The sequence below is a fragment of the Panthera tigris genome, chromosome A1 (assembly GCF_018350195.1).
Source record: "Panthera tigris isolate Pti1 chromosome A1, P.tigris_Pti1_mat1.1, whole genome shotgun sequence".
In the NCBI taxonomy this organism is placed as follows: Eukaryota; Metazoa; Chordata; class Mammalia; order Carnivora; family Felidae; genus Panthera; species Panthera tigris.
In genome coordinates this window covers 168,507,654-168,651,832 of record NC_056660.1, presented here as the reverse complement: position 1 = coordinate 168,651,832, position 144,179 = coordinate 168,507,654, and the positions used below count along the sequence as shown (strand labels likewise).

At 36.3% G+C, this 144,179-nt stretch overlaps 1 protein-coding gene across 1 annotated transcript; it reads left to right on the top strand.

Annotated features, from left to right (window-relative positions):
- Nucleotides 1-72,157: 72,157 nt before the first annotated feature.
- Nucleotides 72,158-141,949, top strand: PJA2 (praja ring finger ubiquitin ligase 2). The gene is made up of 10 exons (XM_042990998.1): nucleotides 72,158-72,258; nucleotides 91,131-91,248; nucleotides 93,190-93,390; nucleotides 94,994-96,047; nucleotides 105,525-105,710; nucleotides 117,127-117,312; nucleotides 122,548-122,659; nucleotides 136,132-136,246; nucleotides 136,629-136,750; nucleotides 138,611-141,949. The coding sequence occupies exons 2-10, from the start codon at nucleotides 91,218-91,220 to the stop codon at nucleotides 138,734-138,736; spliced, it is 2,133 nt and encodes a 710-aa protein (XP_042846932.1). The 5' UTR covers nucleotides 72,158-72,258; nucleotides 91,131-91,217; the 3' UTR covers nucleotides 138,737-141,949.
- The last annotated feature ends 2,230 nt before the right edge of the window (nucleotides 141,950-144,179 follow it).

Genomic DNA, 144,179 nt, shown 5'->3' with positions numbered 1-144,179 from the left:
TGTTCTGGTTTCAGCATAAGAGAAAAACCGGGTGAGACAGCATGCCTGACCTAAGTCTGCTAATAGGCTAGGAGAAGTTACTTTGCCCTCGTAGGACCATCGTAATAATGCCTCCTTAATAGTCTTCACTTTATATTCATTCAAGAACTGCGTACCTGCTGTGAAAGCAGAGTTGTCACCTCACATTGAAAATCAAGGAATATTCAGAAGCCATTTCTCAGCTCCAAGCTTACCTTCTCTCCTGGTGAATTGGACTTGCTCAATCTGAATCTCCAAGACTTCCTTGCCAACTGGCTTCCTGTCAGGTTCTACCAATGGGAATCACCAGAGGAATATTGGAGGCAACAAGGAGATGAGGAGGGGTTTATTTTCTCTTTCTACTTTCTGTGAGCAATCTTCAGTAATAACCCACAATAATACTTAGCTACCTTCCTCCAGCATTCAGAGTTCCTTTCTCACCAAGCTGCCTGGTAACAGCCAAGTTGAGACACTTGGCAGTCCTCGTAGGGGGCACACAGCATTTCCTTACCAACTGTGCTACTCCTCATGTGCCCTGGGAGAACCCAATGGGCTGTGTGTGCCCCTCCTCTAGGGTTCAAACACCAGCTGCATGGAGATTTATTCCAGAGGCCTAGCCACTAGATCTGTAGAGCCCCTCCTCCTAGCTCTGGTTAATGGCCTCTTCCTTAAGTTCTCCAAGTTTGAGAGTAGTAGCTGCTTCCTACTGACATTAGTTTCTAGGCACCTCAGCATCTTCCTTTTGCTCCTTCAGCCTTCCAACTTCCACATAACCAGTTCCCTGTACAGTTGAACTTCAAATACCATGGGTTTGAACTGCACAAAATACACTTACAAGCAGATTTTTTTCATTAAGTACAGTACATTACTGTAAATGTATTGTTCCTTATCATTTTCTTAATAATATTTTCTGTTTGGGGGTGCCTGGGTGGCTCAGTCGGTTAAGCATCCAACTTCAGCTTAGGTCATGATCTTGCAGTCTGTGAATTCAAGCCCCCGTGTCGGGCTCTGTGCTGACCGCTCAGAGCCTGGAGCCTGCTTCTGATTCTGTGTCTCCTTCTCTCTCTGCCCCTCCCCCACTTACACTCTGTCTCTGTCTCTCAAAAATGAATAAATTGTTTAAAAAAACCTTTTTTAATAAAAAAATAAATATTTTCTGTTCTCTAGCTTACTTCACTGTGAAAATATAGCATATAATACAGATAACATATAAAATATGTATTAGTTGATTGCTATCGATAAGGCTTCATTCAACAGTAGGCTATTTGTAGTTAAGCTTATGGGGAGTCAAAAGTTTTATGTGGATTTTTGACTACACAGGGATTGGCACCCTTAACCCCTGCATTGTTCAATTTAATTCTAATTATTGTGATTTCTTTTTCCTTCCTGGAAAGTCACCAGTGCAATACTTATTCTGGGCCTTCTCTTGGTCTGTGCTCTTGCCCTGGGCAAACTTCATTAATCTTGACCCATCTATACCCCTCAAAATGCATACGCCACTTCCTGTCTGCTGCTTACATCTTTGTGTCTAATATATACCTCAAAATTTATCTTGTCAAAAGATGAATTCCTGGTGCACCCATCTTTTCCTCTACCAAAATTTGCCATCTTGGTAAACGGCATTTGTTTAATCCATTCATTTGTTCAATCCTAAATCCTAGCAGCCACCCTTGCTTCCCATCCTTGCCTGGCTGTTCACATCCAGTGACATCCATCAGTATGCCATCTTGACCCACCTCCAAAACCACGCACCTGTCTATCCCTTTCCATCTCCATGTCATTACCCTAGTCTAGGTTATCATTATCTGTCACTCTGCCTCTTATAAGTTGCATTCTAAGTGGTTTCTATCTTTTAATGCTCTCCTCCCTAGAGTTGTTTTTCTACATCAGGATCATAATAATATTTTTTAAATGTAAGTCACAATGAAAATTAAATCCAGACTCCTAACCATGTTCCTATAGGATCCGATTCCTGCCAGCACTTGCAGCCCCATCTCTTACCGCTACCTGCTGGCACTAACTGTGCTCTCAGCACAAAGGCCCCTTTCCTGTCTCACACCACATCAAGCTTTTTACAGACTGAGGTCCTTGCAATTCACTGCCCCTTATACCAGGAAGTTTATTCTTTTGGTTGTTCACATGGTCTGTGTTCTCATATTTTCAAGGAGGCTTTTCCTTACCAAATCGAAAATAGCCTTCCTCCCCTGATTCTTTTCTAGGACAGAATCTAATTTATCTCCTTCATACTTTTATCTATAGATTATTTGTCCTTTCCTGTGTTTGTTGATACTGTTGTATCTCCAGCATTCTCAGCACCTATTTCCTGAAAGGTTCTCAGTGACTATTTGCTGACTAAATTATTGAATGAATGATATTGGTATCCTCTAATTTAAAGCACTCCAATATCCAAGTCCTGAAACTCTGTAAAGCTTTTCACTACATTGGAATGGAAACCTATAAGATTAGGTTTGTCTTCCATCTTCTCTCCTTTCCTGTCACACTTTCTATCAAATTTCTTGAGGAAAAGAATCTTAAAGGGCCAAGCCTTGGTGACATGACTGGCATTTTCTTTGGATAAATAATGCATGATTATAAGTCAAAGATGAAGATACAATAGAATCTATGAGATTTTAACAACAGCGAGAATCATGCCCTTTAAAAATATGTAGAACAAGATGAAACAAATGTTTGCAGTAGATGTTCAGGTGCTCTTCCCTAAAAATAACATACATAACCACAAATCAATGTTTAAAACCAGATGGTTAATGAAGGCCAGCCAGGAAACTCCTATAATTCACAGTAATGAGTATGGTTATATGTTCCAATTATAAACCAACTACAGCATGACACACGGTATCTATTTCAAATAACAGTAACTTGATTGTTTCATATTTTTCAAAGTTCCAAACTTAATTTACAGGGAAAAATGTTAGAAAGCCTGATTGATGAAATTAATCATTCCCACTTAGTCAAATGGAATATTTTATTAACAAGACCTATTCAAATGTCAGATGTCATCAGAAAGAAAGCAATACTCAAACCCAAATTAAAGTTAAGATCTTTCAAAACAGGAAAGAAGTCTCATCACTATGGTTGATGGTTGAAGAGAAATATTTTTTTCCCTCAACCCTTTGACGTCTTTATAAATAGGACCCTAGGGAAAAAAATATTCTGTTGAGCCAAGAGCTTTAGGGGCACTACTACTATAGATAAATGCCAGGGATTGAATTTTACTTTAGTTTCGACAGCAAATATTTATTTTTACCTTAACATTCACCTTGATCTCAGAGAGGTAGTTTGAAAAGGCATTCCAACTTACCCTAAGTGATTGGGGCAGGAGCACATTGCAATATAGATGATTGAATGTGATTTATATGGAGTCATTCTGCTCATGGGAGACAAGTTACTCTGGGCCACCTTCTCGTAAAGGATAGAATGCTCAGGATTGAATACTAAGAAAACAAGGGCTTCAATACCCATCATCATTTCCATCTAATTTGAAGTTTGCTACTAACACAATATATATTTAGCATACAAACCATCATGATAGATATGTATGTTTGATACTTCATATTTTTGTCATTTTTATTAATCTATTATTTTCCCTTAGAAATTTTGAAGCATGCTTTTGCCCAAAATGTGGCAAGACTATAGTCAGACACGCTTGGACAAATTCTGTTCTTATATAAGATTTCTGAATGGACGTCAGTTATGTTTATTGAGGACTGGAGGTTTATTTTCTGAATTGTGTAAGGCAGAGGATCTTTGGTCTGGGAACAAAAATAAAAAGTTGAGGGTATGAGTACTATATCGAAAATTGGAGAATTAAGTAAATTTAGCCATTTTCCACCACTCTGCTTCCCATATGCTGGTAGCCAGGCCTTCACCATCCAGAGAAGAGATTAAAGGTCTTGTAAACAATATCAACTCAAGAGGAAGTTCTAAAGATGCTGCAATCAGAAATCAGTCAAGTAGATAACCCAACCCGATTACCCCCCAATGACATTCAGAATCTATAAGACACATTAATGCACTCAGTACTAGAAACTATGAAAAGACAATGTATGCCCATGTGAGAAGACAATAATACATCTGCATATATAATTATATAAAAATATTATAAAATATGAGAAGACAACCAGGGGTTACCAGACAGTGGAAACTAGCATATAATTTGAAAGCTAGAAACCAAAACAAACAGATTTAAAGCAACTTGGAGATAATGGAGACTGTGCAGGAAAAAGGAAACATAAAAATAAAAACAAAACAGCATTAATATTACAGAAATGAGAGATCGTGAAGCCAAAAGCAAGAACAGGATGCTATAATACAGATTCAGTTCAGTCAGATTACAAAAAAGACCTTTTACAAATGAAAAATATTATAGTTAAAAATGAAAAGAGAGGAGTTTTCAGGAAGACTCCTGAGAGATTTAGATAATGGTAGGAAAGAGGTTGAGTAGTGATTACACACATAGAAAACGAAGCAAATGAAAACAATTATAACTCTAGGGAAAACAAAATGCTGTGCAGGAAAAGAATAGTGCTCATAGTGTAAACTGTGTCTCATCTAGAAACAGAATTTTTGTAGTCATAACAATGTATTAACATGTAAATATTAATTTAACCAAAACTACAATATAACTGTACTGGAGGAGAAGGAAATGAGAAGACCATGCGTATGTGGAGAGGGAAGGGAGGAAGAAGAGGCAACACAGATACATGGTCTCATCTTCTATAATAGGAAGTCAGTTAACAATGCCAGAAATGGAAAATTTGAAAAGGAGCAACGAAGAATGCTACTAGAGTCAGGAAGCCAAATGACAACATAATCAGGTGAAAGAGATGAAAATGATTAATTCTGGGGTGGACAAAAGTTGAAGAAGGGGTGCAGTTATGCAGTGTTCCATAGCAAACCTTATAAACTAGGAGAGTCGTCAGATACTGTATATGATCGACCTTAACTATGAATAAAAACTGAAAGGAAAAGGAGGGCGGAGACGTGGTGGAGGCAGTGACCCGCCTCAGGATCAGTGAATACAAGGGAAAGAGATCTGGGCTGATGATGGTTTAATGTTAGATCTCCAAGTGTCTCCAGTATCGATAACATGTGGGAAGAGAGAAGTCACTGCCCACGTGGTGAGCAGAGCAGAGGCACATGGCTTAGTGCAGGAGTCATTGATGGTACTGAAGGATCCTTGGCCTCCAGCTGTGTCTTGTTTGTTAATTTCTGGCTTTGCCTGAACATAGATGGGTGACCTTGGACAAGTCAGCTAATCTGCATGCCCCGTTAGCCTAGCTGTTTCTCATTTTGTATGCTTCACAGTGTGTAGCAGAGAGCTGTGTAGAGAGTAGGCACCCAGAGGCTTCTTTATCAATTATCTGGATTGCTATTTTCTTTGGGAAAATGTTCTCCATATTTAAACAAATACGTAAAATATATTTTTGTAGAATGTGTTTGAAAACTGACAAGATGTAGAGGTAGTCCTGAGTGATCAGCGCATGAAGCTTTTACATAATAACCCACACGTGAACAAAATGTTTTTGAAATTCCTCCATTGTAATCACCCTCAAACTTCAAATCACTTAAAAATGTATGCCTGTTTTTTAAATACAAAATAATACATGCTTTTTATTGAAAACTTTGAAAAATATGAAACATTTACAGAATCAATGTTAATCTTACCACTCAGAAATAATCATAAAAGAGTGTGGGTATATATTACAATTATTTTTCTTATTTACCTACATATGCATGTATGTATAAATTTGGAAAATATACTGTACATTTTGTGACCTGATTTTTTTCAGTTAATATGTTATAAATATCTCCCCTTATCATTAAATGTAATTGTCACGATCATTTTTAATAGGTTCATAGTGTTCAACAGATGTATAATAATTCATTACCAGGTGTAGCTTAATGTTTTCCATGATTTGTTTTTAAAAATAACATTGTAATGAATAACTTATATAAATTTTGTACACATCTATTTATTTCAATGGAAGTAGAATTTCAATTTCTAGAAGTTATTTTAATTTCTAGAGGTAGAATTTCTGGAAAAGGGAGAATATATATTTTTTAAAACTCTTATTACTACCAATTAGTCTCCAACTGACTCATTCATCAGCATCCCACATTTCATACTTTTGAATACACTCAGAATTGACAAAACTTGATTTTTGGAAACACTTAAATTCCTTAGTAGATATCCTACTTTGACTCATAGATTATAAACTCTGAGCTTGGAGATCACTTTTCTAAAAATTCACCTTTTGTATTCCCCAAAATATCAAGAAAAAGTAATTTTGTATTAGTTCTTGGTAAATAAGGTCAGTGATCAAACTGGGTGATGCTGTTTAAGCTAAAATAATATGACTGTAAAGTAATAACACTGATTGTGTACATTGCCAGTAGGCTTTGGAATACAGATATATACTCACTTGTGAGCATAGAGAACAACTATTATAGAAGTCAAATGGAAGATAATGTGGGATTTCCTCTGGTGGCTTCTTCAAGTTGGTGGTTGTTTTTTCAGATTATCCAAAGGTGATACCCATTAAGAGGAATCCCAAAAGAAGAGAACACTCACATGATGACAGAAGTGCATGCTGGTTAGCGTTTTTTACATAATGAGACAAAATTGAAGCAAATATGTAAAAGTAGATGAATAAAGTAAACTTCAATGAAAAAGCCTCTGAGAAAAACAAGCATTCCTTTTTGTTGTTTTTAATTGTCTTTTGAAAAAATAGCAAAATAGGATTCTAAAAGTGGCTCTCAAGGAAAACTTCCTTCAGCTAAGAGAGTGCTGTTCAGAAATCGGTGAGACTGAGCCCCGTGTCAGACTCTGTGCTGAGCGTGGAGCCTGCTTAAGACTCTCTCTCTCTCTCTCTCTCTCTCTCTCTCTCTCTCTCTCTCTCTTTCCCTGTATTCCTCTCTCCCACTCATGGGAGCACACCGTCTCCCTCTGTCTCTCAAAATAAATAAATAAACTTTAAAAAGAGACACTGGAAATAGGACTCTACTTCCCATAAATCTGTTTAGCCTCTGGGAAGTGCTTGCCTGGCCTCTCCAACTGTGGGCATCCTTCGTGATTCACCTGGGACTCCTCCCTCAGTGCTGGGTTACACAGACTTTCTTCTGTCATTGGTGAATTCTTTCCATCAGCCAACTTGACAGCCTTCCACGTCAAGCCAGCCTAGAGGGCTGATGTAAGAAAATGAGCTCACACCTTGTGGGAAGGAGAGAGCAACTGTTTTACTTGTTTTCTGCATAGACAGAGCAATGGCAGGCTGCACATTCAGAACTCGGTCTCTAAGACAAACTTGTGAAGAGATGGGCTTGAAGGATGCCTCTGGTCCTGTATTTAAGCCTCCGTCGATAGTGTTGAGAGTTAGTAAAATTTTGGTTCTGTAGTCAAAATTATGGAGAGGACAAAGAGTGTCTTCAGTTAAAAAAAATAGAGAGAGATCCTTCGTCACCTACTCCAATTTGAGTACTGTTCTAGGTGTTTTCACATTTCTTAGCTCATTTAAATCCAACAACATTCCAGGGAGGTGAGCTAACTGCCACTTTCACAAATGAAGGAACTGAGCTAAAAGAAAGGAAGCAATGTATCTAAAGTTAACCAGTTAGTAAATGGAAAAGCCAAAATGTGATCTTGGGTCTTATTAATTCTGAAACCCCTTTTAACATATCCTTTTTAACATACTATTTGCATCTTTTTGCCCCCTCTTCTCTGAGTTCCTCCTGTTCAAATTGACTTTCTACCTGCTACCATGTTGGAAGGAATTTAATAATATAATTACAGTATATTACCTTTTAAAGATTTGGTTGGATTTGAATAGGAGGCAACCACCAAATGAAATTTGAGCGGTGAAATTTTAGATATCAGTGACAGATTGATGCAGGAGATGTTACACACTTAAAGTCTCAGAAGAAGAGGCTGAGGTGTCTGGTGGGACACTGAAGAGTTTCAATTATAAAATAACCTGAAGTTGGGGTACCTGGGTGGCTCGGTTGGTTAAGAGTCAGACTCTTGATTTTGGCTCAGGTCATGTTCTCACAGTTGGTGGAACTGAGCCCCGCATCGGGCTCTGCACTGACAGCACATAGCCTACTTGGGATTCTCTCTCTCTCTCTCTCTCTCTCTCTCTCTCCCCCTCTGCCCCTCTTCCCCTCTCATGCTCTCTCGCTCTCTCTCTCTCTCTCAAAATAAATAAATAAACAAACATTTAAGATAAAAATTAAAATTAAAAAGTTTAAAAAAATTGGAAATCCTGAAGTCAGGGGCTACATGTCTTTGTCCATCTCTGTTGTAGTGACATGGACAGAACATCCTTAAAATATATCTTCTGATGAGAAATGATGAAAAACTGTATTGAAGTTTCAAGAGAAAAATACATCTGAAGGAGGAGATAGTAGCAGAATGAGAATTCCTTTGTATGAACATCAATATAGTATTTTTCCCAGTCTTTCAAAAATATCACTATAAACATAAAAACCCCACCTATCCCTTTCAACCCCTAATTCATTAGCATGCACATTCAGAATAATTGAGTAGTGGAAATGAAACATTTTTCTTGTCAGTAGGTAAAAAAAAAATGTGTTATGCAATTCTCTTTAACTGTATGTACTGGTGATGCTGAAAGAAATTACAAATTGAAAGTAAAAGAAAAAAAAATTTTTCCGAGCTTACGTAGAAAAATTGTTAGCTCAGACCTTAAATTGAATATGCAACTGAAAAGTCTATAGATCAGATATTTAGCACTCAGAAAAAAAATGCACACAATCTGAGCTTGCAGAGGACACTTGGTTATCATTCTCAACAACCAAAACAAACATTTTTTGAACATCTAGTATGTATCAAAATCTGAACCAGACAGTGAGAAAATAGAGTAGGAGGTCCTAAAATCTTTTTGGGGAGACAGAGTATGTCTGTACACCCACCTACACATTAAAAGAGAACAAAACAAAGTGGATTCCATTTTGCTGAATGTCTTCCATAAATGACCTCACTTTATCCTGTGTTTGCATTACATAATTGTTTTTGCTTATGAAGAATAATCTGTTATATTTTTCACCTTTTCACCTTATTTCCTAGCATGGGAAATAAAACCAGGGTTTTATCACAAGAGCTAATAAATAACTCACTTTTTTCTTTTTTTAAAAACTCGTTTTCATTTTAAGATAATTTTTAGGCTTCTAAAAGAGTTGAAAAATAACGCATAGAGTTCCCATGTACACTTCACTTAGCTTCCCTTAATGTTAACACCTTACATAACCAAAGAGATAAGAGTGCTTATCTCTAAACTAAGAAATTACCATTGATACAATGCAATGAACTACAGACTTTATTCACATTACAGCAGTTTTTCTACTAATGTCTTTTTTATGTCCCAGGATCTAATTCAGATTCCACACTGTACTGTTTGTCATGTATCCTTAGTCTGCTCCAATCTTTAACATTTCCTCTGTCTTTTGTTGTCTTTCATTACCTTGAGGCTTTTGAAGAGTATGGATCAGTTATCTTGTAGAATGTTCCTCAAGTTAGGTTTGTTTAATGTTTTCTTTTTTTAATATTTTATTTATTTTTGAGAGAGAAAATGCATGAGCAAGGGAGGGTTAGAGGGCGAGGGGGACAGAGGATCTGAAGCAGACTCCAGACTCTATGCTGACAGCAGAGAGCCCAACACAGCGCTCAAACTCACTAACTGTGAGATTATGACCTGAGCCAAAATCAGACGCTTAACCAACTGAGCCACCAAGGCGCCCCTGTTTAATGTTTTCTCATTGTTAGACTGAGATTATGCATTATTAGAAAGAATACCAGAAAAGTGACGTGCCCATACTCACTTTACCGTGATAGAAGGTACATGATGTGGATATGTCATATTGGTGATGGTAATCTTGGTTAAGCCTGTGTCTGCCAGATGTCCACACCACAGATCACCTATTTTTCCCCTTGTGATTAAGTCTTCATTTACTTTTAGTAAGAGATACTTTGAAATTATTCAAATGTCCTCTTTCTCCTTAAATTTCACCCCCTAAACAGCTCACTTTTGAAGAAAACATACCCCACAGATAGGAGAACTCTACCAGTGACTCTAAAAGCCATAAGTAATTGGTGGCTCTTATGATAATCCTAAAGTAGAGAATCTTCAAATTGCTAAAGACATAACATGTAAAACCAGAGGCACCATAAAAAGGGAATAAGGAGTCAAACAATTTGCCATTTGTACTAAAACACACACACAACAACAACAACAACAACAACCTTCCTCTTTTCAAGGGCAGCGCTAAAATTAAGAAATAAATTGTGAAGAGAAACAGAAGGAATTCCAGACAGATTCCATAGTTATTGGAGCTACATTATCACTTGTATTTCTTAACTCATTTTTGTACCAGTAAGTTATATGGTTCACTGATGGTTTAAAAATCGTATTTCCAGGGTTCCTCAGATCATTGTACATAAAGAACCATGAGCTTTGGGGTTTTTTTATCATTAAACTTTGGCAGACTGCTGAATGCCTCTTGTATAATTGGTTTGTTGATTTTCTCCCAACATTCAGTTATTAACATTGCAAGACCTAGGTTCCATTCACATTGTAAAATATTTCTTCAGAATTAATTCTGTACCAACTGCCCCAGCCATAAGAGGTGAAAAATTCATGAATCCTGTCTTGGCAGAATTGACTTGACCCTCCACGAGTCCCAAATGAATTAACTACAGCATATAAAAAGGAATGTTACTATCAGTTTATCACATAAAAAAGCAATTTGAAATGTATATAAAATATCAAAATATCTATGTTATTAATGAACCAATTATGTACTGCTTTTTTCTGAGTCAGTAGTAGCATCAATATCTAATACATATTTAGTACTTTCTATGTGCCAGTCACTACGTTTTTTACACATATTATCTCATTTAATTGTTCATTAATTACAGCTTTATAAGGTATCAAGAATTGTGAAGGGTTTGAAATGTCACCCTACTTGTAAGCTAACAAGATGGCCTGCCAGTTTTATGGATGCTGACAGAAGACATAAGACTCTTGGGTCGGAGACAAAGGGCTTTATTACCCATAGAAGTAGTAGTAACCAGAGAATATCAGCATTTTCTTGGGCCAATTCTCTAAGCCCTAATTCCCACAGGACAGCAGAAAGAAGGTCAGATTACATGTGCACACAGTGGGTTGCATTACAGGAGAGGAGCCTGAATTTAGGGAAAGTGAATATTTTTTAAAATGTTTATTTATTTATTTTGAAAGAGAGAGAGAGAGAGAGAGAGTGCAAGCAGGGGAGGTTAGAGAGAGAAGGAGAGAGAGAGAATCCCAAGCAGGCTCCACGCTATCAGCATGGAACCCGACGAAGCGCTCCATCTCACGATTATGAACTCCATGATATCATGACCTGAGCCAAAATCAAGAGTCTGAAGCCTAAGCAACTGAGTCACCCTTGCACTCCAGGGAAACGGAATATTTAAAAATAAACAGTAATCAAATAAATAAATAAAAATAAATAAATAAACAGTAACCATGCCACTCTTTGCTCCAGAGGGGGACACTACCACTGTCTTCTGAGGCTATTTACTATACAAACATCCTTGAACAAACAGGCCAGAACAAAGGCAGGCAGTGACTCTGCTGGCAAGACACACAGAAATGCAGGACACTCGTGGAGAATTACATCCCACCATGATGTAGGTACTGTCATTATTTGTCTTACAAATGAGGAACTTTAAGCTTAGAACTTCAGGAGCCATTCAACGAGGACATAAGGTATATGATTTTCCATGGGAGTGTGTTAGTATTTACATGCTCCCCATAAAGTGTTGCAAATTGCACCTGCATCAGTTTGCAAATGGTACAGGAGAGGGATTGGGCATAAAGGTGCACCGTAGGTAAACTTTTCATTAGGTGTTTTGAAAAACAAAGTGTGCTTTCCTCTGTGATGTCACTTTTAATAAATTAAAGTATCAACATTCATATATATTTTCACATCTACTATGCTCAAGGAGAAAGTATGCTGCTGTAGAAAAAAGCATGATCCCTGAAGTCAGACAATGTCAAGTTGGAACCTCTGTAAGGTGTTTCCTGATTTGTGAAGGGGGAATCCCTTGCAGGGTCATGGGAGGAGTTAAATGAGATCATGGGTGCAAAACTCCCAGCATCATACACCGGCAAACAGTACGTGCTCAGCAGTAGGAAGCAATAATGGTGACTTGTAGGGTGATTGTTAGCAAAGTCCTTTCAATTTCTGTTGCTCTCAAAATTTGGAAAACTCAACAATAAAATCAGAAAGAGATTTTCAAGCCCTGTTTTTCCATGTAAAAGCTTTTGTAGGCATTGGAGATGTGTCATATTGAATTTAACTTTTTTTTGTTGTTCAAAGATTAATTTTAAATATGGGGTGAAAACTCTTTAAGCTGTCAAAGCATTACCTTTTAGCATTGGAATGGATGTTTTTCTTTTAAAAGGTCTCCTAGTATATTTTTTTAATGACTTGGAGCAGAAAAGTTTGTCATTTTCCCTACCACAGTGTGAATAAAATACAAATGTATGGTGGGAATCAGAGATGGGAGGAGCCCAGTAATCTACACCTGCCATGTGTGTCCTAGTGATCAATTCAAAGGGACCTTTGACTTTTCATAGGGAAGTGTGCTATGTTAGAGACAGCTCTGTTGATCTTTTATCCATTCACATGGGGAGGTGTTGGAAGATGAAACTGCATTTTGCATTCACTTAAAAGTTACGCCACAGCCATTAGATAAAAGCAAGAATAATTGCCTGCTCAGTGGGCAGCCTGCTACAGAGGAGGAAACACACTCATCAAACAGTTGTGTTTTTCAGCTTTGGCAGATGGAACATCACATTCTTTGGTGAGTTCCTCCACCCTGTAAAATTTAATGATTTGCCCTCCCCGCAGATTGCTGAACAAATTATTGTCCACGATAGCTTGATGTCAATTTGCTTTCGAAAGCCTCTCAACTTTAACTAATAGTTGCAATCCAAATTAACAATAACCAAGGAAGTATGGAAATTATGGGTGCATTCTGGTAATTCACTCCAAACTAAGCTTGTTATCTACATGAAATACAACCGTGGCTCCATGAATAATTCTCAAAAATGTTGAATTTAAAATGAGCACTGGGTAGGATAAACAGTAGTTGAATAATACTTAAACTCCACCATCTGGTATTCTAGTATTTTAATGTGAGCTAAATTTCTTTTATTAGGTGTTTATTTGAGATTCTTTATGGATTCTTTCCTTCTGCAGAGGGAGCTCCATAAATTGGGGAGGAGTAAGAGTTACAATCCAGGATAGTTTTCTTTTATAGTCATTCTCTTAAAGAGAAACACAAGTTTCAGAATCTCAGCCATTTTCCCAAAGGAACAACTGCAGAAGTCCTAAAATAATTTGTTTTAATTCATAGCACTTACTTATAAGATACCACAAGATCAGTGGGTGTGGAGGGAGGGAAACAGTTCCTCAGGTGGTAGGAGAAAAAAGAGTATATGCTACAGATTGATGATAGGAAACAGACAAAATGATTAACAGTAGGAGACAGGGCAGGACCAAAACATAATAACAAATATATAGCAATGGTCTTTGAGAGAAAAATAAAAGACTAAAATAAAGAATTTTTGAAACATGAAATGGGTATCATGAAAGGGAGATTGAATGGGCTCATCATGATGGAAAAAAAATCATGTTATTTCCCCAAAACTTTTATACTAGGCTATTCCAGTGACTTAATGTGCAATATGCATCAGAATTATTTTTCTTCTTCCTGATGTGAGAAAGGCAATATAAAGTTACATGGAGGAAGCAGGAGACAGTGATAATGACATTTACATAGCTCCTTACTGTTTACCAAAATACCTTTATACACATTACCTGCTTTCATAGTTACAATGCTCTGTGTACGCTATCATCTCCATTCTCCATATCGCTAACAAGCTAGGCTAAAGAGTAATAGTACCTTGAGTTCAGTCTTATTTTTCAAAACTCTAGAATTGTTGACAAGGAATTTCTGGGCATGTTCCAAGCAAAACTACAATTTGCTTGAAATGCATCTTCCTCCTCAGTCCAAATTTAGTTCTTATTTAATTACGCTGTACCACCAACAGAAATCTGGCTCTGCCACCAACTGGCATATATGCCTGGGAGTAGTCCCTACCTTCTTGAAGCAGTAGTTTCCTGAACTAACATTGATAGAGCACTTACAGTTTTACAAAGCACTTTGCATCCATCACCTCATTTCCTATTCATAGCAATTGTATAAGGAAAACATGTCTATTTTTTTAATAGAGTACATTTAAATTTCGTGTTGATAAATGGCCCAAGATCACGCTGACAGTAAATGTTGGATGCAGGTCTCCATTCAAGACCTCTAAGCCACCACCTTATCACGAAATGTCAAAATCTCAGTTTGGGTTACATACCATCTAAGATTTCCTCCAGTTCTATCTGGCCTGACTTTAAAGACTGGGAAACTCTAGAGTTATTTGCATCTATAGTATTTTACTAATGAATTGTATAATATTTGGAATAAAAAATAAAATTAAAATCTAGTTATGAAAGTACTTTCTGACATTTCCTTTCTACAAGTGGGGTGTAAAGAACAAAAAATAACAAAAACCTCTCTCCATCCTCAAAAAGTGCATCCTCTGGTTTGGGCATAATCTATAGACATCCACTGCCAGACAGGATCCTGGGAAGATGGCGGCGTAGGAGGACGCTGGGCTCACGGCGCGTCCTGCTGATCACTTAGATTCCACCTACACCTGCCTAAAGAACCCAGAAAACCGCCAGAGGATTAGCAGAATGGAGTCTCCAGAGCCAAGTGCAGACGAGAGGCCCACGGAAGAGGGTAGGAAGGGCGGCGAGGCGGTGTGCGCTCCACGGACTGGCGGGAGGGAGCCGGGGCGGAGGGGCGGCTCGCCGGCCAAGCAGAGCCCCGGAGTCTGGCTGCAAAAGAGGAGGGGCCAGACGGACTGTGTTCCTACAGAAAGCGCGACTTACCATCTGGGAGGTCATAAGTTAACAGCTCTGCTCAGAAAGCGGGAAGGCTGGAGGACAAAGGGAGGGAGAGCTGCTGAGCCCCCGGACGGCAGAGCTCAGCTTGGCGGGGAACAAAGGCGCTCGCCAGCGCAATCTCCCCCGCCCATCCCCCAGCCAAAATCCCAAAGAGAACCAGTTCCTGCCAGGGAACTTGCTCGCTCCGCGCAAACACCCAACTCTGTGCTTCTGCGGAGCCAAACCTCCGGCAGCGATTCTGACTCCCTCCCGCTGCCACAGGGCCCCTCCTGAAGTGGATCACCTAAGGAGAAGCGAGCTAAGCCTGCCCCTCCTGCCCCCGTGCACCTTGCCTACCCACCCCAGCTAATACGCCACATCCCCAGCAACACAAGCCTGGCAGTGTGCAAGTAGCCCAGATGGGCCACGCCACCCCACAGTGAATCCCGCCCCTAGGAGAGGGGAAGAGAAGGCACACACCAGTCTGACTGTGGCCCCAGCGGTGGGCTGGGGGCAGACATCAGGTCGGACTGTGGCCCCGCCCACCAACTCCAGTTATACACCACAGCACAGGGGAAGTGCCCTGCAGGTCCTCACCACTCCAGGGACTATCCAAAATGACCAAACGGAAGAATTCCCCTCAGAAGAATCTCCAGGAAATAACAACAGCTAATGAACTGATCAAAAAGGATTTAAATAATATAACAGAAAGTGAATTTAGAATAATAGTCATAAAATTAATCGCTGGGCTTGAAAACAGTATACAGGACAGCAGAGAATCTCTTGCCACAGAGATCAAGGGACTAAGGAACAGTCACGAGGAGCTGAAAAGCGCTTTAAACGAAATGCAAAACAAAATGGAAATGACGACAGCTCAGATTGAAGAGGCAGAGGAGAGAAGAGGTGAACTAGAAGATAAAGTTATGGAGAAAGAGGAAGCTGAAAGAAAGAGAGATAAAAAAATCCAGGAGTATGAGGGAAAAATTAGAGAACTAAGTGATACACTAAAAAGAAATAATATACGCATAATTGGTATCCCAAAGGAGGAAGAGAGAGGGAAAAGTGCTGAAGGGGTACTTGAAGAAATTATAGCTGAGAACTTCCCTGAACTGGGGAAGGAAAAAGGCATTGAAATCCAAGAGGCACAGAGAACTCCCTTCAGACGTAACTTGAATCGATCTTCTGCACGACATATCATAGTGAAACTGGCAAAATACAAGGATAAAGAGAAAATTCTGAAAGCAGCAAGGGATAAACGTGCCCTCACATATAAAGGGAGACCTATAAGACTCGTGACTGATCTCTCCTTTGAAACTTGGCAGGCCAGAAAGGCTTGGCACGATATCTTCAGTGTGCTAAACAGAAAAAATATGCAGCTGAGAATCCTTTATCCAGCAAGTCTGTCATTTAGAATAGAAGGAGAGATAAAGGTCTTCCCAAACAAACAAAAACTGAAGGAATTTGTCACCACGAAACCAGCCCTACAAGAGATCCTAAGGGGGATCCTGTGAGACAAAGTACCAGAGACATCACTACAAGCATAAAACATACAGACATCACAATGACTCTAAACCCGTATCTTTCTATAATAACACTGAATGTAAATGGATTAAATGTGCCAACCAAAAGACATAGGGTATCAGAATGGATAAAAAAACAAGACCCATCTATTTGCTGTCTACAAGAGACTCATTTTAAATCTGAGGACCCTTAGATTGAGAGTGAGGGGATGGAGAACTATTTATCATGCTACTGGAAGCCAAAAGAAAGCTGGAGTAGCCATACTTATATCAGACAAACTAGACTTTAAATTAAAGGCTGTAACAAGAGATGAAGAAGGGCATTATATAATAATCACAGGGTCTATCCACCAGGAAGAGCTAACAATTATAAATGTCTATGCGCCGAATACCAGAGCCCCCAGATATATAAAACAATTACTCATAAACATAAGCAACCTTATTGATAAGAATGTGGTCATTGCAGGGGACTTTAACACCCCACTTACAGAAATGGATAGATCATCTAGACACACAGTCAATAAAGAAACATGGGCCCTGAATGATACATTGGATCAGATGGACTTGACAGATATATTTAGAACCTGCATCCCAAAGCAACAGAATATACTTTCTTCTCGAGTGCACATGGAACATTCTCCAAGATAGATCATATACTGGGTCACAAAACAGCCCTTCATAAGTTTACAAGAATTGAAATTATACCATGCATACTTTCAGACCACAATGCTATGAAGCTTGAAATCAACCACAGGAAAAAGTCTGGAAAACCTCCAAAAGCATGGAGGTTAAAGAACACCCTACTAACGAATGAGTGGGTCAACCAGGCAATTAGAGAAGAAATTGAAAAATATATGGAAACAAACGAAAATGAAAATACAACAATCCAAACGCTTTGGGACGCAGCGAAGGCAGTCCTGAGAGGAAAATACATTGCAATCCAGGCCTATCTCAAAAAACAAGAAAAATCCCAAATACAAAATCTAACAGCACACCTAAAGGAAATAGAAGCAGAACAGCAAAGGCAGCCTAAACCCAGCAGAAGAAGAGAAATAATAAAGATCAGAGCAGAAATAAACAATATAGAATCTACAAAAACTGTAAAGCAGATCAACGAAACCAAGAATTGGTTTTTTGAAAAAATAAACAAAATTGACAAACCTCTAACCAGGCTTCTCAAAAAGAAAAGGGAGATGACCCAAATAGATAAAATCATGAATGAAAATGGAATTATTACAACCAATCCCTCAGAGATACAAACAATTATCAGGGAATACTATGAAAAATTATATGCCAACAAATTGGACAACCTGGAAGAAATGGACAAATTCCTAAACACCCACACTCTTCCAAAATTCAATCAGGAGGAAATAGAAAGCTTGAACAGACCCATAACCAGCGAAGAAATTGAATCAGTTATCAAAAATCTCCCAACAAATAAGAGTCCAGGACCAGATGGCTTCCCAGGGGAGTTCTACCAGACGTTTAAAGCAGAGATAATACCTATCCTTCTCAAGCTATTCCAAGAAATAGAAAGGGAAGGAAAACTTCCAGACTCATTCTATGAAGCCAGTATTACTTTGATTCCTAAACCAGACAGAGACCCAGTAAAAAAAGAGAACTACAGGCCAATATCCCTGATGAATATGGATACAAAAATTCTCAATAAGATACTAGCAAATCGAATTCAACAGCATATAAAAAGAATTATTCACCATGATCAAGTGGGATTCATTCCTGGGATGCAGGGCTGGTTCAACATTCGCAAATCGATCAACGTGATACATCACATTAACAAAAAAAAAAAGATAAGAACCATATGATCCTGTCAATCGATGCAGAAAAGGCCTTTGACAAAATCCAGCACCCTTTCTTAATAAAAACCCTTGAGAAAGTCGGGATAGAAGGAACATACTTAAAGATCATAAAAGCCATTTATGAAAAGCCCACAGCTAACATCATCCTCAACGGGGAAAAACTGAGAGCTTTTTCCCTGAGATCAGGAACACGACAGGGATGCCCACTGTCACCGCTGTTGTTTAACATAGTGCTGGAAGTCCTAGCAATCAGACAACAAAAGGAAATCAAAGGCATCAAAATTGGCAAAGATGAAGTCAAGCTTTCGCTTTTTGCAGATGACATGATATTATACATGGAAAATCCGATAGACTCCACCAAAAGTCTGCTAGAACTGATACATGAATTCAGCAAAGTTGCAGGATACAAAATCAATGTGCAGAAATCAGTTGCATTCTTATACACTAACAATGAAGCAACAGAAAGACAAATGAAGAAACTGATCCCATTCACAATTGCACCAAGAAGCATAAAATACCTAGGAATAAATCTAACCAAAGATGTAAAAGATCTGTATGCTGAAAACTATAGAAAGCTTATGCAGGTAATTGAAGAAGATATAAAGAAATGGAAAGACATTCCCTGCTCATGGATTGGAAGAATAAATATTGTCAAAATGTCAATACTACCCAAAGCTATCTACACATTCAATGCAATCCCAATCAAAATTGCACCAGCATTCTTCTCGAAACTAGAACAAGCAATCCTAAAATTCATATGGAACCACAAAAGGCCCCGAATAGCCAAAGTAATTTTGAAGAAGAAGACCAAAGCAGGAGGCATCACAATCCCAGACTTTAGCCTCTACTACAAAGCTGTCATCATCAAGACAGCATGGTATTGGCACAAAAACAGACACATAGACCAATGGAATAGAATAGAAACCCCAGAACTAGACCCACAAATGTATGGCCAACTAATCTTTGACAAAGCAGGAAAGAACATCCAATGGAAAAAAGACAGTCTCTTTAACAAATGGTGCTGGGAGAACTGGACAGCAACATGCAGAAGGTTGAAACTAGACCACTTTCTCACACCATTCACAAAAATAAACTCAAAATGGATAAAGGACCTGAATGTGAGACAGGAAACCATCAAAACCTTAGAGGAGAAAGCAGGAAAAGACCTCTCTGACCTCAGCCGTAGCAATCTCTTACTCGGCACATCCCCAAAGGCAAGGGAATTAAAAGCAAAAGTGAATTACTGGGACCTTATGAAGATAAAAAGCTTCTGCACAGCAAAGGAAACAACCAACAAAACTAAAAGGCAGCCAACGGAATGGGAAAAGATATTTGCAAATGACACATCGGACAAAGGGCTAGTATCCAAAATCTATAAAGAGCTCACCAAACTCCACACCCGAAAAACAAATAACCCAGTGAAGAAATGGGCAGAGAACATGAATAGACACTTCTCTAAAGAAGACATCCGGATGGCCAACAGGCACATGAAAAGGTGTTCAACGTCGCTCCTTATCAGGGAAATACAAATCAAAACCACACTCAGATATCACCTCACGCCAGTCAGAGTGGCCAAAAGGAACAAATCAGGAGACTATAGGTGCTGGAGAGGATGTGGAGAAACGGGAACCCTCTTGCACTGTTGGTGGGAATGCAAATTGGTGCAGCCGCTCTGGAAAGCAGTGTGGAGGTTCCTCAGAAAATTAAAAATAGACCTACCCTATGACCCAGCAATAGCACTGCTAGGAATTTACCCAAGGGATACAGGAGTCCTGATGCATAGGGGCACTTGTACCCCAATGTTTATAGCAGCACTCTCAACAATAGCCAAATTATGGAAAGAGCCTAAGTGTCCATCAACTGATGAATGGATAAAGAAATTGTGGTTTATATACACAATGGAATACTACGTGGCAATGAGAAAAAATGAAATATGGCCTTTTGTAGCAACGTGGATGGAACTGGAGAGTGTGATGCTAAGTGAAATAAGCCATACAGAGAAAGACAGATACCATATGGTTTCACTCTTATGTGGATCCTGAGAAACGTAACAGAAACCCATGGGGGAGGGGAAGGAAAAAAAAAAAAAAGAGGTTAGAGTGGGAGAGAGCCAAAGCATAAGAGACTGTTAAAAACTGAGAACAAACTGAGGGTTGATGGGGGGTGGGAGGGAGGGCAGGGTGGGTGATGGGTATTGAGGAGGGCACCTTTTGGGATGAGCACTGGGTGTTGTATGGAAACCAATTTGACAGTAAATTTCATATATTAAAAAATAAATAAATAAAATAAATAAAATATACATCCACTGCCAGAAAAGCACCACAGACAAAGTGTTCTGAGAGTCAGAGTAGAGAGGGGGCTTTAAGCTTTAAACCGCAGGATCGGTTTAAACACCTAGAGACTGGAGCAAGGAAACAGAAGAATGATAACCCAGAAAAATCTTGTCTGCTATCTACCTTATTAGCATGTCTCTTTTCTACCAAAAAAGACAATGTCTTTTTTCTTGTAAATAATAACATTATTGTTATCTTTTTTAAAATTTTATTTATTTTGAGAGAAAGAGAGCATGAGCAGGGGAGGGGCAGAGAGAGAGAGAGAGAGAGAATCCCAAGCACTCTCCGTGCTGTCAGCGCAGAGCCTGACACGGCCCCCAAACTCACAAACTGAGCCATGACCTAATCTGAAATCAAGAGTTGGATGCTTAACCTACTGAGCCACCCAGGCGCCCCGTATTGTTACCTTTATTGTTATTCATTATCATTGTAGCCCTCCTAGTAAAATAGTTAGGCAATATTTATTCAGTACCTGAAATATGATTAATATGTATACTCAAATCCAGAGAATTACAAATCTAAGAAAGCGTGCAAATTTTAGGCACCACCTTCACTTTTGTCTTCAAAGTGATCTTTCTTTTTTGTTGTTGTTGTGTCTTTATCAAGAGCTGCCAAAAAGTCATTCAAGTGACCAGTTCAAATTTTTCTTCCTCTGTGTCTAATTTCCCAAAATACTAAAGTAAAACACTGGAATGAATGAAATACAAAAGGACAGAATGGAAAAAGAACAGAAACAGGACTAAGGCAATTACCCCTGAATGATTGACATCTGACAAACTTCTCTATTACCCGTAATTGTTCAGTGTTATTTAGTTGTATCCTATGCCATTATCCCAAAGCCAAAATAACATCCACTTATACTTGTAACAGTGTACATTGTACAGATTCTTCTCCATGAAACGAGTAAGATGAATGTCAGAGCAGGCCTGGGAAGATATTGAAAACAAAGAACTCAATAGTGGATCACTCTGGCAGCAGATTAAATAAGTAATACATGAGCATCAATTCCAAACACTGGTTCCATTTAAATTTCAGCACTGCATCAAACATCAGGCAACTGTGTAAGATGAAGCAGGACCAAAGCAAGAAGGAAATTATAATAATGTAGCTTGCAGTACAACTTCATTTCAAATAACATCTTTCATATAAACTGATATCCAAAGTGCTTTACTGAATAAAATAGTACAAGAAAGTGGACAGCATGTGGTATAAATTACAGAAAACAGTGGTGCAAAGATACTATATGTGGAGCAAATTAAAGTATGCTATCATAAAGCCAACAGCAGTGGGAGAGAGCATGAAGAAGTATAGCAAAGTGTGTAATTTTAAATGAGGTGTAAGAAATTTGGACATTGATAAGAAAACCATTTTTCTCCCCACTTATTTTTTTTTTAATGAAGCACTTACCATTCTCTTTTAGTAGAATGTGTTAAGCTGTGGTATTGATAAAGGTGAATTCTAGGATGCTTTGTTGAATATTGCAATCAATCAGAAAGAATGAGGGGTTCTGTGTGAGGAATGAAACGTCTTCCAAAATATGTTGCATATCTTGAAGTGGCACCTCTACAGGTGGAAACTTCCCTCTTCCAGTATTTACAGCATGGTAGTTTAGAACATGGGCAATGACATCAGACCGATCAATCAGATCCACTTAAGAGCTGGATGGTCCTGGACAATGTAGAACCTTTCTTTGCCTCAGTTTCCTCATGTCTAAAATGAGAATTACAATAATATGAAACAAGATGTCGTAAGGATTAATAACAAAATTTATATGAAATGTTTAGCAGAGGGGCAGTAGTGCAGCCATTTAAAATGTTAGCTATGCTAAATATTAGGTATGAAAAGGAGGTCTGAGTCCTCATTGGCATTCCAGAACCACCAGTGAGAACCTCTAGATTTGTCAAAGCCCAATGGCATTCAGATAAAGTAGTCAGGATTCACTTCAGAGCACTTCCCACTTAGGGTGAGCCACTTGCCCACCTGCCTCCAGGGATGCTGTTGTCAAGGGTATGAATCTCTGAGGTCACATGACTTTGGGTTTGCAATCAAGAAGATAAAACAACAGAAAACTGACACTCCTTAAAATCTGCCAGAAGATCCAGGGTAGGCCTTTGGTTAAGAGGTTCATAAGGGAGGGGTGCCTGGGTGGCTCTGTTGGTTAAGCGGCCAACTTCAGCTCAGGTCACGATCTCACGGCTCATGAGTTCGATAGTGCGTCCGGCCCTGTGCTAACAGCTCAGAGCCTGGAGCCTGCTTCTGATTCTGTGTCTCCCTCTCTCTCTCTCTCTCTGTCCCTCCGCAGCTGGCACTCTGTCTATGCCTCTCTCAAAAATAAATAAATGTTAAAAAAAAATTTTAAAACAGAGGTTCATAAGGGAAGTTAGGGTACATAAGTTCATCCATTATCACAAGCAAGTATGGAGGCCTTGCTGTAGAACCACTGCTTCTCCATGCTTCTATGGACTTCCTAAATTATGCTCTGCTCTGTGGCCTTGTGGGTTCCTATCAGATGATTTCCATGCATGTCCTCCCTGTAGGAGCCTACAGTGTCCATCATTCCTCTGGTATTAGTTAACTATCATTGTGTAACAAATTATCCCAAAATTTAGCACTTTAAGACAACAAACATTTATGATCCCACAATTTCTGAGGGAAATTAAGAATCCAGGAGTAGCTTAGCTTTGTGGTTCTTGCCCAAGGTCTCTCAAGAGGTCTTTACAAAGTCAAGCTGCTAAGTAAGGATGCAGAATCATTTCCAAGCTCACTCATGTGCCTATCAGCAGATTTCAGTTCCTCACCATGTGTATCTTTTCAAAGGACTGCTCATGATGCATGAGCCGGTTTTTCCCAAAATAAGGATCCAAGAAAGCTGGAGAGACCAAGGGAGAAGCTACATTGACTTCTATAATCTAATCTTCAAAGTGACATGTTGTTACTTCTGCCCTGTTTTATTGGTCACCCAGACCAACCCTTGTACAATGTGGCAAGGGTGTGAATAGTAGGAGGAAGGGAGCCCTGGGCCCATCTGGGAGGCTGGATGCCACATCCCCTTGTGGGTAGCTCTTCTTCAGCCCTGGCCACTCCTGGGCATGCTTAGCCTGTTGATGAGTATGATCCAGTTTGTCTCTCATTTTCTGTTCCTTCCAAGCTAAACTATCATGGACTACTGAATGATGCTCAAGTTTTCCTTTCTCAAAGCACAAGCCAAAACATTTACCCTATTACATATGCTAAAGTACTTAAAGTCTGTCATTCTTCCAAGTAAACCTGAATATATTTATTGAATAGCATTAGCTACTAGAGCTCAAGGATCAGATATCTGTAACTGACGATACGGCATCCTCATTTTTTTGAGACTCTAAATAATTATGATTGTCATCAATAGATGATAATGCTTTGATGGTAATGCTTGCCTTAAACTATCTTTTCTCTGAGTCTTTGCTCTCCATTCATTCTCTATTCATTCAGAATATCTTTCTCTGGTCCATTCCCCAGGTGTTCATATTCTCTCATGGCCTCATTTCAGTGAAAGCTCCTTCAGGCACCCTCCTCTGATCCTTCATTTCTCACTTCTCCGAGCTGCATTTTCATTTCATTTGTAGACCTCTTTTTCTGTTGTTTACCCATTAGAGAGTTCATATAGCAGAACTCTGTAATGGGGTAGTCCTGGAAGCCAGTCTGTTAGATATGAGGCATGGTGAGGCACAGGTGAAGAAATCACCAAAGTTTTTTTTTTTTTTAAGTTCATTTATTTTGAGACAAAGAACAGGGGGGGTGGGCAGAGAGAGAGGGAGAGACAGAGAGGATCCCAAGCAAGCTCTGCACTAACAGTGCGGAGCTTAAAGCAGAGCTCAAACCCAGCAACCACAAGATCATGACCTGAGTTGAAATCAAGAGTCAGTCGCTTAACCTAGTGAGCCACCCAGGCGCCCCGTCAATCACAAATTTAAAAAAATACTGCCAGCTTCTCAACAGTCATGGAAGGGTTCATCCCTAGGCTCCTAGGATAACATGTTTCTCTTCTTGGAACAAGGGTGTGTTTACCTTCCTGCAGGTCCCTGATTATCAATAGGCAGCATGACCTTTTAAAGCTGTTTGCTCAGTGACCTTATGGACTCTCAATCCAAACTTGGCTTCACTGAGGGCAGTTTAGCAATTGCCCTAGAGGCAATGGAGCGGGACTGACCCCCGTTTGCTCAGCCTTTACTAGCTCAGCGCTTCTCAGGAGCTGAAATCCTGAACCTTTCTGCTTCTGTGGATGGCTTATTCTTGTCTGTCTTTTTACTACAAAAACAATGTAGCAGTTTTCAAGAACTTTTGAAAAAGAAAAAAAAAACTACTGGGAAAAACAAAACTCCAAAAATCCCAGTACCCAACTGCATAGAAAAGAGTCTGTGAGTCTGAGCCTATGTATTCTACGTGTTTGGTAAATGGGTTCAAGTTTCCTGACCCCTTTACCTTGTCCAATTAAAACCATTGTGCATACACACCCATACACGTACACACTCAATCTTTTTTTTTCTTTTTTTCTTTTCAGGTGTGTTCCCTGACTCTCTTAGCTTCCTGGACACAAAAGCAAGTGGCATGTGACATATGCTTTCTTCCAAGCCATTGTCCATGTTTATATAATGTTTCACAACGTTGCATCACAGTGTGTATACAATTTTCTGCTCTTCTTTTGGCATTTAGCATGAGACCAAAAGCAATATCTCCATGTTGCTGCATAGCCTTCATAATTCAGCATAGGGAGTATTGGTCTCACAGACCTGGAAACAGGTACCACCTCTGTCATTTAGGAGTTGTATTACCCTGGATAATTAATTAACCTCTCTGGGAATCACTTGGTCTCTAAAATAGGGTTAACAATATCTGCCTCATGCTGTCAGGATTAATAAATGAGTTATAGGACACAAAGTCTTGGTGCCGGCCTACCCTAAATGTCCAATAAATTTTAGCTAAAAATAACCTTCATAAAATATAATGTTTATGTGGTATAGTATTCCAAGTGGAAAGTGGAAAGCAGAAATTATTTTTGAGATAGAACCACTCTAACATATGATGAAATACTTACTATGCACCCAAATCTCTTTAAATTCCAATTTTACATTTTACGGTATAAATGTATATCACATCATTATGTTGTACACCTTAAACTTACACAATGTTTTATGCCAAATATATCTTAAATTTTTTTAATGTTTACTTTTAATTTTATTTCTGAGGGAGAGAGAGAGGGACAGAGACAGAGCATGAGCAGGAGTGGGGCAGAGAGAGAGGGAGACACAGAATCCGAAGCAGGCTCCAGGCTCTGAGCTGTCAGCACAGAGAGCTCTATGCAGGGCTCGAACACACGAACTGCAAGATCATGACCTGCGTTGGAGTCGGGCGCTTAACTGACTGAGCCACCCAGGCACTCCTATGCCAAATATATCTTAATAAAGTTGGGGGGAAAATTCTAATTTCAGCCACTTGAATCTGATGCTTATCTACCATTGAGTGCAGTGGTTTCTCTAATTACAGCCCTGGCATGTGAGAATGTACTTTGGTTGATTCCCCCAGTGTCCTTTTCTTCCTTCATCCTGGATACACATTGCTCCTAATGAAAATATTCGCCTGCTGATGTTTATGTTTACACTGAAGATTTTCATGGGCTGATCCCCAGGTTTTTCATGTGATAGTCAACACTGCATGCAATATGAAGTAGAATTTCAGGATGTTTGCATAACAGGGAAATAAGTGGTTAAGCACCCAGTAAATGAATAGAGGTTTTGTGGATATCAAATGTGTGTTAATGAGGAAGTTGTCAACTTCACAGGTTCTGTTTGAATCCTTGGAACCAAGGCAACAGGAAGAATGAATTCTGCTGATCACCGCAAAGAGACAGAAGAGGCTTTGGCCAGAAAGTTCTTTTTTTAGTTACCAAAGCTCTGTAAGTAAATAAATAAATAGCACTGATTTACATTTAAAAATTTCTTATTAAGGGGCACCTGCATGGCTCAGTCTGTTGAGCATCCAACTTCAGCTCAGATCATGATATCACGGTTCCTGAGTTAGAGCCCCATGTCTGGCTCTGCACTGACAGGTCAGAGCCTGGAGCCTGCTTCAGATTCTGTGTCTCCCTCTTTCTCTGCCCCTCCCCCATTCGTACTCTGTCTCTGTCTGTCTGTCTCTCTCAAAAATAAATAAACATTAAAAGAATTTTATTAGTATCTATAAATGTGGTTGGTCTTGGTAGTTATTAAACAACGAACAGTGAAATTTTACTAGGGTTGGGCTGTTTTGTTTTGTTTTGCTTTGAGGAGGGAGAGAGTATTATGATTGGGCAAAGTGCTTAACTGCAATCTACAGAATCCATGTTTGCAAATTTGAGCAGAAAAGGAATTGATGCAAAGATATTAGACTGTTCACAGAATATCTGGTGGGGCCAGAGAATCCAACAGTGAACCTGAACATCCATGAGCAATGGTCAAGCACTTCTTTTTTGGCAGAAACACCACTGACACTTGGCATTTATGGTGCTCAGAACTGGTTCCAGAAGCACTGCCACTCCCTGTCACCAAGAACTGGATCCCTCTACCACCTGGACTGCCCCCAAACCTAGGTGTATCTTTCCTCTGTGCTCTCTCCAGAGATGTCTCCCAAGGATAGTCTGGTTAGAGGAAGCGAGGCCAAATGCCTGCCCCCTACTTGAGGGAGTCTGAGACTGCAAGTTTTTGACTTCCTCTTTGGGAAAGTGAGACATAATGTGGGGAATTATCACAATGGAAGAAGAGTGCTCAAACCTGTCAAGTAGCTCAAGTGATGAATGCACATTACAAGGTTAATCGTTTTGAGTGTTCTGTCTACAGTGATAGTGGATTTCTGTCCCTGAGGTGAAATTTCTTGCTGCCAATTTCTCACCTCTCTGGAGATGGACTCCACATTCTTGAGATGCCAAAAGTTTTCAAACCCTTTGCTGCCTCAAAGAAAATTTGCCATTCTTGCAATATGTATCCCTGCTTCCTCCGTTTCTCCCCTTACCAGCATACCCAGTGTTAGCATAGGTATTGAGAAGATAAAAATAAAACTGATAAAAGTGTGTGTGTGTGTGTGTGTGTGTGTGTGTGTGTGTACTAGATACCATGGAGGAATTCATGACCTCACCTCTGGTTTATAACAAAAGTGAAAGGAGTACATTGTTTCTTAGAAATTTGATTGCATACAAGGGAAATAGGATGGATGATTAAGATAATTAGAAAATGCCTTGTAATGCAAAAATATATATACATAATTTCACCATCATTAGGCATGCTGTCCTAAGACAAAATGCTAATTACTGACTCTAATTGGAAATATAATGATTAAAACGGTCAATGTTTCCAAATAATAACTGTAGAGTAGTTAGGTGGGAAGAAAACAAAACTGTTTTCCAGTGGTATATTTAGAAACCTTATCAATCTTTGACATTCATAGCTAAAAATGGACTTAATCTGTTTTGTTAAATACTTGTAAGCCAAATAATTAATGTATGAAGAGAATTAGTGAAAATGTGGCAAGGTAATCACAAACCAGGTTTAAATAACTGATTTTACTAATGATGAGTTTCTCACTGAATAATCTGTATGCATTGGAAATTTTCTCTAATACTATTTAATGTATTTCACAATACCTTTTAAAATTATAAATATAGTATGCTCATTGGAAAAAATTTGGAAATACAGATAAGCAAAGAAAGGAAGACAAGAAATTTTAACATCTCTTGTGTATTATTAGTCTTCTTGAGCTGCCATAACAAACTACCACAGACTGGGTGGCTTAAACAACAGAAATTTATTTTTGTGGGACTTCTGGAAGCCAGAAGTCCCATATCGAGGTGCTGGCCAACATGGTTCCTGGTCAGACCTCTCTTCCTGTTTTAGATGGCTGCCTTCTTCTCACAACGTCCTCACATGATGGAGAGATAACGGACTTTCTGTTGTCTCTTCTTATAAGGGCACTAATCCCATAACGACCTCATCTGACTCCAATTACTTCCCAAACACCCCATCTCCAAATACCATCACATTGGCCAGTAGGGCTTCAACATATATATCTTGGGAGAACACAAACATTTAGCCCATAACATCACAACTCAAAATATAAACACTGTTGAATTTTAGTTCTGTTTTTTGCATAAGAACAAAAACAAATATTACAAATAAATGAAAATACACTGATTTGTAATGTACTCTCTACTTTTCATTTAGTATATTCTGAGAATAACTTCCCTTTTAATTATGTAATTACACAATTAAGTATGTAAAAATACTTTAAGTGTCTTTAAATATTATTCTGTAGCATTAGAGTTAATAATAGCATAGAATTCTATTGTAAGTATACACTCTAAAAATTAGTTTCCCAATCGGCCTACTAATGGACATTTATTTTTTTATAATTTTTAAATATTTTAAATAGTGCTATAAAGATATTCTTGTAATCATTTCTTTGCTACATGCCTATAATTATGAGTAGTGGAATTTCTGGGGCAAAGGCTGTGCATATTTTAATGCTTTTGATACCATTGCCAAATTTCCCTTGAGAAAGTTTGTTCCAAGTGTATATTCTCAATTAGTAATATAATAAAGCCTATTCTTGATGTCTTCATCATTAACCTACATTAATGCAGGACATCATCAATTTTAAATTTTTACCAAAGATATGCCACTGTTGTTTTAATTGTTGTTATTATTCTATAGAAGTTTTCAATCAACCTTACTCTTAGAGGTTCCGTCTATCCTTAGAAAGGTCTTCCCCACTTCAAAATTAAATAATCATTCATATTGCACTTTTAAAACCTTTTTGTGTGCATAACATTTTAAATACATCTTGAGTTTATTTTAGAGTTAAATATACATTTTTCAAGTGATTAGCAAGTTGTCCCAATATTTTTTGAAATTGAGCACATTTATGCCTAAAATTTTGTTATTTTCTGCACAAAGAAAAAATTCTATTTAGTAAAATATAAAACTAAGCCTAATTTTAAAGGGTCCTTATCTATAAGTTAGTTCTCGTGGGAAAGACTGTGAGGATCCTATAAAGGTCATATGGATTGACTTTGGCCAGCTGTTGATGTTATTTTTAAAACATTCTGTGAACATGACCTATGATAACTCCTTGAATAACAATCCTGAAAATTAAATCTCTACACACACAATCTGCTTCCAACATGGGAGGTTGTACATAATTTTCTCTATAAGCATGCCTCATTCTAATCTTGAGGTCAACAACGCTTACGACAACACACATAATTAATTTTGATGTGTCAAATTAATCCTTGCTGTTTCTTGACATTTCCAACAAGGATATTGATTACTATCATGATATTTTAAACACAAATATCCAATAAAACCTGAAAGTACATTTGCCAATTCACTTAGAACTTCAAACTACCACTAGATGGAGTCATTAGGTCTTTACCAAATTGGATCTAATATAATGTAATGATCTTAAGGCAACAGATCTGCAATGTTTTAGTCAGCACTCCTATGCAGGTAATTTTTTTTTTTCCTATACAGGTAATTAATTCATCTTTAGACAACCATGACTTTAGCTGAATTGTAATGAATGTCAAATTTATTTAGTAAAACTTAGTGCTAATAAGTATTACAACTTGGCCTTAAAAGTTTCTTCTCAAGATGAGCATGCAAAAATTAATAATATTACTATATATACACTCATAATAACCATTTGGAAAATATAATATAAGCTATTATACCATTCACAATACAAAAGATATAAAGTACTCAGGAATAACTCTAACAAAAGATATACAAAACCTTTTTATAGAAAATTGTCAAACATTATTAAACAGAATTAAAAAGTCCTGAAAAAAATGAAGAGATATACAATGTTCATGGATGGAAAGACTAAATAATATACCAATGTTAGTTTCTCCAAATTAGTCTACATATTAAATATAATTCCAACCAAAATATCAATCCAATTGCTTGTGTAAGTTAAAAGTGGATATTAAACCCATATATAATAATCCATATATAACTCATATATATAACACATGATTTAAAATAGAATTTTATGAATAAGAAGAACAGTGTGGAGGTAGGGGATAACATACCTTATATGACCAATGAAATGAAGTAGAAATCCAAGAAAAAAATCCATGGTGGCATCCCCAAAATCAAAGACAGAGTTGGTTATTCATGTGAGAAAACACTAAATTTAAATAAAATTAAGTATTTATCTCACGTGAGCCAAAAATAAATTTCAGGACAACCAAGGATCTACATATTTTCAACCATACCTTTAAAACTGTAAGAAGAAAATGTAGTGTGTGTGTGTGTGTGTGTGTGTGATCACAGGATAGGGAAGAATTTCTCAAATAAGACACCAAAGCACACAACAAAAATTGATAAATTTTCCCATATTAACGTTTGTGTTTCAAAATATCACAAGGAGAAAAGACAATACTTGGACCAAGTATTTTGCAATACATATACAAATATATATGTACTTCTTACAGGTAAATTTTTTTAAATAAATAATCTAATATAAAAATGGACAATCCCTTTACAGTACAGGAAACCTAAATAGTCTACAGTACAGGAAACCTAAATGGCCAATAAAGATAGGAAAAGATGTTTTAAGTTCACTATTATTAAAGGAATGCAACTTAAAACTACAGAAAGTCACCTGTCACACTAATGAAAATTTAAAACTCTGCTAACTCTAAATTTTGTGATAATGGGTAGAAACTGGAACTCCTGTACACTACTGGTAGAATGTAACTTGTCATCATTCTCTAGGGCAGCTTCTCAATATTAAGTAAGATTCAACATGCTCATACTCTACAACACAGCAATTCCACTTCTAGGTATATTATAGAGGCAACATCTTTTGTAACAACAAAGATTTGGAAACAACCTAAATGTTCTAAAATAGTTTAGTGGGTAAGTAAGTTTGGTTTTTATAGTGTTGCATTATTTTACAATTGATATAAAATTTAAAAAGCATTACAAGTTGTTTATGGATATTTGTTTATAAAATTATAAAGAAATTTTTGGAAATAAGTATCAAGTTCATGATCATGTTATTTCTGGACAGGATGGAAAGAAAGACACAGGAAACTTCAACTGCTTGACTTCTTTTATAAAACAATAAATCTAAAACAAAAATGTTGGTAAACTTAAGTAGAAAGTATATGAGTATTCATTGTATATTTAAAATATGTCATAACTTGAAAAAAACTTTTTTACTCCAAGGGTGCCTGGGTGGCTCATTTGGTTAAGCATCTGACTCCGGTTCAGGTCATGATCTCACGGTTCATGAGTTCGAGCCCTGCGTTGGTCTCTGTGCTGACAGCTCAGAGGCTGGAACCTGCTTTGGGTTCTGTCTCCCTCTCTCTCTGCCCCTCCGCCACTGGCACATGCTCTCTCTCTCTCTCTCAAAAATAAATAAACATTTTTAAAAAATTAAAAAAAAATCTTTTTACTCCAACATTCAAATTTTGCTTTTAAAGAAATAAAAGCATTCTGACATGTCAGTTCATCTATTCCTTCCGGCCTTACAGTTTTATAGTCATTTTTGCAATATTATCTTATTTTTGTGTTTAGGGAGTAATATCAATAAAAAATAGCAAAGTGGGTTCTGTTTATTGTTTGATCTTAAAATTTTTGTTTTATTAAATAATCTCTATGCCCAACGCACAGCTCAAATTCATGACCCAAGATCAAGAGTCACGTGCCCTACTGCCTAGAACCAACCAGGTGCCCTTTTTTTGTCTTTTAAGGTGATTACTTCTAGTGCTTTCTCACAAAAATTAGAATTTTTATTTTAGTTTTTCTTTTTGAGAAGTAGTGGTATTACTTTCTATTTCTAGAGTCATGTAGACTATTAAAATCATTTTACCAGAACCCTACAATATCATTGGTAGAGTTTTAAAAAATGTATTTTCTGTTCTTTGTTTAGCTATCAGAGCCCTCATCTTGCAGCTTCCCTAGGCCAGCCAAGAAAAAGAAATTATATTCATACCCTTTGTGCAAGAAAGATACAGTTCTGCTGACCAGATTCCTCTATCTCACGCTTCTTTCTCTTTCATATCCACTACATGCCATTTTATGTAATAAATTTCAGCCTCCAACTTACAAATAATCATATTAAATTATACACTGAGTAAACAGGAAAAAAATCATAGCCATAGCTCTCCAGGAACCTGGATCGAATGGCAAGAGCTACTTCTCCCGTGCTGTTATAAGTCTCCACCAAACAAAATTAATTTGCAAGACACTTTTCTACTTTCAGTTTCCCATAAATTGTACCCCAGTTAAGTTACCTGAAGTAATGGGAGGGAAATTTTAGTGATTCATTTATATTTTATGAGAAACTAGACTGACATTTTTATCCCTCCCTACATATCTTCACCCTAAATCAACTGTCCGCTATGTCATTGTTCTTTAACATCATACAATTCACATGCTTTTTTTTAATCTGATCTGGGGAAAATTTCAAAATATAAATGCCAACTTTGTTCCTCATCTCGAAAGTTTGCAAGAAAAGGAGGAAATATGAAAATCACTAAGGGAGAATGTGCTTGTGTGGAAGAAGTAACATTTTCCTTTCCTTTAAAAACATTGCTTTTAGGGAATATTCACCTGCTGGAGTATTACATGGATGTCAATCGTTCAACTGTGGCTGAGGTTTACAAGAATAGGAGATGGATGTCACAACTTCTGGTTTATATGGTATGCTAAGTAAGGGTCAACTCTGGGTCAGATTTGCCAGTTGGATATATTCTAAGAGTTGCCCATGGAATTGGTTATTTATAATCTTTTTCTGATTAGTGTAGCAAATTTGGAAAACATAGTTAGGTTATGATGTTTTCACTTAGCCTTGCATTGTAAACACAACATATTAAATAAGAATAAGTCTTTAAAAGTTTTAAAGTTTTCAGATTTGAAACTAGACCCAAATGGAAATAAAATTTTAATAAAATGAATAAATATACCCCAGTCATGTTTTACTGGAATAGTTGGATGTACTTGAAAATACTTCTCAAAAATAACATTCTATTATGTTTGGAAGTATTAAATAGTCTCAGTGCAGTTCAGCAATCATTTATTGGGAATTCACTGAGAGCCAAATTGTTCTTGCTCTTCCTGTCCCCTCTAGTTCTTTTTGTCACAGGACTGAGAAAAATAATTAGCCCCCTATAGAGTCATAAACAAAGATCAGTTAGGGAGCAATATATTAAATTCCATTTGGTGCTGTTTCCCAAGTTCCATTAGAATCATTATTTGTCTTGCACACTAATCCAGTGATTGGTTGTGGGGTGCATTTCAGTGTTTGCGCAAATGCTTATTTGTTTCATTTCCAATTCCTGGAACAGTACAGGCAGTCCTCGTTTATGTACACAGTGCATTTCTGGAAACCACAACATATAGGGATCTTTTGTAACACAGATCATTTCCCCCTTAAGACTAGTTTCATAAGGGTCATAGTCCTAAATAAGGGACACAAAAACAAATAAACTGTAGCTATTTTCAGCTAACTAACCGTAAAAGCAAAGATTCAACAATGAGATACATCCATAATAATTTGAACAGAGAAAACCATAATTCATATGTTATAAAATGAACATGGGGCTTCCATATACTTTGATTATACAGTAGACAATGTACCTATAGCACATTAAAAAATGAAATTCAGCTATCATAGACTGATCACAAATGAATTTAATAAATTCAATTAACATTAATTTTCTCTTCCTTTCTAGAAATTCAAAAGGGAGGAAAACTTGTTTTGACTGGCCTAAATCTTAAAAAAATTAAAAAATAAACAAGGAATCTACAAATGTGTCTCCACTTTTTTTTCTTTATAAATATCTATATACAGTTATTGAAAATCCCTCCACAGAGTAGAAGGGAGAATTTAGTGAGTGATTTTAAAGATGATTATAAGAAAAAAGATGATAATGGCAATGGTAGGGACCTCCTTTCCCTTTAACGTCTCCCAGTGCCTCAGCATATTCAAAGCTACCTTTGTGGCTGTTCTGAGGTCACCACATTGCTGCAGGTGTCTCATACCATCTCCTTCCTGATCCACTGGCACTGCCAATGCAGATTTCAGACTTGGATAAAGACAGGACATGGTAGATTAAAAATGTCTTCAAATTCTTTGCTACTCTTTCCATAGACTCTTCTCCCTTGCCTTGAATCTCAATGGTCTTAGTGACTTACTAGATCAATGCGGCAAAGGTAGCATTCTGACACTCATGAGGCTAGGTCATAAGAAGTCTTGCAGCTTTTTTCTAGGCCCCTTAGAGGACTCTTTTTTGTTAGTCAGCTTCTGTGCTGTGAAGAAGCCCAAGAAACCCTGTGAAGAGGTCCACATGGAGAGGAACAGAGGCCCCTAACCAACAGCTAAGCTCCCAGTCTCCAAAGTGTGCTATATTGCAAGAATGAACTGTCTTCCACCATACCACCTGATACCATGTGGAGCAGAGAAGAGCAGTCCCTGCTGAGTCTTACCCAAATGGCACATTTATGAACAATTAACAGAATAGAAGTAAATGATTGTTGTGGGTTGAAGCCACAACACAATTGTAGGGCGCTTTGTTATGCAGCAATAGATAACCGGAAGGGGGCGAAAGAGAAGAAAACTTTAATGTTTCATGCCTGGATGAACAAAAGGATAATACTGTTTCCAGGAGAGAAGTCAATGGAAAACAGTGAAGGTAGAACATTTGATTGGAATAGTATGGAAAACTTGGGTGTATGAAGGGTATTGCTGGGGATCAGTGAGAATTATAGTTAGGATTTAGTATTGTTTACTTTATTATCCATAGTAGCATATCAGCCTCTATAACATCCAATTAAATCTAATGTGAATTGCAAGTTTATTTAAAAGTATACATGACAGGAAGGGGAAGCTTTTCAGAAAATAATACTGGACCATTAAGTAATTTGACTGGAGAGTGTATAATTACCTTTTATAAGATATGAATTATGCAAATAATGAATCAGATCAATATTGGTCTTGAATTCTTCCGAGGAAGCAAATTAGCATAAAATTCATGAAATGACAGCATTCAAACTTCTTTAACTTTCTCTTTGTCTCTGACAGGTTTAAGGGGGCTTTCAGATTTTGTACACCTAATTAATGTCCTGCAGATCATATATTGGTATATTATCTATAAATAAGTAATATATCTAAAAAGTTTTTGCTGAAATTATCCCTGTAGGTGGTTGCATTTAAATGCTCTACTTGGTCATGCACTGTAACTGTATGAAAATTGTAAGCTTCTTTTTTATCTAAAAGTAGGTAATCATTAAGTAATTTATCACTTTAATCAAGAACTTTAGAGATAAACCATTGCTAGAATAATACAAAACTAAACAGTTGGGTAGAACTACAACTTTCACCCTTGCTTATAGCTCATAAGGTCAAATAATTTCCAAGAAATAACCTTCATCAACCCATTCAGTGTGGGAGATTTGCATTCTGCACTCTATCTACTTTGTTAGAGAGGATTATGGCAACGATTTAAAAAAAAAAAGACTTCAGTAAATAGACTATAAAGTTGAAATTGGAGTTATTTCTATTTAATCTTTTCACGTGTCAGGAAGTTCTAAGGACATAACTCACAGCATCATTCTAGTGAACTAAGAGTCAATGTATTTTTACAGCATTTAACTTTATGTGGAATGGCTTTCACCTTTTCCAGAATAGGTCGAAATAAGAAAAAATATTGGAATCCCTTTCATCTCCTATCTCATCAACTGTAAATATTTTTTATATGCACATTGCCTGGAACATCTTAGGAAAGAAAGGAGAAATACGGGGAAGGAGGCAGAGAGGGCTCCCTTAGAAACTTGCTTTTGTATTACCTTAAGGTTTAACCTGAGACGTTTGTGCTAAGTCTTTGTGATTTACAAAATGCAAATAGACACTTGTACCTGTAGGATAATATGTCATAGATTGGGAAGGTATAATTTCAACAGGGGAAATCTGGTTTGAAATACTAAGCATGTCTCTTCCCTCATTACCATTAATGCTGTGTGGGTCTGTCGCTTAGATGGCATGACTTTTATTAGGGCTATGTCCTCATAACCATGCCAAAAATTGATGCTGCAGATATGACAGAAAAAGTAATACCATTTACCGTTCTGCTAGGTGACTAACATAGCACTGAGCAGAGCTGGGTTTTCACTTATAAAGCTTTAAAGGGCTTGGGTTATACATAAACTGAGTCTATTCTCTGTACTATATAATATCAGATCAGTTGATACCAGGAGTAGTTATAACAAGGATCATGATAACTACCAGTTAGTGAGTGGCCATAAGTACCAGGGTCCCAGGCACTTTGTTGAGCTCCTATTTTGAAGATAGGGAAATAGAGGTTAAATAACTTTGTAAAGAATGGATCTAGGATTTCAACTCTAGACCTGTAGTCCCCAAAATTCCTTCTCTTTCCACAACCCCTACTTTATATTCAAAAACACTATCTTCACTGAGAAATTGTCAAGTAACCATTACCATGAAGAGTATTTGGTATAGAGTACTTGTGAGCTCCCAAATTTATTTAGAGAGAACTACCATTAAAGTTTTCCTATGAAAGTCCAATCATGAGAACGCATTTCTTCTTTCTTTATCAAAGTCAATTAGATGGTTTTTTTAATAATTTATGTAATTTATGTCCTAAATTTGAGGACTCGAAGAGCAAATGCTGGATCTCAGAATTTCAGGACAGGATTGGTTCATTTCTTCCACTCTTACTATGTGTCAAGCACAGGATTTGACACAGAGGTTATAATAATAATGACATACAGGTAGCCTTGACCTTAATGGGCCCACAGTGAGGCCTCTCCTTTAAAGTCCAATGAAACAAAATGCAATAATGTTATTGGGGTAGGGAGAATTTACCAAAGGGAGCAAATGACACTAATCATTTGGAGGCCCTGAAAATTTGGGGTCTTAAAATTTTTTGGAGATCTTAAAATTTTTGAACTGCTAAATTCAGCACCAGATTATTTTAGGGCAGGTAAAAATGTTGATCTCTCTCAGGACCGACACTTAGGCCACCCCTTTCAAAATAATCATTCTGTCAAAATACCATTCTGTTATGAATTTCCAGACAGAAACTGAAGCTCACTGATGCACTTTAAGTTCCATCAAAGGAACAGAAACGAGAAAAATGTAAGAGAAGCTTTGGACATGGTTGGGTACTCTTAGATATGGTTACTACATCTTAATTCTGTTTGCAAATATTCTTGATAGTGGATAACAAGGAGAAATTAGGATGTGGTATAGAAAAGCATGTTTCCGCCAGGAGAAGCAGTTCAATCTGTGACCCATGACATAGATTTTCTTATCTAGTACTTTTTTTGGAAAACTTTTCTCTGCTACACTTCCACATAACTGTCAAGACATCGTCCTATTTATTCCTCCTGCTCTGTGCTTCTAATTCACGTGTCTCCTTCAAGTTAGGGAAATAGGCTACCCCTAGAGCAAAAATATTACTGACAATGCCAAAGCGAAGACAGTTGTAATGGGAAATACCTTGACACTATTGCAGGTACCGCCAGTGCGCCTGTTTCTGGCTATCAGTTAGCAACTGGCAGATGTTAAATTGACATATGTTAGGAAATAGCTTTTGGAGACTCATGTTTCAAAACGTATAAAAGAAAAACAGATGATACTACTTTTTTTTTCCTTTGGCTTAAACGGGATAACTAGAAAACCACACCAGATGTGTTAAGATGTTTGTCTTTAAAAACATTTTGTTTCCTGAGAAAGAATGAGCTAAAGCAGGAGTGTGAGATGTGCTCCTCAGAGTATATGTTAGTCTTCTTTCATAGACTTTAAGTTTCTATTTTGATTAAAATATTTGACCGAAATTGATGGGGCAAAAAGCCAAAACAATGAATTCAATATTTCTATGGTTGCTCTAGATTTTAGAAACTGATGAATTACTCAGTTCCCCATAAAAATTGGTTAGTGGGAGATCGAAATAGAATCCTGAGGGAAAACACATCATGGAGAGGCCCAAAATATGTTAAACAATTGAATATGACAACTGAATAAGAATTTAAATGTTACTTTCATTTGCTTTATTTTTGTCTTAAATAATTCACTGTCACATTGGTAAGGTATTAACACAAGAAAACATACTTAGGTAATTGGCATTTTCTCTGTAGAGATTACAGTTTGACAAGGACATTTGTTGTTTTTGCCTGTTTTGTCATTCTCCTCCTTCAGGTGACAGCACTTTTAATATATATTTGAGGAACCATCCTTTTCTACACTCCATGGAGCTATTTTCCACAACTGACCTGCCAAGTCTCAGGGGGTGAGTATGTGATCTGAGATTGGCCAGTGAGTGAATTCTAACCTCATGGCTACAATGATTGATTCAGCACTGAACACATGACCTAACTTAGGCAGAAAGACGCATTCTTGGGGCTTTTGGTACAGTCATGAGAAAAACAAGGCCTCTCTGCCTGTTGAAATTCAACTTGTTGGATTTAATCATTGAGCTACTGGAAGATATTTTGCCACCATGAAAGAAGTATATATTCAAAAATTAAGACAACGTAGTGAAAATCAAGGGAATGGAGAGCAAGGGGAAAGAGAGATAAAGAGAAATTGAACAATGATCTTATCTTTAGCTTGTGGATCCAATCTATTCTTGAACTTTTAATCAGTTGAGCTAATTCTCCTCATTGCTTAAGCCCGGTTTGGACCAAGTTTCATTCAGTTGCCATCAAGAGAGCATGACAACAACATGAGAAGTCACTTTAGGCTGAGGAGATAAAGGAAGGTTCCATGGAGAAAATACCACTGGGCAGGATCTTGAAGGAAACTAGAATGGAGTAAGCAGAGATGGAGAGAAGGGCATTGCTGATGGTGCAGCTGCATGACCCAAGGCATTGGGGTCAATCTGAGAAGGGAAGGTGCCCTAGGGTCACTGAAGCTCAGGACACATGAATGACCCCAGGTTGCATCTTGGTCCCAGTCACCCCATCTAGACTCCAAACAGCCCTGTCAACTGCACAGTACTCCATGGTGTGGAATTTACTCTTCTAAAAAGAATGAAGGTGCTTTCATGTGAGGAGACACACAGTCTAGTGAATCTGTGTACACTGGCAATAGAGACATAAGCAGAGGGACCAGCCTATAAGGTGGGAACCCACATCCACAGTCTGAAACTCCTGGCCCCACCATGATGGAAAACGTGCCTATTATATATTGGTTGCTCACGGCGAACTATCGAAATCTAGACCAGCTGAGAAGGGTCACCACTGAGGATAACGGCTTTCTAACATTTTTGAGCGCAGTAAGAGAGATATGTTAGAACACATATGCATATAAAAAAATCAAGCAAAAGATCACACAACAGGACTTACCTTTACTACTGGTTACGTACTCTGAAATTTTCTGTTCTGTGTGATTTTCTCTCTTTCTTGAATGCCAGTTGGATTCACTAACTTGATTGCGTGGCCCACTTTCAAAATAGCAATTTGAAAAACACGGACCTAAAATAGCTGTCAGGAAGCACCAGCAGATGTCACTGTAGGTGACCACACTAGTGTGACAGCTGGAGCAGGTGACCATAGCAACAGCTGCTCCCTGCTGGGAACCACTGCATCTGCTGCAGTGTGTTTGTTTTTATTTAATTTGTGTATAGGTCATATAGTCATAAGGTCTCACATTTCAAAAATATAAAGGGCACACAGTGAAAACTCTGCTTCCCATTCCTGCCTCTCAGCTACCCTGCTCAGGGGCAAGTCAATATCACTAGTTTCTTCTGTTGTCTTCTAAAGATATCTCCTGCATATTCTAGTATAGACACACACATTCTCTTTTTCCTTCTTTTACACAAAGGAGCATAACACCGTTCTGGACCTTCCCTGTCTCTCCTTAGCATATAGATTCTTGCACCAATACAGAAAACTCCACTCTGTTTATGACTGCATAGTATTCCGCTGTACCAAGTACCACTGTTGAACCGGACACCTGCTGACTGTACCTTTAGGTTATTTCTGATATTCTTATCTCACAAACAATGCTGTATTGAAGAACTCTGTTGACTCATCATCTCCCACATAAAAGAATGTTGATCCTAATGTCCTTAGAAATGGAATTCCTGAGTCAAAGAGTAGATACATTTGTAAGTTTGATACATATTGTCAAATTGCTTTCCAGAACCTACTAGTCTAGTTTCAACAAGCTTTCACTTGAATGTTCTTAAAAATACTGTTAAGTTTCCTGATCTTTGCCAATTGATAGGTGAATGATATCTCAATATGTTTTTAACTAACATTTCTTTTATTGTGAAAGAGATTGAGCATTTTCCCAAGAACCAATGGTATATTTCCTGTTACTCTTTTTTTCCACATCCTTTACATCTGCTTTAAAGAGCAACCATGAGCTGTCAAGTAGAAAAGGCACTAGCTCTTGCTTGTCTAAATAGCAAGTAATTGTGTATTTATTGAGCAAAAACTAGACCTTGCAGAGCACTGCGCAAAGTGCTGTGAAGTAGATGAAAAATCTACGCTAACAGTGATTAATCTGTGTGGAGCCAACCTAATTATTCCAGCTGCTTTCATAGCCAACACTCTTAAAGTGCAAACAGCCACTAGTCAATTATCAACCACTGTGGCAGATAAAACTATCCATCATCTAAATCCCAATTAGGAACAAATACCACACTAGGTTATGGTAATACAAAATGAACAAGACAGAATTTGGAGGGAAAAAATAAAACTAAGAGACAAAATTAAAGGTATTTTGTACTGAAAGCTGTTCATGGTACAACAAGGGATAAGGTCAGGAGTGGTCAGTTCTGCTGGGGTGGAAAAGTTGACGAATCAGGGTCCATAATGCGGGGGCCCCTTGATGTCACATCCCTCCCCATCTCACCATCCTTGCTTGAATTCTCAAAACGTGATTTTCTCCAAAATTGAATCTTAACTTTGCTCATTTCTTCAAATTAATTGTGCATTTGCCTTACATTGATCACTTATCTTCCTTCTAAGTTGTAACCATCTAAAAAGCAAGGAGCCAGTCTTACTCATGCGAATGCCTGTACAACGTAGGCAATCAGAAGGTATTCCTGAATCGGTAAAATGATGGGTGGAGGGGTGAATACATTCCTTCCAAAAGGCCTTCTCTAGCCATGGTTACCCTACTTACTGCATTATCAGTCAGCCAGAGCCATTCTTCGCAGGTGCAACACCCTGAAGATGTCAAAGCCAGACCCAACCTCTACTCGGAAGACACTGAGGAACCTATCTCTCTAGGTATGTCAATGATGGAACAACCACTGACTCTGGAATGCTATCAGGACCCTAGATTATCGAATGGCTGCGTCTGTGTCAGGTGGGTGTTAGGATTTTTATAATATCTCAAAGGGTTATTTAATTCATCATTTTGGAAAATGGATTAAGTAAATAGTAAGATGTATACTAAACTGCCAACTTAGGTATAGGGCTATGTATATATAAACCATACAGGATGGCTTATGAGAATAATATGTCTAGTCTAGGTACGGTCTTACTAACTTTAATCTCACTTTACCTGAAAGCTCTATGACTACAATATGCATATACATACATACATTTTTCAAACAATAAATGACTGGTGTGTCTGCTACTGATCTTAAAAGGGGTTACAACCTTGAACCATCAGCGATAAGATCCCTGACTTAGTTCTTCAAGCCTTAGGTTTAAGGACACTTCCAGACTTCTCCCAAATCTCTCTTATCATTCTTCTCTACTTGACTCCAATGGCTATGCTGACCACTGGAATACTTAAACCAATTTGGTCACATGGCTGGCTTACTCTTGGGTCCTCTGACCATTGGGTTTAATGATTGCTGTGGCTTATGCTTTAGAACATTGCAAAGATATGTGTTTTCTGTTATTTGTTTTGAGGCTAGGAAGAATAGCTTACAGATGAGAGTTACTTTTTCTGAGTTCTTTTCCTCTTTCATGCAACAATTTCCCTAGCACCCTGGTCCACAGTTATGACTTTGGAACTAAAGGCTGCAGGAATTAAATGAAAATCTTTGTCTTTTTGACTCACTGTTTCTGACTCAATGGGAGCCATGTTTCTCCTCCTTTCTTAGCTTTTGTCATCAGTGTTGTTAATAGCAAAATGAGAGAAGAAACCTCTTGTGGAATTTTTAAAAAACTTTATTTTTGTGCTTCTTTCTCTGTGTATTTATTTATTATTATGGCTAAACTAAAACTTTGCATCACTTCCAACACTAAAGTTACTTTTTGGGGATTTCACCTGTTACTTATTTGAGACCATAAAGAGTCTAGGAGCAAAGCTGGAACTCATAAATATTGTACCAATGCTCATACCTGCCAGGCCAGCTACCATATATAACCCTTATGTTGTACCCAGTAGGTCAACCCACAGACCTCAAATGACAGCTATATGGTGTGTTCCAAGTAACCTGTGTGCCAAGGAAAAGTCTAGGTATGTTAGATATATAGCCTTTGATTCTTTTCTGTACCCAGGATATCTTCACATTAATAAAGCAAACCAACAGCAAATATTTCAACCTTCTCGGACTGCACTTTAAAGTTTGGAAAGGAAAGGAAACTTTTGTTTAAAAAAAATTCATTCTGGTAGAGTTCAAAATTACCTGAAACTATAAAATGTGGGGACAATTTTGATTCTCATTTTACATTAAAAATGCTCCCAGAAGAGAGAGAATTTTAAGTTATGAAAATACCTCATTTATCTCTGTGACATTTATAGAGTATTTTTATTAGATATAATTTCATTTTTGTTAATGTAGGCTCTCAGCTCCATCAAATGCTTAATGCAGTAAAAGTTTTAAGACCATATTTATTATCAGAGGCATGCATCAGTTTTGATGGTAATATTTTCAAAAGCGAAACTAAAGTCACGATGAGAGATTCTCTCTGCTTAGCAATACTGTAATCTGATACATTCTTATATCTCTGGTTCTTCCTCATTTGCAATAGCCATTCCAAATGAAACAAATGGTAACATTAAATCTTGGAGGCAATAATAAGCCAGGGATGTTCACAAATCCCATGAATTGTGGTCAACTATATGTAAATACATGGTTATTGTAACACTTTCCATCATGAAGAGGAGTCAGAGATGAGTAACAGCTCTCATTTGTTGTCATTCATGGAGGTTCTCTTTTTCCGAGGATATTTGGTTTTAGAAAAAGTACTTTCAAAGGGGCAATGCTTTGTGTTCACCTAGTCCTATTTCATTTTCTCTTCCTGAACACCAGCAAAATAGCATTTTACAACTTTCCTTGTAGTTAGATTGTGGCCCTGTGGCTGATTGTAGTTGGTGATCTGTAAGTGGAGTTAAAGGTGCCTCTGGCACAGAAATCAGGGTCACATGTTGAGACCGCAGAACCACAGAATGGAAGCTTCCTGAATCCCTGAGTCACTACATAGCTGACAGTATCATTCTTACATTAGAATTGTTATCAACAGGAAACAAACCTTTGTTGTGTTAAGTGATAGAGATTCTAGGATTAGTTTGTTACTGTCCTAAATCAACTGGGATAACAAATTTTCAATATAAGTACTAGAAAAAATGATTTGACTGGAACTTTACCTTTTAAAAAAAAAAGGTTGAAAATCAGTTCATTTTCTTTTATAGTTAATAAAATATAGATTATGCTGTTATTATAATTATGCTTAAAATAGTGAAGGAATCAAATATTGGGATTTTGACACTTTTTAAAATGTTTATTTATTTTGAGAGAGAGAGAGAGAGAGAGAGAATATGAGCAACCACACTGCACAGGGGAGGGGCAGAGAGAGAGGAGAGAGAGAATCCCAAGCAAGCTCCGCTCTGTCAGTGCAGAGCTCAATGTGGGGCTCATGACCTAAGCCGAAAACTGTGAGTTCATGACCTGACCTGAAATCGAGTCTGATGCTTAACTGACAGAGCTGCCCAGGCATTTCTTGACATGTTTATTCTTCTTTAAAATGCTTATTTAAATGTTTCTCTGCTGCACAAACAGCAGACAGCCTGACGTGGGGCTGGAACTAACGAGCTGTGAGATCATGACCTGAGCCAAAATTGATCGCTTAACTGACTAAGCCACCCAGGTGCCCCTTGACATGTTTTTACTTTAAAAAAATTTTTTTAATGTTTTTTTTGTTTTTTTTTGTTTTTGTTTTTTGGGTTTTTTTTTGTTTTTTATGAGAGAGCGTGAGCAGGGGAGGGGCAGAGAGAGCAGGAGATAAGAATCCGAAGCAGGCTCCAGGCTCTGAGCTTTCAGCACAGAGCCTGACACAGGGCTCAAACCCATGAACTGTGAGATTATGATCTGAGCTGAATTCAGTCGCTTAACCAACTGAACTACCGAGGCGCCCCTTGACATGTTTTTTCTTAAGGACTCATATGTGCCTATTAGGCTTCACAAAATTATTTGAAGATGGAGTATGTCCCTTTATCACCATTTGGAATTACTAAATTGACATATAATACATGTCCATTTATACATCCTAAGGATTCCTCTTAGGTAAAGGTATGAAATTTAACCATCTGGAGAAAGTCTTACTTTTAGAAAGTTAACTAAGTGTTAGGTCCTTAGAAATCCTTTTGGAAGTTTTAGAAAAGTTTTTACAAAACATAATATTTTATATACTTCTTAAAAAGAATAGGTACTATCATTTTTACTGAACTTTAGGAAATTCCCTAATTCTGAATTTTTATCCAAAAATGTTTTAAAAATTAGAATTTATTTCAGGCTGCTCAACTAAAATCAGTAAAAAACATTCTTCTCTTTAGATACAAATAAGCCCAGAAAGGAGGATCTGATGGGTTGGGTGACATCCCAAGACTCCACAAGGGTGTTTTGATACAGAAAGTGATATCGACTACAAAAAATTGAATGGAATTTGTGAAACCTTTAATTCACAGTAATTACCACCTGTAACCAATACATTAAAAAAAGTTATTCAATAGGCAGTACTAAGAATCCATAATGATAGTATATACCACATAGAAAACAAGAAAAAATCCTTAGCCTACCTGATGGAATTCTTTTGAATACTAACACTTTCAGAAATATTCTTTGGAAAGCAAAAAATTCAATATTTTCCTTACCTCATCTCCCCAAATGTGATGTTGTCTCTTTAAACATTCTTAATTCTTAGACAAACTCCATGAAGAGCATAAAGACTTGATCCCTCATTAGATATATAAGAAAATCTGATATTCCTGGTACACCTCACAAAGTTTTACAAAGGATTCGTTGCACAAATTTCATAGAAGTGTTGATTAGATCATTTGACCCATTAAACACAATTTTAATTTCACAGGAAAATTTTGGAAGTTTGTATATTTTGCTAATTTGATATGAGCATTAGTAAGAGAGTTACAGTGAGTCTAATTAATGTTATTTTAATTTACTGAACATGTATTACATTTACATAATTCAAATTCAGAAATTTTAGAAGGTATGCAAAATATAAAAGTCAGCCTTCCATCCATATTCCTCATCTGCCCCAGACCTACTCTGCTCTGCAGATAACCACTGTTGGATTTTTATGACTCATTCCAGTGTTGCTCCTCATGCATACAAGCATGTAGAGGTACACATACAGACCAGTGATGGTTTTCACTTTTAGCTTACTTGTCTTCTCTGTAGCAGTGAACAGGGCTCACTATGTTCTGCACCTGGAAACAGTCATTCCTTGGCTTTTCTCCTGTTTTTTTTTTTTTTTTTTTTCCTGCATTACCAGCCACTCCTGCTCCATCTCCGCCATACGTATTGCTTCTTTGATGCCTCCCCTAAAACCAGTTCTTCTGTCTTCACATGATTTGTTTTTTGCAAGTGATTTCATCTATTCCCATTGGGGAGTAAATAAAAGTATTGGCATCAAAGTACTTTGTGGGCTAAGAAAGTCTTTTCAGAATGCCAGAGTGTGCAGGATAAGGAGGAGTTAGGTAGGAAATAAAGAGGGTGGGGAGACATCTAGATGGAGGGAGGCATATATAGAAAGACATAAATAGATAAGAGAGGGGCAAGATTGGCAGTGATCTGCCCAGAGTCTAGGTTGATAAATATTTGTTGTGAATACTGAATGAAAGAATGAATAATATCCAAGGAATTTTTTTTATCAGAATAAAAGTAATTATTTTTGCTAAATCAGCCATGGAAACTATAGAAACTGAATAAGATTAAACTAAACCTAAATGAACTGGGTCTATGAGTAATGTGAAGTATGAATAGAAGTGAAACCTATCACATGCTCTAGTACATACTACACTAGTGTCTCAGTCTGCTGATTATTCCCAACATAGCGCTCTGCTTTAAGTCACTACGATGTGCCAAGGTCAACCAGACAGCTTTACAGGTTGACAATCTGTAAACCTGTCTCCAGATGCTATAAAAGATTTTGCAGCAGAACTTGAAAGTACGCTTCTCTGCAGGGCGGAAGACCTTCATTTCCAGTTGTACTGCTTTTTAAGTCTATCAGCCATAATGAGGGCATGTCAAAGCCCAGTTGCTTTCTAATCTAACACCCCAAACGACACGTTAAACAGTATGAAAAGCATTTGTTCCCTTTTTGGAACCAATTTAAAAAATAAACATTTAATAGTCTCCCAAAGTTACAAAGTCATGCCTAAAAGCCAGAATGAAAAGAAGCCACTCTGAGTAAATTTACTGAAGACCATCCCGGCCCCTGTGAGGAGAGAGTTTTGACTGTCTAGGTGATGGGATTTTTGCCCTTAACAGAATACTTTCTGTGGTTTAATCTTTATGTTCTTCTGAACTGATTGTTTCTCTGTCTATAAGATTCCTACAGCTGCATCAACAATGAAGTAAGGGCCTATGGAGTGGTTCCTCACACACAGCCAGAATTATGATTACGTCCCGTCACTTCATTTCTCTGGGCCTCATTGTCTTCATCTGTATTAACACACAGAAACAATAAGAGGATCATATGAAATAAAATTTCTTTTTAAATAATGGAATTCTGGGGCACCTGGGTGGCTCAGTTGGTTGAGTGTCCCATTCTTGATTTCAGCTCAGGTCATGATCCCAGGGTCGTGGGGTTGAGCCCCATGTCAGTGAAGCCTGCTTAAGATTCTCTCTCTCTCTTCCTCTGCCGTCTCCCCACTCACACTCTAAATCAATCATTCAATCAATCATAGAATTCTATCGTACAGTTGTAGGGATCTCCTAAACTTAAAGTTACCTCTCATTTGGGTTAAATTTCTCTTCATTGCAATGAGAAGGAATTAGCACGAACCCGAAGAACATTTCATACTTCATTCCCTGTGAATTTCCAATCAATAGCCAGATCATCTCCATTCCTCTGCCTGAAGATGAGAATCTTCATCTGTCTGTCTGAGCCCCCAGACTGAAGTCTGTTTATTGGCAACTGGGGAATACATGACAGAAAATTTTTTCCATAGTTCTAAAACCAAGTCTCTGTGGCACCTCCACATAAAGAAGGGTGTATTCTGAGTCTTTGTATTATTTTCCACTAGGCAAAACTGTGACCTCAATGAGATATTCAATTACAGCTTCATTTCAGGAGAGGCACTGATATTATTCGTGTACCCTCATTGCAGACATGTAGCCTGTGTTTCAGAAAGGGCCCAGTGACCCTGGCATACTTTGCCAAAGAACAATGGTCATGAGCTAATAATTCTCTGTTCCCATAAGAAAAAAAATATCATTACAAAGAAATGCCAAAGGTCTTGAGCCCATTTGGAAGTTTTCAGGAAGCTCTCTCATAACAAGTAGTGTGGCATGATGGGACAAAATGGCCCCAAATTGAGAAAAGCTGAAATCTGGTAATCCCACTTTGTACTGCATAACCCTGACAAACCACAGACTATTTGTTTCTTCACCATCTGTTTCTTCACCAGCAAAGCAAGTCTGTAGGATTTCCCAGATCCCTTACAACTCCAACATGCCATGAGTTTTCTCATGACAGCTTTCTTTAAATATATGAATCCTGATGTCACGTGTTGAAGGGGAAAACAGAATGGAGTTTGAGTCAATGAGTTTTAAAAACTACAGAGAGGCAAAATCTTTAGTGGTGCTAATAAAGGCCTGATAACGATTTTCTCTTCTTCATGCAAATGTGGAAGGATGCAATCTGCATATAGGCTAATTTTGTCCACCACTGAACCAGAACAGATCCAATGACTCTGTCTGAATGTCTATCTCAGTGAGACTGCAAAAGGCATTGATAAGAGAGATGACAGGGGCTGAGGTCTCTGTATGGAATAAATCATCCATTTGCAGCAAAAAGTCATGGTGTCTATTCAAATGCCATGTTTCTGAAAGGGGCAGATATTCCTTGGCTGGTTCGAGAACTATTAAGCAGTTTGGGGTTTCTATTCAATAGAATAAAGGGCAAGAACCAAGAATTCTAAGTTTGGTTCAGAATTGGAACACCGCTGAATGTCAGCCTGCTACCAATATTGCTATATGCATGACTTCCCAGACATCACCGTGTCTCTCAGTTTGCGCATAACTTTGAAAAATTAATTTACTTTAGCATCAAAGATTTACTTTAAGATAATGAGATCAGGGTTTCAGTACAGGGGAAGGCATCTCACACAAAGGTTAAATTTAACAACAAAAAAGCCTTGATTTTCTCTACACAAAGGTAATCATAGTAAATTCAGATAAACAAGAAATAACAAATTTACAAAATTAAAATCACCTGCAAGCCCATTAGTGCATTCATATTTTTATGAGTCTTCTTAATTTCTTTTTCATGTACAAATGGGGATACTTGTTTTTTAACAAAGTTAAACAAGTTTTTTAACATGGCACCTACTGCTTTTTAACTTGCCTTTCTTATCAACACTATGTGTTGAACATTTGTTACCTATCCCTGGATTTTTATATCGTGTAAAGAGATAGTTTCATATTGGCACGCTAAGACCGAGAGCTTCCTGTGAGATGCAGGAGGGGTTTTCAGGTTTAAGAGTGTGGTTGAGTGGACAGAGTTCCATCCCTACCTCTCCAGCCTGGATCCCACCTTTATTAATGGCAGCTTTTTGAAAAATATGCTTTCCTTAAAAAAAAAGGTCATTTGTTTAAAGGGTTCTGGTGATAAAATAGAAAACTTGAAAATCACTGGTCTATATCATTTTTAATGTCTGTAATTTTTGGCACACATATACGTATCATATTCTGATCCATAGTTCCCTTTTGGGTTAGTAGGGAAGATTCACTTCCTGGGTTTGAATCCCAGCTCTGTCACAGACCAGCCATTCTACTGTCATGGTTTTAAAAACACCCACAAATTCCTTGACACTCCATAAATATAAAGACATAGTTATTAACCAAGAACTTATATTAATCAGAATGCCTTCAATTACAATGACAGATAATCCAAACCAAAATGATTTGTGTAAAAAAAAAGATTGTATATATTGGCTTACATATCTATTCATATTAGCATCAGGAAAGGCTGGATCCAGGCACTCATCAAATCTCAGCCAGTCTCTAACTCTCTCAGCCTTCCTTTCTTCTATGCTGACTTCATTTTCAAACATCTATTTCCATGTCAGAACCCCTGAAATTCCAGATCTATATCTACCAGTTTTACAATATAGCCAAGAGTTCTTACTTATAACTATAGACTCTGACTCCGAGGATTAAACAGAAAGAGGGTTTATTAAAAGACTGCTTTGTGGGCTACAGAATTGTTGTAAAGGCTGGCAAACTACACCGACAGCCAAACTTCCAAAAAAGAATGGTGTAAAGAAACTACCACTAGTTCTCCCACTGCCACCAGCAACGCTGGGGACCTTTGTTTGCACTGGTGCCAAAGACTTCAATGCTGCTGGTACCAGGGCCAATCCAGGTCCAGAAACTCAACAATGCAACTACTGCCACCCCAAAAGCCATATATCTCAGTCACTCTCCTCACCAGCCAAATAGGGTCCCAGACCTTCATTCCTTGAGCTGCTGAGTTCCCAGAGTCTCACATGACCAAGTGATTGGTGAACTCATCTAGGTCACCTGTCTGTTTCCTCACTGGACTTAATTTCTACATAAAAGTTTTAGACATTTTGTTGCATCAATGAAATCACTCCTTCTTCCCTACCCGGGGCCCCACAGAGTGACCGTCTAGGAGTTACTGGCTTAAATTCAGAACAAATTGCCCTATTTGGACACAAAAGCATAGTTTTGCTGTAGCCTGCAGAGTCAGAATTTTGGTCTGTATGAACCAAAAACAAGACAGAAGGAACCCTTCCAGCAGACAAGCTATTTCATACAACTAACATATTATGAGCTTTTTAAAATGTTCTAAAATAAAAGCCATGTGAGAAATGCAGTTAACTTGGCTAATAGTCAAAATATAAATTGCAAATGAGTTGATGACATTTCATAATTCTAAGCTTTGACTAATTGAAAAATAATTGAGATTTATCACTATCTCTTACACGAACATTTATGAAAAGAAAAATAACATGCAGACAACAGCATCTGAATAGATTTTAGTTGATAATATCATTCCTTAGGTATTGTTAATGCATTTGGATCTCCCACTCAAATATGAGCTGTGGTCTTCACAAAAGGGTTTTAGGACATTGTTCACTCATTCTAGAAACAAATTTAATCTCATCTGATGCTGATCTCTTCTGTACACTTAGTAAGATAAAATGCATCTAATATTAAAAATCAGTTAAGCCACAGAAAAACATGAGGAATGATCCAAAGGGATTGCATGCCATCTAGGCTAAGAACAAATGTCTGCTTTGATTATTTAACATACATATCTTTTGTAATTCATTTAACTTGGCAACTCAACATTTTTGCACCTAATGCATTTCATGACATAAAGATAAAATTTTAAGGCTATTATCCATCAGTTTCTTACAAGTTTTTCTCCATATGGCAACAAATTGAAAGTGCTGTGCTTGTCAGAAACTGGATGTGGTGTGTATTGAGAGCTATATATAGATGTGGCCCTCAAGAACTTAGAAATAAAGGAAATAGATTGCTTCATGAGACAAACTGTAAAATGAGCATAATTACCATATCTTTAATGGGCAAAGTCTCCTGTGAAATAGACAATTTTCTAGGCCTTCAGAGATATAATGTAAAGGTGATATTTACATACATACATGTCAGATCAGCCTGAACTGATATCAGTCCAGATAACCTGGACAAAGAGAGTCTTGGAAGGTGGTCTGGGGTCCTTCTCTGCACACGCAAAGGAGAATTATAGCAGATAATGTTGGCAGTATCCATGTCAACAGGTTCTTGATGAGAGGGAGTTTTAGGCATCTTATTTTGAGGACCCCAGTTCCTATGGAAAAACTATGTCCATAGAGATATGGACACTTCAGTCCTGATAGTAACAAACATTTGACTGATCTAATGATTCTTATTAAAATCTCTGTGTTCACCAGACAGTCTTTTAATCACATATACCTATACCTTGATTACAGGGAGAGAATAAGCTCTTCATTATGACTATGGGTCTTCTATTTCCTAGGACAGTTGTTTTTTCATTTGAAGTTAATAAATTCACATTCTGATATCTCCTTCAGCCTCCTGGGTACCTTAGATTTAATTAGTGTCACAGGATTTCTAGAAATTGACTGTTATTAGTGGCCTCTCCTTGGGCCCACTTGCAAATGCTGATCTATCTGGAGGTTACTATGCTGGAATCTAAAACTAAGCCACCATGGCTACAATATTATGAATCAAAGAAGGGTCTGTAAACAAAGTGAGAAATTATAATTTAGTAAGAAAAAAAAGAACTGTGGATAGCTGATACCTCAAGTTGGATTTCAATATCCATTACTGGTAGACGGCCCAATCATGTGAAACCTACAAAAGTGCATCTTCTCAGAGCCTGGAACAGAGATCAATGTGGCTTAAGCAGCCTTTGAAGTGAAATATTCTGCCCACATATCTCTTAAGTTTATGATGAACAAAGAGTATGTGTATGAGAGAGGGAGAGAGACAGAAAGAGAGAGACAGAGACAGACATAGAGAGAAAGGAGGGTAGGAGGAAATCCCAAAATAGATTTTCCTGATGGCTAGCCTATAAATCAAACTAATACCAGTGTAACTTTTCACTGTGGTGGCCAATGTGATAGATATCCATCATCCAAGTAGGAAAGGGAGAGCAGAATCTGGGTGCCTCCCTATGTAGCTGCATATCATATATCCTGACCTTGACCCAACCTAGCATCCTGACATATGTGTACTAAAATATGTCCTGATACTCCTATAACTCCACTGCCAACATTGCTGCCTCTATTATGACCACTAGAGTGACTATTAACTCTTTCCAATCTCCCAGACCTAGAGGAGGACCGTGTTTCAATTTCAAGACATCCATGAATAGAAGTTTTCTCAAGTGTGAGTTTTGCTACAAGCCACATAACCATTTGTTAGCTAACAATGACTGGGTGCTTAGTATGTTTCAAGTGGTTTTGACAGATTTAACTGGAACCACAGGGATGGAGCTGGGTAGAAGAGCACTTTTTTAACAAAAGAGGGCAAAGCTTCCAGAAGAGAAAAAGCGTTCGGAAAGATAAAATAAGAAATGTTTTAATTTGCATTTCTCTGAATGTGAATGGAATTGAACAGCTTTTCATGTAATTAAGGGAAATTTTTATATCCTTTTTGAGAGTTGCCTGTCTCTATCTTGCCCACATTTTCTAGTGATTTTGATCTTCTTTCCCTCTATTTTTTATCTTTTTCTTTAAATAGACATCATGTTTTAGAACAATTTTAGATTTACAGAAAACTTGAGAAGATAGCACAGAGTGTTCCATACATCCTACACCCAGTTTTCCCTATTATTAACATCTTACATTAGTAGGGTACATTCCTTACAATTAAGGAGCCAATATTGATCCATTATTATTAACTAAAGCCCATTGTTTATTCATTTTTCTTTAGTTTTTACCTAATGTCCATTTTTTCTATTCTAGGATCACATCCAGGTTACAACATAACAGTTGTATATCATTTTAGGCTCCTCTTAGCTCTGCAGTTTCTCAGCCTTTGCTTGTTTTGGATTACCTTGATAATTTTGAGGAGTACTCATCAGGTATTTTGTAGGATGCCCCACTATTATAATTTGTCTTCTACTTTACTCATAAGACTGGGGTGATTGGGCTTTTTGGAGGAAGACCACCCAGGTAAAGAGTCATTTTTATCACATCCTATCAAGGGTGCCTACAGTCAGCAAATGATTTATGAATACTGATACTGACCTTGATTATCTGGCTGAGTTAGTGTTTGTCAGGTTTCTCCATTGTAAAGCTACCCTTTATTCCCCACTTTCTGTAGAGTACTCTATAGGAGGAAGTCACTGTGCATAGCCTACACCTAAAGAGTGGGGAGTTACACTACCCATCCTTGAGAGCGGAGTAGCTACATAAATTACTTGGAATTCTTCTGCATAGATTTGTCTATTATCCCCTATTTATTACTTTATTTAATCATTTACTTACATTGTTTGGGCTCAGATATTTATTTCATACTCTGAACTATACCACTACTACTTTATTTTGTTGTTTACATTATTCCATCTTTGACCAATAAAATCATCTAGGCATGGACTTTTGCTTTTTTGTTTGTTTGTTTTGTTTTTGTTTTTGGAAGATTATTTAAACTACGAATTCAATTTCTTTAGTAGTTAAAGGACTAGTCATTATATACTTCATATTTTAGTTTTTAAAAAAAAATTTAGTGTTTGATTATTTTTGAGAGAGACAGAGACAGAGTATGAGCAGGGGAGGGGCAAGGAGAGAAGGAGACACAGAAGCTGAAGCACGCTCCAGGCTCTGAGCTGTCAGCACAGAACCGGACATGGGACGTGAGATCATGACCTGAGGTCAAGTTGGACACTTCACCAGCTGAGCCACCCAGGCGCCCCTATTTCATCTTGTAGTTTAAGGAATTTGTCCATTTTATCAAGTTATTGAGCTTATGTGTATAGAGGCTTTTTTGAAGTGATCCTTTATTGTCCTTTTAATTTCTGCAAGGACTCTAAGTATCTCTTCTCTTGAATTCCCAATGTTGGTAATTGATGTCTTCTATTTTTCTTTGTCAGCCTCACTAGAGATTTATCAGTTTTATTAATCTTTTCGAACAAATGGCTTTTATGTTTTTTGATTTTTCTGTATTGTCTTATGTTTTCAATCTCACTAACTTTTTGTCTTAACTTTGTTACTAATTTCTCATGCTTGCTTTGAGCTATTTTGGTTTTTCTCTAGTTTCTTGAAGAGGAAACTTTGATTATTTATTTGAAACTTCTTTTCTTATATAAGTATTTAATGCTGTAAATTACCTCTAAGTACTATTTTAGTGGCATCTTACAGATTTTGCTATGTTGCATTTTCATTTAGTTCAACTTTTTTTTTAATTTCCTTTGAGAATAAGAATAAGATAATACGAAATATTTTTAAATAGATGGATTTAGAAGTGTATTTTAAATTCCAAATGATTAAGGATTTTCCTGTCATTTTTCTTTTGCTAATTTCTAGTTTAATTCCATTATGGCTAGAGGATACATCTTGCACGACTTCCACTCTTTTACAGTTGTTAATAGTGTTTTATAACCCAGGATATGATTTTATTGGTAAGTGTTTGTGTGCTTCAAAAGAATGTGTATTCCAGGGACGCCTGAGTGTCTCAGTAGGTTAAGCATCCAACTTTGGCTTGGGTCATGATCTCGCGGTCTGTGAGTTCGAGCCCCATATCAGGCTCTGTGCTGACAGCTCAGAGCCTGGGGCCTGCTTCAGATTCTGTGTCTCCCTCTCTCTCTGCACCTGCCCCACTCATGCTCTGTCTCTCTCAAAAATAAATAAATATTTTTTAAAAATAAAAAAAAAAGTGTATTCTGCTATTGTTGGGTAAAATGCTTTATCAATGACAACTGGATTCTGTCAGTTGATAGGATTCAGGTTCTTTCTGTCCTTCCTTGATAATTTCCTTTCTACTAGGTATATCTTTATGAGAGAGGGGAATGTTGAGATTTCTCCTTTTTTCAGTAACAAAACTTCCAAATTATAGTTGGGCATTTTTATTCCTAGGTTGAGATCACATTTTCTGGCTTCTTTGCAGTTGAGTGTGAATTTGTGATTAAGTTCCAGCAATGGGATATGAGCTGAGGTAATGTATCTGACTTCCTAGTTATACCAAACAACAATGGAACTACCTTCCTCTTCTCCATTCCCTCTTACTTGTCTGAGAAGAGGGAAGAACTAGAACTGAGGTGTCTGCATCCCACAGATGGAAACCACATGTTGAAGATAGAAGACTAGCCTTGCACCACCTTCCTCTAGATTATTATGTGAGAGAGAATTATACTTTTATCTAGCTTTAAGCCAATTAGATTTATTATTTCATCATGAATAAAAGTCAAAAATACAATTTTCAGTGAAAAGAGGTAAGTTGCTGAATGATTGATACAGGTTTGTGTAAGTGAAAATGTGAAAGAGAAAGTTACATTGTTAATATATATATATGTGTGTATATATATATATATATACGTATATGTATATACATATATATATGTGTGTATATATATACGTATATATACACATATATATACGTGTGTATATACATATATGTGTATATATATAAAATTATGAGAAGTATACACAGGAATGATACATTCAGTTTCAGAGATACATTTATGGAAGATGGGTAAACTACATTCAAGGGACTTTGTTGTATCTTATTTATTTAGAAACATTAAGCAAATATTGCAAATTTTAGAATTTGGCAAAACTGGGTGGTAAACATGTATATTCAGAGTCCAGAATGCTGACCATTACACCATGGGACCTAAACATGTATATTCATGATAAATTTCTCTAAGTTCATACAAATGTTGGATACATTTCACAACTAAAAATTAATTTAAAATAAAAGACTTCATGGAGAAAGTATTATTTGCCTTGAAAGATATATAGGATTTACAGAGTCATGTTTTATCAGTATATATTAATTTCCTGTTATTACTGTTACAAATTACCACAAAATTAGTGGCTTAAAACCACACTGATTTATTATCCTACAATTTTGAAGGTCAGAAGTCCAAAATAGGTCTGGACTAAAAGGAAAATGTCAGCAAAGCTGTGTTTCCCTGGATGCTCTGGGGGAAAATCCATTTTATAACATTTTCCAACTTTTCTAGAGGCTGCCCACATTCACTGGCTCATAGTCCCCCTCCATCTTTAAAGCCAGCAATAGTGGGCCGTATCTTTCTGAAGATGTATTCTCTCTCTTTTGGACTCTTCTGCTTCACTCATCTTCAATGAAGAACTATGTTGTTACAGTAATCTCACCTGGGATAATCTCTTCATTTTAGAGTAAACTGAATCTTAATTTCATCTGCAACCTTAATTCCCCCTTGCCTTGTGGAATAGTATATTGACAGGTTCTGGGGATTAGGACATGGACACCTTTGAGGAGCCATTATTCTGCCTACCACAAAGTCCATCGTGTATTCTTTGTTTACAAGCAATAGAAAATATCTCTAATTTAAGCAGATGGGGAATTTATTAGGTGGATAAAGGTTTAGCTAATCAAGTTACAGAGAAGCTACATAATTTTATGTTGAAAAAGATGTGAAATAGCAGCTTTGGATATCTAGAAAGAAGGAGATAACAGATAATCTTCTTAATAGACACTATTATCGGGGTGCCTGGGTGGCGCAGTTGGTTAAGCGTCCGACTTCAGCCAGGTCACGATCTCGCGGTCTGTGAGTTCGAGCCCCGCATCAGGCTCTGGGCTGATGGCTCGGAGCCTGGAGCCTGTTTCCGATTCTGTGTCTCCCTCTCTCTCTGCCCCTCCCCTGTTCATGCTCTGTCTCTCTCTGTCCCAAAAATAAAATTTAAAAAAACGTTGAAAAAAAAAAATTAAAAAAAAAAAATAGACACTATTATCTTAATGAATTAGCTCCAACTATGTTTTACTCTCATGCTGCTCAAGTTTCAAATTCCAGGGGCATCTAGGTGGCTCCACCGGTTAAGCGTCTGACTCTTGATTTTGGCTCAGGTCATGATCTGACAGTTCCTGAGATTGAACCCCGCATCGGGCTCTGTGCTAACAGCTTGAGCCTGCTCGAGGTTCTCTCCCTTTCTCTTTGCCCCTCCCTTGCTCACACACACACTCTCTCTCTCTCTCTCTCTCTCTCTCTCTCTTTCTCTCTCTCCCACTCTCCCGCCCTCTCTCTCTGTCAAATAAATAAATAAACATTTAAAAAAAAAAGATTCTAATTCTAGGGAAAGATAGAATCTGACTGGTTTACCTTAAGCAGTGTGCCCACTCCTTGGCCAGAGTTGGGATGACTATCTTGACTGACGGACCCACCAAGATTTTACACAATGAGAGGAGGCTCTTCCCCACCCCCCCACCAAAAAAAATCTAGATATTATTACCAGAAGAAGGAGAAATATATGTTAGACAAACAAAACAGGAGATGCTCACTGTGGTAGGAAAAGGTAATAATAGTGTCAGGTATGTTGTTATAGAATCATAAAAATGTATATATTTTATGAAAAAGTTTGTCTAGCATACAGCATGAAAATAGCACTCACAGAATAACAACAGGAAGGTAGGCTCAGCTGTGTAGCACTTCTCCTGGATGCACAAGTGAAAGATTTTACCTAGTGTCACAGGGAATATGCAGCCATAAAATGTTTTTGGATTGAGGAATAATACAACTGAAACTAGTTAAGGAAGTTCATGTTAATACCTTTGCAAACAAATGAAATAGAAAGTCACATTCAGAGATACAGGTATGCCCCTAATAGCTAAGAACAAATGCTACCTAGTAATTTCTAGTCTCTCTTGTATTAGAAGCTGAATTTCTCATGAAAGACAAGTCTGATTTCCTGGAAATCAAAATGTTTTTCAGATCTTTGGAGAAGGATGCAAGATTCAAGAATTTCTGTGATGACATATCTAAAAACCCCTGCACACAGACTCAGCATAATCCCCTATAATAGCAACCACAAAGGCAAGCATACACAAGCATTCTTTATCTTTCTCTCTTCATTTTTGTCTATCAGATCTCATAATTATTTACCTTATTTTTCATCCTATCCAGTAGCCATTTCCCCCAGTTAATTAGTAAAAGAATTACACATTCATCTTAATCATATCTTTAACCAGAATATGTTCCACATAAGATTGAAGATGATTTTCAAGGAAAGTAATAAAGCCACACATTTGAAGGTTGACGTTTAGGCTTTAAAAAGAGAGATCAGTAAAGTAAGTTATGTGGAAGTCAAATATGTTTACAACTTGCACACATGATGAGGATAAAATAATTCCTGGTCAGAACTACTGAGGAATCCTAGAAGCAATGTGAAACTCAGGCTGTGAATCTGAAAAGGAATGTAAAGTATTAACAAGTACTATCAATGTACCCTCATCATTGCCTAGAAATATTTTCCCCTTGCTTCTGAAGCATCATCCATTTTTATCTGGATTATAACAGCTCCTCTTCTATCCCCCTTGTTTTTCTGGCCAGTGGAATAGATGAGTCATTTCACCATCTGGGCTAGAGGAAAGGGAGATGTATGGCTGAATAAAGCTGAATATTATCTGCGTAATGATGGCCCTGTGGTCCAAAATATCTCTCTTTCTCAGTGTCCTCATCCACACTTAGTCTCTCTCCAAAACAAAATTAGGGGGTATTCTACAAAAGCAATTTCTGACTACTTATTCCCAGTTCTAAGTCAACATTTCCAAACTTTTGGTAACAGATAGTCCAGGCAACAATGACTTTTCAAAGATTTGGTAATGGCTGAAAAGTTTGGCTTAAATTAATTTAGCAAAATATGTAGCACCATATATTTTTTTGAAGTGCCATTCAAAATTCTAAATAACACCACTCCTCAAAAGCAAGGTCACACTTGAAGAGGAAAATGCCAGTCTTTGCTTAGAGGTAGAGTTAAAGTTGCTCAAATGCTGAACATTTTCAATTCATCGTGTGTGTGTGTGTGTGTGTGTGTGTGTGTACATGCATATATACTCTCTAAATACCAGGGTACAGTGGTGAACATATCTTGCCCCCATACAAGGTACAGTGTATGTACCTTGTGTACATTGTCAATTCATCGTGTGTGTGTGTGTGTGTGTGTGTGTGTACATGCATATATACTCTCTAAATACCAGGGTACAGTGGTGAACATATCTCGCCCCCATACAGTTTATAAATAAGTGGGATCAAACATATAGACTATATGATATATATATATATGTATATATGTGTATATATATGTGTGTGTGTGTACACCATATGGTTCATAGCTTTATATTGCTGTATTTTGTATATATAGCTTTATGCTTTCAATTTTTTAAATATGGATAAGGATTCTGTAGAACAAACATGCTAATAAAATAATAGCCTGAACACTAACAAGCATTGCTGAGGAAAAGTGACAGAGGCTATGATGAATCGGTTGATCAAGTTATATGAGGTACAGTTGAGGAAACTGGTAATGTTCAGTAATAAAATGACGTAAGTGCATATAGAGTTTCAGGAATTTAGAGCAGAAAGGGATCTTACGAAAATATTTAAGCCAAATATTTCATTTTGCAGAAAGAATAGTATGGTAATTTCTTTTAGGTTATGGAATTGGTTAGTGGTAGAATCAGGATTACAATTGAAATCTCACATCAGGTCATTGTTCTTTCTCCAATATCATTCTAAATTTCCATGGCAGCTGATTTTCAACTTCAGAAGTGCTGTTGTTGTCAATCAATCAATCATTATCATTACTAATATTTATTTAATGCTCACTATGTGCTGGTTACTCATTTAAGCACCAAGTTATCTCCGTATAGTTGACAATAACTCTTTAGGGTAGATGCTGTTATAATCCTATTTTGTGAGATGTAGAAAACAAGAATTAAAGAGGTCATTCAGCCAGCAGGAAACAAAGCCAGGATCAAATATGGGTCTGACTCCAGTAGTTAAAATAAAACTTTTAACTACTGTGCTCTGTTCAAAGTAACTAGAGGCATCAGATCTAGGTCTCATGGGTGGATGTTATAAGAAGGAAATTTTCATCTTATATAAGGTGGAAATTTCTAACATTCCACTTCTAACAATTTAGAATTGAAATGAAACCCTATTTCAATGAGCTCCCCCAGTACTTTATAAATGTTGAAATGGATCTTGGGGAAGAAGGACTTCCACATTAAGTAAGAAGCTGAACCAAATGGTACCAACTCTTCCTTCTAAATCTTCAGATCTTTTATATTTTCAGTAATTGGCTGATAGCTTTGTAGATCTCAAAGCCTATTTGTTCATTTTGCAACTACTATACTTAGAAGAATATATTTTCTAGAGGCATGTAAGCATTTACATTTCTAAAAGTCATATTGAATGTTGGTTCTGAATATTGGCTATTTGCTCTGACATGTCATTTCTTTTGAATCATCTGTATCATTTCTTCTGGCTGCCTCAAATCTCAACCTCTTTCCTGTTTGAGGAATTCCCTGTGATACAGATCTTAAGGGGAGGCAGAGATTCCCATTATAGTCACAGAAAATGCCAGATACTTGCTTTCCTACACTTTACTGGCGTATGACTTGGGCTTTAGTAATCAGGTGGCCCCTCCAGGGACTTGGACTTAGAAGCTAGCAATTGTAAAGAAGCACAGGCAGGGAAGAATTTGGTGACAACAGCAGCCAATTCTGAGTGGCAGACTTGCCATGGAGCATCATCCTGTACTGATGTAGTCTGTATCATCCAGTGCTCAGTGGGGTCAACGCAGTGTTCTCACCAGCCTGGTTGGGTAGCATGGCTCAGGCTATAACTCTGTATGTCTAGCCTGTGTTTGTTCCCACCAATTTCCCAAGCTTGCTTCTCCAGTCTTTTCTACACTTCTCTACACTTCTCTATAGCTACTGAGTATCTTTTCCATAATTTTCTTTTTTTTTTTCTTCAATTAACCAGTTTTGGTCAATTACAACCTTATCTGATACAGTCCCCATCAGAAGGAAACAGAATTCATCACTTTCCATTTAACTGTATAGTTTCTTTCTTTTACAAATATGACATTCATTAGAAATTAACCGAATCTCTCCTGTTTTTAGTGCTTGTGCCAGGCAATGCTGAAGACACATACAGTATATATCCAGAGAATGTCCTCTAGACTGGAATAATCTATTGTGTCAAAGAGTACGTTCATAACAGCATGTTCTTTCCTCTTCTTCCTGAATCTACATGAAAGTAATATTAAATTTAAATGTAAACCCTAAATTAGAAAGATAATGGGAATAAGGACATCAGCACATGAGATCTCAAAAATTTTAGATAACAGAAATCAAAGGGAGGAATGGACTGATGGGAGCTAAGCAGAAAAAAAGCTAACAATTCAAGGAGACTTGGAAGGAGGTATAGCTGACTTGGGAAACTAGCAAACTAAAAGAATCTCAGAGATGGGGTGCCTGGGTGTCTCAGACAGTTAGGCATCTAACTCTTGATTTTGGCTCAGTCCATGGTCTCATAGTTGGTGAGTTTGAGCCTCACATTTGGTTTTGCACTGTCAGTACAGATTCTCTCTTGGGATTCTCTCTCTCTCTCCCTCTCTGTCTCTGCTCCACTCCTCCCACCCCAAATAAATAAATAAACTTAAGAAAAGAATCTCAGAGATACTTGATATTTCAGAAAGCTAGGTATTGGTAGTATGAAAAGCAGAAGATACAGAACTGAAGAAAGAGCACTGAAAGCTCTACTATATTAATGCTGAGCAACAGAAATATACTTTGAGCCACATGTATATTTTAAATACTATCGAAGTCAAATTAAAAAATAAAAAGAAACAGTGAAATTAATGTTGATATATTTTAGTTAACCCAACATACCTAAAATATTATTTAAACATGTAATCGATATAAAAATTTAATAATTTTTATTTGACATGTTTTCTTTTCTTTTTTACTGAACTAAATCTTTACAATCTGCTGTGTATCTTACACTTCTGTGCGTCTTAATTCAGAAGAGCTACAATTCAGGTGCTAAGCCACAGGTGGCTAATGGCTATTATATTGTAGTTCTATATGAAATTCTGTGCAGAAAAATAAAACAGTCAAGTGTCTCTCGAAGACAGAGAAGTTAAATATGTTTTCATTCCTCTGAAGAAACTGGATGGCCTTAGAGCAAACTTTTGGCATCTTAGTATTTATGATTCTCTCAGCAAAAGAGCTAGTGCCTCTTAAGGTGAGGTCTTCCACTCAACAAGCTTCATTCACATTCCCTGAACTTATAATTTATTATTTTCAAATCAAGGGTTATCATATATGTGAAGAAAGTTTGTATTAAGAAAGAGGAATAGTGATTTTTTAAGTTTATTTATTTTAAGAGAGAGAGAGAGAGCAGGACAGGGGCAGAGAGAGAGAGGGAGAGAAAGAATCCTAAGCAGGCTCTGCATTGTCAGTGCAGAGCCCAATGTGGGGCTTGAATCCACCAACCAGGAGATCATGACCTGAGCCGAACTCAGACGGCTAACTGACAGAGCCGCCCAGGCGCCCCAAGAAAGAGGAATTCTGATTTTAAAATACTGTGAAATTCAACACTGAAGGAAACAGAAATACTTCAAAGAACAGAAGGGAACTTCAAAATCAATAAAATAAACCTCTAATTAGAATCTTTGGGATCAGTAAGATGGCAGAATAGGAGTATGCTATTATCATTCCCCCACAGAACACTGATTTTGGACAACCACCCACAGATCAGAGCACCTTTGTGGGAGTCCAGGAGTCCAATGGAAACATTGGAGCAAAAAATCCAAGAATGCATGTGTTGAAGAAGGTCAGAAGAACAGTTTCACTTTACCCATGATGTCCCTCCCCCAAGGCAGCACATCTTAGGGCCAAGAGAGATCTGTTTAATCCACAATTTCTCCCATTGGGGAAAGTGAGAACATAGTGAATGATTACCTGTGAATAATATTCCATTATATATATATTTTTTTGATGCAAATATATATATATACTTATGTATATATATGTATATAAGTATATATATATTTGCATCAAAAAAATATAAACCCTGCCATTTGTACAATGTGGATGATCCTGGAGGACATTATTCTAAGTGAAATGAACTAGACACAGAAAGATAAATACTGCATGATCTCACTTAAATGTAGAAACTCAACTCAACTCAGTAAAACAGAGAGCAGGAGGGTGGTTATTGGGGTGGAAGAATGGGAGTAAAATTGTAGTAGGGTACAAATTTTTAATTATAATATAAATAAATTCTAGAGACCTAATGTACAGCATCGTGACTATAGTTAATAACAATGTATTGTATACTTGAAATTTGCTGAGAGGGTATATCTCAAAAAAAAAAAAAGAAACATAGCTATATGATGCGATAGATATCTTAATAAGCTTCACTGTGGTAGTCATTTTACAATGTGTATGTATAGCAAAACATCACATGGTATGCCTTAAATGTATATAATTTTGTCAGTCATATTTCACGAAAGCTGGGGAGAGGGAGAAACTTTGGAAAGATTCAAGAAAAGATTATACCCAAAAAAAAAAAAAAAAAAAAAGAGCAGTATAACACCAGAAGGGAGAAAACCTAGAAATTAAAAATATGATGGCTGAAAACAATAATTCAATGGAAGGAATTAAAGATAGAGTTTAAGAGCTCTAAGAAATCTGGAGAAAAATAGGATGAAAGGGTGAAAGAAAAGAACTGGAATATATCTAAAGAGCCAAGAAAAGAGAGAGGAGGAAATTAGCTATCTAATAATATAGAAAAATTTCCCTGGGCTCAAAGATTTAGTTCTTTATACAGAAAAAAATTTACTTAATGCCTGAGCACATGAATCAAAACAGACTCCACATTTAAAACAAATTGTTATAAAATTTTAGAACAAAAAAGATAAGGAAAATGTGCCAAAAGCTTCCAGAGAGAAAAAACAGATCACCTTACTGTTATCATTCAGAATCAGTTTCAGAAAACTTAATACACGCTTTCAAGTCTAAGCAAAAAAAAAAAAAAAAAAAAAAAAAAAAAAAAAAAAAGATATACAAAATGGCTGGTAGAGTTGATGAAATAGGCTCTGTTTTGGTCATCCAAGTATGACCCCCCAAGTTGCACTGAAAAACTGGGTCACCAAGAGAACTTGTGCCCTTGCCATGACCAGAAAAACAGAGAATCAAAAGCTGTTCAGCAATGCAAGGAAACGGTGACTATAGTTCCCAGCTCCAGAGCCCCATCACCTCCACCACAATCCACGCCAACAAAATGAATATTTCAAACCCTAACAGGACTGCCACAAAACTGGACACCAGATACCAGTATCTCTGCCACAGCTAATGGAGGTAATTCTATTTCCTGTAACCTGGGATTGCAGCAGAAATAACCAAAACCGTAAAAGAGTACATTGACTTGAGACACTCATTTTCACCTTGCAAATCTCACATGGATGTATCTAATTGGCAGAACCTAAATCACACCTGGAACCTAGCAACAATAACATCTAAGAAGTGAAGTCAACTTTCTAGTTTCTCCAACGTAGGAAGTTATGTTATAAGGTTTAATGAAGGCTGAAGAAGCCAGTCAGTATTGTCTATTGTAGTGCAGCCATCACACTCTTGTCACGATTAAACTTTCACATGAAACCAGCTACTATAAACTACATTTAGTTTGTCTAGGAAAGGAGAAAACCAAAATCTTATCAATCACCACACCCGCTTCTCAGACCAATATTGATGTACTGAAACCTAGTGGTTCTCAAATCCTAGCCTGCATTAGAATCACCCAGAGGGTTCATTAACCACAGTACTGGGCCCATCCCAATGTTTCTGACTCAGTAAGGCTAGGATACAGCATGAAAATTTGCATTTAGTTCCTAGGTGATGTTGATGTTACTTGTGAAGTTTCAGCAGCATGAGAACCACAGGTGTAACCAATAGAGTAAATTATGTCACAGGCTGTAACTGGTTGAGTATTTATACCTTCTTTTTTCAATTACCCATTTCATGTTCTTTTGCTTTTAACCAGGATGCAGCTGGTCAAAGTTCTTTAACTCTTTGGTGGGGATTCTCAGCATAAACTTGGAACACATGATTGAAGATGGCTCTTCCTCTATCAGCATGGGTCACTGAATTACAGTATAAAGAAGTACCTCTCCTCCATTAACTCTCTCCCTCACCACTAGGTGGACCTTATGTCTTCAGGAAATAGATTTCCAATGATTGTTTCATAACAGTTTAGTCTTTATCTGTTACATTATCTAGAGTTGCCTAATTAATACATGATTTTTTTGTAACAAAATATTGTAAATACAGGACACTGGTTTAGCAGTTGGTCAATGAATGGTGAAGCAACTTATTTCAGACTCTGTAAAGATGGAGATCCATGCTATGCAATACCAAAGCATTTGGTTAAAACACCTCCATCACTGAGGGTATTAGGGAGCAGATAAAGTGCCTGCAGTCTGTAACTCCAGGGAAAAAGTTTTGAAAACAGAATGTTGGAGGTGTATATTGTTGCCACTGACTGTTTAGCAAAATATAAGATTAAAGTTACGAACTCAGACAAGAAAGGGTTGTATGCAAATAGAAATGAAATAGAGAAATTCTAAAAAACTTCGGGGCTGCAAATGACTGGAACAGTGGACTTCCACCAGACCTAATACTATAGATAAAAGACTAAGAAAGATTTTGATCAACACAGGCCAATTATGACTAATATTTATGAAAAAAATTCAGTTTAAGATTATAGCCTTCTTGGGGCATCTGGGTGGCTCAGTCAGTTAAGCATCTGACTCTTGACTTTGGGTCAGGTCATGATCTTGCAGTTCGTGGGTTTGAACCCCACATTGGGCTCTGTGCTGACGGCGTGGAGCCTGCTTGGGATTCTGTCACTCTCTTCCGCTCCCCTGCTTGCTATTTCTCCCAAAATAAATACAAAGAAGCTTTAAAAAAATGTTTAAAAAAAGACTATAGATTTCTCCACCAAGCTTGATGGTAGTCACCATTAAATTGAAAGAGAGGCATGGAGGTTAAGATGCAAAGAATTAAAGCAGACTTAAGAATTAAGTTTGGGATTTGCATATGGCTAATAAATCATAAAACTTATTGAAATAAAACAATATCAGAACTTTTAAGATTTTAAAGAAATTATATTGATAAAGAACTATGAGTCTAGACTAGAAATACATTTCCCTGTCAAACTTTAAAACAACCATTTAGTGGACTTCTGGTTGTAACCACAATGAATTAACATCCATCAGACTAACCTTCCCACTGAAAGCAATTATAAAAACTGGGGAAATATGTAAAACAAATATTTAAAGGCATTGAATAGTTAGCAGTGCAGGTAGGACTTGAGAGCCTATTATTCTTGAGAGAAGTTAAACACAAGGTGAGCTTCACATTATTGTGGCTTTTCCCCTGAGAATATGTACCAAATTGTGGAACCAGGGACTAGGGTTCAAGCAGAATGTGGTATTCTTAGTACACAGAGGAGAAAGGGGTCAGAGTACAAAGTTGCCAAAATGGCTGAACTATAGTGGAAACTTTCCCAAGAGGAAGGAACTGCAAATAAGGAACCTCAAAACCTCCCAATAAATTCCCTTTAAGTTGTTGGCTGACTAGTAAATGGTTCAGGCAAAGAGCAAAACTCCAAGAAACCCAGCAGGAAACAGTGACTGATTATGAAGAACTAAGCAGAGGTTTCAGTAGTTGTACAGTCTGGGAGTCAAAAACAAGAATTTAACTCCTGTCAAGAGTGAGAGATCTCAGTAAATATCCCAGGCTTCCAGTTGAGACCCTGAAGGGTGATATTCTAAGAGTCAGAACGACACCCTAGGCATAAGGACTACATACTAATAGTAAGGACAAAACCAAAATATAGTCTAATAGAGCCTAAAACCAAGCCTCCAAAAGTTCAAGGTGATCTCCTGGAAGATCATGATCACTAATGGCTAGACTATATCTACGGTAGGCTAATAAAAATCTCTGATATCCTTCACATTTTCCCTTTCATGCTTCCTTTATTCTATTGGCTGGTTGTTGGTACTCAGACTTTTAATGAAATCCATGTATTAAAGATGATAGAGCTCAGGTCCCAAAATGTGAAGCAGAGCTTCCCACCAATCCTACTGAATGAACTTTTAATAATAAATAATCTTGTGTAGATGCTACTGAGGCTTAAGGATTTTAAGAGTTGTTTCAGTGGCTAGGGTATCTTATTTTTTTTAATGTTTATTTATTTTTGAGAGAGAGAGAGAGAGAGAGAGAGAGAGACCAGGAGAAGGGAGGGGCAAAGAGAGAGAGGGAGACAGAGACTCTCAAGCAGGCTCGACGCTGTCAGCACAGAGTGGCTAAAGTGTCTTAATATACCTTATACCTAATAAAACCTCTCTATCACCTCATTTAAATATATGGCATAGGGATTATTATATCTGTTTTCTAGTTGAAGAAACTAAGACTCAAGATAATTGAATGACCAACCTAAACTAAGGTCATTCAGTTCATAAATGACAAGGCTAAGATTAGATTTTCTGTTTCTTCTTGAGTCAGTTTTTATGGTTTGTGTCTTTCTAGAAAATTGTCCATTTTTGCCTAGGTTTTCTAAACTGTTAGCATACAAATATTTGGTTTGCTCTTATAATTTTTTTTTTATTTCTGTAACATTAGTAGTAATGTCCTCTTTCCTGGTTTTAGTAATTTGAGTCATCTCTCTTTTTATTCTTATTCAGTATAGCTAAAGGTTTGTCAATCTTGTTGATCTTTTTGAAGAACCAACTTTTGGTTTTGTTGAAAACTAGACATTTAAAAAACATAATGTGGAAACTCTGGAAATCAGATTCTTCTTCCTCCCCTGGGGTTTTTTGTTGTTGCTATTTGTTATAGATGCTTTTTGTTTGTTCAGTGACATTGCTGAACTACCTGCACAGTCTGTATTCTTTGTCACGTGTGGCCAGGGAAGATTCTGCTTGGTTAGCTTAGGGCTCAGCTAATAATTAGATAGATTTCCTTAAATGTCTGGAACCAATATATCTCCCAGTGTTTATTGAGAGTCTGTGTGTGCTGAGTCATCGCTTCAACACTAAGCCAGGGATTGCCAATTTTCCCTTAGCCTTCATTTCTGACTTTTACAGAGCCTCAAAGTCAGCCTATGGTGAATGCTTTGGGCCCCCTCAGGTCTTGCCTGATCTTATGCACAGTTTACTGCAGCCCCGGGGCATGTGTGTGGGTTTCTAATGTGTTTGGGTTTCTAGATTCCTATGAATATGTTGGAGTTTTTCAAAGTCCTATAGGACCTTCTCCAACTTTTCCTTTTAAGCTTTTTGGTTAATCTGTTTTTTGTCCCAGCTGTTTCTACTACCTAAGGTGACAGGAAAGTTAATCGATTCCCTCTCATTGTTTTTGACAAATGCTTCTGGGGAGAAGGCTTTTTGCACTGGTTTGGCTCTGAATCAAATCGAATGAAGACAGCCTTGCAAGTGAGATCTTCTAGGGAAGCACAGGTAGGTGAAATTATTCTCTAAGAATTAGGTTTTGAAGGCTCTCCAGTCTCACTCTGCCTCATCAGGTGGCTGCCAGGCTGCTGGTTTTCCCCATGATTGTGGGCTATTGTTTTTCAGTGCAAAAGCAAAACTGGAGCTAGACGGATTGGGGTAGAATAAGTCAAAACATCACAAAGCTTACTGTTCTTACTGAGAAATTCAGCTGTTTCCCAGCATAAATGCTTCCTGGATTGCTGCAAGCCTTTGGTTAATATCTAGAATTTGGAAAAAGTTGACTCTGACAAAATTGCCAGTTTTCTCACTGCTTTTGTGGAGAAAAGAATTTTCAGAGGTCCTTATGCTTCCATTTGGCTGATGTCACTTTAAGACTATAATTAAAAGTCAGGCCCTCCCACTCCTTGACTAGTCAGTCCTCTTTCTACAATATCTGTGGTCACCAAACTTTACATACATCAGAATCGTCTGGAAGACTCGCTAAGCTACAGATTGCTGGACTCCACAGTTAGAGTTTCCAATTCAGGTCTGAGGATGGACCTACCTGAGAATTTGTATTTTTAAAAGTTCCCAGGTAATGCTGATGCTGTTGGTCTGTATCACTCTTTAAGGACCACTGTTTTACATCATATCTTAACTCATTGCTTTGGGGAATGCTTCTCATCTCTGGAGTCAATAAGAATTGTATGTACAAGGCAATAATACATATTATTATCATCTCTATTTACACATAATATAATACATCAGCTAATATGTATTTAGTACTTACAACATGGTAGGTATGATATGCTTTACCTTTATTAGGCTATTTAATGTATTCAGTGACTCATGAGTAAATATTATTACTTTTCCCATATTTAAATTGGAAATAAGAGGCCAGAGAGGTAAATAGATTGTCCAGAGGCACACAGCTATAAATGCAGGAGCTATTATGAGAATACGGTCTGTTTGATTATAGAATACATGATTTAAGCCTCCACAGCAGTGTTTCCCAAAAAGTAACACAGATCACTTCTGATGCCTTGGATGACTTTACTTGGGGCATGCATGCAGGATTAAAAATAATGACTCATAGTGAGAAAGTGATTCCTATTTTAGCTCTATTTTTCTATTCTTTGATTACATCATGATAAAAATGCCATTTGTGTACTTGATCTTTAATATGTGTCTAATGCTGGGTAACAGACCCTTTTAACAGGAAGTGGGGTTTAGGCTCAGAGACTTTAGTAGGCAATAGTTTCTAGCCATCATTTAAAAAAATTGTTTTGTTCACTTTTCTTACTGTTACTTTCAAACTAGAATCGATGATGGAGGTTTTCTTCCATTCATAGTACTTTTATAAACTTTCCCTCTAAAGAAATTGAAAAAAAAAATACATTTAAAGAAAATAATAAATAATACTGTGAGTAGTATACACAAGTATGAAAAAGATTGAAGTTGAGAAACCTGCCCCAACAAACATGTTGGTATATCCAATTGGATCAGTATGCAACATCCTAAGGGAGATTAAAGAAATGTGATTAAAGTATGAATTATCTTTCAAAGTGGGAAAACTTGGATGGAAAAAGAGCCACAGCTTCTAGAACAACGTGTGTAAAGGAGAGAAATATCAAGTGGGAAATGGTTTCTTGGTAAGAAATGTACTACATGGGTGGGCTGAGACTTGGATTTGATTGCACAAAATGCCTATAGCAAATCTCATAACTTAAGTTCCCATAGTAAATTTTGGATAATTTGTTTTAACCAACAGGAAAAAAAAAAAAAAGTCTGAGATCACTGGCAGATTTTGCAGTTGCCAGGGACAGCACAAGAAGTGGGGCTCTTAATCCTTGGGGGAGGGGACACGATAAATATATCCTGGGCACTGGGCATATGTGTGAAAGGAGTTGAGGGGGTTGGGGAATAAGGTGGCAGGAAAGCAGGACTGTAATCAGAGAAGCGGACATGTTCAGGATGAAAAAGAAAGGACATGTGCCGGACAAAGAAACAATTTAGCATCACTGACATGATTAAGTAAACTGTTATCCGTGTTTAAATTAAGCAAGATGTCCAGGGACTACAGCTGTTGTATTTATTTTGGTTACATGTGATGGGAGCTGTTACTTCTCGCCTTGACAGCCGGTTAGCCTCTAGATGCAAACTGGAAGGTTCTAATTAGGCAAGGTCTATAGAGAGCGAAAGCAGGCGTCCGCTATACTCCGCTTCCAACAGAATGAGAAATGAGGATGCAAGGGTGTGATTGTAGGGTGGGAGGGGAAAACCCACTAGATAGTAAGCCGAGTCAGGATGGGCCAATGTGTCCTTCTTCCATCTATTTTTTCTTGTCCCACTCATATCTGAACTGCAACGCTTTGAACTTTGTGTCAGGAGACCTTAACCTTGTTAGTCAGGTTTCCAGTGGAATTAGGATTGATTTTAACGCCTCCATTTTGGTTGTTGCTTCGGGTTTTCTGAAAAAGTCTAGCTGCGCCAGTTCTTCCCTTGGTTCTCCACACCCCCTTCCCTTTCCCTGAGACCCCGCCTTTTCTCCCAGCCCGAACCACAAAAGGCCTTGCCGTTCCAGCCCCATCACGGTGCCCCGCCTCCTGCCCGAACGTCGCAGTGCTGCAGGGAAAGGAGGTGCGCCCAGACCCGGACTGGGTTGAGAGTGGGGGGAGTGTGCCTTCATCCTTCCGCTCTTCGGCCAATCGGTGAAGTCCTACTGAACGAGAAGGGAGTACCAGGGAGTACATACGGTCCAAGTATTTTTCCGTTTTTCTGCCACGTCCCAACCATTGACGTGAGCCCACTCCTCGGGTTCCGATTGGACATGTGGATTTTTCCCGCAGAGGCCCTTTGAGTCTATTGGTCGGTGCTGGCCTCGGGGCGGGGCTTGAATGCCCTCCTCCTTCCCCTCTACCGCGGCGCAAGGGGCGGGACGCGCCGCCACCGCCTCTGCTTCCGCCGCCGCCGCCGCCGCCGCCACCGCCGCCGCTGCCGCCTGCCGCTGCGCGTTCCGCGGGGGAGGAGTCGGAGGCGGAGAAGAAGGCGGTGGTGGCGGGTGGAGGATCGAGCGCTGTTCTCGCTCCGGAGCCGCTGCACAGTTCGGTGAGGGTTTTTTTTTTTTTCAATCTGGCTTGTTCTGATGTCAGGAATATCAGGGTCGGGGCGAGGAAATTGCTGCCTTCACCCCCTCCGTATCTTAATTTCTCTCCTCGAGAAGGAGTGGGGCCTGTCCCTGCCCGCTGCGCCGGCCATGGTGGGTGGGGTTGATGGCTGTGAGAGGCCTTCTTCGCCTCCTGGGCCCGGTCCAACCCGGACCTGGGGCCGCGCTCGAGTCCGTGGCCACCGCGCCTGCTGGCCCCAGCGAATGGCATCGATTGATCTCGGGGTGTCCACCCGCCGCTCTTCCCTGCTGCCGCTTCTGCTGTCCTTGGTGCCTTGGCCAAGGACCCCGCTGCCTTTCTGCCGAAACTGGCGGCTGTATGAGTGTGCCCCCCACCAAAATCTCACAGCCGCCTTCTCTGTCCGTTTCCAGTCACCCCACATAGAGCTGATCCATCTTACGCCACAGGCCTGCACCCCCCCTCCCCCAGGAAGCCTTCCATTGCGGTCGCTCTCCTGGCTGTATTTGCATTTTCTCCGATTGTCACCAAGGCTCGGGTACGCAGCACACCCTGTACAAATCACAACAATCGTTTTTCTCCAGATATTACCGCCATTCCATCAATGCTTCTGCCGGTTAGCGATGTCAGGTCTGAGCCCCCCTCTCGCAGATCCACCTTCAGTTTTGGCCTCCCTAAGATTACTGCTTGTAAATCATTTTGCGCACATTCAAAATGGTGAGTTTAAAGTCGCCCAGACCAAGTTGAAGAAAAAAGGAGGAGGTAAATACTCTTTTTTGCAAGGAGGAAGAATAATCTGTTTAGGAGACTTCCCTCTCCAAGGCATTAAAATTTTTTTGCGTATGCATGGACCCTGCTTTGAGTCTGATGTTTCTGTGAAGTTTACGACTTAAAAAAAAGGCGCACTGTATTATTTTTTATCATAATCTATTTGGTCAGTTGAATTTCCTTAAAATGGCAGTCACCTCTGCTGAAGACTACAGATCATTGGAAGAGTATGTAAATAAACATGGTGATAACAGAAATAAACGTTTAAACTATTTTTTTAGTTTTTTTCTCCTAGAATTCATGTCATTTTTATATAAAATAATTTTAAGTGTTAAAAATTAATTATAGAAATGCAAACTTGATGTAAAATTTAACAATTTAGAAAAAGGACTGTCAGGTAAAAGTGAACATTTTTCATCCCCCAGCCCCACTCCACTGTCTAAAGTTAACCATTTACTGTGCATCTTTCTAAATGCATTTCTGAACACATTTACATACATGTAAAGTTGGGTTTTGGGGGGAGAAGTGGGAGGAATACCAGACACATTGGTATACACTTGCTTCTTTCACTTGTTTTTATGTGTTGGACATCTTTATTTGTTATATATAGGTCTTTCGGATACTGACAAAGGTTAAGAGGTATTTCATTAGTTTGAATGAGCTGTAATTAACCATTCCTTTATTGGAACACATTTAGTTTTTTTGCAATCACAAATAATGCTTTATTTGAAACCAACTTTTTCATGTATTGATTAGTTTTTATCTTAAAAAATTAAAAAAAAAATTCAAACTGTGTTCCCACCCCCCCTTGTAGTCCTACCTTTATCCTAAAAGTCAACTGTTAGGTAAACTTCCTCTGTATGTGATTATTTCTGGAGCATGGGTTCCTGTCAATGGAATTGCTGGGTAAAAGGGTATGCATATTTTAAATTTTGATAACCATTTTTCCCTTTTTTCAAAATTACTTGACTCTTATGCATTTCTTCTCCAGATGAACTTCAGACTCAATTTATAAATTAAATGAAAAATCCTTAGGTTTTTTGAATGATGTCATATTGAAATTTTAGATTGATTTTGGGCAAACTGATCTTTATGATACTGAGCCTCTCCCCTCAGAAAAGTATGCATGTATGGTATGTCTTTCCCTTTTATTCACATCTTGCTTTATATTCTTAAGTATTGAGTTTTATAGGTCCCCCGTCCCCCCCCCCCCATATGTATCACATTTCTTTCTAATATTCCTAGCTATCTTATGATTTGATTTGCTCTGGTGGATGGAAACTTTCAGTAAAATTTTCTCTTTCTCTTTCTGGTTATAGGAAAACTTTTGAATTTTTTTTGTTTATCATGTATCTAATCACTTGAGTTGATGATTGTCTCAAAGTTTTCACAGATTTGTGGCTTTCTTTTCATTTTTTTTTTTTTCTTATAACTTAGGTGTTTTTCTCATTGCTTTGGCTGGTATACTTCCTATATAATTTTGAATAATAGTGATAGCTAAAAACATATTGTTTCTGTCTTTGAGGGGAATGCTTCTGATTTTTTAAACATCGGTTATGATGTTTGCTGAAACTTTCTGATAAAGAGAATATTAAGTTAAAATATTTTCTTCTGTTCTTGGCTTTCCAAGGTGATTTTATTGTTATTTTTAATTTCGGATGACATTTTTAAAAACCATAGTGGGTGTTGAATTTTATTGATGTTTTTGACTTCTTTTTAGTGGTTATATAAGGGCATTACCAATATTCCTTGTTTTATATTTTCCCAAAAGAGTTCCATTTTAAAGAGTCACCTTTTTTGAGGATAATTTACATACAATAAAATGTGTGTATTTAAAATAGACAGTTGAGTATGTCTTGACGAACACGTACACCCCTATCACCAGTACCACATTCAACAGTAGAATGTTTTCATTACCACTATCAAGATAGAGAATATTTCTCTCATTCCCAGAAGTTCCCTTCTGTCCTATGCAGTGACATTTTTACCCCTCAGCCCCAGGAAACCATTGTCCTCTCTTTCTCACTGTAAATTGGTTTCATTTGTTCTAGAGTTTCATATAAATGGAATTACATACTCTGTTGCATCTAGCTTTTTTTTCTGTTAGCATGATGGGTTAGAGAATCCTAAATACTTTTCTGTGTTTAACTGATTCATGACTTTTAATTGTTGAGTAGTAGTCCATGGTATTGATCTACCACAGTTTGTTGACTATTTCACATATTTATGGATAAATGGATTGTTTCCAGTTTGGGGGTATTATTGATAAATCGCTGTTAACATCCGTTCATGAAGTTTTGTGTTTCTCTTGGGTAAATACCTAGAAATGCATCTGTTGCATTGTAGCGTAACTGAATGTTTACATGTAAAAACCTGCCACACAGCTTCCGAGGTACAGTTCCAGTTGCTCTATACCCTCATCAACAGTTGGTTATTTCAGACTTTTTCATTTTAGTCCTTCTAGTGGGTATGTAGTAATATCACACTATAATATTAATTTACATCTATCTAAAGATTAATAATGCTGAGAATTTGCTTTTGGTCCTTTGTGTGTCTTCCTTTGTGAAGTATCGGTTCAAATCTTGCTTATTTGTAAACCTTGTTTATCTCACTGAGTTGTATGTATTCTTTGTATGTTTTTTTGTGGAAGTCCTTTCACCCACACAGACACATACACACATAATGCAGTCTGAAGCTTACCTTTTTATTTTCCTAACTTTTCAGAACAGAAGAGTTTTTAATTTCGATTAAATTCAGTTCATCAATCTTCCTTTTAGGATTTGTGTTTCTGTGTTCTAAGTTTGCTTAGTGGAAAGTTGTACAGATTATGTTTTCTTCTACAGGTTTATAGTTCTGGCTTTTATGACAAGGTGTATCATACATTTTAAGTTAGTTTTTATATATGGTGGGAGATAAGGGTTAAGGCTTGTTTTCTCAGTTCTAGCACCATTTGTTAGGAAACCTTTGATTTCCTCATTGAATTAACTTAGTTAAAAATCAGTTGTCCATATATGTGGGTCTATTTCTGGACTAATTCCTTGATCTTTATACCTGTCGTTTTGCCAGTTCCACATTGTCATGGTTATTGTTGCTTTACAGTAAATCTTGAAATCAGGTAGTGTGAGTACTCCCAACTTTGTTTATTTGCAGTACTTACTTCATTTTTAAGTTTTTATTTGTATTTCAGTTAGTTAACCTACAGTGTAATATTAGATTCAGGTGTACAATATAGTGATTCAGCACTTCCATACACCCATTGCTCATCACAAGTGCCCTCTTTAACCCCCATCACCTATTTCACCTATTCCCTCCTCACCTCTCTTTTGTTCTCTATTTTGTTTGTTCTCTATTTAAGAGTCTGTTTCTTGGCTTGCCTCTCTCTTTTTTGTCCCTTTGCTCATTTGTAAATTCCACATATGAGTGAAATCATATGGTATTTGTCTTTCTTTGACTGACTTGCTATTTTTTTTTTTAATTTTTAAAGTTTATTTATTTATTTTGAGAGAGAGAGAGAGAGAGAGAGAGCGCGCAAGCATGAGTGAGGTAGGGTCGGAGAGAGTGGGAGAGAGAACTCCAAGCAGGCTCCTCACTGTCAGTGCAGAGCCTGACCCGGGGTTCGAACTCATGAACCACGAGATCATGACCTGAGCCGAGATCGAGATCAAGAGTTGGACACTTAACCGACTGAGCCATGCAGGTGCCACCTGACCTACTCTTTTTCAAAATCATCCTGGCTGTTGTAGTTTTTTGCTTTTCCGTAAAATTTTTTTAGAAGTGACTTGTTGGTTTCAGTCTTTTATTATTAAGTATAATAGGGCCTTTTTATCAAATTATTATATATTCTATATATTCTATATTACCATTGTAAGTATACTAGGCCTTTTATGAAGTTAACTGTGTTCTCATTCTGTTCCTTGATTGCTGAGAATTTTTAACAAGTGGACACTGAGTTTGGTCAGATGTTTTTACTGTTATTTATTGAGATGATCATATGGTCTGTTAATATTTTATTTTTAAATGTTGAATCAGCCTTGCATTCTCTAGATATCTCATTTGGTCATGACGTATTATCATTTTCATAAATTGGTGGATTAGATTTGCTCATAGTTTGTTGAGTACTTTTTTGTATTTATGTCCACAAAAGATAACTTTTTATGTAAATCTTTGTATTAGGATCATGCTGGCCTCAGAATTTGAAAGTGTTAAATTTTCTGAAAAATTTCCGATAAGAGTGGTCTTTGTTTGATAAATCTTTGCTGGAGTTTTCAAGCTAACCCCTCTGGGCCCAGAGTTCTCTTTTTGAAAGGTTTTAAAGGATACATTCAATTAATAGGTATAAGATGATTAGGGTTATCTATTCTTGAAAGTTTTTCGTCTTTGCATGAATCACTTTTACTCACTATATGAATTTTAGTGCTTTGTGTCTTTCAAGGAATTCATCTGTTTCATCTATTCATTGCCATAAAGTCGTTTCTTTATTATCTCTTTACTGTCTATAGCTACTGTAATGATGTCTTTTCATTTATTTCTCATGTTGACAATGTGTCCTCTCTTTTGCCTTTACTAGTTTGTGTCCAGGTTTATCAATTTTATTAATTTTTCCAAAGATCCAGTTTTTTGTTTTATTGCATTAAAAAAAAATTTTTTTTTTCCAGTTTCATTGATGTTTGCTCTTTACTATTTTCTTTTTGTATGCTTTTGGGTTTAAATCCAGTCTATTAGGATTTCTTAAGGTATAAACTTGAGCCATTGATTTGAGACCTTCATTTCCTTCTAAACACTACTTTAGATATTCCCACAACTTTTGTTCTGTTGATATTTTCTAAATACTTAATGTGACTTTCACTTTGACCCATGGTTATTTAGAAGTATATCATTCTTGCACTGGGTGTTGTATGGAAACCAATTTGACAATAAATTTCATATTTAAAAAAAACCATATCACTCAGTTTCCAAATATTTGGAAATATATATATAATAAATACATAAAATGTATACGTAAATATATCTTTATAATTGATTTTGATGTTTCTCTTTTTTTTGTAGACCAATAACATACTTTGTATAAAGACAGTATTCCATTTTCTGCAGTCTATTTTATGTGACGTTAATATCACTCTACCTTTCTTTTGGTTAGTGTTTGCATAGTATGTCTTTTTACTTTACATCTATGCCTTTATATTTAAAGTAGGTTTGGTATAGAAACCCACTTTCTTTTTAACCCATCCTGACAATAATGGCTTTTTAATTTGGTTGTTTAGACCGTTTATGTGTAATGTAATTATTAATGTGATTACATTTAAATCTCCCTTAGTTTTTTATTTAACCTATAAAAATAGGTTCTCTATTTTTATCTTCATTAGTAGCTCATTACTTATACTTAAGTTTGTCTGTTTAAAAAATTTATACTGGCTTCTCTGTGATTTGTATTATACATCTTTAATTCCAGTCTTTATACAGGCAGTGTTATACCACTTTTTATATGGTATCAGTGCTTCATAACACTATATTGCCAATTTCTTACTATTGTTAGCACTACTATTGTCATACGTTTTACTTTTATATATGCCATAAGTTCATAATACCTTGCTACTATGTTTGCTTTAGACTTGCATTGTCTAGTATGTCCTAGCCAGTGTGACTATTTAATTTGAATTTCAAGTAGTTAGTATTAAGTTTAAATTAATTTCTGTATATTAGCCATTTTTTTTAAGTGCTTAGTAGCCACAGGTAGCTTTTAGTTTTCAGATCGAACTGTGTAAGATACAGAACATTTTCATCATCTCAGAAAGTTCTATCAGTGAGTGCTACTTTATACAGTTCTGGTTTGAAGTAACTAAAAATAAGGAAAAAAAAATTTTGCATGTCCTTCACTTTAATTATCTTTAGAGTTCCATATTCCTTTGTAGAATCAAATGTCTGTTTTGTACTCTTTCTGTAGTTCAGGTCTACTGGTAACAAAGTCTCTTGGGTTGGCTATAACATACTCTATTTTACTTTTTATTTTCCTTGCACAGTATTTTGCTGGGTATAGGATTATTTGTTCACAGTGTTTTTCTTATGTTACTTTAAGGATGCCATTTATATTGTCTTTTTGCTTGTATGGTTTCTGACAAGAAGTCAGGTGTAATTCTTCATTTCTCTGCGTCAAAAATGTTTCCTTTATTGTTGGGTTTTTATAGCAGGTTGAAAATGATTTGTCTTGGGGTATTTGTGTTTTCTATATATAGTGCTTGTTGTGATTGTTTGCTGAGCCTTTCTTAAATTTATATTTAATCTCTTAAATAATATTTGGAAATTTCTCAGAATATCTTCTAATATTTCATCTGTACCACTTACCAGCTCTGCTTGTGAGAATCCGGGTATGTAGGTGGTAGTTCATTTCATACAGTCCTACATTTCTTGGAGGCTCTGTTTAATTTCCTCCCCACACAATTTTTTTTTTTTTTTTTTTTTAATTTGTATTTCAGTTTGGGTACTTTTTCATGACCTGTCTTGAAGTTCATTTATACCTTCTCCCCCTGGTCCTTTGATGAGCCCATAAATGCCTTTTTGTTATTTGTCAATGTCTTTTATTTCTTGCATTTGTTTTTCCATGTCTTGAAATCCTTGATCTATTTCCTAACACTGTTCAGTAGTAAAGGTGGTTTGTTTTGTTTTTCTTCTTTTACCTATCCTCTAGCCACAATGGAGGACAGTAATTGGTGTCATTCTGTCAGTAGGGTAAGGCTTTTTTTTTTTTTTTTTTCCTGTATGTGTGAAAGGTGTAGGTAGGACTTTATTTTATTCACTTGTTGGCAGTCAGTACCTTCCTTTCACCCTGAAAGAAGGCCTCTTTAGTCTCCAGCCTGTTTCCAATCTTTTCAGCACCTAGTAGAGATTCATAGATAAGAGCCTGTGAGTGGGTACCAACTTTCTGTTTCTGCAGTTCTCAGAGATTTTGTACTTTCATCCAACCCACACTTTGTCTTTACCTGCAGTGTAATTACCTGAGATGAGAAAATTTAATACACTCTTTAGAGGAAGATAAATTATTCTGAGCCTCTAGGAAATAACATTCAGCAAATAAAAAAGATGCATTTTGTGATTTCAAGGGAAACCACTGAAATATTGATACTAAAAGGTATTTCAAACAAGCTAGTAGGTGAAATAAAATGGAATAGTAAAAAAAAAAAAAAAAAAAAAAAAAAAATTGACCAGTACCAAAGAAGTCAAGAAAGGAAGACTAAAGAAACAACACATAGAAAGGTGATACTTAAGCTAATCTGTATTATGGTAATTATGTTAAATGTAAATGGTTTAGACACTTCAGTGGCAATACAAATATTGTTAGGCCTTATAAATAAGATTCATGTATGTTTTATTTATAAAGAACACTTTAAGTGCAAAATGCATGTAAGATCAAAGTAAAAAGATAAAATTGAGTATTGTCTGCAAACACCAAAAGAAAGCTGATCGTATTAATTTGTACAAAACAGATGTAAGACAAGGTGTATTATAATAAGTAAAGAAGAATATATTATAATATGTGGGTCATTTCATCAAGAAAATATAATTGTAAGTATGTGTTCACTTAATGTAGATTCTGAACGGAGAAATTAGTATAACTAACAGGAAAGATAGTTATGTATTCATAGCTGAGATTTTAAATACATGTTTAAGTAAATGATAGAACAGTTATGTAAAAAAATCAGTAAAGGAATAAAATTTGTATGACATGATTAATCACCTTGACTTAATTGACATTTCTAGAACATTGTGTCTAACAACTGAAGACTATACCTTTTTTTTTTTAAGTGCACTTGGGACATTTGACAAAATATTCTAATTCTTAAAGAAGTATCATCAGATTCCAGATTGACATTATGTAGTGCATGTTTTCTGATCATTGTAGAATTAATTACAGTTCACTAATAGAAAAATAACTGGAAAGACTCCAGATGTTTAGAAGTTAAGCAAGACATTTTTAAATAGTGCATTAATCTGAAGTCACAGTAGAAATTAGAAAACATTTCGATCTAAAAAAACAACAAAATATTGCATCAGAATTTATGTATAGGAACATTTATAACAACATGAATGAATTGTGTTGATCAAAAGTAGACAGACGCAAAAGAGTTCACATTGTATAATTCCACTTGTGTATTTTAAAACAGTGAAAGCTAATTTGGGGGAGTAGAAGTCCAGAAAGTGGTTGCCTCTGGATTGAGAGGAGTTAATAAATTGGAAGGGGTAAGAGAGAACCTTCTGAAATGATGGTAATGTTTTATATCTTGAACCACGTGGTAGTTATTCAGATATGTAATATATGTAAAAATCCATTGAACTGTAACATATGTTTAAGAGTTTTGCACTTAATAGTTCTTCAACAAATGACTGCAGAGAAAAGGAAAATACTTGAAAAGTTTTTATCATGAAAATTTCTAAACAAATTTTTGTGAAGTATAAGGAACCACTCTTACACAACATCTTGCATCAGCGTTTTGTCATGCTTGTTTTTAACCCACACACATAAGCTCTTTTTTTTTTGTGTGTGGTTAGCAGGCATCCAAGTGTCTAAATATCATAGGTGTATTAATTTGTTCTGAGCACATTTTGTGAATTTTTATCATCAAATGAAATTTGCTACATTTGGTATGCATAACATTGAATTTTCTATTTTCCTTTTTTTCCTGTACTCTTGTTATTTCTTTTCTTGGCTCACTCATTGACATGGAAATAAATCTGTGCTGTTTCTTGATTTGAAACTGATTTTTCTTGGCATCCCATAGGAGGGTGAGTTGAGCAGGGTCCTTTTTGTGCCACATCTGAATCAGATCTTCCTATCTAAATGAGAGGTAAATTTGAAGAATATTCTTCATCCTATTTTTTGATGGATTGATATTTTATTCTTCCATCTCAATTTGTCTTCGACTTTAATCTTTTTTCCCCCTTAGCCAGTTATATTGCCAGTAAACCAGAGAAAATCTTTATTGTTCTAGTGTGTTGGTTATATTCTCATTCAGTTCTTTCTTCACAGGTTTTTCTCTATGGTTAGTCTTTTAGAAATAGCAGTTTGTAACAATTTTTTTAAATAGAGTAACAGTTTATAATCATTTGGTGAGATAGAGGCTTTACCATAACAGAAATTGGAAATACAGTTTTATAACTACTTAAATACAAAAAGTTCGGATTATCAAATGGTCTCTTTCTGATTACATATATTTTATGTTTTTCAGTGTAATTTTCACTGTATCAGTGCTGAGTTTATTGTTCCTCTTTTACAATAATTTACAGAAACATTGTCAAGAAAGGTAATAGTTAAATACGCTTAACCTTTTATCATATTATCTCGTCACATTACTAGGGATAGCAAGCCCATTTGATCTGAGAAGTTTAACAGTTGTACTTTTAAAAGTTCTCTCTGATTTAGGTACTCTTATCATTTCTACAGTTGTTCACGTACAGAGTCTGGTAGTCATATCCTGGAAGTTTTCTTGTGTATAACCTAGAAGTCCAGTGGTTGGTAATATGTTATTTGATTTACCGCAATTGATTTTATTCATGTGTCTATTTGTTTATAGCAATATATAGGAATAATATCACCTCTGTCCTTATTAATTGTGTATCCATTAATTACATCTAGTGGAATATTGTGCATTCTTTATATGTAAAAGAAACCATTTGTGCTTGTGACTAGAAGACATGATAAATCTAGAGATAGATTAAAAAGAATATATAAGTGTGAGAAGTACTTTAATTGCAAGCTTAGATTGTTGTTCAGAGGAGATACTTTTTTAACCTCTTGGAATATTTGCTTTGCCTTAGTAGCTGAAAATAGAAAGATAATGTTAGTAAACTAAGGTAAAGTGTAATTAGTTCCAGCATATATGGAACAGCTTTCTAGCTGTATTTGTCGTAGTTTATCATAAAGTCATTTTGTCATGAAGTTTGTATTCTATAACTTATAGCTCAAGTATGATAATAATCACCAATGTTCTATATAAATAAATATTTTACTGAAAGGAACTGCAGGCCAGATAATTTTAGAATTGTGTTTTGTAAGGAATTTTAAGAGCCATTTTTAGGGCATTTTGCAGGCACATATATATAAAGGGAAATATGAGAGAATATAAAACAGATTTTGCAGAGCGCTGAGAAGAATAATCAAGAATCTTTGCTCTTCATATTGTTGGATTAAATTGTATTTGTGTCTCAACTTTTTTATTTCTAGAAAAGATGCTTTAACTGTGAGTTATTTATAGGCAGCCTAATAAATGGGAGAAAATATTTCCAAATTATATATCTGACAAAGGGTCAATATCTAAAATATTAAGAAATCATAAAACTCAATAGCAGAGAAACAATCCAATTAGAAAATGGGTACAGGAAATGAGTAGACGTTTTCCCAAAGACAACATACAAAGACAACATATACCTGGCCAACAGGTACATGAAAGGATGCTCAACATCACTAATCATCAAAGAAATGCAAATCAAAGCCACGATGAGATATCAACTCATATCTGTTAGAATGGCTTTTATCAAAAAGACAAGAAATAACAAGTGTTGGCAGGGATATGGAAAGAAGGAAAACCTTGTATACTCTTGGGGGGAGTGTAAATTGGTACAGCCACTATGGAAGATAGTATGGAGATTCATCAAAAAATTAATAAATAGAACTACCATGTGATCCAGCTATTCCACTTCTGGGTATTTATCCGAAGAAAACAAAAATACTAACTTGAAAAGACACACGCACTCCCATATTCACTGCAGCATTATTTACGATGACCAAGATATGGAAACAACCTAAGTGTTCATTGATGGGTGAATGGATAAAGAAGATGTGGTATATAGCCAAAGAATGCAAAGGTTTGCTGGCATTCACCACCAGCTAGAAGTACAAAAGAATTTCCTCCAAAGCCTTTGAGAGGAAATATGACCCCATTGGCACCTTGATTTTGAACTTTTAACCTCCAGAATTGTAAGAGAATAAATTTCTGTTGTTTTAGGCAACACACACACACACACACACACACACACACACAAAGAAGGAAGATTGATTGATTTTCCTCAGGCAAAAAAAAAAAAAAAAAAAAAAAAAAGATGTGGGTTGTGTGTGTATAGACACATACATACAAAATGGAGTATTATTCAGCTATAAAAAAGAATGAAATGGGGGCGCCTGGGTGGCTCGGTCGGTTAAGTGTCCGACTTCGGCTCAGGTCATGATCTCACGGTCCGTGAGTTCGAGCCCCGCATCAGGCTCTGTGCTGACCGCTCAGAGCCTGGAGCCTGTTTCAGATTCTGTGTCTCCCTCTCTCTCTGCCCCTCCCCTGTTCATGCTCTGTCTCTCTCTGTCTCAAAAATAAATAAATGTTAAAAAAAAAAAATTAAAAAAAAAAAAAAAGAATGAAATGTTGCCATTTGCAACAATATGGATATGGATGGACCTTGAAGGCATTATACTAACCGAAATAAATCAGAGAAAGACAAATACTGTATGATCTCATGTGTGGAATAAAAAAAAAAACAACAAAAAAAGACCTCATACATAGAACAGATCAGTGGTTGCCAGAGGTGGGAGTGGGAGGCAGGCAAAATTGTTGAGCACGGGGGCAAAAGGTACAAACTTTCAGTTATAAAATAAATAAGTCATAGGGTTGTAGTGTATAGCATGGTGTTGTAGTTATTAATACCATATTGTATATTTGAAGGTTACTAACAAAATACAAGTTAGAAGTTCTCATTTGTTACTATTTATGGTGATGGATGTTAACTAGACTTACTTTGATGATCATTTAGCCCTATGTACAAACATCAGATCATTATGTTGTATACCTGATCTGATATATATGAATTATGTCTCAGCTTTTTTTTTAAAAAAAGTGAGTTATTTTTGGCTCCCAGCAAATGGGTCACAGGTGTATAGATCCAAGCTTTCAGTTGAAGCTCTTCTTCTGGAGGTTCAACTGATTTCTCCCTCACTTTGCCTAAAACTTCATTTAAATCAGATTTAAATTCTAAAAGTAAGTGTTCCTGATTCAGTAGCTAGTTAGTGAATATTTATTAGGTGATAGGTAGAATGTAAGAGCTAAGCAACAGTTCTGAGATTGCCAGCAAACAAAACATAAGTATAATTCATTTTAATTCTGTAAGCCATAACCTGGCACTTTCTATGCTGAGAATAAGCAGCTCTTTCAAAGGGAGAAAATATACTTCATGAGATGGCATTAGAAAATCTTTGTTCTTGGGGCACCTGGGTGGCTCAGTCGGTTAAAAGTCTGACTCTGGATTTGGGCTTAGGCCATGATCTCACAATTCTTGAGTTTCAAGCCCTTTGTGTCAGGCTGTGTGCTGAATGCACAGAGCCTGCTTGGGGTTCTCTGTCTCCCTCCCTCCTCTCTCTGCCCCTCCCCTGCTCGTTCTCTCTCTCTCAAACATTTTTTTAAAAGAGCTTCGTTCTCATAATAGGTGGAAATATAGCAAAATTCAGTATCCACATACCTATCTATCCATATCTATCTATCTCTCTCTATATATAAAATAATATAATTTAAGTTATTTGTGTTTGTTAATTTTTACAGGATAATTTGTTATGCTTCAGTAGACCATAGTTTCTGTAGGTGAGAAATTCAGGAGCAACCTGACTGGGTGGTTTGTCTCAAGATCTTTCATGAGGTTACCCTGAAGATGTGGGTTGGGACTGCAGTCATCTGCAGGTTTGATCGTGACTTAAGGTGCTGCTTCATAGGTGGTTCATTCAATTGGCTGTTGTCAGAATACCTCACTTCCTTCTGCTCTTGGCAGGAATACATTGACTTTTCCATAGGACTACCTAAATGATCCCATGATGTAGCAGCTTGCTTTTCCCAGGAAGAGGGAGCTGAGAGAGAGCAAGGAGGAAGCCACAATGCCTTTTATGCCATAATTTTGTTCATTATACATTGTCATTTCTGTCACATTGTATTCAATAGAAACAAGTGTCTAAGTACAACCCACCCTGATAGGGAGCAGATTAGGCTGTGCTTTTTGAAGGGAGAAGTGTTAAAAAAATTTTATCAAAGAATTATTTTTTAATTATTCTACTGTATTATCCTCATAGAGGTTCGATGATGTTACTGAAGTAGGTAGGCTATGTTGCAAAAATAATAAATGTGTTATTTTTAAATATTATACAAGCTTTGTTATTAGTTGATTACTCACTGGAGTAGAAATATGTTGATACCAAAGACAATTCAAGATGTAGGTCTACTGTGTACCAGTATTAGTATATATTGTGTCCATATAGGAATATGAGCACTCATTACTCTGTTTGCCTAAGTTCCTTTCATTCATTACTATTTATATATATATATATATATATATTTTTTTTTTTTTTTTAAATCACTTAAACTACCACTAGCTTTCATTTAACTTGCCTGAGTATCAGAGTTGGGATTTAGATCCAAGTGTACCCAACACTTAGCCCTCTCTTTTCATTATATTTCCTTATTTCCATCAGAGAAAGGAGCACATGTTTGTTCATTGATTCATTTGTCCAATCTTTTACATACATACTGTGTTAGTGCAGTAGAAACAAGCATTTAATAGACCTAGTGCATGCAAGTACAAATAAAATAAGGCCTTTGTCTTTAAAATCACAACTCTTTCAATTCTGCTGTTGGAGGTGTATGTCCTACACGCACGTTTTCCCTTGTATTGTTTTGAAGGTTGTTTTTATTGCCTGTCTATAGCTGCTGGCTTATTAAAATGATAAAGTGATGACTTGTAGGTTAAATAAGATCTAGAATTAATATTTCATTGATTTACTTCTTTAATTCTTAGACAACAATACATTTATATATTTTACTTTATGACAATTAGTAAGAAATATGAATAATTGCATTTGAAATGAATAATCATCACAAATAGAAAGAAGTCATGTGTTACTTATTAAGTGAATAGTACAAGGAGCAAGAGATTAATTCAGCAAAGCAACATCTCTTCAGAGAGAACTCAGAGACAATGTTTCTGATTCACTTAAGATACAAATTTGGGACTAATGATTTAACCATTTTAATCTTGATATACCACTGTGGTTTTTATTTCTTATTATTCATCCTCTCCCCTCTCTGTTCTGCTTTTTTTTTTTTCTTTTTTATACCTTTTTTTATATGGAAATGAGAAAGTATCTACCACTGTTATAGATACTTGAGCATGGCTGGTCTTCAATGAAATAGAAATAATTAGTATCTACAGAGAGACTCTAGTCTACATTTTAGTCATAAGGCATGAATCACTGTTAAAAATGATAATAAAAGAAGCAGAAAACAAGAAACTACAAGAAATTTAGAAGATTATTACAGAGAATACTGAAAGGCTCAAAGTAAAATTGGATGAAATTTACCATCTCATAGAGTGAAAATTAGAAAAGTTTACAGACAAAGGATTAATCTTTGTAGGCCAAATACAGTGAAAATAGCCATTATTAAAAAAAGACATCTTTGAGACAAACTGATATGAGTCTTATTTAAAACAGCCTAATAGTGGCTGTGTAGGAGAAATTATAAAATGGCCTGCCCCTAAAAAAGTCCTTGTGGCATTATAGAATACCATTTATTAAGAAGATATCCTAAATATTCCAGGGAGAAAAATTGGTTTACTTACCAAAAACTGAGAAATAAATTGGCAGAATGGGATGCCATATTGCAACATGGGATGCTGGAAAACCATGCCTTTCAGAGTTAGGAAAAAAATGTTTTTTCTTGAACTATACCCAAAGTCTGAGGGATAGATGAAAATTTTTTCAGACATGCAAGGACCCAAAGTTTACCTCCTTACATAAAATTTCTGAAACAAATACTTGATCTTCTAGTAAAGAGACACACACACACACACACACACACACACACACACACACACACGAGAACACGGGATTCAAATCAGGGGACTGAGCTCAGAAGTACAGTCAAAAGTTATCACAGCGGGGGTCACAGGCCTTGAAAACAAGTAGATTAAATTTTGTTGGAACACCTTTAGAAAACAAGTGGAATCACATTAAAGAAAATTATTAAGAAACGGTGATTTTCAGGACGTATGTATTCTTTCCAGTTCCTTTCCTCTCACTATCTGTGATCAGGCTTTTACACCTCCCATTCTACCAAAGTTGCTGTTGTCAGAGATCTTCAGTATCCTCCATGTTGCTAAGTTCAGTGGCCAGTTACAGATCCTTCTTATACTTTATTTCTTAGCATTTGGCACAGTGGATTAGTTCTTCTGTCTGAAGCACTTTCTTCATTTGGCATCCATACTCCTGGATTTTCCTTTTCTTTCCATTGGCCTCTGTCAGCTTTCTGGTACTCCTTTCCTGGTCTCAATGTTGGATTGTCTCAAGGCTGTCCTTGAACCTTTTTCCTTCTCCAAGTACACTTAGATGTCCTGTCCAAGTTCATGCCTTTTTGAATGTATCTATATACTGGTAACTCCCCAATTATACTTGCAGCCCAGAATTCTTTTAGTCAACTCCAGGCTTCTACTTAACCTTTCTCTTTCTTTCTTTTCTTTCTTTCTTAAAATTTTTTAATGTTTATTTGTTTTTGAGAGAGGGAGAAAAAGAGAGAGAGAAGCAGAGTGTGAGCAGAGGAGGGGCAGAAAGAGAGGAGACACAGAATTTGAAGCATGCTCCTCCAGGCTCTGAGCGGTCAGCACAGAGCCTGATATGGGGCTTGAACCTATGAATGTGAGATCATGACCTGAGCCAAAGTCAGACGCTTAACTGACTGAGCCACCCAGGTGCCCCTCTACTTAACATTTCTGCTTGAATGTCTGATAGATATCTCAGACTTAATACATGTAAAACTGAACTGAAGATACTTTCTCCAAGCCTGCATCTTTCACAGATTTTCCTACTTCATTTAGTTAATGGTAACTGTGTTGTTGTTGTTGTTGTTGTTTTCAGTTGCTCAGGCTATAGAACTTAGAGTCAGCCTCAACTCCTTACCTTCTTTTATAATCTATATCAGAAAACTTTGTTGGCACTTCCTTCATAGTATATTCAGAATCTGCATTTCTCACCACCTCTAGTTTTACCCTGGTCTAAACCACTGTGATCTCTTGCCAATATTATTTCGATAGCTTTGCAAACAGGCTCCTTGCCTTTGACCTTGTTCCCCTTCACTCTATTCAAAATAGTAGCCAGAGTGTTCCTATTAAAACAGAAGTTAGGTAATGTCTGTTCTGTGTTCAGAACTCTTCAATGGTTTTCCAGCTCACTCAGAATAAAACCTACATTTCTTGTGTTAACCTATAAAGGCCTGTGTGACCTGTTCCATCTCACCCCCTATCACTCACCCTAATTAATTTTCTAACCTCATCTGTTGCTTTCTGTCTTGTTCATTCCATCCCACACTTCTTGCTATGATCACTTCTGGAAGTTGTCACCTCAGGAACTTTCATTTATTCTGCCCGAAATGTTCTCTCCCTAGGTTTACACATGGCTGTCTCCCTTACCAGGTGTTTGCTCAGATGCTTCCCTCTCAGAGAGATTTTCCCTAACCACCCTATTTTAAATTGCACACCCCCAGCAACCCTTTATTCACTGCTTTCTTTTGCTCCATTGTATTTATTGTCTAACGTATATTTACTTCCTTGTTTTGTTTAGTGTGTGTACCACATACTGTAATTTTAGGAGGGCAGGGATATTTGTCTACTTTGTTCATTTATTTGAAGCCTCAGCACTGAAAATAATGCCGGGAACATAGTAAAATAAAGCTTTATTCTAAAGAAAAGACTTTGGGTGAAATACTTATGAATTTAAATGCATGGTCATCCTTTACGATTGTCATGTACTATATTATGACTGAAGATTCAAGTTATTTCAGATCATTTTTCTTAGTATTAAAACAGTATTAATTAGAGCTTATCTTTTTGCCTCCATGTTAAGAATATTTTTTGGTAAGCTATTCTTTGGTAAGATTGTTGCTAACAGTCTCATTTGGTTCAGACATATTAGAGGATCATAACATGTTGCTGAATTTATAATTTATATGGGAGAATGTGTGTTTGTACTCTGATGTATGTTAATATAGAGCTATCTGTGGTTACACAGATAACAATACAATTAACCTCATTTGCAGAACTATCATCTTCTAATAAGTGGTGGTATAAAATTAGCAATAGCTTCAGTGTTTAAGTAAATAAGCTGTTTAAATAAAAACATAACCCTTACCAAACTTTTAAAAGAGCCTAGGTTGCAACTTTTGAAGTAGTAAATGGATTAATTTCAAACCAGAAGGTCTTTTTATATTTGTTACATGACAAATTTTAGTTTTTCTAATGTAGAATAGGTTCTTATTTGGAATCAAAATATTTGAATAGTTAATTGACTATTGTAAAGAATAAGTATATTATTATTTGCACACATTTTTTATTTTATTTTTAAAATATTTTTTAATATTTATTTTTGAGAGAGAGAGAGCATGTGTGCAAGTGTGCATGGGGGAGGGGCAGAGAGAGAGAGGGAGACATAGAATCTGAAGCAGGCTCCAGGCTCTGAGCTGTCAGCACAGAGCATGACGCAGGGCTTGAACCCATGAACCGTGAGATCATGACTTGAGCTGAAGTCTGATGCTTAACTGACTGAGCCACCCAGGTGCCCTTACACACATTAATTTATAATTGTCATAAGCCATTATATATTTTGAAAATACGGTCTGTATTCCTAGGGTTGACTTCTTTTAACAATGCCAGAGCTAAAGAAACTAGCGCTTGATGCAGAAGCAAAGATAGCATAGTGTAGTAGACTCCCAGATAGTTTGGTCACATACTTCAGTCAGCACTTCTTCCAATATATTTGCTTATTTACTTTTAAATTATAAATGTACTGTTAATCATGTCAGTCTTAAGGATGATACATGCTTACAGCAAGAGGTTTTTCAAGAGGAGATGTAACTTTTCAAATAGCTATCTTGATAGTTTTAAGGTTTTTTTGATGGATTGTCAGATCTGATTGTATTTTTCTGATATTACAGGGTTAACACAGTACTTCACCAGAAGTATTACTTTGTCATTTTTATTTTGTGCTTATATTATTAATATTTTGTTTAATCTGCGGTTTCCTTGTAGGAATCTTCTGCAGCTTATTCGTTGTGTGAATAAAAACTAATTCACATCCATAATTGCACTGAACTGGGCACACAAAAACTGCCATATATGTCACAATATACTGAAAAAGAGCCAGCAGGTAAGCAGAGTGTCTTTGTCAGTCCCTCTACATTAAGGATTTTATATTTTTCTCCCTGGATACCTTAAGTACCATATATGACATGGAATCATGGTCTTTTTTTTTTAATTAATTAATTTAATATAATTTATTGTCAAGTTGGCTAACATACAGTGTATACAGTGTGCTCCTGGTTTTGGGGGTAGATTCCCGTGATTCATCACTTACATACAACACCCAGTGCTCATTCCAACAAGTGCCCTCTCAATGCCCATCACCCATTTTCCCCTCTCCCCTCCACCATCAACCCTGAGTTTGTTCTCTGTATTTAAGAGTTTCTTATGGTTTGCCTGCCTTCCTCTCTGTAACTGTTTTCCCCCCTCTCCCATGGTCTTCTATTTAGTTTCTCAAGTTCCACATATGAGTCAAAACATACGATATCTGTCTTTCTCTGACTTAATTCACTTAGCATAATACCCTCCATTTGGGATCATGGGCTTATATAAGGCCATTTTTGATCCATTTATTGAATATTTCTAAAGCTTAATTTCTAATTTTTGATATGAAAATAAGTATAAATAAAAATTGTTATATTTTTTGTACCCTCCCTTGGCTTCTGTTGTGCTTTCCGTTTTGGAGACTATTCCTTTGGAGGAGTTGTTAAGGGCACTAGTTCTGGAGTCATACTATTTGATTATTGGACAAGTTACTAAATACTTAATTTTACTCTTAATTTCTTGATTTTTAAAATGAAGTACAGTATCTGCCTCATAAGGCTTTTGAAGGGATTAAATAATATAATGTAAAACTTGATAACGGTATAAATACATGTTTGTTTTTTATTTGTGCTTGGAAGCATTTCTACTTACTTAATGCAGTAAAACAAAAATATGTAACTTTTCCATTAACTGACTATTTCATATACTGTGAGATAAGACTTTGTTTAGGGGTGTCTGGGTGGCTCAGTGAGTTAAGCATCCCAAATGGCGGTTCAAGTCCTGATCTCACAGTTAGTGGGTTAAAGCCCTGCATTGGGCTCTGTGCTGACATCTCAGAGCCTGGAGCCTGCTTCATGTTCTGTGTCTCTCCCTCTCGCTGCCCTTCCGCCACTCATGCTATATCTCTCTCAAAAAGAACATTAAAAATTGTTTTCTAAATACTATGTTTAGTTCTTGTATATGTAAAATATCGTTGATTAAAGAAACTTACACTTTTATATATATATATAGATATGGTAATGTTCTACTTAGTTACAGGTGCTACTGTTTACTGCTGTGTATCCCTCAGCTGTCAGAACTTAGTATTTAAATAGTTGTTAAAGTGTTGATGGGTTTTGCTACCATAATGTTTACTGTAGTTTTGAAAGGTGAGGTAGCATGTCTTTGACTTGGCTCATTGCTGTTTTCTTGTGGATAATTTTATCTGACCCTAGTCTTTGGGATGTTTTATTATGGTCCAGTTATTTCTTCCTGATAGTACAGATGCCATTTAAAGAAGTTGCATGTTACCTTGGATAGAAATGTATTCACAATTAATGTAATTGTGCAGATGTGCTAATTAATGTAATATGCTAATAATTAATCCAGCAAATATGTGTTAAGCATTTATACATAAGGTACTTTACTTAGATAATTTGGAGGATCATTGTCTAATTCTTAATGAGCTTTTGCAGTATGACTTACGAATTTGACATATGAAAAATCATTTTGGGTAGGTTATATTATAAAACTCTGAGACATCTTAAAAGTGCCAAACTTTAAAAGCTAATTTGGGGGGTAAAGAGGCCAATTAATTCTCATAACCTGATATTCATGTTTACACTTACAATGTTAGTAAGGTGCATGTAATGTTCAGTAGCAGATGATCTGGCAAGCAATAGCATATATGTTTAAACATTACCTCTACTGGTCACTGGAGTAAAGGTCATTTCATGCCTCTCTTATTTTTAACTCTGTTTTTCAGTAATGGATCAAGAATCCAGCAAGGCTGCCTGGCCCAAACCAGCAGGAGGATATCAGACAATCACAGGCAGGAGATACGGAAGAAGACATGCATATGTCAGTTTTAAACCATGTATGACCAGGCATGAAAGAAGTTTAGGTCGGGCTGGTGATGACTATGAAGTGTTGGAACTAGATGATGTTCCAAAGGAAAATTCCTCAGGTATGCAACATGGAGTTATAGAAGAGCTATTAATAAGCATGTAGGAATTTATCTTATAATATTAGAAATTATGTGTGGGTTTTATGTGTCTATGAATACAAATATACATATCCTATCAAGAAATTCTATTCTGATATTTTTATTAAATTTAATATGAACAATATATACATTTAAATATGGAAGAAAATAGAATACAGCTAGTTGTTAAAATATAACTGTATCATGACATCCTTCTGCTGTGGAGATTTATTTTTCAATCAAAAACTTTTTAATGTGAACTGAATATATTTTTCTCTGCATATTATGTTTAATAGCTTTCTTGTGTTAATTGTATCCCTAAATAATTTAGCTTGGCTAATTTAATCTCTTAAAACCATTTTATGAAATACAAGTGTCGAGTAATAGTTATTTAATTAAAATCTCTTATTCAGTAGTTTGAAAAAGTATTTTGCAGTGGGTGCCTTGGTGGTTCAGTCAGTTAAGCATCACTTCAGCTCAGGTCACAATCTCATGGTTCGTGGGTTTGAGCCCCACATTGGGCTCCACGCTACTTGGGATTCTCTCTCTTTTCCTCTCTCTCTGCCCTTCCCCAACTCATGCTTTCTCTGACTCTCAAAAAGTAAATAAATAAGCTTAAAAAAAAAAAAAAAGTACTTTGAAGATATCCAGGTAGTAATTACACATCTTTGGACTAGAGTGTAGTCTTCTGGTCTTGAGAAAATTTGGTAATTGTAAATTATTTTTACTGTCATTTATAAGTAAGAATCTGAATTATTAGTTAATGAATTCACTCTGTTAAAGAAGCCTTTCTGTGATATGACAAGACTGCTCTTTTATAAATTTTTGTTCCAGCAAATCTCAGATGTCTTCATTATTTATTATTACATTAGTAGTGATAAAAGATAGGCTTAAAGTGATTTATGAAACAAATCTGATTTTATTCTTTTCTCAAGATTCTGACAAACTATGGCAGAGTCAACATGTTGATTTTTTTGTTGTTTTGCAATCATAGCTGTAACATAATTTAAGGGTAACTCATTATAGGTGTATTAAAAAATCCATTTTGGGGTAGAAATCTAATATATCTAGAGACTGAGATATAATTTTCTGAATTGACATCAAACACAATAGAGTTTCATTTCTGTTAGATGTGTAACCTGTTCCTTTATCTATCAAAAGTACTTGTGAAGTTTTTTTACTTGCACATAATAAAAGAAATGAAGTTTGAATTGTGCACCTTAACAACTAGAAGGGCACATTGGTCACCCTATGACTTGACTTATGCCTCTCACTGTGTAGTTTTTCAGTAGCCTCTCCTTTTAATGTCTTTTACAGAATGTTTTAGGTATCAGCAGTTAGCTAAAAGACTTCCAAAAGACATCTGAGAGAGGATATTGAATGGCTATACAATGGCATAAATGAACTCATAGGGTGACCAGTGGGCGCTCTCAGTTAAGTTCAGGGGCATAGAAGTACCTGTCAGAAATTCACTCATATTCAAGTGAGTAATGATTGGCATAATATCTATTTAAATAGTCATTATTAAATAAAATTGTATCTAAAATTAATGTTTCCAAAAATGTTTTCTTTGTTCTCTATGAAGGTTCCAGTCCATCGGATCAAGTTCATTCTTCTTTACCCAACGGCCCTTTGTTTGAAAAAAGTGAAACAGAAATTCCCATTTGTGATACAACATTAAATCAAACCATTGAGAGCAGTCCATCCTTTGCTGCAGTACATCATAGTGAGGAAGGCAGGGAGACTTTAGGAAGCAGTACAAATCTTCATAATCACCCTGAGGGAGAATATACTCCAGAAGCTTGTGATGCTTCAAGTGTACAAAATGGAATTTCATTGGTTCATACTGACTCTTACGACCCAGATGGTACACACAGAGAGGCCAATGACCGTCTTCAGCTTTCTGCAGAAGTTGTGGAAGGTGGTGGATATCAGGAAGCACTGAGCAATACAGTATTTGAATTGGCAAATGGAGAGGTAGAGGCATACACTGGTCTTTCACCACCAGTTCCCTCTTTTAACTGTGAAGTAAGAGATGAATTTGAAGAGTTAGATTCAGCACCGTTAGTCAAAAGTTCTACTGGTGATACTGAGTTTGTCAATCAGAGCAATCAGGAATTTCAGAGCTCCTCTTCTGAAGATGACGTTGTTAGAAAGAAACAAGAAAATAATACTAGCCAGGAGAGTCAGAGAGAAAATGCAACTGAAGATTCAGTGTGTGCTCCTGGGCATATTTGCAGTGAACAAAATACTAGTGATAAGAACAAGAACCAGGGAAGTTCTCCTGAACAGGTAGTGAGACCCAAAGTTAGGAAATTGATAAGTTCAAGCCAGGTGGACCAAGAAACAGGTTTTAATAGGCATGAGGCTAAACAAAGAAGCGTTCAGAGGTGGAGGGAGGCTTTGGAAGTTGAGGAAAATGGCTCAGATGACCTCTTAATAAAATGTGATGACTACGATGGAGAACATGACTGCATGTTCTTGGATCCACCTTACTCAAGAGTTACACACAGGGAAACAGAACATAACCAAATTACAGCAGAAAGTGGAGCCACAGCAGGAAGGCAAGAAGTTGTGGATAACACCTTTTGGAATGGTTGTGGAGATTATTACCAACTGTATGACAAAGATGAAGATAGGTAAGATTTCATGCAGTGCTTTGTCAGATTGCATAATAAGCAAGGTGGTTTATTTCTGGTACCATTATGTTTGATGGATGGGCTCTGACATGGTCAGGGAATTAGATATTTTGACTTAGCAAATATGCCTATTTACTGAATGCTAACCATACATGCAAACTACTGGTTAGTTTTTCACAGAAACTTTCTTTGAAGCATTTTAGGAGTTCATAGAAATTGTAAGTTCAGATAATGATAATTAGTTATTACAAAGGATACAGATACTAATTATTTTAGTTCATAGTATTTCAGCTAATAAAATGCAGGGAAACATTTATTGTATTTTAAAAAAAATTATGTTAACCCATTCTGGGTTTAAAAAGTAAGATCACAGCAAATTTTGATAATATTGGATTAACTTTGTTAATATTTATTAATGTCACCTGTTTCTCTGTTCCTCCTGTTGCTCCTTTTGTCACTTGTGTTTTTTTGTTTGTTTGTTTTCACCTATTTTTATTTCGCATTTGATTTTTGGTCACAACTCTATGTGGTGTATATTATTATTTGCCCTGTTTATAGATGAGGAAACTGAAGCACAAGAGAGTTAATTTCTCAAGGTCACAAAGCTAGTAAATTTTGGAGCTGGAATTTGCATATCTGCTTACTGCCCAATCCAAACTTACAGTTTTTAAGAGAACATACAACCTTTCTTAAAATAAGCATTCTGGTTCTTCTTACATAGAATCCTTTTTTCCCCCCAAACTGTAAGACCATAGAAAGAAGAGAGAAATGGAAAATTTCTTTGTCCATCTTCTTTTCATTACCCTAGAGTCCAAACTTTCACATAACCTTTTGAGCTAGTTGTAACTGCCTATGCTCAGTTACAGTGCAGTTTCACGATTTTATTAACTTGTAGAAATACGATTACTTTTTTTTCAACTAGAAAGTACTACAAAAGAAGTTTTTCCTTTTGAATATGAATACATTTTATATATTTTATTTCACATCATAAAATTAATAAAATATATCTGGTTTCTTTGGGCAGATGGATAAAGCTTCTATAATACAGTGTAAGTGACTTGTAGAAACAAATGAAACGTAATTTCTACTGTCTTTTTAAGTTTGTAAACTTCAAGGGTTGGCAGACAATATTTATATAACCTACTATTTTTTAAGCTTAAGGTAAAATGAGTTAAGAACTTTGGCCTAACTTAATTCTGTTTTTTCAGTTAAGGTCCACAAAATTCTTAAAATGGAAATTGACAACAAAACCTAAATTGGTGTTAATTTGATGCAGATCTGGATCTGAACTAACATAAGGCCTTTTTTTGAAGCAGTCATAACAGTTTGCTGCAGAAATATCAAAAGTGTTTGATTACTGAGTTTTTGACTTGGACCCCACTGGGAATTATTAAGTAGTATTTGTAAATCTTGGAGAAAAAGAATCTGAATTCCAAAACATACTCAGTCCTAAGATTTTTGGATTTGATTGTAAACCTTTGGTATACCTCTAGATTACTATTGAAAAAAATAATAACATCAATTTTTAATCTTAGATAACTTACCTTTTTGAAAGTATAAGATTTTTTTCCCGCAGTTACATTTCTGCTTTCCTGAAGGAACTAATTTATATGGCCATTCCTTCATCATTGGCACCACTGATCAAAAATAATAAAAACCTCTTTTTTGTGTGTGCGTTTTATAGTCAGGCCTAATGTCATCTAATTCAGTTGATGAAATTTTTGCATTGCAACCTCAAGAGTAATTTTCTTGGCTCTTGGTTTTGAAGTTGTTGGTTTTTGTTTTTTGGGTTTTTTTTTTTTTTTTTTTCCTGGTCAGTAGCATTAGCATTTTATTTGCCTGGAATGACAGTTGGACTTTTAACAGTTATAGGGTATTGTTTTAGTATGTTTATTTATAATTTGTCTCCTTAAGTGATATGTCAATATTCTAAACAATGATAGGTCTTTATGAACAATATACAGATGAGAAAAACACAGTTAATGGAAACTTTTTTTTCTTTTGACTTTTTAGTACTATATTGACTTAAAGAGCCTGAAGTTAGGGTGTGCTTAAAAGATGGAACTAATTTTGGAGCAATCTTTTCTTTTTTCTCCATTTATTTTTGAGAGACAGCGTGAGTGAGGCAGGGGCAGAGAGAGAGAGACACAGAATCCGAAGCAGGCTCGAGGCTCTAAGCTGTCAGCACAGAGCCCAACACAGGGCTTGAACCCACGAACTGCAAGATCATGACCCGAGCCAAAGTTGGACGCTTAACTGACTGAGCCACCCAGGCACCTCTTTGTAAAAAAATTTTTTAACGTGTATTTATTTTTGAGAGAGAGAGAGAAACTGAGCATGAGCGGGCGATGGGCAGAGAGAGTCAGAGACACAGAATCTGAAGCAAGCTCCAGATGGAGCTGTCAGCACAGAGCCTGATGTGGGGCTCGAGCCCAGGAACCTTGAGATCATGACCTGAGCTGAAGTGGGATGCTTAACTGACTGAAGCACCCGGGCACCCCTGGGGGCAATCTTTAAGACACATTGAAATACCAGAAATACTTAGGGGTTTTTGTTTTGTTTTTGTTTTTTGAAAACTACCATCACAAGAATAACTTCTCAAGGAAAATGGCTCTACATTTGCATCTGCAAGCCTTGAGATATGATTAGGACCTCACTTCGGTAGTCTGGACAATTTTGAGGAGTAATTCTATTTCTGTGCTACTGTTTCCAGTTCCTCTACTCTCAGCTCCCTGCAAAGGATCACAATTGCCAGAATGCCTTTTAATATGGTTTCAGATAAAGGTTGAAGTTTAATAACCATACATTCCAACTTAGTTTCATTTTGCCACTTGTTCATCTACTAGATGTTTTACTATACTTTGGCTGAGTTCTGATAATAGCAGATTGCAAAAATGGGGAAATAGTGATTCTACAATAAGCGTCTTGAGAAGGAAAGTATAAACATCCTTTCCCTTGAGTCTGTAAGATTCTTTCTGAGTTTTCTCTGCTTTGTAAAACTTAAAGATGCTTTACTTGAAAATTTTTTTTGCCATGTTTGTATTATAATAGCTGCAAATAGAACCCTCTTATCCAGAACATAACTAAAATCACTGTGACGTTTTTAGTTATAGGAATTTTAGCCACTTTTAAAAAATACAGTTCAAAAATATGTATAGCTCATACTTTCTTTAAAAGTGAAAAGTATTTGAATGAATGCATGATCCATTTCTTCCTGAAAACTTTTAAATGATCACTTAATCATACCTGAAACATTACACTTTATGGAATAAACATTGCAGCTGGTAGAATTGCTCTGAGCTGTTTGATAGTAACTGAACACCACCTTATTAAATTAGAATTGTGAGGGGAATTTTAATAGGCAGTATGTAATTACCAGACTTGGAATTAGACCAAAGAGCTAAGGTTAACATCCTGCTCTTTTGAAATATACCCTGAGAACTTTAATGACTGTTTGAGGACAAGATCTTGAGTTTAAAAGAACCTTTTAACCATGCCAGCACATTTTAACCTTGGACCTAACTGTTTGAAGGAAGAGGCATGCCATCCGCTGACTATTTCTTATACCACTTGAGGTTTCTTTCAGAGCTTTTGACATTGAATAAAAGTTAAAAACCTTACCTGAGATAAAAATGTCAGGACAACTTTTTGTTATTGATGATGTTGGGAAAATAAAAGGAATATTTGCCAATTAGTTGATTTCAGTTTGATATATTCAAAAAGGATTTATTGAAATCCTTCTAAATGTCAGACTTTGTCCCAGGTACTCTGTAAATGTAAATTATAATGATCCCCGTTCCCTGGCTGTTCACCAGCCTTATGAGGAAGACAGAATATACAGATAATTATCATGAGACTGAATTAAGTTTCTTTCCTCTTCTATATAAGTTAGTTGAGAGCCATGAAGAAGGAGCTCCTTTGATATCCATGTATTCCCAACAAATGAAGCAACTATGAGCAGCCAAAGCAAAGATCTGAAAGCATATGCTTTAACATTTTAGCTTTTTTTTTTTTTTTTTAACGTTTATTTATTTTTGAGACAGAGAGAGACAAAGCACGAATGGGGGAGGGGCAGAGAGAGGGAGACACAGAATCTGAAACAGGCTCCAGGCTCTGAGCTGTCAGCACAGAGCCCGACGCGGGGCTCGAACTCACGGGCCGCGAGATCACGACCTGGGCCGAAGTCGGACGCTTAACCGACTGAGCCACCCAGGCGTCCCACATTTTAGCTTTTTATCTTGTTTCCAAGTTCATGAAAGTTAGAAAGAGTATATTAGGCATAAATAGCTTTGTTCCTCAGGCATTTTAAGGGGTTATAGATTACAATATTCTGATGTTTAGGGAAAAGACCGGAAAATTGTAAAAGGCAGGCACAATTCAGAAAGAACCATCTGGACTTTGCTAAATTAAGCAGCCTTATGGATTTGAACAACTACCATTTGTATCACTGTATTGTAACAGTTCACTGTTAATAGGGGTAAGATGTCCCAGACTGCTTAGATTATGTTCAGTATACTGTCTGAAAATGCAGATATGATGTATCTTAACATAATGTCCATCCAGAGTATTTTCAATAAAATTCAAAAGGTGGTTTTGATCCTCAGATAACAAAATTATCTAAAATTCACTTTTCTCTTAGCTTCTATATAGTTGATTTTTTATCGATGTGAAAATGCCAGGGAAGACTAACAAACCAGTTCCTTGGGGGATTTGAGGAATAAGAGCTTGCTTTTGGATGCTTTTACTTCTATATCTTATTTCTACTTAAGATTTATACTACATAAATTATTTTGTCTAGAAATCATATGTAATTGTATCCAATATGTGAAAAGAGGTGGGTTTTTTGTTCACAGTTGAATGTGTGAAATGTAACATTTGAGTAAGTTAATAGTTGTCTGCTTTTGAATACAGCTCTAAATGCTAATAGGAGACAATCCTATTGAAAAACTGTATAAAAATCAAAGTGGTACTTGAGAATTTAAAAATGTTTAACTAATTTGCATTTATATTCCAGGACAAGGGTTCTCACTATTCCATGATTGTTTTGTGCTATTTATTCTGTTGCTTATTCTCCTTGAAAAGTTATTTTTAAATCTTTTCTCTTTCTGCTTTCAGTTCCATATACTCCTGTCACCCTTAGTAGATAACTTTGTTTCTTGCTTTCTTAGAGATAGTAAAAAAATTAAATCTGAACTTTCTTGTTTTCCTCTTCTCCATATTACGATGTTAGTATCCATTTCTGTTTTTAATTTTTTCTTCAGTGAAGGGTGGTGACTTTTCTCATTCTGCATCTGTAGTCATATCTGACCCCTGAATTTATTATTCTTATGCCAAAGTTGCTTCCTTCTACCACATTCTGTAATTTTTCTAAATCCTGAGGGGGAAACCTTTACTTGATTTTGCTTTTCCTTTAACCAGTTGCCTGTTTGTTTTCTTTTCCATTGTTGAATTCTCAGAATAAATGTCCTATACCCACTCTATTTCTGCACTCTGCACTTTTAAATGCATTGAAATCTTAACTCCTAGTAGTATCTGTATATTCTATAATGTGAACAGTGACCTCCTGTTTCTCAAATCCAGTTGACTTTTCTTGGTACCATTTTTTGTTTTTTTGTTTGTTTGTTTTACTTTAGTGCTACTACTGAGCAATTTGCTCACCCTTTCCTGCTCCATGATATCTCTTCCATTTACCTGTGTTTGTTTTTTCTTTGCTGTGTCTTCGCTGGATGGACCACAGGGGTCTGCAAATATTTTAGGCTTTGTGGACCGAAAGGCAAAATCAAGGGTATTATACAGGTATTTCTATAACCACTTAAAAATGCAACAAAACAAAATAAAAACATTCTTAGCTTCCAGGCCACTAAAAAACAGACAGGTGGCCAGATTTGGCTCGTGGGTCAGGGCATAGTTTGCTGACCCCTGGTATAAAGAGACACTAAAACTAAAGTTGATTGGGTGACCAGAAAGCTGATATTTCCATTCAGTAAGACAAACCAAGGATTTAGAGTAGATTTTCTGCGGTAGAGAAGAAAGAAAAATGGTGGTGTGCTGTTGGAAATCCAATTGAAATGTCGAAGCACACAGCTTGTATAATAAAGTAACTGTCACCTTTATTAAATGTTTACCATTTTCCAAAAATTGTGCTAAACATTTTATCTACATTGTTCACTTAAATACCTTTGTAGATCTGAAAAGGAAATATAGCATTTAAATTAAAAAAATATTAAAAATGATTTGCTAACAGTTATTGATGGGTTATCATTTATCAGACACTGTTAAAACATTGTTTGTATATTAACTCATTTGCTTTTTATATGAACTCAGGGAGTTATTAGATACTACTATCAAATTCACCTGATGTGTGAGGTGATAAAGGCACAGAAAAGTTAAGTAATGTCACAGCCTTAGTAAGTGGTGTATTCACAACCAGGCAGACTGAATCCAGAACCTGTGTCCTCAACTACTGAACCTCAAGACACAGCATTAGTGGACACCTGGAGCAAAAATTGTGAGGGCAGTAGGCAGATGGCTGAATTTTGTGAAATACTGCTTTAGGAAAAAAGTGAAGGATTTGGAGTAATTTGATATAAATTGAAGCAATAGCGATAATTCAGAATACATTTTTAAATTTTTTTTTTTAACATTTATTTATTTTTGAGAGAAAGAGACAAAGTGCAAGCAGGGGTAGGGGCAGAGAGAGAGGGAGACACAGAATCTGAACCAGGCTCTCAGCTGTCAGCATAGAGCCCAACTCGGGGCTCGAACTTACAAACTGTGAGGTCATGACCTGAGCCGAAGTTGGACGCTTAACCGACTGAGCCACCGAGGCGCCCCAGAATGCATCTTTTAAGTGAGTTGAGTGAGATTAAACTTAGGGACAACGATTAACAATTGACTGTCTAGGTGTAGGTTTAGAGGAAAATAACTTGAGCCAGGGTTTTTAGGAGAAATGGAGAAAAAGGAGTCATTTTACAGAAGGAATGGAAAATAAAAAGGACTTAAACATGGGGTTTTGTGAGGAGTCAAAGACCTGTGATTTTCAGCTTGGGAGTAGGGAAATACCCTTAGAAAGAAACTCAAGAAAGGCATTACCTGTCAGATGAGTTTTGCTTTATAACTTTTGAAAAGAAGGGTGAAAATCTAAAAATGTTTGGTGCACAGTTAGTGATTATGAAAGCCAAGTGGTCAGGGCTGAGAATATATTAAAAGTTAGTTACTTAGAGGTGAAGGTTATGTATAATGAGTAGTAATAATACAGGCCAGGGATCTGCAGACTTTTTTCCTAAAGGACCAGATAGTAAATATTTTAGATTTTGCTAAGAGGCAAAATTAAAGATAAAGTTGTAAAAATAAAATTGTAACTCACTGACCATAAAAAAACAGGTAGAAGGACCAAATTTGTCTGAAAGGCTATGTCACCAGTCTGTGACATAGGCTTCTTAAATATATTGACTATTGATCATAAGCATGCTTTTTATATTAAAATTTGTAAATACTCCATCAGTTATTTCATTAAGCAAAAAAAAAAAAATATTACAAACTTTTTAGGTGTTGTTTTTCTGGACAGGATCATAAAATGTTTAAAATATGAGGTTTTTGTTTAAGTAAAATTGCTATAAATTAATAAATTTTAGCTGAATTGTTAAAGATGTCAAAATTGGAGCTAGTAATTTAGCTTTAAAGATGACAGTCTAAGGAGCGCCTGGTTGGCTCAGTCAGTTAAGCCTCGGACTTCAGCTCAGGTCATGATCTCAAGGTTTATTTAGTTCATGAGTTGGAGCCCTGCATCAGGCTCTGTGCTGTCCGTGCAGAGCCCACTTCAGATCCTCTATCTCCCCCTCTGTCTACCCCTACCTGGCTTGCACTCTCTCACTCTCTCAAAAATAAATATACATTAAAACAAAAAAGTAAGAGCTTACCCCTGATGTTTTGGGGTGCCTGGATGGCCATTCGGTTGAGCATCCAACTTCGCCTCATGTCATGATCTCACGGTTTGTGAGTTCCTGCCCCGCATCAGGCTCTGTGCTGACAGAGCCAGGAGCCTGCTTGAGATTCTGTGTCTCCCTCTTCTCTCTGCCCCTCCCCCATTTGTGCTCTGTCTTTTTCAAAAATAAATAAACATTAAAAAAAAATTTTTAAATAAAATTGAGAGGTTTCATAGGCCAGGAAACTTCATTCAAAAAGTCTTTTTGAACTATTTTCTATGTTAAATTTTTATACTGGAGCAAGTATAGAACTGATTTATTTGATCTTAGATTGTTTTTTGGGTTAGAGAAAATTTTACAAAATATAAGCAATTGGGCTTCTATCCAACTGAAAGAACACCTTTTACTTGCTATGCCAGAGCTATGTAAAATTCCTTCTCGAGAACGTGACCTGCTGCCCATCATTTACTGACAATTGGAAGTTGATTTTTTTTTTTTTTTTTACTTCTAACTTCTCAGAGCTTACATTACTGCCGCTTTTTCTTAATAGCATCTTGATCTCCTGGATTCATCTGTTCAGAGAAGGAGGAACTCATTAGACTAGTTAATATATCAATAATATAACCATTAGTAATATATCATCATAAAGAAAAGGTAATTTCTTACCGATTATCACTTCTTTCAGAAACTAAAATTTATTAATTTTTTGTTTCTCAAAAATCAAGGCACAAAGGGAAGTTTTTAAGGGGATTCTTGACCAGAATGGTTGATACGGTTGGAAGGGGCATTTAAGATTTATTTTCACCATTAATAATATTTTAACCTTTGTAGTACAAGATGACTAGTACTTAAAGAGTCATTAAATGAAACCAAATTAACCAAAGTTAAATACAACCAAGTCATTTTCTGAGGTTCTTCATTAACCCTGTTATCATCCCTTTGGTTCCTTATCTAAATGTTCTCTTGAATTGAAATTTATTTTGTGTTCATAGTCCTACCAAAGGACTTCAGTAAAGATTTGTCTCTGCTGCTTTTTATGAATTTGAATTTCCTTTTAAAATCTTGTGTAAAAAAGGAAGGAAAAAATAGTTAAGCTTTTAAAAGATGGTAATAGAAATTTGTTCATAGAGAATAGGATTTCCATTGTCAATATGTAATTAGAAAGTTGTTTTAGTCAGGTCAGATGAGTAATAAATCTATTATTATTTATTCCAGAGCATTTAATTTATGGTTGCCAAATTATATTTAAATTTTTATTTAGAAATATGTCTAATAAATGAAGAACTTCTATCTAAGCAACATGGAATTACTTACTTTAGTGAAGAAAATCATAAATCGATAATTCTGTAACTTGCCATGTGCTATATTCATTTGAAAAAGTTACATTCTGCTGAATGTATTTATTTTTAAAATATTTTTTAAATTGAATTAGCACCTGATGAATCGTGTGGCATCAGTCATCCACTCGATACCACGATGTCTTCAAATGGTAAATGCACATATAATGACGATTATAATGACAATTTATTTTCTTTCTGTTCTGAATTTGCAGTTCAGAATGCAGTGATGGAGAGTGGTCTGCTTCTTTGCCTCATCGATTTTCTGGTACTGAAAAAGATCAGTCGTCAAGTGATGAAAGCTGGGAGACTTTGCCAGGAAAAGATGAGAATGAACCTGAACTACAGAGTGATAGCAGTGGTCCTGAAGAAGAAAACCAAGAATTATCTCTACAGGAAGGGTATGTTTTGTTTAACAGTGAGGTTTATTTATATGTATTGTACAAGAATGGTATACGTCACTTCCAAATGTTGGATATGCTGTTGATCCCATATACAAGCCCTATGTAGGACCAGTAAGTCCTACTGAGTTTTTTCATTATGCTTTTGGTGTTTTGTTTGTTTGTTTGTTTGTTTTAGTGTTTATTTTTCAGAAAGAGAGAGAGTGTGAGCGGGGGAGGGACAGAGAGAGAGGGAGACACAGAATCTGAGGCAGACTGCAGGCTCTGAGCTGTCAGCACAGAGACTGACATGGGGCTTGAACCCACGAACCGTGAGATCAATGCACCCCAGTGCTTTTGGTGTTTTACAAAGAACAATTAAATTGAAAATTTTAGTAATTTAATTATCTTTTATTGAGATACAGTATACATTTCTACTTTGCTTTAAAGAAAATTAGGGCATTTAAAAGATTCTTTTGGTTGAGTTAGGTATGAGTTTAGAGCTGCCGTTGCCAAACAATGGAGAAAGGGCAGCCTCAAGATGGAAATCGGTGATTTATTCACAGAAACAGAGAAAGTTACAAATGTTGAGGTTTTAATATTTGCCTAATCGCATCAGATGGTATTTCTGAAATCAGTGATTGATGGTAAACACCTTTGTCTTTTCTTGGTTTTAATGAGAATGCTCTACTACAGGGGTTGTCAGACTTACACTGTGAAGGGCTGCATGGTGTTTTCAGTTCATATGCCAGTGTCTTATTGCAGCTACTCATCTCCAGTGTTGTAGTGTGAAAGTAGTCATAGACAATATGTAAATGAATGAGTGTGGCTGTCTTCCAGTAGAATTTTATTTATAAAAACAGGTGGCAGGCTGGAAATAACCCATGGGTTCACAACCCTTGCTCTAATATTTCCCAAGTAAGAATGATTCTGGCTTTTAGGTTGATTTTATACACACACACACACACACACACAATTGTTTTCTTCTAAATCACACTAAGGAAATATCCCCCGTTACTATTTTATAGGTTTCTAGCAAGAATGTTTGTTAAATTTTATTAAAGTTTTTTTAGTGTCAGTGGAAATGATCATAGTGATTTTTCACCTTTGACCTAATGATCATGAGGAATTATTTTATTATTAGATTTCCTAATAGCCACTTACCCTTGCTTCTTGACATAAACATGATCATATAGTCATGAAATGTTTGAGCTGCTGGATTCTGCTTGCTAATATTTGACATAGGATTTTTATGTTGAGATTCATATGTGCAGATTGTCTCATTTTTTGTCTCAAAAACAGTTTAATACTTGCTTTGCTAAAACAATGTGTGCTTTTTTTTTAACCCTTTGATGTTTAGCTTATTTATTCCTTTAAAGGTTATTTAAAAATTTAAACAGCTTATTCTTTTAAAGGTTGTTGGTATTGTGAAACCTTGGCTTTGTGTTTTCTGAGGTAGTTTGTCTTTGTTAATTTAAATTTTTTTTCCTGATAATTGGTTAGTTCTAATTTTTAGTCTCTCATGGAATCTGTTTTGGTAAATGGGTTTTCTTAACTCTTTCAACTTGGACTAATGGTAAAGTTTGTTCTCAAAGGTTTAAGTTTCCAGCTTGAAATTAATTCTGTAAGAAATAAAATACATTAGAAAATCTGTAAAGAAAGAAGTTTACAAACATAATTGATATTGACAGTGATTGAAATGGTGTTTATTTTTCTTTTCTGATTTTATGTTTGATCTTCTTGAATCACTATTAGTTTACTATTAGTAAATTTTTTATATATAATTTGTGATACAATTATTCATTCAACATATATTTATTGAGCATTTAATATGTACCAAGCATTGTGCTGGATCCCATGATTATATCCATGAACAAGACAAACTAAGATTCCCTCCTGAAGCTCACAATGTGGTGGGAGACGCAGATATTAAACAAAATACAAACATGCTAAATTATAAACTGCGATGGTTACGGTAAAGGAAAGCAAACCTTGTGTCATAGAAGGTAACTGGTAGGGCCTACATTAATTAGAGTGGCCATGGGCTGCTTATCTCAGGAACTGACTTTTGAGCTGGGCTCTAAAAGATGAGAATTAGTGGTTGAGGAAGAGCTCTCTAGGCATAAGGAAAGGTAAGAGCAGAGATACTGAAAATGAAAAGGCTTGCCATGTATGAAGGTAGTGGGACTGAAGTGAATGAGTGAAAGGAAGAGTGACATGAGATGAGGTGCGCAGATACCAAACTATGCAGGATAGATAGCCTCTGGAATTTATTCATAGAGCAGGGAGATTTTAAGTGAAGAGTTAATTGTCACACATTTATATAAGATCACTCTAGTTGCTTTGTGGAGATTGAAGTACAAAAGAGGGGAAGGTTGGCCTAGGGTATTAGACTGGGGGATGGTAGTGAGGATTAAAAAAAGTAAACAAGTTTGAGCATGTTTTTGAGTGATCAATAATAAGGTAGATTGGGTGTGAGATGAGGGAGAGTGAGCAATCAGTTATGGCAGGTTTTCTTGGTTTGAGCCTTAGGTAGTTATTACTGTACTGACTGCGATGAGAAGGTGTGGGAGAGGAATGGGAAGTAAAAACTTTTTTTGAAAGTTTTAAGTGCTATTTAGACATACAGTGTAGATTGTAAGTAGACACTTTGATATTTAAGTTTAAAAGATCCTGGACTGTAATTAGATATAGATAGATATAGAGATATATAGAGATTGAGATAGAGATATATAGATATGTGATGTGGAGGTCATCAACTACTTGCACTGATACCCTACAGTAATAAAGCCCAGTAATTCATTAAAAAAAAATAGAAGTTGGGGTGCCTGGGTGGCTCGTTTGGTTGGGTGTCTAATGCTTGGTTTCTACTCAAGTCATGATCTCAAGGTTCAGGAGATCAAGCCCCTCATTGGGCTCTGCACTGACAGCACATAGCCTGCTTGGGATTCTCTCTCTTTCTCTCTCTCTCTCTGTCTCTTTCTCTCTCTGCTCCTCCCCTGCTCTTTCTCTCTCTCTCAAAATAAATACACTTAAAAAAAAAAAGTAAAAGTGAGGGGACAGAACTAAACAGTGGACAGCAATGGTATTTAAGTTGAAAGGGGAAAGATCAAAGTTGAATTGTATTGTTTGGGAGAGGGTTCAAAGTTAACTTTTGACATAAGAATAAAGAGTATATGTACTAGAGACCTGTAGAGGAGGAAAAAAGGAATTAAGACATGGAAAAAGATATTTACAGTCAATCCAAATAAAAGTAAAGAAAGAGAAAAAATCATTAAAACGGGGAAAAAAAAGAAATGGTAAAAGTAATATGGAACAAGTCCTGTAATAAATATAATTGCCTAATCTCTGCTTATAAAAATCGAAGCTTCAAATCAGTTGGAATTTTTTTAAGTTAAATGTGTTTTACAAAAGATGAACTTAAAGCATAGGTATACAGACTGAAAATAAAAGGATAGACAGTGGTATTTCAAGCAAATGCAAACTAAACAAAAACGGAACAGTTACATTAGCATTAGCAAAGTAGACTTCATTATTGACGAGAATGAGGGGTCAGTATGTAGTAAGTCCAGTTTACCAGTAAAATGTAACAGTTTTAAATTTGAATGCATCTAATAAAATAGACTCAAAATATGTAAGTCAAAATGTAACGAAACTGGAGAATATTGACAAATTTACTATCATTTTGGGAAACTTTTTAATACTTTTCTCAACTGCCTGTAATTCATGGATATAAGAACTTCATCCGTCTTTAGCAGATTTGAACAACTGATTTAAGCCCGGTTTAATGAACAGTCCAGTTTATGGAATACACAAACACACAAAAACTGAGCATGGACTAGGCTGCAGAGCACAGGTTAACACATTTCAAAGAATCGATACCCTACAGACCAGCAAAAATATAAAAAATTTAAAAATCCATGCATTTAAAATTATTCATCCTTCTAAATTACCAGTAAAAAACAAAAAAGAAATTACAATTGAAGTCTAAAATGCTCATAACTTACCGGTTTTGAGAATGCCACCAATCAGAATTTGACGGATTGGAGTGAAATTGGTAAAGGGAAATTTATCTTTATAAAATACGTACATTAGAAAAGAAGAAAACTTGAAAATGGAGAAGCCATGCATTTAACTTAAAATGGAAAAGAAACATTAAAATAAGGAAAATAAGGGAATAAAAATTAGAATTAGGAAAGATAAAAGCAAAACTCAATAAGTTAGAAAACAGGATAGAGAGGATCAAAGAAATCAGAAGGTGATACTTTGAAAAGATTAAGAAAAATAGGCAATCCACTTGGATAGTGAACAAGAAAATAAAGGCAAGGCACAAATAGATAATACATATAGAAGTGTATACAGCCACGAAGTGTATACAGCCACAAGTACATTAAAGATTGGATAGACTAAGAATAGTACTATGAACTTTGTAGCAGTAAATTTGAAAGCTTAGAAGAAATTGAGAAATTTTTAGAAAAATACAATTTACCAAAACTTGTAGGAAGCCTGAATAATATTATACGTATTACAGATATGTAATTAGTAGTTTAAAATCTTACTGTGGAGAAAATACCCAATCCAGATGGTTTTAGAGCCAGATTCTCTTAAACTAAACTTTCAAGGATCCACTCTTCAAGATAATAGAAAAAGAACTATTTCTCCAAATCATTCTAAGGCCAGTATAACCCTAATACCGAAAGAGTATGTGAAGAAAATTATAAACCTATATCATTCATTAACATACATGTCAAAATCTCAAACAGAATTATTGGAAATCTGAATTTGTAAGTATATTCTTTACAGATAAAACTCAATTACCAATCTGAGTTTATTCCAGAAATGCAAAAGTGATTTAATGTAGAATACCTGTAAATGTAATTCACCACATTAGCAGAATACAGGAGAAAATTCATATGATAAATTCTGTAGATACAGGAAAAAAAATCACTTAGTAATGTTCAAGACCTCATCGTGATAAAAACTCAGAAACTAAGATCAGAACAGTTGACCTGATAAAATGTATCTCCCAAAATAAATCAGTAGATATCATTTTTAGTAATGAAGCATTAACTTCCCCCCCCCCCCGCCCCCCAAAATCAGGAGCAAGGCAAGGGTGTTGCTCATAGCACCATTTCAGTAGCCATTGTCGTGGAGATCTTGATGGTCACGGCATGATGGGAAGATAAAAGAAGAGGAACTGAAAATGAAAAGGAAAGAAACTAGTAGAATGTATTTATAGAATACAGAGTGTTAATGTGCAGGATATAAAGAATTCCTAGAAATCAGGAAGAAAAACTGATAGTCTAATTGCAAAATGTTCAAAAAATTGAGCAGATGATTCACTGAAGAGGAAATATTAATGAATAAAAATATCAAAAGATACATAGATCATTAGTAAATTAAGATCACAAGGAGGTATCATTTTTTAGCTACCCATTGGATTAACAAACAGGAAATTTAACAATATCAGGTGTTTTGGAGGATATGAATGCTTGTTGAGATGTGAAGTAGGTCATATTAACTAAAATGCTATAATAATTTTAACATTTTGCATCGTGCACTATCAGCAGTTCCACTTTTAGGTGTATACTCTGGAGAAACTTCCTCATGTGGCCCAGGAGTTGTGTACAAGAATGTTCTTTGCAGTATTTTTCATGAAAGCTATGAACTGGATATTACCCAAATATTACTTAACAGGAGAAAAGTTAGTGGTGTATTCATACAGGGAGTGTTACACAGCAGTGGGAATGCATGAGCCCCACTTATATGCAAAACATGGATGAATCTTAGAGGTACAATATTGAATGAAAGCAACCATTTCTAGAAAAATAATGTGTATGATCTCTGTTTCACAAAGTTTAAAAACAAGAAGTTAAATATCTTGTTAAACTATACAAAACTAGTGAAAACTTCTTTCAGAAAACAATGGAATGATAAGAGCATTCAGATAGTACTTTTTTTCTGGGGGGGTGAAGTCAAAGGGATAGGATAGGTATGGGGCACAAGATGTATGCTAGTCAGTGATAATATTCTAGTTTCTGCTTTGGGTGCTGGGTTTATGGATATTCAATATAATGTACTTTATAACTTAAATCGATTGTTTATCTTTTTCATTTGGGGAAAAGAACTAAAAAAATGAAGGGAATTGAAGGTAATAGAGCAGAGACAGTTATCATACCTAACTCTTTACAAAAGGAAGGAGCCATAGATAGATGCTGGGCCTAAGAAAATGTTGTCTTCACTTCGCTACACTGGACACATGATTGTTTGCTTATAGAATGTTCCAGAGAATAACTGACTAATAATTATAGGAAAGATAAAGTGAAGTCCTTGAGAAGATAAGGATTAGGCTCCATATCTCAAAGAGAGAACCTTTAGGAGGTGAGACTTGCAGTGTAATTAAGTGGGAAGGTAGCAGGTAGGTACAAGTGTAGGTAAATCTGTAGGTTTGCTGGTGGGAAGAAAAGAGGAGTCTCTGGTGACTTCAGTGTCCTCATTGTTACTAGATATTGAGGATGGGGAGGATAGGAAGATTGTCAAATTGAAGGAAAGAAGAAAAGGTTGGAAATAGGCTTTCAGAGAGGTAGACAACAAACTTACTAGGTAAACATTGAATAATTACTGGACAATATTCAATGTCCATTTAAAATTTGTGTTTTTGAATTTAAATTAATACATCACACGTGTTTTTAAGTTTTTGCCACTGTTTTGTTAACTTTCCAAACTCTTTATGTAACTACTCTTAAAATTTTTTTTTAAAAATTTAATAAATATTTTGCCCTTCCTGTTAACACTGAATTTATTAGGATAAGGAAACATTTCTTCAAATTAGGTGCTGGGGTTCCATCTTTGTGACTGGATGACATGGAACCAGAGTACCATTGATTTTATAAGCTGTAATTCCCTTTGAGGCTTTTTTGATTCTTAATTAAAATTTCAGTTACTTTCTTTATTTATTTAAAAAAATTTTTTTAATGTTTATTTTTGAGAGAGAGAGACAGAGTGCAAGTGAGGGAGGGGCAGAGGGAGAGGGAGAGACAGAATCCAAAGTCGGCTCCAGGCTCCAAGCTGTCAGCACAGAGCCTGATGCAGGGCTCGAACCTGTGAATGGTGAGATAATGACCTGAGTGGAAGTCGGAGAATCAACTGACTCAGCCACCCAAGCGCCCCTCTGTTACTTTCCTTGCTACTTTTTTTCATTACTATTTTGTGTTTATTTATTTATTTTGAGGGTGGGAAGAGGCAGAGAGAGAGGGAGACAGAATCCCAAGCAGGCTCTGTGCTGTCAGTGCAGAGCCCCGTGTGGGGCTTGAACTCATGAACCATGAGATCATGACCTGAGCTGAGGTCTGATGCTTAACCAACTGAACCACCCAGGTACCCTTCTTACTGCTTTACCTCCAAGATAGGGGTTTGAAATCTTAACCATTTGCTATACAATTAGAATTATTAAAAATGAGCTTATACCTAAAGCTTAGCAGTTTCTTACATGTGTCTTTAGTTATAAAATGAAAACTGGTTAATCGAATACCAGTTAATTAGGAATCTTAACCATGCTGTCCAGGATTTTTATAAAATTTCTTATAATATAGCTAGATTATTTTATGAAAGCCTCAGCTCTTTAAAATGTTGGCATTAACCCAAAGGTCTAAAATTTTGTGCTGCAAATAATGGATACTCAAATTGCTTATCATTTAGCTAAAGGAAACGACTCGGTTTTATGTGATTTGTCTGCCTTTCATTTTCTTCATTTCACAGAAAATTCTATGTTGCATGGTTATATGATAGCATATTCTAAAACTTTTTAATGAAAATTTCTTTAAAATATTCCATATTAATTTATTGTATATTTTGATAATTTTAATATTGCTATTCACATATTAAATTTAGTTTCTATTATTGAAGACTATGGATCTTTAATCATATATCGTAAAGGGAACTTCTGTCTGTTTGTCTGAAGCTTTGAGTTAACGGTGTAGCCTGTAGTCAGGAGATTAGATGATGCTGATGGCTTTCTAAGATTTTCACCTACTGGGAGTAGGTTGTGGGGCTAAGAAGCATTTTCAGTTTCTTCTCAGGGCAGCAGCATTGATTTCCTCCAGGCGGTGCTGAAAGTGCTCAGAAGGAAAGGACAACTTGGCAATTTCCCTTCGCAGTTGAAATACCTGTGACTTTAGTGGTGGTTGTGGCAGGCACAGGCTTCCACGTCTTCCATCTACTGGAATACTTTTTTGGAATAGACCATTGGAGACATGATTAGATAATATGTCTTTTTAAATCTCATAAATTACTGTGCAGCATGATAATGGCATCTTGTTAATATTTGAATTACCAAAATGATTCAGAAAGGACATTGAAGGTCTAAATTTTTGTGAATTTGTTGTTATACATGGTATGTCTGGTATATGTGTAAATGTGTATGTATGTATAAGGAGAGAGAAAGAAGACTGAGCTATTGCTTTAAATATTTCCAAGGTTTTTGAAGTATTTAAACTTACATTATAGTCTTACATTCCCATGGGGATATTTGTTTCTTTGGTTAGCTACAGAAAATAAAAGATTCTTTTGACATTATTGTTGAGAATCTTTTTTTTTTTTTTTTTTTTTAAAGAGCAGAATTCGTTTTGTTGTAATATCAAGCCAACTCTGGCCCAGCACAGTGCCACTCTTCTAGCCTGGTAAATTTTGTGTTAAGTGGTAAGAATTTATGTGAACTTTATGTAATAGGTTGAAAGCATATACCATATGTGACTTATTTTCTATTTCTATAACTGTTATTATGAGTCATTATAGACAGAATCAAATGTTTAAGCAACATACGTAGCCAAGAATTCCTTATATAGTAAAAGTATTAATGACATGTTGTAAACTATTTATATTCAGAATAATTTCTTTAGTTTTATTCTTCTTTGAATTAAAACCCAAAAATTAATATTTATTCTTATACTGAATCATTTTCACCAACATATTTGAGTTTTATGTTCTATATCTGAGTACAGAGTAGTAACTGACTTATTTGCTATCTGTATAATAGGAAAAAGAAGAGCATTTTTTTTGTAGGAGTACATCAGAAATAACAAAAGTTCCTAAGGGCTATTTCAGGCTTGATCTCCAAATTATTTGTTTTTTAAAAGATTGTTTTTCAAGGATTTATTGGTAACATTTGCAACACAAATAGAGTACCTACTGTGTGCTAGGCACTTATTACAAGGGGTGAAGCTACGATGTTGAGAGACAGCACTGTGTGTGCTTTTGGAAAGCTCCCGTCTAGGAGGACACAGATGAGTCACCAGAAGAGTTACAATACAGTATGGCACGTGTTCTCATAATGGTGTAAACAAAGAACTGTTGCTTAGGAATTTTTACTTCGATTTTGAATTTTGAATCCATTTTGGGTTTAGTTTTTCATTGGACCTAATTATGATGCATGAAAGGAAAATATCCAGTCACTTTATATAGTAGATATTAATCGCTTCTCAGCCTTTTGGCTGAGATCAAGTGTATAGTAGATATTAAACCTTCAACAAATTAAGCATATTTTATTCTAATTTCTCTGATTTTACTAGACAAGTGATACTGGATACTAAATCTTACAAACCTGTTATTTTGAGATGTTGTTTAGGACCTGAGATTAAAGAAACAATTATGGGTTTAGGTGTGTAGAGAGCTACAGTTTTTGTGTATGTAAAATGTGTTGATTCAGGGGCGCCTGGGTGGCTCAGTCAATTAAGTGTCTGATTCGACTCAGGTCATGATCTCGCAGTTTGTGAATTTGAGCCCCACGTCAGGCTCTGTGCTGTCAGCTTGGATCCTGGAACCCACTTCAGATTGATATTCTCTCTCTCTCTCTCTCTCTCTCTCTCTCTCTCTCTCTCTCTGCCCTTTCTCTGTTTGTTCTCTGTCTCTCTCTCTCAAAAATAAATAACCATTAAAAAAATTTTTTTTAATGTGTTCTTATATGTGGATATCATCTACATCTCTTGCATAAATGTTTTTATCTCCAAAGTTAAATTTGCATGTTAGAATGAATAAAATTCTAATTAGACCTGCTTTTGAAATATGTAAGCTATTGTATAACATTATTTTTCTTCTTAAAACCCAGACTAAAATTCAGCTTTGCCAAAACTATGCTGTCATATTTAACTTCCTTTTGATATACTTTGATATACTATTTCTGTTAAATAAAAAAAAAAATAAGAAAATGCTACCAGTATGTCTTATTTATAAATTCATAGAGTACCTTTTGTCCAGTCATTGAAGCCTTGACTTTTGTTTCTCATGTATTACAAAGAGTTATTTTCAATTTGATCTTTGTGTCCAAAGTTTTGGTGTTTTAACTCTAATGTGTAAGTTGTATGAGTTAACAATCTTGTCTATGGCCTCTAGATTTTGCATCATGCATACAATGACACAGATTTTTGTAAAAATTTCTCATGATTCTTGAGAGTCATGTACATGTTGTTTTAGAAATGGTGGTGGGGTGCACATGCATTTTTAAAATATGGATTTGGAATTTGTTAAAGGGTAAATAATGACATAGAGATTTAACTTCCTTCCATCCAGATGAATACTCAGTTGTCCTGATATCATTTATGAAATAATTTTTTTCTGGTGTTTTGAAATGCTTCTTTTTTCTCTTCCTTGTACCATTTGTCTGTCCCTGTTCCTGTGACCTTATTGTTTTCTAGTGGGAGAAAGACTAACAATAAACGAGTAAGAAAATGATAAGTGAAGTAATTTCTATAATGAAAATAAACAGTTATGTGGTAGTGACTGGACAGCTCCTTAAAATGAGTTGTCAAGACCACGCATTCTGAGGAGCTGCCATTAACTCTGACCTGAATATCAAGAAGGAAATAGCAAAAATCTGGTGAAAGAACATTTCAGGTAGAGGAAGTGCCCCGAGGTGGAAATGATCTCTATGTGTTCCACAGGTAGAAAGAATTATAGGAAATAGAGTAAATAGGGGGAAGAGTGGTGGGAGGTAACAATTGGAGAAGAGGGCTAAGGAGAAAGCATGTATGATGTAGGGATTTGTAGGCCAGGTTGAGGAATTTTGATTTTATTTGAACTGTGAAGGGAAACTACTCAAGAGCAGTGTTTTAAAATTAAAGTTGTCTAGAATGAACTTCTCTTATTTTTCTTCTGCACAAAGAGAAAGTATAGGAGCATAGGTAATTTGTATATCAAATAAATAGGTTCTTATGTAACTGGGAGCTATTTCTACATACATATGACCCTATAACAAATTTGCTTCCCTTTTAAATAACTTTACAGTTAAAGAAAGCAGACTTTTAGAATCATGTAAGTACCAAGAGTTTAGAACTTAAAGAATAAAGAATCTGTTTGCACTAATATTTAGAACTGTTTTTAGAGAACAATTTTATGATGTGTTCTAAAATAATGTTTTTTTCTTCCGTTAAAATGTTTGTATTAGGGAACAGACATCCTTGGAAGAGGGAGAAATTCCTTGGTTACAGTACAATGAAGTCAATGAAAGCAGCAGTGATGAGGGAAATGAGCCTGCCAATGAATTTGCACAGCCAGAAGCTTTCATGCTGGATGGTAACAATAACCTTGAGGATGACTCCAGTGTGAGTGAAGACTTAGATGTGGACTGGAGGTATGTAGCAGTGTTATTACCATGGTTAATTGTTCACTGAGTAGAATTCGTTCATGATTCTAAATTATGAAAACTGAATCTCTGATCTCTCAAAAGTGTTTTTTCCCATCTTGTTAGTCTTCCTCTCCTTCAGAGCTCATTCTGGATGTCACTTCCTACATGGACTCCTTCCTACTACTCCAGGCAGTGACCTCTTTTCCTCTTTGACCTTTGGCTCTCTTGAAGCCCACCTTATATCCTGGTTATTTATAAACTCATGGTTTGAGGTTTCCAACGTGTAAGTTTAGCTCTATATGGTAAATATAGCACTTGGTATAATCCTTTAAAAAAAAAGAAGAGTCTTTAATAAATAGTACTTGAGGAATTTCAAAACATGTGATTAAACCAGAAGAATCATAAGAATGTAGTTATCCTTCTCTGTATGCAAAATATGGAAAATGACAATTATATCTTCCCAGATATGCTGAAAGTATTCAGTTTATGCTGACAAAGAATAATGAGCTTCAGGGAAAAGCAGCATATAACAATTAAGTGGATTATTGAATTGTTAGGTCTCATGATATAAAGGTCAGAATTTAACTGTTTTGGCTTATAGTTAGATTTATCTTTCAAACATGCAGTCGGCCTCTGGAAGTAGCTGGTTATTGAGATGTAGAAAGGATATATGGTTCAACAGATCTCTTGTTACTTTTTCTGGAGAAAATAATGGCTTGGTACTACTTTTGTTTTCATGTCTACCCAGAAATATTTTTAAGAATTTGTTTTGGTTTTCCAGCTAAAATTCCATTACAGAAAATAGAGAAAAATAAAGAAAAACTCATTTACATCACTTGATAACCCTGCAGATTTCTAGAAGTTATGATTTTGAGTCTCTTTCCATGTGTCTAGCTACTTGTTTGTGCTTCTCCAAATTGTTCCAGATATGAAACTCAGCATCTCATTGAAATCCTCCTTACTGTTTCCTATTCTCACTCCCTAGGGGGGGGAGCAAATTAGATGTGCGAAGCAGACTTTCATTGCCCATTTGTGGAAGTAGAAGTGGTGTTTTATCACAGCCACACAAACAATTTGTAATTCCATCTTAAACATTCTTACCTCCAAAACCCATTTTCTGGCTTCCTAACTTTATGGAAGAGCAGTGGCTCACCAGATCCCAGTTTTGCTGATCTTGGTACCACTAGCTCTCCCCCACCTCTCTTATGTCTGCCTGTTACCCTCTTTCTGAACTCCTTGTGATGCTGATGATGTCTTATGCCTCCACTATGCAAAGTCATTCCTCATAATGCTCAGCAGATGACGGAATTGTCGATTTAGGTAACATCATCTGTGCATGTCTGGAGGCAATTAGGGTTTAATATGAAGAAATGTTTTCTTTTGGACATTTTCAAAATTTTATCAATGTTTTATAGCTCCATTATGTAGATGCTCCAGTCTGTAGTTGCACTAAAATTTAATTGTTCATTTTCCCCAATGAAATAGTACAGTGAACCTTTCCCCTCATATAACTTGTTTTGTACTTCAGGTTATTTCTTTAGGACAGATTAACAGAGGTGACATTACTGAGATAAGTGGTATTTATTAAGATCTTGATATATATTTCTAAATAACTTTCAAAAAAGGTTGTTCCATATAAAAATTTGAAGAAATAATGAGGTATTTTTTGAATATAATTTTAACTTAAACTTGAAAACTTGATTTTAGGTTCTAATTCATTGATGATCTTTCTGGATACATCTGTTATGTTAAGATTTTAGAGATGTTTGTGATTGTCTCCAAATTTGGGGAGCTTCAGTAGTTTGTTTTTTGTTTTTAACATAGAAAGCATTTTAGCATTAATTTTAAGACAGACTTTTTGAAGGTTACTGTTTTGAATTTTATGTAGGTATGTAACACCTCATTATTGCTTATATGGTACTATGTCAATTTATATGGCAGTAGCTAAGACTGATAAAGTAAAATAGGATTTGACTTTCATATTAAAGTAACATGTCATTTTAACAACTAAAAGGAAAAGTCATGGCAAACAGCAGTTCTTATCTCTAGAGCGAAAACGTGACCTTTTTTTTGGTTTGTTTTACCACAACTTAAAAAAAAAAGGTAAAGCTTTTTGATTCTTTAAAAGGAAATGGGAAAAAAAAAAAAAGGAAATGGAAAAAATGCTTTATCAAAGTTTACTTATTTGTTTTGATGACATCACAGAAGTGTTGTAGAATACCCAGAGAATATTTTATAAAATGGCCTGGTGGGAGGTGATGTGGAGAAAACATGAGTTTCAGATTTAGACAAATCTCAACTGTACCATTTATTTATTTTTTGATAACTACTTAACTCTCTATTTTCCTGGAAGAAATTGGGGTTATAATTATTAACCTATTAAGGCTGTGAGAAATTAATTCCCTGTGGCTATAACCATGGCTTAATAACAGAAATTTAAAATGTCTTTTTTTAATGTTTTATTTATTCTTGAGAGAGGGAGAGACAGAGCATGAGCGAGAGAGGGGCAGAGAGAGAGAGGGACACAGAATTTGAAACAGACTCCAGGCTCTGAGCTGTCAACAGAGCCTGACATGGGGCTCGAACTCATGAGCCATGAGATCATGACCTGAGCCAAAGTCAGACACTCAACCGACTGAGCCACCCAGGTGCCCCCCTTAATAACAGAAATTTAAAAGAATTTCCATATGTCTTTCACTAATACTCCACAAATATTAACATTTACCACATTTCTGTTATCATTGTGTCTTTCCTTTCTTTCCCTATATTTATTTTATGGTATTTCCCCCCCCCACATTTATGAGTAAGTTACAAACAAGATGCCTGTTTACCCATAGTCTAGCATGAAGTCCCTAAGGACAAGGACATTTTCTTATATAACACAGTAAAATTTTCGAAATCAGGAAATTAACACTGTTAATAGTACTGTTATCTAGTCTACGGACATTATTCAGATGTCTATAGTTGTCCCACTGATGTCACCAGAGAAATTTTTTTCTAGTCCAGTTCAAGGCTACTCATTGTACTTGGTTAACATGTTTCGTGAGTCACTTTTAATCTGGAACATTTCTCGGTTTTTGTTTTCCATAACCTTGACATTTTTAAAAAGTATAGGCCATTTATTTTTTAGAATGGTTCTTAGTGTAGATTTTCCTGATGTCATGATTAGATTCAAGTTAAAAGTTTTTTAGCAGGAACGCCACAGAAACGGTGTTTTATTTTTCTTTGTTCATATCAGAAGACACGTGATGCCAAATTGTCCCATTTCTGTGATGTTAATTGCGATCATTTGCTTGAGGGGATATCTTTCAGATTTCCTCACTGTACTGTTGCCATTTTTTAAAACAAATAATAGGCATTTAGTGGGAAGATATTCCACGTTAAATAACCTGTTTCTTCTCAAACTATCAAACTTCCATCCACTGGTTTTAGTATCATTAGTGATTTTTGTCTCAAACACTTACTACTATGTGATTGCCAGATGAATGATGCTAGAATTTTTAATGTTAGCTGATTATTTTGCAGTGGCCAAATTACAGGCAGATAATATTCTTTGAATGTCTACATTTGTTTAGTCTGGAGAAGAAAAGAATTTAGAGATGGTTGACTCTAACCGTTTGAAGGAGTTTTCTGCAGAGGAAAAGGGGACATAGTTTGCACTGCTTCAGCAGGCAGAACTAGAGCACTTAACTTCACACAAGCTTCATACTTCTGATAGAGCTCTTCCGCACAGCATGTACCACCCCAGAGAGCAGTGTTTCTTCCACATGGAGTCCTGCTGGTTCCTGGATGCCACGACCATGGTGCCAGCTCTGTGCCAGGCGTGTGTGTGCATCAATGCATTTCATTTGTTTTATAGCTGAAAAAACAGTTAAATAAAATTTTCACATTATCTGACTCTGACTCAGTTCAATGTAGAGGTAAATCCCTGTGTTACTGGTTCCAGGGCTCTCCTTCCTTGCCTTGTGTCTCACTGCTAGGTGAAGGGGTTCTAGTGTCGCAGGGAAGGTTGGATTTGCTAATTTGTGGTTTAAATTCTAATTTTAAAATCTGTGATGGTATGAGGATGTTTCTTCGCACTATGTGGTGTCTGCTGATTTTTAGATGGTACTAAGCTATTATCTTCATAATAACACTCTTGTATTTCTTGGCAGTAGATTTATAATTTTAATGATGGCACAAAAGTTGACATCAAAATTATTTTGAATTGGTTTGTGTAACTGGATGTTCCTGACTGTATTCAACTTTTGATAGGACTGTAGAAGTCAACAGAAGGTTGCCTTTAGGTAGACATAATAAGCTCAGTTTTGGAGATACTAGATTTGAGGTGGTGTGTGTTAAATGAGGTAAACTGCCCCATAGAAAACTAAAAATGTAGGTCAGGAGCTCAAGAGGGAGTTTGGAATTAGGTGGAGGTTTAGATAACTGAAGACGTGGACTTGAATGTCATTGCCAAGGAGGCAAGATTAGAAAGAAGAGGACTGAGGAGTTATTTAGGGTTTCTGAATTTTGAAATAGGTATCTCCAAGACTAGAGGAAAAGAAGGAATCTGTGTATGTCTAGCGGTGGAGGAAGGAGATTGGGACCAGAATAAAACATAATGTTTTCTTCAAGGGGATTGAAATCCTTTAGTAAAAAGAAACAATAAAAATGAGCAGTCAAGAGCTAAGTATTTTTCAATCTGAATAATAATGGAGGAGGCCTAGTTTTCAGAAGAATAGAAGAGAGATTAAGAAGCAAGATTTGAGAAAATAAAATATTTTTAAGCCCAAAATAATTAAGCAGTACAAGGTAAGAGAAGGAAAAGAGGCTTTGTCTAATGATAGAATTGAAATAAATGCAGTAATTGTCTTTACCATGTTCTCCTCTAAATTTAGGTTGGAAACTCAAACAAACAAAGTATATGAGACAGAATTGGGGAGAAAAATACTACCTTTATACCAGCCTTAAGCAATCACCCGAGTTGGAACTAAGAACTAGAAACATAAAAAGAATTTTCCCACAAATTTTGTGTGTGATTGTGACAGCTTATTAGGAGAGGTAGTGGTGTCTTAGCTCCTTATGCTTAGTATTTCATTTTTCTATTGGGTTCATCCTGCCTCTCACCACATAAGATTTATGTTAAAATATTTTAAGGTTTTCTGCTTATAGTATATTTATTGGTTTATCAGTATGCTAATATAATTATGTCTTCACCATAAAGATTTCCCTAATCATGGTTGTATTTTTTTTTTTTTCCAGCCTGTTTGACGGCTTTGCAGATGGACTAGGAGTTGCTGAAGCTATTTCCTATGTGGATCCTCAGTTCCTCACCTACATGGCTCTAGAAGAACGCTTAGCTCAGGCTATGGAGGTATTGTAGTGACTCTGATGCCTATATATAAGTTGGTGGGATACAAAATGATAAAAATTAAAGGCTTTTTTAATTGCTTTTAGGAAAAGGTGAATAATTTTTCATCACTTTAATAGCATTTCCTGATTAATGATTGCCACTAGTTTGTGTATATAAATCACACTAAGACATCCTGCCAGTTTGCCTAATTGCATTATTTCCCAGGTTTTACTGCAGAATAGAGAATGTTTTGCTTACATTTAGAAAATAGACTTTCCCTTTATTATCTGGGTCTGTGAATCTGAATATTTTTTTAATGTTTTATTTATTTTTGAAAGAGACAGAGAGAGTGCACACAAGTGCATGGGGGAGGGGCAGAGAGAGAAAGGGAGATAGGGAATCTGAAGCAGGCTCCAGGCTCTGAGCTGTCAGCACAGAGCCCAATGTAGGGCTTGAACTCACGAACCATGAGATCATGACCTTAGCCAATGTCAGACGCTTAACCGGCTGAGCCACCCAGGCACCCCTGAATCTGATTACTTTACACAGACACAGGTATATTTGTAAATGAAATTGAAGATCTCTAAGGATATATTATACATCACTTCCACTTTTTTGTCCTCATAGTTTCTAAATACTACCTTGCTGCTTAATGAATATAGCAGCTTTATTTCCATTATCTCCATATACAAATACACTTAAATAAATGTAGCACATAATTTTGTTTGGCTTTCTTTTCCTTATTTGATTGCAATACAAATACTCATGATTGTATTTGCCTAAGGTCAAAAGCCCAAGCATTTTCATGTTTGGGAACTTTCACTGCACTTGTGGATTTCATTGTTAGAAATCTTTTCTTTAAATTACTATTTCTGAAGTGATTTCCAAAGTAGAAAAACAGTAATAATGTGAATGAGTCAAAAGTGAGAGAACAAAAATAAATGAGAGAACTTTCAGGGACTATAACAGCATTTTATCTTGAAATTTTCTGAGGTTAGAAAGTACAGTTTAGATTCATAAATATACAGTGGGTAGGTAGACAGACTGACCTGTCTACACACAAACACTTACGTACACACACACACACACTTAAGTTAGCTTTGCTGTGAGATCACTTTTTTTTACATCTGAGTAATCTTCCATGGAGATCATTGATTGATTATGCTTTGTGTGGTGTGTTTTTTTTAAAGGAACCATAGAAATACTGTGTAGTAGGAGGAAAGTCAGAAAGAACATATTAAGACAATACACTTAGGACTTTTCCCAGATTATTTAACTTGCCTTAGTCAATTCTGACACATGAAATAATGGCACAGTGTGATAACTTGTGTCAGGAATATAATATGTAAAGATGAAGAATCACTAACTTTTTTGAGATAAATAAATTTTAAGTGACCACAATGGAATATATCCATTCTAGAGTCTAGTTTCACAGTGTTTACATAGTTTTTCCCACTATGATGCTAGTGGTCCATGTTTTGAAAATTAAAATAGAAGTTTTAATAGAAGTTTTCTTGTTACCAGTAGGAATTGTGACATTTGATTGGTGTCTTGAAAGAAGCACCAGAAGGATTGGTCGGGGGCAGGGCATCATACCGTGTGAAGGTACTAGCAGTGTGTGCAAAGACCAGAGTCAAGAAAGACTAGTATGTCCAGGGAACTTACAGTCCCCACATGACTTCTGCTCTTTGGGAACCCAGTGACAGTGCCACTTGTCACTCTTAACCATCTGTCCTTCTGTTCTGACTAATGAGTGGTGTTGTGTCTTCCTTCCCTACAGTTTAGCAGCTTCCTCAGATTTAGTGCTCTTTATTTTATTTGAATTTGACTGAAAATCAATACAGTTCCATCTTCCTATCACTCTCTAGAAATCTTTATTTTTCTGCCTACTATGCAGTTATTTAATCATTTTGAAAAGTGAGGCCGTATTAATTTATAATTTATGATATTTTCTTTTAAATTTAACAGCATTCTTTAAATGAAAGAAGCGCAACTAATAAGACAAACTGAGTACTTTTATTTGTTTTTCTCTCAAGCAGCCTGATCTCTTTTCAGCACTGATTGTTTTCATTTCTCTTATTTTCCCAATACCAGACTGATCTGTTATCTCAGGTAGTGGCTATTGGTGAAAATATTGGCAATAAATATTTGCCTATACTTTTGTCTCAAATTTGAGTGAGAAAAGGACAAAATACTTAAGATCTTTAACTGTTTGAAACAATGATATTAAAGCTTTTTACTTTGAACAAGTTTTGAAAAATACTTCCCTTTGCACATTTATGTTCACATTTAAAGTTTTTTAGCATAAACCCTAAGTAATATTGTTTACCTTATTATACCTCTTTGCAATAAAAGTATGTTCAAGAATTTAAATATAAATAGTTTAGATTGATTTAAAGTTGTTAGCATCTAACTGATCAAAAACAGACTTCTAAATGTTGATAAATATTTAAATGTAAAATTTTACTGGAAATATATCTCTTAATAAGATAGAGGGAGACTTTTTCCTTCCTTATTATTTTATGAGTTAATTTTATTTATTCCTAGAATGAGATCTAGTCGAGCATCAATTTTATTTGTTTTTCATATTTATAAATGTAAACTTGAGAAACCTTGTTCACATAAATAAATTGATAGGGATGGAAGGAGTTTATCATAGCATTGTCACTTAGTTTTTCTGAGATATTTGCCCAAATCACATCAACTTGACAGATTGTTTAGATCCTCCTTTTTTTTTTGAAAGCAGATGACTGGAAGCCACCTACAAAATTTGTTATTTAGTTGTTAGTTCAGTGTGACCCTAGTATTTGAAAGTGCCCCTTTGAATGGGTAAGAAGTATGCTTTTATTTATAAAGTGGAGAAAAGGTTAGTATAAAAAGGAATATGGGAACAGAGAACCAGCACGGTACTTTGCGGGCATATTCTTCAGAAGGTCAGTTTGAGGAAGGGTTACATAAGAAAGTTAAATGAATTGAAATTTAGTCTCTTAAGACTCCATGCCCTTGGCTCCCTAGGAAGTCTTTACACACTTACAGAACACTGCCTATACACTGGGTTATAGACATTGGGAAGGTAGTACATGAACTTTAGGTTTGTGACCTTGCAGTCTTCACTTAACCTCCTTAAGCTTCAGGTCCTCATCTACAAAATGAGAGTAATAAAATTTACCTTGTGGATTGTGACACTGTGATAAAGCACTTAGCGAAATAGCTGGTGCAGTGATAAGCTCTCTTATAAATGGCTGTATTCAAAGATTTATTCAAATCAGCAGTCAGCCAGGTGGTAATCATCTAGCACATGTGGATTCAGTGATCATTGAAAATCAGTATTAAGTCACTTGTTATAAATCTTCACTTTTTAAAAACTGAATTGTGTTTTATTCTTTAAAAACTAAATTTTGTTCTGACAAAGGATTATGCTACTTTAAATCTAAATATATTCCAGTTGTGCTCTTTAGCCTATTTAATTGTCTTTCTGACACTTGGAGTGACTTTTGAAAATACACTATACTGCCTAAAGTGTAGATAGATTTTTATATTTTTACAGATTTCATAGCAGTGGTTTCAGAATGGTCTGTCTTAACTCTTGTTGCTTGTACGTGACTCCAGATCACCTTAAGTATTTGTCAGTATCAAGGCAATAAATTATTTTTACACATATAAATTCCAGGTATTTATTAGCACTGCAGACATGCAAATCATCATCAGAAACGAATAATGAACCTATTGCAACAAACATGTGTCGAAGCATAAGTAGCATCCCCAAATGGAACTTACTGTAAATAATATCCCTTCTTTTTTTATGTGTGGAGTAGCACAGAGGAGTTCTTGCAGTCTGTCTTGAGAAGTACACAAGGAATTGGAGGAGATTTATGGTTATAGTTACATGAGAAAGGAGGGACAAATAATAGGCTATTACCTTCTATTTTCTATTTCCTGAGGGGAAATTTTAATATAAAGAACTATAAACTATAATAGGGGATTAAAGTAACAAAGATTTGCTTAGTAAGGGTTAAAGATATTTCTAAAGAATACAGAAAATGCACATGTAAGGAATGGCTCCCACACGTTAGGCTAAGATCACCTAAGAAAGAGTCTCCGCCTCCAAGGCTCGGATTCAAACTTTGATGGAGATGGCACAACTGTGGCTCACTGAATGGCAACAAAGTCACTGTAGTGCTACACTGGCAGAACTTGCTGGAAATCAGCCCTGTAGGGTGCTGCTGAGGAAAGCTGTTTATAGGGAGATGTCTCACTGGAAGCACTCTGCTCCAGAACTGTCCAAGGTGGGTGCTGGGGGAAGCTGCTGGCCGCATGCACTACAAGAGCAAGATGCTGGAGAAGCTGTGGGCGTCGGAAAGTCTGCTGCTGGAGAAAACCATGCATGCCATGGAAGCCTGGGTGAAACAGGCTCACTGGGATTAGAAGTAAAGCCCTTTTCCTCCTGCAGTGTCTTTTCAGCATCCTCTGTGAACAAAGCTTAATTAACATTGTGACAAGTGTCAGAGGAAAATACTTAAATAGCCCAAATCCTTTTTCACAGAGCTGACAAAAATAGCTAATTTGGATTTGAGGAGCAGTAATCAATAACTGGAGAACAGTCCATCCCTTTGATTACTTGGATCCCATATACACCTTTCTACACGCATCTGAACTCTATTCAACAGCAATGCAACTTTATTTCCACCTAACAAGATATAGCTAGTTTTTGTTATTTTTTTCTTTAAAGTTTATCTATTTTGAGAGAGAGAGAGAGAGAGAAAAAGAGAATCCCAAGCAGGCTCTACACTTAGCACAAAGCCTGATGCGGGGCTCGATCCCATGAACTGAGACCCAAGCCTAAATCAAGAGTCGGGTGCTTAACCAACTGAGCCACCCAGGCACCCCACAGCTAGTCTTAAAATGAAGTTTTCACCCTTTCTCCAGAATGAACAAATGTGAACGGACTCCCAAGAGTCATTATGTCCATCACTAAGTATTAATCACTCCACAAATTCATTCAGTCACAATGAATATTCTCTTATATAAGATTAAATTGTAAAATTAACTGCCATATGAAATAAAAATGGGAAGGAGAGAGAAAAAGACAATGGTTAGCAGATACAAATAAACACATAACAAACAGAAAATATGCAAAGCCTACTCGTCCTTGTTTTTATATTTGGTCACGGGCTATAACTGATAGCTGTGGTTTCCTTCATCCATCACCCATTCCATATTTTCTGTACCTTCAGCAAGAATCTCAGCTGCTTAGGATTCTTTACTTGGTGGAGTGACCCAAATCTACATTTTTGAAGAGTATGTGTACTCGGTCATCATGCCTTTTTGGGAGATGTCCTTACCTGATAACTTTACTGTGGGTATACAAGTAATAAGACATGTACACTCCAAGTGAGATGATCACGGGATTTTTAAGTGGAGGAAGGTTGGTCTGTGGAGAATACACTACTTCTGGTAAAAGGAGGCTCAGAGTGGCTTAGAGATTCAGCATAGTCCACTGTTTCGTCTGAGTCCAATCAGATATTCCCATTTCTAAGTTTCAGAATCCTGATTTCACCAGTCAATGATTCAACTTTCAAGAAACTTCACAAGACATAATTAAACTCTGATTTTAATTCAACAGTTCACACAATTAAATTTTGTTTTTGATTTTCAGAAATAATATGTTTGTTTTAGGGCTGTCAGGGATACTTTCTGGTTCTTATACAGTACCTTGCTCTGAGTTAACCGGCCTGAGTTTGTCCTTTTCTCTTTGTATGCTAGCAAGTGCACTCAAAAAGGTTCCATCCCACGTTAGTTTTTACAGTCATCATTATTGCCATAAGGTCAAGTGCAGTAACCACCTGGGCTCCCAAGACACATGTATAAGTTGGCACTTCATTGCAGTGGATCACAGTGGTAGTTTGATTGTGATTAATAAGATTATTTGTAATCAGGGTTTGTATCGATAACATTCCATTCCTGTTGGCCAGGAGCAGGAATAGCAGATCTAAGGAATAACCCTTAGGGCTGAGATAGAGTGCAACCCCCGCTACCAGGGCTGAGATCCAGACTGTGTTGGGAAGGACACAGCCATGGCGCTTAGAGAAATGTTTGTACTACTGTGCTGGCAGAACTTGCTGGAAATCTACCATATGGAACTTGGCAAAATCTGCCCACTGGAGTGCTGGAGAAACTGTTCACAGGGAGGTGACTAACTGGAAGCACACTCCTGCAAAGCCACCTAAGATGGGTGCCAGGGGAAGCTGCTGGCTACCTTACACTGCAGCTGTCAGGCACTGGGGAAACTGCATGTACTTCTGGAGCCAGGCACTGGAGAAGCTGCTCGCACGGGAGGACCTTGGTGCTGGAGAAGCCATCTGTGATGCAGAAGCCCACAATAGCGAACCCTTACACACTACAGGGGCCTGCCCAGGAAGCCCACTAGAAGAAGCAGCAAAGTTCTTCTGGGATGTCTGTCCAGAGCTCTCTACTGACAAAGCCTAAGGTCATGCCAGCTGACAAGGGAAAAGTGTTCAGAAGGCCCAGATCTATTTCACAGAACAGAAATGAAAGGTGAACTTGGAGCTAAGAGTTAATTGAATTTCTGGCACACTTTTTCTTCGCTCTCTCTGCAAACCCAGAGTCAAATTGGCATTCAGTATTATTAACTGTATTTACTAACTCTTACGATGAACCTTTTTTGCGTTCTCTTTTTTTTGCTTTTGTCTCGGCCCTACCCTCTGTTGTAAGTCATCTCAAATCCTTTTTTGGAAAGACATAATTCATTGTGAGATTATCTGGGCTAAATCCTAAAGAGTATACAAAAGGTTAACATTTGCCATCCAAGACAACACAGGGTTAACTGTCAGGCAGAATCTTCCTCCTATAAGGGAGGCCCAGTTTGCTTTTTATTGTGGTAACACACAGTGTAAAATTTACCCCTTGTAACCATAATACAGTTAATTCGCATCAAGTACATTATAAACAATAACTGTCTGTTCCTCCTCTCCCTAGCTCATGGCAACTACCATTCCGCTTTCCATCTCTCTGAGTTTACTCCTTTAGGGACCTCATATAAGTGGAATCATACAGTATTTATCCTTCTGTGACTGGTTCATTTCACTTAGCATACGCTTTCAAGTTTCATCCATATTGTAGCATATGCCAGAATTTCCTTTCTTTTAAAGACTGAGTAATATTTTGTTTTATGTATATACCACATTTTTTTCAGTTTTATTGAAGTATAAGTGACATATAACATTGTGTAAGTTTCAGATGTACAGCATGTTGATTTGATGCACTTATATAGAACAAAATGATTATCACTGTAGGTCTAGTGACACCTCATATAATTTCTGTTTCTTGCTTGTGGGAAGAACGTTTAAGATTTTTACTCCCAGCAACTTTCAGCTATATACCACAGTATTATTAATTATAATCACCGTGCTATACATTAGATCCCCAGGATTTATTCATCTTATAACTGGAAGTTTGTACCCTTTAACCACATCTTCCTGCTTCCTACTCCTCACCCTCTGACAATCACCATTCTACTCTTGTTTCTGAGTTCAGGTTTTTTAGATTCCACATATAAATTATATGATATAGTACTTAGGTTCTGTTTTCACTTAGCAGGATTTTTTTCTTTCTTATGGCTGAAATAATATTCGTGTGTGTGTGTGTGTGTGTGTGTGTGTGTGTGTGTGTGTATCTCCTTTATCCATTCATCTGTCAATATATACGTAAGTTGTTTCCATACCTTGGCTATTGTGAATAATGCTGCATTGAACATGTGAGTGCAGATCTCTTCAAGATCCTGATTTCATTTCCTTTAGATATATACCCACAAGTGAGATTGTTGGATCATAGGACAGTTATTTCAATTTTTGGAGGAACTTTTATACTGTTTTCCACAGTGGTGTACCAACTTACATTCCCACCAACCGTGCACAAGGGTTCACTTATCTCCGTATTTTCTCCAACACTTCTTATTTCTTATTGTTTTGGTAATAGCCATTCCAACAGTTGTGAAGTGATATCTCATTGTGATTTTGATTTGCATTCCTCTGATGATTCGTGATGTTGAACATCTTTTCATGTACTTACTCTTTTAATGTCTTCTTTGGGAAAATGTCTATTTAGTCCCTCTGCCCATTTTTATATCTGTCTGTCTATCTGTTTATTTACTTTTGAGTTGTATGAGTTTTCATGTTTTGGATATCAGTGCCTTACCACATACATGATTTGCAAATATTTTCTTCCACTCTGTAGGTGGGCTCTCCTTTTGTTAATGGTTTCTTTTGATACGCAGAAGCTTTTTAGTTTAATGTAGTCTGCTTAGTTATTTTTGCTTTTGTTGCTGTGTCTTTATTATCATACCCCAAAATTAATTGCCATGATCAGTATCAAGGACCAGTGTCAAAGAAATTTTATGGTTTCAGGTCTTAGTTTTAGTTGGTAATCCATTTGGAGTTAATTTTTGTGAATGGTATTAAGTTAGAGGTCCAGTTTCATGCATGCAGTTATCCTGCATGTGATTATGTGGGTTTTCCAATATTATTTATTAGAGACCTTATCCTTTCTGCAGTAAATATTCCTGGCTCCCTTGTCAAATATTAATTGTCCATATATGCTGGGATTTATTTCTGGATTCTTGATTCTTTTCCATTTGTATGTATGTCTGTCTTTATGCCAGTACCATACTGTTTTGATTACTATAGTTGTGTAGTATAGTTTGAAATAAATTGTATTGCTTCCAGCATTGTTCTTTGCTTTGGCCATTCAGGGTTTTTAGTGGTTCCATACAAATTTTAGGATTTTTTTTTCTATTTCTGCGAAGAATGCCATTGGAATTTTGATAGGAATTGCATTAAATCTGTGGATTGCTTTGGGTAGTATGGACATTTTAATATTAGTTCTTCCAATTCCTTAACATGGAATATCTTTCTATTATATCTTCAGTCTCTTTTATCTTTCATTTTTCAGTATACACAATCTTTCACCTTCTTGGTTAAGTTTATTCCTGAGTATTTTGTTGCTTTTGATGCTATTGCAAATGGGATTGTTTTCTTCATTCTTTTTCAAATATTTCATTATTAGTGTGAAACACAAGTGATTTCTGTATATTGATTTTGTACTATATAGCTTCCATGAATTTGTTGATTATTCCTAACAGTTTTTTGGTGGAGTCTTTAGGATTTTCTATATAAAAAAATCACATCGCAAATAAAGACAATTTTACTTCCACTTTTCCCATTTGGATGCCTTTTATTTTTCTTTCCTGAATACTCTGGCTAGGACTTTCAATACTATGTTGAATAGGAGTGGTGAGAATGAGCACCCTGGTCTTGTTCTTGATCTTAAAGGAAAAGCTTTCAGCCTCTCACTGTTGGTTATAGTATTAGCTGTGGCTTGTCAAATATGGATGTCTTAATTTTATGTTAAGGTATGTTCCTTCTGTACCTATTTGTTGAGAGCTTTTATCATGAAAGGATGATATGTTTTGTCAAATGCTTTTTCTGCATCTATTGAGATGATCATACGATTTTTATCTTTCATTCTCTAAATGTGGTATATCACACTTATTGATTTTTGTGTGTTACCACCTTTCTTGCATCCAGAGATAAATCCCATTTAATCATGATGTATGATCCTTTTCATGTGCTGTTGAGTTTATCTTGCTAGTACTTTATTGAGGATTTTTTCCATCTGTGTGTTCATCAGGGTTATTGGGCTCTAATTTTCTTTTTCATGTCCTAATCTGGCATTGGCATCAGGGTAATGCTGGCCTCATAAAATGAGTTTGAAAGTATTGCCTCTTTCTCAGTTTTTTGAAAGAGTTTGAGAAGGATTGGCTTTAATTCTTTAAATGTTTGGTAGGATTTTCCAGGGAAACCATCTGATCCTGGGGTTTTCTTTGTTGGGAAATTTTATATTGCTGATTCAATATTCTTATGTTAGTCTGTTCAGATTTTCTTTTCTTCATGTCAGTATGCTGTAAATATATGTTTCTGGAAGTTTACCCGTTTCTTGTAGTTTATCCAATTTGTTGATGTATAATTGTTTATGGTAGTCTCCTCTGATCCTTTGTATTTTTATAGTATCAGTTGTAACCTCTCTTTCATTTCTGATTATATTTGAGTCTCTTTTTTTCTTAGTCTAGCTAAAGGTTCATCATTTTGGTTTATTTTTTCAAAAAAACAGCTTTTTGTTTATTTTTTTATTTTCCCATTTCTACTTCATTTATTTCTGCTCTGACCTTCATTATTTCTTTCTTTCTGCCAACTTTTTACTTAGTTTTTTTTTTTCTTTTTCTGTTTCTTTGAGGTATAAATTGGGTTGTTTATTCGAGATCTTTTTTCTTAATGTAGGCATTTTCTGCTATAGACTTCCATCTTAGAACTGCTTTTGCTTCATCCCATAAATTTTGACATGTTGTTGTTTCCATTTGCATTTGTTTCAAGATATCTTTTGATTTCTTCTTTGACCCGTAAGTTTGTTCATGAGTGTGCTGTTTAGTTTTTACGTACTTGTAAATTTTCTAATATTCTTCCTGTTGATGTTTTTGTTTCTTGCCATTTTTGTCAGAAAGATAGTTGGTATGATTTCAGTCTTAAATTTGCTAAGACTTGTTTTGTAACCTGTACTGTGATCTATCCTAGAGAATGTTGTGTGCACTTGAGAAGAATGTATAGTCTGTTTGTGTTTTATGGAATGTTCTGTATGTCTGTTAGAGCCATTGTATCTCAAGTGTAGCTCAAGTCTAATATTTTGTTTTTGATTTTCTATCTGGATAGTCCATTGTTTAAAGTGAGGTATTAAAGTCCCCCACTGTTATTTACTGTTGTGTAATCTCACTTCAGATCTACACTTATTTGCTTAATATACTTAGGTGCTCTAATGTTGGGTGCATATTTGTTGGTGATTACTATATCCTCTTGATGAATTCACCCTTTACCATTAAATAATAACCTTTTTTGTCACTTGTTACCTTTTTTGGCTTGAAGTCTATTTTTTGTGATAGGAGTATAGTTACCCCTGCTCTCTTTGGTTTCCATTTTTATGGAATATCTTTTTACATCCCGTTACTTTGAGCCTCTGTGTCCTTAAAGCTGAAGTGAGTCTCTGTAGGCAGCATATAGTTAATTGGGTCTTGCTTTTTTAATCCAATCACCACTCTGTGCCTTTTCCCTAGAGAATTTAGTCCATTTACATTTAGAGTAATCACTGAATATTCTGAATTTGACTCTGTATGTACCTTTTCCAACCATATTTTGTTTATCCATTCATCTATTGATGGATACTTGGGTTTCTACAAGTCCCACCTGTAGTTCTAATCTTATTGTAGCCAGAAGGGCTAATCAAGGCACAAAAGGATTATACTAGGTGGTCATATGATCTGTTGTTCCTTTCATCCTCTTTAGAATAGTAACTTTATGTAGACACAGAACCCCTAAATAAGGTTTACATCCCGGGTAACCTAGTAATATTAGTGAGCTAGTCATGTGTGTGTGTGCTGGTTCTATGCCAGTAGTAGATATAACCATTCAGGAATACATTATTTGCTTCTATACCTTGAATATTAATCTGGTAATCCTAATCATATTTTGTCTTTCATATGTTGAACTTGTCTAAAATGTTTACTTTCTTTCATGTTACTGATTCCACACAGGAACTGATAAATTGAAAGAGGTAACCACTCTTCTGAAAATATAAATATGATGGGCAAGTAGATATTATTGAGACAAGATAGATTTTTGCCATTCTTGTGAAAAGTAGGGTGCTTTTCTTGCTGTTTTTTGATGTTTTGGTTTTATGGTGGTTCCTTTTAGAAGGAGGCTAAAGGGCAGGGGACTGAAGCAGTAGAAATTAACAGGAAGAGAATTGTGGTACATATAATGTTGGATAACACCTTAAAAAATAGTTTTCTATTACTGTTTTAAAGTGTTTTCTAAACTGGATGGCGACGTACAGAAGAACGAAACTGGACGACTTTCTTACACCATACACAAAAATAAATTCAAAATGGATGAAAGACCTAAATGTGAGACAGGAAACCATCAAAATCCTAGAGGAGAAAACAGGCAGCACCTCTTTGACCTTGGTCAGAATAGCTTCTTTCTAGACATGTTGCCAAAGGCAAGGGAAACAAGCAAACATGAACTGTTGGGACTTTTTCAAGATAAAAAGCTTCTGTGCTGTGGAGGAAACAGCACAAATAAAAGGCAGCCTATGGAATGGGAGCAGATATTTGCAAACAATATGTGATAAAGGGTTAGTATCCAGATCTATAAAGAACATCTCAAACTCAACACCCAAAAAGACAATCCTTGAAGAAATGAGAAGACATGAATAAACATTTTTCCAAAGAAGACATCCAGATGGCTTAACAGATATGAAAAAATGGTCAACATCACTCATCATCAGGGAAATACACATCAAAACCATGATGAGATACCACCTCACACCTGTCAGAATGGTTAAAATTAACAACACAAGAAACAGCAGGTGTTGGTGAGGATGTGGAAAAAAGGGAACCCTTTTGCACTGTTGGTAGGATTGGAAACCGGTGCAGCCACTCTGGAGAACAGCATGGAGGTTCCTCAAGAAACTAAAAATAGATCTTACCCTATGATGCAGCAATTGCAAATACCATTAGGTATTTACCCAAAGGGTACAAAAATACAGATTTGAAGGGGTACATGCACCCCAATGTTTATAGCAGCATTACCAACAATAACCAAATTATGGAGAGAGTCCAAATGTCCATCGACTAATACATGGATAAAGAAGATGTGGTGTATGTGTATGTATGTATGTATGCTTATATATATGTGTATACTTATATGTTATACATATATGTAAACATACCTACAGTAGAATATTACTCAGCCATGAAAAGAATGAACACTTGCCATTTGCAACAACGTGGATGGAGCTAGTTGCTATTTGATGGAGCAAATCAAATGAACATATGGGAAGGGCGAAGGGAAAGAGAAGAGAGGGAAACAAACCAAAAGAGACTTTTTTTTTTTTTTAACGTTTATTTATTTTTGAGACAGAGAGAGACAGAGCATGAACGGGGGAGGATCAGAGAGAGAGGGAGACACAGAATCTGAAACAGGCTCCAGGCTCTGAGCGGTCAGCACAGAGTCCGACATGGGGCTCGAGCTCACGGACCACGAGATCATGACCTGAGCTGAAGTCGGCCACTTAACTGACTAAGCCACCCTGGTGCCCCAAGAGTCTCTTAATGATAGAGAACAAACTATGGGTTAATGGAGGGAGGTTGGTGGGGGATGGGTTAGATGGGTCTTGGGAACCAAGAAGGGCACTCATTATGACAAGCATTGGGTATTGTATGTAAGTAGTGAATCACTGAATTCTACTCCTGAAACCCATATTGCACTGTATGATAACTAAAATGTAAGTTTAAAAAGGTGGGGGGAGAAATTTAAAAATAATAACAATTAAGTGTGTTCTAACAAGGAACTGTGACTTTTATTTTTCAGACTGCACTGGCACATTTAGAGTCTCTTGCAGTGGATGTTGAGGTGGCTAATCCACCAGCCAGTAAGGAAAGCATTGATGGCCTTCCAGAGACCCTTGTTCTTGAAGACCATACTGGTAAGGGCAAAGTTGGTCTCTAATGTCATATGACACATTACATGTGTAAGTATATTATCAATGCACCTGAAAGATAAAATACTGACCTTTAGAAACTCATTAGTTTTTTGTGAAACCAGATTCTGACAAACTTTCATCTAGTAGAAGAGTATTTTTAATTTATTAAGTGATGGGCTAGAATAAATGTTCCCCAGTCAGCTTTTCTACAAAACCAGTATTTATTAAATTCCAAATTGTCATGTATTGCAGAAACATGTTAGCCAGTTAATCAAAGTCTGGTTCTTTTGTCTGTCATTGGTATCACCTGTGAGTTAATATGTTGGTTTTCAGTTTTATTAAAATTGAACTCTGTGGGATTGATCAGATCGTTTGTTGTTTTCAGCAATTGGTCAGGAGCAGTGCTGTCCAATCTGTTGCAGTGAGTATATTAAGGATGATATAGCAACAGAGCTACCCTGCCACCATTTCTTTCACAAACCTTGTGTCTCAATTTGGCTACAGAAGGTGAGGTTTTTTTTTTTACTTTTTTAAAAAATATTTTAATAGTTCCTCCCGAAAGTTAATGGTGATAGTATCTTTTAAGCCTATTTTAGTCAGCTACATATTTATATTTATTTTTAATTAAGTGTTAAAAATTTATTACCTTTTAATATTTATAGTTTAATGATAACATGAAACTATTTTACTTTACTAACACTGTCTAAAAAACAATATAGGCGATAATACTTGCTTGACATGTTTCATCATTTCCAAGAATGATGAAATATGTCAAGCAATTATTTAATGCTGAAGCTAATTAGATCTCCCATCATATCCCTGAAATCTGTGTTTTCCAAAGTATTGCAAGCAAAAAGCCTTTGGCATTACTCAAAGTACTGTAATAATGTACAGATATTCTGCTAATACAGATCAATGTCTCTGAAAATGTATATGAGAAATATGGTATAATAACCTACCAGGTACCTCCTATTCCAACTTTATATACTGTCCTTAAATATTTACCCAAAAATCTTTAACTATATTTGAATTACTTAAAAAAAAAGAAAGAGTTTTACTTAAATGATCTCTCTGATCTCTATTTTTGCATAAGGACATTTATAGACAGTAAGGTAGAAATTGCCAAATCACTTTCACAGCTTATTTACTTAAGGATATAGCTCCCTCTCTTCCCTACAACCACTCCCTTCCTTTTCCCCTTCCTCCGCCTCCTTCCTCCCTTCCTTTTCTTTGCTTTCTCTCTTTTTTATTTTTTCAGATTCTGTGTCTCCTCTCTATGCCCCTCCCCTGCTCATGCTCTGTCTCTCAAAACTGAACAAACATTAAACAATAATAAAAAAGATAAATAAATAAAATGTTGTTGTTAGGTCCCAGTCTGTATGGCAAGTGAACAATAAATGCTTGCTAAATTAAATTCTTGAATTGTAAACATTATATATATATATATATATATATATATATATATATATATATATATATATGTTGTACAGCCTTGAATTGTCATTGACTTGGCTATAACCCAAGGTAATAATCTCCTTGGTCTCTTTCTGTCAAGAGGCTTCTGTGTGAAGCCTCTCCTCTGGGGAGAAGATCCCTAGGATACAAATTTTTGTCCTTCATCAGCATGATTTCTTCAGCCTACTTTTATCAGGGTATCTCTTTGGGGGGAAGAAAACAGATTTGTGAGGGGATAATCTATCACCAGATGATATATCCCTATAATCTTTGGTCCAAAAATGTGCTCTTAGTATGACTGCTTTCCCTGTCCTATCTAACCTCCTAGTTAGATTTCTTTTATCATTTAAAAGGCACTTAACTCTCCGTATCTTTTTGAAAAGGAATTATATGGCTAATAAAGAAGGTCTGAGCTCCATGTGTTTTGACATGCACTAAAGTAAGGCTTCAGTGTATGTAAGGGAAGCCCTAGGAGATGATTTGGTGTCATGAATAGGTGGATTAGTTAGGTCCGTGGTTTCTCTAATGTAGGCATCATGGATCAAATAATAAAGTTAATTCAGTTCAGGTGAGGACATGCCCTGTGACTTCTTGCTCACTTTCTGCCATAGCACCAGTGCTGAGCAAGGAGGGTAGTAGACTCTTGGTTAATACTGAATGAAATATGACTGACCTGAAAGATACAAACATGATTAGGAGACACTATTCACCCTTAAAGAAATTAGAATCAGATTGGGATGAAGAGGAAATTGCATCACAATTTTGCCTCTCTGGTTTGTGTGGATTTGAAGTTTTGTTTTTAAGTTATTTGGTTTATTTTTAGGATAATGATACTGTTTTTACTTGATGAAGATACTGTGTGGCAGGTAAGACCTTTCCTTTGGCTCTGAACTTGTTTTCTTTCCCCTCCAGTCCGGAACATGCCCCGTGTGCCGCCGCCATTTCCCACCTGCCGTCATCGAAGCATCTGCCTCTGCTTCCTCCGAGCCTGACCAGGATGCCCCACCTTCAAACGACAGTTCTGCGGAAGCCCCCTAAATCTCAACACTTGAATGAGATCATTCTATCAAAGTAAATCTGCAAATTCCTTCTAAATCTGATGTGCAAATAATTATATATAAATAAATTTAAAATGCTATATATAGTCTATGCCATAGTTTAGAAAGAAGAATATTAACCTTTCTAAACTAAATTTAGGTTCGCATAAAGTACTAAACATTTTCAAGCTGAATGTTGAAGCAGTGCATCCATTTTCTTTAGTTGCATATGTTGATATTAATTGTAAAGTCAAGCTTACCAATTAACCCTCTCCAGAAGAAATAATCACGTATGTGGCACACATTATTGGTTTTGTCTGAAGTACTGCCACTAAGTGATTGTAATTAAGCTCTCCTGTTTGCATCAAATGTGAAAACTGTGATCACAACAGTAGTAAAATTTGGTTTCATTGGAAATAAAGAGAATTCTAAAACATGCTTTTTCATTGGTCCCTTTGCTTTTGCTACATCAGAACCTCTTGGTTCATAATACTGAGTGGTTTTTTAGGAAGGTGTCTGCTCTTTCATCCTTGTTTAAAATTAGGACTTTTTAGAATGCCAAACAAAAGCCAGAGTTTTAGCTAGAATATGACAAAATGTTTAAATCTTAAATGTAATCCCCCTGGAATGGTTAGGTAGTGAAATGAACTTTTTTTTCCCTAAATGGCGGATGTGCTTAAAAGTAAGGTTAGTAAAGCGTGAGTGCTTTACGGTGGTTGGTGCTTGAAGTAAGGTTAGTAAAGCTTATGAACAATCTGGCGTGCTTAGTGCTTGGTGTGATGAGATGAATTAGATGGCCTTATGAAATCCTTTCTACTTGGTTACAGTTATACTTGAGAACATGGCACCTTTGTTTAATAAATATTGGTTCTTAATTTATAAACTTATAAATAAATACATTTATAATAAGTGTAAGTGTAAATACATTTAAGTATATGTATTTGTTTATAAATTTATAAATATTATAGTTTAAAATAACCTTGGTTCTGAAATACTTCAGAAAGCCTGAAAACAAGCATAAAGTGTTTCAACATCCATTCTGTTGTATCCTGAGGGGAAAGCTGATCCTTACTAGAAGGTTAATTGTACCAACTTGTATAAAGGATAAAATTGATGGGGTACAGAAAAGATTTGGCCACATTTTTTACAATATACCTAAACCTTACTGTGTTATAATTTATTCCTTTAGAGAATTCCTGAACAAGGATTATTCATACTACATTTTTAGCATTTGTTTCTTTACACTAATTTATTCTAATAAAATTATTCACCTGGAAATAAATGATAAAAATAGGTAGTTTCAGAGTAAGCCACAATGAGCCCTGGGTGAAAAGGAAGTAGATTTATATGATCACCTAGTGACTATGAGCAGGACTGAACATGTAACACAGTTCCTTTCTTATTTGTCTTTCTCTAAAATAGAGAAAAGAAGATCCTGACCCCAGATTTGCCCTCTGAAAGGGTTGTATTCACATATTTCTATAAAAGTGAGGAAATGAGCTTTCCTTAGTTGTTTTTATGGGAAAGTTGACACTTGGGGTCATCCATAATTATATAACTGCAAAATAAGATTGCACAGTTTTCCATTTAGGTGATCACACCCAGTAGGCAAATAATGTACAAACAAGGACATAATATTTAACTTACAGATGTGATTTGCTATCAGCACCAGAGAATGATGTGTGTTAGAATGCCACATTTGAGCAAGTAAAATTGTAAAGCACGTCATGAGTGTACATCCATCTGAGTAGTACGTTGATAATTTAGTTTGGACACATAAAAGGAGTATTTCTATGGCTTCCCAAATGCAAAATTACATTTTATTTGTGTAATTTTCTCTGAGTATTTATATTCCATCTCGTTTCTCCATTCTTAAATGAATTTTCACTGTTGGCACATTTGAGGCTTAAATATAAGGAACATAACACTTGCATTCTAATTTTTGCATATATTGTAAATGTGTGTCTGGTATTTACAGCAAAATACTGTGTATCCTTTTATGGGTAAAACAAAACTGAACATTGCATGCATGTAATGTGGTGACTTTGTAATTTAGGGGTTCTTTGGGGCTTCTGTGACTTTGGAAGTGCTTACATTCAGGCCTTAATGTTGCATTAGCTAGCATGTTTTCCTTCTGATGTATATAGTCACTGTTGTATAAACTAATCTTTGCTTGTTTTCTACTCTGTGATCTTTCCATACCATATTTCATTGATGATCAGTTAGTGTCAAAGAGTCAAATCAGATTAAAATTAATTCTCATGTGTATATTGTGGAACTTTGTGGCTGGTGTGATTTTTAATTTTTTTCTTTTCTTTTTCTTGTTTTCTCTTTTATTGTTTCCTTCCTTTAAGTAATATTGATCAGTTGTGACACTCGTTAAACTGACATTGCTACAGATTCCTCTGTAGTAAGTAAGCCACACATTATATTTAGGCAGTATTAAGGGACGTCAGTTTTCTTCTCCTAGATAGCAGCTGTCCCAAAGAAAATATTTCTTCTTTGCCTGTTAAGATTTAGCTATTATCTGCCAGTTGTTAAGAGGTTTTGGTTCCAAACTCAACCAGCAGTGTTGAGAGCTGAACTTAAGATAACTGTTGTACTTTTTGCTTTCCATCTGTTCCTATCCTTCATTCTTGGCTCCCTACTATCTGTAAACAGCTGCTATGAAGGAGAAAAGTTGAATTAGAGTTGGCTTAAAAATTTTCTTCAAGAAAATTGGGATTTTAGGATTTTCATTGTAACAAGTTGATACAGGCTGAGGCGGAAAAGTTCAGATACCAAAATACAGTTTGACTCTCTGAAACACTGTTTGGATCCTTTTGGAAAAGTTAAGGAATATATGAAGGTAAATTAGGAATAAGTATAAATATTGATAAAAGTATTGTTTCTCTTATTTCTCTGTTAAGTGACTTGACCTAATAATTTTTTTTAACATTTTCTTCTTCCTTGTAATATGAATGCTGATATTTAAAGGTAGATCCATGTGGTTTTCTGTTGTGTTTCTTAATTGTTTATCTCTGAGCTAACTAACTCTTAAGATTATTTGTGATTTGGATTTATATATAAGCTGTTAAATATATATGAACTGTTAAAATGGAATGCAAGTTTTTCAAAAGCCCAAGTCTAAATGTAATGATTGGTTTATTGTTCAACAACCCCAGTCCATCATTTTCCGTGTAAATCATAAACAATAAACAGGATGTACTCAGTGGTCCTTTCTAATATTTAATTGTGCAGTCACATCACTTCTATAATTTAACCCCTGAAGGATTTAGCATTAATGGCAAAGAACACAGCTATTAAGAGAGTCTGGAATAGGCTCCTGGGCACATGATTTTTTAGTCCTTGAACTGTGACCTAAGAAGGCCCTAACAGAGAGCCCAGCTGTGCAGAAGTAGTTGGTGGACTTCTGGACGGGCTCTGAAGGAGCAGTGTCTGCCTTCTCCTGCCTAGTAATCTTAGCAATCCTGTGGGTTCAGCAGAGCCTGATTTCCACACTGACTCAGGACTGCAGAAACCCTCAAAGTTTCAGGACAGAGGTCCACCTCTCCTCAGTGGTTTCCTCCAAATCAGGCATAGGACTGTTATCAAGTCTACCTGTTTAGGAACATTCCCCGTGACTTCCCGAGGATTCACAGACCTCACCCATTTCAGAAAGGTAAATTGAGTGCTGATAGATATGCACACATTACTAATCATTCTTTTTAGAAGCTTTAGAATGTTTAGAATTATGATTCTCCCTTAATAGAATAAACGTGTGCTAGAAAAATACAGTTTCAGAGCAAGAAAGGAATGCTACATCTCTTTGTTAGTGCCAAATCATTTTATAATTGTGTCATATGATTTTCATTCACCCACTGCCTCCAGAGTTAGAGCCACTCAGCACTCCTACAAGGGATGGATTTCATTGTTAGAAGAGTGTCACCCAAATGTTCCTAAAACAGCACACATGTGACACTAGACAGAAAGGTCCTGTCTCTTTTGTGTGGTCGCCTCTTCATACTTTCCCTCAGGCTTCGCGTTTTTCTCAGTTCTTAACATGATACCCTTCCAGACCAACCTGGCATTGGCTCTTTCAATCGCTCTCTTAAAATATGTTGCTCAGCACTGAACACAGTTCTTCTGTGGTCTGATGAGAGTATGGTCCAGAGGCGTTATTGCCAGCTTCAAAGTGATTCTCATGACTGTTATGATTGGAATATGTTGATGTTACCTATTATCATCACCATCATCATTAGGCAAGCATATCTATTGTCTTGCTGACTTTATAGTCATTGCTAATAAGCCAAGTCCATCCTAAAATTACTCACACAATTTCTTCTTAACCTAATTGAAGGACTGCATTCATCCTTATTAAATTTAACTCATAAAATCCTTATGAATTCTGATTCTTAGCCTTGTGTCAGTTTCAGTTTTTGATGAAGCATGCCTTTAGTTATTTAGTGGCTTTGTCAAAGTTGTTCATAAATATTAAATAGAACAAGATGAAATACAGACCCTCTTAAGAAAACCACTAGACTGTACTCTAGGCGACTTTGATCCATTAATCAGTACTTTACAGTTGTTGAAGTGCCTACCAGTCACTTAGGTGTTCATGGTTCTTCATCTTGCCTAAAAGGACACCATAAGAAATTGGCTGACAATCTGATTGCACTGTCTATGGAAGGAGCCTAATCTACTTACTAATACATTAAATCAAGAAAGGAAATGAAGTTAGCTGGAAATGCCTTATTTTTTTTTTTTAATGTCTTTAATGTTTATTTTTGAGAGAAAGAGGGAAAGAGAGGGAGAGAGAGAGAGCAAGTATGGGAGGGTCAGGGAGAGCGGGAGACATAGAATCTGAAGCAGGCTTCAGGCTCTGAGCGGTCAGCACAGAGCCCAACGCAGGGCTCAAACTCAGTAACTGCGAGATCATGACCTGAGCTGAAGTCTTAACTGACTGAGCCACCCAGGTGCCCCAAGGAAGTGCCATATTCTTAGTGAAACCACAGTACCTCCTTTTCCAACTGCTCACAGACTGTCTGTTTATTTATCTGCCCTAGAATTTGATAAGTGTCAAGCTCATTTTTATAATTTTTAGAACCTACCATTTTTTCCTCTCAAAAATTGTGATATTTGATGTAACATGACCCTGACAAGTCACTTAATTGTTCTGCTTCTGTTTTTTCTATAAAGTAATGAATCTAAATTATAGGTTCAGTACTACTGTTTGTGCATGGGAAAAGGTTTGAAAAAAATGTTCTCTGTTGATACGCAAAGTCATGGAAAATATGGTTGCTTTCCATCACTGTTTGATTTTTGGTACTACCTTTTAGGATTGATGAACATTTCAGATGAAAATCTTACAAGCGTCTTAATCACCTTTCAGAAGTTGAAAGATTCTGACGGGAACTTTATTAAATAGAATTTAATAATTTTACTAAAAGGCTTCATGCCTGGAT

Excerpts from the sequence above, each read along its gene's own strand:
- PJA2 (XM_042990998.1), top strand. The coding sequence starts at position 91,218 with ATGTCACAATATACTGAAAAAGAGCCAGCAG. Across the intron at positions 91,249-93,189 it reads TACTGAAAAAGAGCCAGCAG|TAATGGATCAAGAATCCAGC; the intron begins GTAAGCAGAGTG and ends TCTGTTTTTCAG. Across the intron at positions 96,048-105,524 it reads TATGACAAAGATGAAGATAG|TTCAGAATGCAGTGATGGAG; the intron begins GTAAGATTTCAT and ends CTGAATTTGCAG.